At 53.0% G+C, this 141,344-nt stretch overlaps 3 protein-coding genes across 3 annotated transcripts; 2 read left to right on the forward strand and 1 right to left on the reverse strand.

The window, feature by feature from the left end:
* Positions 1-3,491: 3,491 nt before the first annotated feature.
* PADI4 (peptidyl arginine deiminase 4) lies at positions 3,492-43,838 on the forward strand. The gene is made up of 16 exons (XM_056123597.1): positions 3,492-3,583; positions 16,785-16,965; positions 20,525-20,591; positions 22,707-22,774; positions 23,918-24,035; positions 25,635-25,760; positions 26,242-26,423; positions 26,514-26,617; positions 27,999-28,110; positions 30,130-30,234; positions 34,906-35,060; positions 36,407-36,548; positions 36,734-36,833; positions 39,024-39,094; positions 39,440-39,583; positions 43,605-43,838. Exons 1-16 carry the CDS (start codon positions 3,492-3,494, stop codon positions 43,836-43,838), a joined length of 2,001 nt encoding a protein of 666 aa, XP_055979572.1.
* A 3,698-nt stretch (positions 43,839-47,536) lies between these two features.
* Positions 47,537-69,685, forward strand: PADI6 (peptidyl arginine deiminase 6). Its single transcript, XM_056122575.1, has 17 exons — positions 47,537-47,628; positions 48,583-48,772; positions 50,760-50,832; positions 52,700-52,767; positions 53,157-53,274; positions 54,144-54,261; positions 54,815-54,825; positions 59,006-59,181; positions 59,362-59,465; positions 60,655-60,766; positions 61,806-61,913; positions 62,072-62,226; positions 63,004-63,160; positions 63,279-63,402; positions 65,739-65,809; positions 67,856-68,017; positions 69,452-69,685. The coding sequence occupies exons 1-17, from the start codon at positions 47,537-47,539 to the stop codon at positions 69,683-69,685; spliced, it is 2,073 nt and encodes a 690-aa protein (XP_055978550.1).
* A 1,983-nt stretch (positions 69,686-71,668) lies between these two features.
* RCC2 (regulator of chromosome condensation 2) lies at positions 71,669-94,997 on the reverse strand. The gene is made up of 13 exons (XM_056122576.1): positions 94,757-94,997; positions 93,357-93,645; positions 88,379-88,472; positions 85,682-85,825; positions 83,718-83,849; positions 83,187-83,275; positions 81,830-81,944; positions 79,583-79,749; positions 76,229-76,409; positions 75,983-76,088; positions 75,378-75,450; positions 74,564-74,641; positions 71,669-74,190 (listed from the first exon to the last, which is right to left on the reverse strand). The coding sequence occupies exons 2-13, from the start codon at positions 93,636-93,638 to the stop codon at positions 74,086-74,088; spliced, it is 1,566 nt and encodes a 521-aa protein (XP_055978551.1). The 5' UTR covers positions 93,639-93,645; positions 94,757-94,997; the 3' UTR covers positions 71,669-74,085.
* Positions 94,998-141,344: the final 46,347 nt, after the last annotated feature.

Raw genomic sequence — 141,344 nt, forward strand, 5'->3', positions numbered from 1 at the left:
CCTTCTCGAACCCACAGCAGGTCCCTGCCTCTGGGCCCTTGCACTGTCTGTTTCCTCCATATGGAGTATCTCCTCGAAATCATTCCCTCCTTCATGTCTTTACTTGATTGTCTCACCATCTTATTTATTTATTTTTTTTATGCAGGAGTACTGCTATTTATTCAGCCACTGATTAGCTGATTGAATTGTGCATAAACTCCACCTTCCTTTTTTTCCCCATTTTTTATACTTTTATTTATTGAATCACCATGAGAGCAGTTACAAAGCTTTCGAGTTTAAGTCTCAGTCATACAATGAAACACCCATACCTTCACCAGTGCCCATTCTCCACCACCAAAAACCCCAGTATACCGCCATCCCACACCCTCCCCCTACCTGTGGGGCAGATGATTTCCACATTGCTCTCTCTCTCTCTACTTTGATTACATTCAATATTTTGACACCAGACCCACCATTATTTTATTTAGGATTTTACCCCAACACTCAGATCTGCCGAAAAGGCAACAGTAGACAATTTGTTTTCTATTGCTGGTTATGTATAACACATGATGTCGCATGGGTGCATTAGTGATCACGCGATTTTGAAATTCCAAAATTTTAACAATTAAATCTGGAGGGATTTCTTGCCAAAACCTGCTGGGTTCCAGGATTTGTTCCTGAGTCTCTGGGATCATGGCCGTTAAGCAACTCTATCAGGAGCCAGTTCGTGGGCGGCGACTCTAGGTCTCATTGAGATGGGGAGGAAAGGGCTGGCTTCAACCCTATCCTGTGAGGCCCCATGTGTCTCATCACTGCGGGCACAATCTGACTATCCAGTGGCCTCTGGAAGATGGCGGCCACCAAGCCGCCTCGAGGGAGCAGGTGGAGGGACAGCATCCTATCCCCCCTGGGGTGGCCCGGCGACAGTAACCTACTGCAGGGACTGGACGCATTTCTGCCAAAAGCCGTTGGGTTTCAAGATTTGTTTCTGAGTCTCTGGAATCATGGCCTTTAAGCAATTTGATCAGGAACCAGAGAGGCCGTTGTGGGCGGTGACTCGGGGTCTCGTTGGGACAGGGAGGAAAGGGTCGGCTCCATCCCCATCCTGTGATGACCCTCGTGTCTCGTCACTGTGGGCCCAAATCTGCCTGTCCAGTGGCCTCTGGAGGATGGTGGCCACCAGGCCACCAGGGGGAAGGCCACCATCCTCCATCTCAGGTGGCCACCAGACCAAGGCATGAAACCTATTCCCACCTGGGGTGGCCCAGCGCCAGTAACCTACTGCAGGGACTGGACGCATTTCTGCCAAAAGCTGTTGGGTTTCAAGATTTGTTTCTGAGTGTCTGGAATCATGGCCTTTAAGCAGTTTGATCAGGAACCAGAGAGGCCTTGCCTACAATTATATAGCTGAGCTGGAGGTGGTTTGTGGGTGTGTCTCCCACATACCTAACTTTTGGCCATTTACTTTCTTGGTAAACTTTGCCCCAAGTTTTTGGGGTCTGGCCAAAGGCACAGCAGCAATTTTGGGGTATCTAGAAGTCTGAAGGCGCCATCAGGCTGCTGATGCATTCGCCTCACAGGTACAGATTAATCTGCTGGTGGCACCATACCCCCTTCTCACCATCTTCTTTGAAGCAAAAATTCAGAGCTAGGGAGATAGCTCAAAGTGACCCCGCAGATGAATCAGAGCCTCAGGCTTGCATGGCATCTTCTGGCACAGGGAATGGTTTCAGATAGCTTTGAACCTGGGTCCTCCCCCCCGCAACCCCTCGATCTTTCTCTGGGGAAACTGCACCCAGCTGTGCTCAGTGGCTACTCCTAGCTCGGTACTCGAAGGGTCATGCAGTGCTGGGGATTAAACCTAGCCTCCTGCATCCAAAGCATGAGCTCTAGTCCACTTAATTATCTCCCCAGCTCTGAATTCCTACTTTATGGGTTGAGGGTCCTTGGGATTTTTTTACTGATCCTCTCTGAGCTTTCGTGCCCCACAGCTAAAGCGGGCAGCATTGCAACTCAGCCCTGCTCAGATCCCTCCAAGCGTGGCTCTTAATGAATGAGACTAATTCTTGGTTTCGACACCAAAGCAAACAAACACGTAATCTCCAACCCCCCAAACTCTCTGTTCTCCCCAGATCCCGATGCATACTGCCTCAGGGTGGGAGGTGTAGGGCGGTTCCCTGTCTTTCCGTCCTCCTACCCTGACCTACCGTGACCCACCAACTCTCAGAGCCTGTCACCCTAGCACAGGTCCAGCCACAATTCTGAAGCCAAGTGACAACCTTGCCAGAGTTTCCCTGCCTACAGCGTCTTGTCAGATCCTCAGACGCCTCAGCAAAGGCAGGTATCCTGCGGTGTGCAGAGAAGCTGGGATTCCAGGGCAGGAATCTTTCCCTTCCTCTTCCAGCTCTGACACACACACACACACACACACACACACACACACACACACACGCTATAGCACCTTGTGCAAGCTACCGTTCTTCTCCGCATCTCTATTGTCTTGTCTATAAAGGAGCAGAAATAATAATAATAGTAATAAGTCTTTACAGACTTGTCACGTGAAATGCCCTTTGCTTCTGTAGTAAAGGATCAAGTTTGATTTGCTTGCTTTCCACAGATGAGCACTTGGTAAAGCTGCTATTCTGGGGTCTTGGGTCCAATGCTTCGACCTCCCTGCCCTCTAGCTGGGCAGCCTCCTGTGCTTCAGTTTCTGTCTCTGAAGGATGAGGGGTAATGACGGTTCTGCCCTTGGAAAGTCACTGTGAGGATGAAAGGAGAGACTGAGCAGGATGGACTTCGCATGGTTGTCTTTCAATTTTTCTCTTTGGGTCACACCCAACAATGCTCAGGGGTTACTCCTGGCCCATGCACTCAGGAATTACTCCTGGCAGTGCTGGGGGATGGTATAGGATGCAGGGAATCGAACCTGGTTGAGCCACATGCAAAGCAAACGCCCTACCTGCTGTGCTATGGCTCCAGCCTCACACAGGTTTGTCTTAATGAGTTATTTGATGCAGGAGGCGGAGAAAGCCACCTGGCACAGAGAAAATGCCCAAGAAGGGGAACTTGTGGTGAGGGTGACCCAACCTGGGGAGACTTGTCCCAAACCAAGTTAGACTTTGAACATGTGGCCAGGGCTGTGATCTCCTGTCTAAAATCCTCCCAAGCTCCCCGATTTCCTAACCTTCTCTTCTGGACAGGCCTGTTTGACCTGGTCAGCTGAGAGCCAGGTGTTCTCAGCAGTAATGAAGCCATGTGCAGGAACTCTGGGACCCTCCAGCCCCCCCAAGCCCTCCGACCTTCCCAGGAAGTGGACAGAGCCCTGGATGCCCTTGGTGCTGCTGGCAAGGCCCCCCCAGGGGTCCATGGCGGTTCCAGGCCACAGGCCCAAGACCTGTGTGGGGAGGGGTTGAGCTGCTGGGCCTCCAACCACATGTGCTGACTCATGGCTCTGCAGTATAAAGGAAGCCAGCCTGGGCTTCCTGCAGCTGGGAGGACGAGCCAGCCAGATGATGGCCCAGGGGACCAGGATCCACGTGAGCGTAGAGCATCCCACCTATGCGCTGTGTGTGCTGGACACCGAGACTCAACTGGATGTCTGCAGGTGAGCCAGGGACGCTCTGAGGGCTGGGGGCAGAAGCCAGGATGCTGGATGAACCTGCCTGGGGCTCAGGAATTAGGTTCCAGCCTCACGGGTTGTCGTGGCCAGGGGAGAAAAGAGTACACAGAGGCTGAGTGCTCCTGAGGTCAGACTCAGAGCAGAAAGTTCTTGGCTATGAAGCAGAGAGAGAGAGAGAGAGAGAGAGAGAGAGAGAGAGAGAGTGGTGGGGTGGGGTGTGCTTCTGGGCCTCACCACAGAGGAATTCATACAGGGCAAACAGGACTGTCCTCATCTCTTTTCACCACTGGATGCTCAGAGGGGATCTACAATCTACCTAAAGTCACACAGTAAGCGTGGACCTGATGACCCCTTCCAGGCTCAAGGGTGCACTTGTGACCCCGAGTCTCTCAGCTAAACCTGCTTCAGCCATGATGAGACAGGTCCTGGCAGGGGAAAGCAGGTCTGCTGGGGACTAGCTGGGAAGCCGTGGTCAGCTGAGCCTCAGTTTCCTCATCTGTGAGATGGGCGCAATACTCTATTCCTAGGGAGGGGGTTGGGAGGAAATGTGAGGTTTGTCAAGTACGAGGCTCCATGCTGGGCAAGTCGCTGGTGGTTGTTCACTCATTCAGGAATTCACTTAGCTGATGCTCACTGGGTACCTCCTGTACACCCAGCCCCATGCCAGGCTCCAGTTAGGCAGGCGGCCCAGGAACACGTTCAGTGCCCACAGGGCTCCTGCCCACGGGCATCTCGACTTCCTCCCCTCTCAGTGTGGCACAGGGGAGCATGGACATGCCTGTAAGTCTCTGAGCCTCAGTTTACCCATCTGCAAAGTGGGAAAGTGAAACTCCCCACTGCTGAGTGACATTGAAGGTTCAGGACATAAGGTACACCGGCATCTGGCAGAGGAGTGTGAGGGGTCCGCAGGGGTCCAGTGGGGGTGCAGGGCTGCAGCCCATGTCTGGGGCTCAGACTCTGCGCTGCCTCCCAGAGGCTGTGGGAAATCACAAGAAGACTTGCTCGGGGCTGCCTTACAACAGCACCTCACATCTAAACACACACACACACACACACACACACACACACACAGTGAAACCCCTGAGATGATGGGGTCCGAGAGGGACTGGAAAATGAAAGAACCCATACGCACAGTCACATTCCAGGTACGCTTCACCTCAGAGCCTCAGTTTCCCCATCTGGCAGAGGCCAGAGACATGGCTATGGAGCCCTAAGAGGGAATTTCTTCTGGTCCCTGTAGTGGAACCCCCCACCCAGAATAGATATGCTGAGGGAGCTTACCTCCTGAAAGGGCCCCAAGTCTCTATATTCGCATGGTCCTTAGAGACCCTCTGTGTCCTGCTGTCCCTGGGAGACCCTGGTCTGTGACCGCAGCCTGTGGAGGCGCCACCCCTGAAGAGCAGAGACCCAGCCCTGGGGCTTTGGCAGAGAAGCCGGGTCTTTCCTTCTGTGTTGGTTTGGCCAGGGAAGGCTATAATCAAGTGAGGCACTCGAGCAGAATGGCACGGGTGCTGCCGCCCTGGCCCTGGGCACCCCTCCTGAGCGTCCCTAATTTCCTAGGATCACTGTCTCACTGCCACAATGGCGTGATGACCAGCCCTAGCCCTGCACACCTCACGGGGTGTAGGAAGCATGAGAAGGCCACTCCCCTGAGTTACAAGGACACAGGTGGGGTGTCCCTGGACCCAGATCCCCACGCCCGGGGTCAGAGTCATAGGACAGCAGGGAGGGACCTGCATTTGCTCATGGCTGACCCAAATTTGATCCCCAGCATCCCATATGGTCCCCCTGAGTCTGGCCAGGAGTGGTCCCTGAGTACAGAGCCAGAAATCAGCCTGTGTATCATCAGTGATGGGCCCAAAATAAAGGATCCCCAAACTTGGCAGAAGCAGCCCAAGTTGCCTGGACATAGCCTGGTCCTTTGAGGCTGCCTGGGGACGTTCTGCAGAGGCCCCTGAGACCTAAACCCCATAGTCTTCAGGGGAGTATCTGATCATTTTAAGGGCCCAAGAGATAGCCTAGCAGGTATGGTGTTCACCTTGCTGAACCCAGGTTCAGTCTCCAGCATCCCATTTGGTACCCTGAACCCTGCCAGGAATGATTCCTGAGTGCAGAGCCAAGAGTAATCCCCAAGTACTGCCAGATGTGACCCTAAAACTAAAACAGAGGACGTAGAGGAGGTGGAGGAGGAGGAGGAAGAGGAGGAAGTAGTCATTTCAATCATCTGGGCACCAGGAGAGCAGGCCTGGTGGGAGGAAATGGACAGAACCCTCTCTGGGTTGTGCCTTGCAATGCAGGTCAGTTCATGCACCTGTCCATGTGGACCCTGCCTGCTTCCCTGACCCCTAGAGTCAGTGTGCTGAGGCCCAGGCCAGTGTTCTCTGGAAAGCAAAGATCTGGCCATCCTGCTCCCCAGACTCCACTGGGAGGGAAACTGGCTGGGACCAGGTGGCAAAGTCAGCCCCTGCCCCAAAGTGACAGGATCTGCTGCTCCCATCCAGCTGACATGGAGAGGTGTCCTTGCCAAGGGGAACCCTTGCCATGCCTGCCTCTGGACCCAGAGCCCATGCCTGAGGACATTACCCTCTGCCTAGCCAGGATGCCCCGGGGCCATGGAATTTACCCCCCCCCCCCACCCCATTCCCCAGCTCTGCGTCTGACATAGGGTGTGGGGCAGGGAATGAATCAATGAACAAGTGTAGGTGCTCTTTAAGCATTTGTTGAACGACTAAATGAAGTGTGAGCAGGCACGGGGCTTACTTGTCTTTATCCACCTGCAGTACCTGGAGCCGAACAGGCACCCGGGTACCTTGACACCTTTTTGCAACAGGAGAGACGGGTGGGGGGAAATCAAAGCAAGACAAAGTGAGACTATACTCAAAAGTACGCGGCCCTCCTCCATCGGCCATTACCATCCCTCCTCTGGGCAGGACACCCCACAGCTCAGCAGGGGGTCTGCCCCCTCCCCTTGGCCCCAGGGAAGCACTGCCCGCTGCCTTCTCTGCTCTAATCTCCCTGAACCAGTGTGGTGTGAGGAACAAAAGGAGAAGAAAGAGGAAGGGGAAGAGAGAACTTTCTAGAAAGCAATGTCTGCCATAGCCACACCCTTTGTGACCTTGTGAAAGATGAACCTTCCTTTCCGTTTGAGGTGACGAAACCCTGGGCTCATATAGGGAGGTTGGGCAAAGCGGGGCCCCCAAGACGCGCTGAGTCCCCGATCTCTGACCCCTCAGCCACCTTCCTGCTTGGGAACCTGGCCATAGGCGACTCCTCAGGCCACAGCTCCATCCTGGCCTCTCCTTTCTTCCCGACACCCTGGGCTGCCCCCACTGCCCGCTGGTTTGCTGAAACCAGCCCACCTTCCCCTCCTTCATCCCGTGCACCTGTCTGCCCCCTCACTTCCCTCTGACCCCGGCCACCAGCTTCCTGTCGGCGGGAAGACGAGGGACCTGGCCAGGATCCCGTTCGCTCTGCGTTCCCTGAGCCGTGACTATGCGAGCAGGGCAGAGCCAGACTCTTTCCTGTCAGTGGGGTGGGGGGGAAGTTGCCCCAACTGCTCAGGGGGTCCAGGCTTCCGGTAGACCACAACAGGGGCTCCTCCTCTCCAGCGCCCACTGCTATGTCTGGGAAATGGGGGACGATAAAAATACCTCGGCAGGGTCGGGATGTGTCTGAGTGATGGAGCACACGACTCACAGGAGAGGGGGCCTGGCTTGGTTCCCGGCTCTACCGACAGAAAAAGGAACAAGGATCTATTCGGCTAAGAGGCCCTGGACAGCAGGCCGATGGGGCCCACTGCAAATTGTGGGTGCTTGCACCAATACTGGGGATTCCTGATAAGGTTGATTCACATCACTTTTTGGCCATAGCAGACACAAAACTTTTCACTGTTGCCAACATTTTCAAAACCCACACACACCAAAAAACTTATAAAGCACATTTAGAAAACCAATAGCCCAAGTGAAAAATTCGTAACAATTTTTTTTTACCAAAGTAGACATGCAGATGGAAAATAAGCGCATGGAAAGATGATTTAACATTGGTATTATAAGTGATCAGGGAGCTGACAATTGAAACAATAATGAGATACCAATGCACACCTTTTAAAATGGCCCAAATCCAGAACACCAAAGCCATCAAATGTAGCAAAGTGTGTGGGACATCTGAATTCCCATTCACTGCTGGTGGGAATAAAAGTGCTACAACTATGTTGTACAAAAGTTAGGCAGCTTCTTAAAAAAAAAAAAAAAAAAAAAGGGGCTGCAGTGATAGCACAGTGGGTAGGGCGTTTGCCTTGCACGCAGCCAACCCAGGTTCAATTCCCAGCATCCCATATTATCCCCTGAGCACTGCCAGGAGTAATTCCTGAGTACATGAGCTAGGAGTGACCCCTGTGCATCGCTGGGTATGACTCCCCCTCCCGCCAAAATAAGCAAAAAAAACAAAAAACAAAAACAAGCAAACAGGGTTGGACCGATAGTACAGCAGGTAGGATGCTAGCCTCGCATGCGGCTGATCAGGGTTTGATCCCCAGCATACCGTATGGTCTCTCTAGCACTGCCAGAAATAATTCCTGAATGCAGAGCCAGGAATAATCCCTGAGTATCACTTTAAAGAAGGAAACAAAAATACTCTTACCTTACTTTCCAAATAAACATACTCTTTGGCATTTACCCCAGTGAGTTAAAAACTCTCTGGTTGAGAACTGAGTGTTAAAATAAATATAGGGATATACCTGATAACCTTTCGGTATCTTTATTGCAAACCACAATGCACAAAAGGAGAGAGGGAGAGGGAGAGAGAGAGAGAGAGAGAGAGAGAGAAATGCCTGCCATAGAGGGCAGACTGGGGACGGTGATAAGAGAAGAAAAACTGGGAACATTGGTGGGGTGGGGAAGGTACACTGGTGACGGGATGGGTATTGGAACAGTGTATGACTGAAACTTAAATCATGAATAGCTTTGTAAGGGTCTGTCTCACAGTGATTCAATAATAAAGTCTTAAAGATAAATAAATAAAAATTAAATTAAAAAAGGAGTTGAAACTATTTCTACAGAAACTTTTCCCAATGGTATTTAAAGCAGCATTATTCACTATTGCCAAAAATTGGAAGCAACCAAGACCTTCTTCTTTGTAGTGACTAGATAAAGTGTCTTTCATCTAGACAATGGATATCACACAGCACTTGGAAGAAATGAGCTATCGAGTTATGAAAAGACCTGGAGGAAATCAAGATGCATGCTCTTAAGTGAAAGAAGCCAGTCTGAAAAGGTTATGTAATGTGTGGTTTTGACTAGATGGCATTCTGGAAAAGGGAAAAATATGGAAGCAGGAGTGGGTTAGGAACAGTGAAACTACTCCGGTGTTAGGACGAAAGATATGCTGGCCACGCATTTGTCCAAACAGAATATACAACATAAAGCATGAACCCTAAGGTAAACTGTGGACCTGGGATGATAATGACGGGTCTAGGTTCATAGGCTATAACAAATGCACCACTCTGGTAAAAGCCATTGATAACTGGGAGCCCTGATAGTAAGGACAGGATATTTAAAGATATATAAGGAACAAAGTGTCCTGTGAACCTTCTTTTACAGATAACTCGATCATCAGTGCTCAAAGTTCCAAATGACTTTGGAAGCCTTAGCAACATTTCTACCTTGGTTTTCTTCCTGAAAGAGTCTTACTAGGAGAAATTGAGTTTCTTTAAGTAATTTTACTGACTCTCAGGCCAGAGTCACTAGTAGAGTGGGTAGGGCATTTGCCTTGCACAGCGCCGAACTGGGTTTGATCCCCAGCATCCCATATAATCTCCTGAGCACCGAAAGGAATAATTCCTGTGTGCTCAAGGAGTAACCCTTGAGCATCACTTGGTGTGACTCCCCTAAAATAAATAAATTAATTAATAACTATTTCTTAGTGATTCTCTCTTTTTTTTTTTGTATGAGCTAATCTGAAAAGCCCTCTGTGTATAGAAACCGGCTTCTTCCTTTCCTAAGAGCTGGGGTATCTGCCATGATCTCTCGTTTCTTGATGCTTATATAGAAATCAACTATTTTATGGCTCACCATCTCTGCCTTATTCTTTAATATTTACCTGTTCCATTTCTGGTCTGGTCTATCAATCATAGTGATTTCTCATCTGTTCCATCCCATTGACTATACAAATCCATTTGGGAAGAATTCATACCTTTATGCTATTAAGCCTTCCAAATTCAGTCATATTTCTTCCTAATTATGTTTCTTTCTTTTAATTGGGGTTTTCTCTGTTTTCAATTAGTTTGATCGTTTTCTTTCATAAAATACTTATTTTTCTTTTATTAGATTTACCCCTAGGCATTTTACAGTGCTTTGCCTTACCATTTTATAAATTATATCTTTTTGGGGGGGAGGAAGGGCACTGGTGATGCTCGGGGCTTACTTCTGGCTGTGTACTGAGGGATCACTTCTAGTGGATCAGGGGACCACATGCAGTGCTGTGGATCAAACTGGGGTGAGACACATGCAAGCCAAGGGTCATATTCCCTGTACTGTCTCTCCAAGACAAGACTCTGTATCATTTTTTAAATTTTATTTTCTAACTTTTTATTGATGATGTATTAAAAAATATTTTTTGCCTCTTCATCTCTCTAGCTACCTAAAGACACTTTAACCATTTCTTTGTCTCTTCCTTTCTTTTGTTTTTGTTTGGGGGCTACACCTGATGGCGTTCACAGCCTACTCCTGACTGCACTTAAAGATCACTCTTGGCAATGCTCAAGGGATCATATGGGATGCCAAGGATCAAATCTGGGCTAGCCACTTGAAAGGCTAACTTTATTTGCTGTACTATCTGTTCAGTCCCAGTTCTTTCTTTTTATGGTGGGGAGACCATATCCAGTAATACTCAAGGGTTATTTCCCATGAGTCGCTCAGGAGTCAACTCCTGGCAATGGGTCCTAGCAATGCTCATGAGACCAGGTGATGCCAGGGATTGAATTTGGGTGTTTGGCATGCAAAGCATGTATTCGGTCCTTTAAACCATCTCTATAGTGCCTCCCATTTCTTTTTGTTGTACTGTCTTTGGGGGGGGGGGGGTTATAAATAATCATATTGCCTACACATATTGGCGGATTTTCTCTTATTTGCCTGTACATACTTGCTGTATTCCTTTTGCTTTTTATTCTCCTGCTGCAGTGACAAGTATTGCGAGTACAATGTTGAAAAGATGTGGTGACAGTTGAGAATTTTCACTATTAAATATATTTGCTGCGAGTTTTTGTCTGCCTTCTGTCAACTACTTACCAAAACCCCTGCTCATGGGGCCGGGGACTACAGCTGGCAGGGCCCTTGCCTTGCATATAGCCATGAGTGTTCATCCCTGGCACCCATATGGTCCCCAAAGCCCTGCCAGAATGATCCCTGAGCACAAAGCCAGAAGTAAGCCCTGAGCACTACCAGATGAACAACAGTAACAACAATAAAAAAAAACCAAAAACCATCTAATGGTTTTGGTTTTGGTGTTGGTGTTTCCTTTATTATTATTATTATTATTATTATTATTATTATTATTATTTGAACAATTCCTAACCTCCCAGTCTCTGAACCATCTTCCTAGGAGTTAATCAGTTTTGCTAGTCTATTTTATTTGTATTGATTTACTCATTTCTATAACACCAATTTCTTATTTGAAAAGATTGTTTCCTTTTTATAGTCCCCTTCTGTATACTTAATTTTCCTCTTGAAAAATTAATTTTTCTTTTTTTAAAAATTTTATTTACTAATTTTTAGGCACTGTGACTTAAGTTATTCATAGTTGTGTTTCAGGCATACAGTTTTCTCACATGTATCCTGTCAGCTCTCATATTTTTAAAGACATAGGCTCTTAAGACATAGACAACTTTAGCTCCCTATAAGTTTTAAAATATAGTATTTTTACTGTTACTCAGTCCTAAGTACTATTAATTTCCATTAATTACCCTGTTAAGTGGAGTCTCTTAGTGACTTAGGTACACTGTGATCAAAGAAAAAGCTTCCTTTATTGGATTGCCTTATCCTTTTATATCTGCTGAAACTTGCTTTACGGCCAATCAGGTGATCAATAATCTTGTGCCTCAGGTGCCCTTCGCTTGGGTAAATGTGTCTTCACTACATGTAAAGTACTGCATTCTATGAAATTCACTGAATCCATTTGCTAATGGCATTGCTACTCTGCCCTGCCCCCGTCCCCTCCCCCACCATTAAATCTATTATTGAGAAAGAATTGAGTCTTCAATTATGATGGTGGATGTGTCAGTTCCTCCCATATTCCCATCATGTTTGCCTTATTATTGAGGCTAGATGGCACACAAGTTTAGAATTTCTTCTAGGTGCTCTGAACCTTGTATTATTAGGGTATGACTCTCTATTGGGCTAGAGCGATAGCACAGCGGTAGGGCGTTTGCCTTGCACACAACCAACATGGCTGACCCGAGTTCGATTCCTCCACCCCTCTCTGAGAGCCGGGCAAGCTACCGAGAGTATCTCTCCCGCACGCCAGAGCCTGGCAAGCTACCCGTGATGTATTCGATATGCCAAACACAGGAACAACAAAGTCTCCAATGGAGACGTTACTGGGCCCGCAACCGATGAACAACGGGAGGACAGTGACAGTGACTCTCTATTGCAAAGAGTGCATTTCTAAATGCCTCAAAGTGAATTTTGATAAGAATATTCATAATTCAATTCTCTCAGTTAGTATTGCTTAATCTTTTTCATCTTGAATTTTTTTTTCACCTCTTCTGGGTCCTTTTATTTTAGGGGTATCTAATGAATAAAAAGTAGCTGATTTTTTTAATCTATTTCATAATTATCTTTCAAACTAGTAACATTAGTACATTTAAGTTGATTTTTTTTCTTGTTTGGGGGCTATTCTGGGAAATTCCCAGGGGTTACTCCTAGCTATGCATTCAGGAATTACTCCTGGAAATGTTCGGGACACCATATGAGATGCCAGGGATCGAATCCAGGTTGGCCACGTGCAAAGCAAGCTTGTTACCTGCCATATTATCTCTCCAGCCCCCATTTGAATGATTTTCATTATATTTTTGGATTTGTTTTATCATTTTATTTTTATTTTCCCAATGTTATTTCTATATTGCCTATTGATTTTTCATTGTATTTTTTTTACTTTTTTGGGGTCACACCCAGTGATGCTCAGGGGTTCCTCCTGGCTCTGCACTCAGGAATTATTCCTAGCAATGCTCAGGGGATCATATGGGATGCCGGGGATCAAACCCGGGTCGGTTGTGTGCAAGGCAAACACTGTACTATTGCTCTGCCCCCTCATTATCTTTTTTTTCTTTTTTTGTTTTTTGGGTCACACCCAGCAATGCACAGGGGTTACTCCTGGCTCTGCGCTCAGGAATTACCCCTGGTGGTGCTCAGGGGACCATATGGGATGCTGGGAATCGAACCTGGGTTGGCCACGTGCAAGGCAAACGCCCTACCCGCTGTACTATTGCTCCAGCCCCGCTCATTATATTTTTAAGTAGATATTTTCCCTGATCACTTGTATTGTATTTTCTACAGAAAGTTATGGACTCTATTTTTTTTATTATTTTAATGACTACTTTTAAATATCAATTATAACATTTAAATAGAAAATCTAGAATTAAACACTATCTTGATTCCCTCTTAATTAAGAACTGTTCACTATCCCTCCCAATTTATGTCCTGCTCTTTTAATTTTTAATACTTTTATCATCTTATAATATACACAATTTTTGTTTAGCACTGTAGCACTGCCCTCCCGTTGTTCATCGATTTGCTCGAGCGGACCAAATAACATCTCCATTGTGAGACTTGTTATTGTGTTTGGCATATTGAATAGGTCACGGGTAGCTTGCCAGGCTTTGCCGTGTGGGCGAGATACTCTTGATAGCTTGCCAGGCTCTCCGAGAGGGGCGGAGGAATATTTGTTTAGATTTATTAAAACAGCATTTTATTTGTTCACCTTTTTTTTTGGCATCTCAGATCATCCTTCCAGAATCATATTCTTTCTCCTCTTCTTCCTTATTAACTTCTATACTTTTGTTGTTGTTTTTTGTTTGTGTTTAGGGTCACATCAGCAGTGCTTAGAGCTTATCCCTGCTCTGCACTCAGGGATCACTCCTGGCAGTGCTCAGGGGACCATACGGTGTGTCAGGAATAAAAAGCAGTTGGCTGCATGCAAGGCAAATGTCCTACTCACTCTATTATCACTATTATCATTACTGACCCCTCTCACTTCTATTTTTTGAATTCTAATTAACATCTGAGATCACGTTTGCTTCAGATGAGTAACAATTATTTCATATTTGTATATGTTGTGAAATTACTGCCATAGATTTATTGCTAACATCTATCACCATACAGTTACACATTTTGACATTTTGCCCTTCCTCCCTCCCTCCCTCCCTCCCTCCCTCCCTCCCTCCCTTCCTTCCTTCCTTCCTTTCCCTCCCTCCCTCCCTCCCTCCCTCCTTTCCTTCCTTCCTTCCCTTCCTCCCTCCCTCCATCCTTTCTTCCTTTCTTCCTTCCTATTTGCTTCCTTCCTTCCTTCCTTCTCTCTCTCCCTCCCTCTCTCCCTCCCTCCCTCCCTCCCTTCCTCCCTCCCTTCCTTCCTTCCTTCCTTCCTCCCTCCCTCCCTCCCTCCCTCCCTCCCTTCCTTCCATCCTTCCTTCCTTCCTTCCTTCCTCACTCCCTCCCTCCTTTTTTCCCTCCCTCCCTCCCTCCCTCTAGAGTGGCAAGAAGTAAAGAGAAGGAAGGAAGGAAAGCAGGAAGGAAGGAAGGGAGGGAGGGAGGGAGGGATGAAGAAGGAAGGAAGGAAGGAAGGAAGGAAGGAAGGAAGGAAGGAAGGAAGGAAGGAAGGAAGGGCAAAATGTGTAACTGTATGGTGATAGATGTTAGCAATAAATCTATGGCAGTAATTTCACAACATATACAAATATGAAATAATTGTTACTCATCTGAAGCAAACGTGATCTCCCTCCCTCCCTCCATCCCTTCCTTCCTTCCCACTTTCCTTCCTTCCTTCTCTTTACTTCTTGCCACACCCAGCAATCCTCTGGGCTTACTCCTGGCTCAGTGCTCAGGGGTTACTCCTGGCAGGGCTCGGGGGCCATCTGGGGTGCCAGAGATCAAACTGGGCTTGGCCGCATACAAACCTTACTTCCTATATATTCTCTCCAGTCCCAAATTTTGTTTTTCTGATGATAAGAACTTTTCAGATTTAATTGCAGAAACTTTCAAATCTGCAGTCCAGCATCATTGACTGTAGCCAATTTGTGTCTAGGCATCTTCAGAAACTTATTTATTTTTTACCTTTTTCCGTTAAACCTGTTTTACCCTCATTCAATGCTCTTTCCCTGTACCCTTCACCCATACCCCAGCCTCTGGCAACCACCAATTTGTTCTCTGTGTCCATGAGCTCTGGTTTGTGATTGTGGCTTATGTGTTTCTTTGGGGCTTCACATGTAAAAAAGGTCAGTTATTGTCTTCAAGTTTGACCTTTAGAAATTGTTTTGGCCAATGGGTCTGGAGAAATAGTACAGCAGATGAGGCCTTACATGCAGTTGACCTGGGTTCGATCGCCATCATCTCACATTCCTGAGCACCACCAGGATTGACTCCTGAGTGCAGAGCCAGAAGTAACCTTGAGCATTGCAGATGTGGCCCAAAAACAAATGAGTAAATTAAAATCAACAACTTAAAAGAAAAGAAATTGCTTGGGCTAATGCTTGTCTTTAAATACCAGCTCCAGGGCTAGAGCAATAGTACACTAGGTAGGGCACTTGCCTTGCATGCGGCTGACCCAGGTTCAATCTCCAATATTGCATATGGTCCCCCAAGCCCTACCAGGAGTGATTCCTGAGTGTAGATCCAGGAGTTACCTCTGAGCATTGTCCGGTGTGGTCAAAACACAAATAAACAAGAAAAAATATCAGTTTTCCTTGTCCAGAAACATCTTTATTGAAATATAATTTTGGAGCTGGAGAGATAGTACAGGGGGCAAGACACTGGCCTTCATTTGGTCAAACCTGTCTTGAATCTTTGGTACCACATATGGTTCCCCAAAGCAGCCAGGAGTCACTCCAGAGCAGAGAGCAGGAATAGCACCTGAGCATTACTAAATGAGACTCAACCATGAATACATATATATGTATGTGTGTATATATATATATATTAGGTACACAATTCTAAATTAATAGATTTTCCCTAAAAATCCCTTTGAAGATGGGATTCAATTGTCTTCCGGGTTTTCTTGCTGACATTGAGCAATCTATTTTCAATCAAATTGTCCTCCCTTCATAGGTGAGCTGATGCTTCTCTTCAACCCCCTCTTCTCTCCACCCAAGATCTTCTCTTTGACTCTGGTGTTCTACAATTGGATGTGTGTGTGTGTGTGTGTGTGCGCACACACATGCGTGCACACATTCAGAAAAAGAGAAAAAGAAGTCCTTGGAAAGTTCTCTTATTTTCCCTCGTCTCAGCAATACTCAAAAATGTCTATTTTAGGGGCCTGGGCAATAGTCTAGCAGGTTTGGTGTTTTCCTTGTACAGGGCCAACCCGTGGTTCAATCCCCGTCATCCCATATGGTCCCCTGAGCACTGCCAGGTGTGATTCCTGAGTGCAGATCCACGAGTAACCTCTGAGCATCACCAGGTGTGACCCAAAAAGAAAAAAAAATGTCTATTTTAGGGTTGGAAAAAGTACCTCAAAGGAATAAAGCACATATTTTGCTGCAGGAGCCCTGAGTTTTCTCCCTTGCACGTCTTAATCTCCCAAGCACGACACAAGTAGCCCCCAAGCATAGCCAGGGTGCTCTTCCCACCAAACTGAGCTGAACTGTGATCTAAAGTATGAGGCAGATCCTCCCCGGAACTACCGGAACACCAGAAGTAGTGGTCTCTGTGCTATGCTCAGGACCCAGGGAGCCCCTATGAAGTGTGTGTGGGGTGCAACACTGCTCCCGAGACACCCCTACATGTTTCTGCTGTTCCCACCTCCGTGTCCTCCCAGCACACAACTCAGTTCTCCAGCTCAGGGAACCCCTCCACTTCCCAGGAGTCTCCCAGGACCCAGGCCCACTGCCACTGGGTGTTTACGCCCACTGGGGAAGAAAGAACCCTGGAGCTGGGTAGGGTGGGCCCAGCCCTGCCTCACTGTGTCTGTCTATCCTCCACAGCGCTGCCCCCGAGGGCTGCACAAGCTTCAGCCTCAGCACACCCCCCGGAGTGCTTGTCCATGTGGCCCACGGTCCTCCCACCAAGAAGAACCCCACGGGCTCCTCCAAGTGGCCTCTGGACCCGGGGCTGGAGGTGAGCCTGTGGATGAAGACCACCAGCCGCAACACGGGAGACCAGAAGGTAGTGTGGTCCTGGTGGACTGGCCGTGGAGGAGGAGGGGAGCAGTTCTCGGGTGTCTAATGCTGTGGGCCATCCCACACTGAGCCTCCAGCCAATTTTTCCCCTCAGCAAAGGCTCATGCTGGCTGATTCCCACTGCGGGATAGCCACGAGGGGTGCAGGGGTGCGTCGGTGCCTTTTGTCTCCCCCCACCCTTATCTTTTCCCTGTTGATGTGGCTGCGCTGACCAGGGTTCCCACACGTACTTGGCTGGGGTGTTCACCAGGGGTCCCACATCAAGCTTCAAGGCTTGCACACTCTGCCGTGGTGTACTGGGGCTGCACCTCTTTAGCTGAGATGTCAGCATTTGTGTTCACAGGGGATCACACCCAGCCACCCAGCTGTGCTCAGGGCTTAATCCTGGCTCTGGGCTCAGATATCACTTTTTTGGGGGGGTCACACCCAGCAGTGCACAGGGGTTACTTACTCCTGGCTCATTCACTCAGGAATTACTCTTGGCGATGTACGTGGGATCATATGGGATGCTGGGAATTGAACCCGTGTTGGCCATGTGCAAGGCAAACGGCCTACCCACTGTGCTATCGCTCCAGCCTCCTCCGGTGTCACTCTTGGTGGTGCTTGGGAAACCATATGTGGGGCCAGAGATTGAACCCTGGTCAGTCATGTGTAAGGCAAACTCCCTCCCCACTGTACTATCTTTCTAGACCCTGGGGGTCACACTCTTTAGCTGCAGTACTCTGAACGGGGTGGGGGTTGGGGGATAAGGATGCAATCATGGTGCTCCTCTGGGGTCACAGCCTGTTGCTATGGTGCTTTGCACGCACCTGACTGTAGTGTGGCTGGAAATCACCTGGGGTGCTGGAAGCCACCATCAGGGGAGCAACCAAGACCCCACTTCTGTGTAGCACCAAGCACTGCGTTTAACTCACAGGGTCATGCTTTCAAGGGAGGTATCTCCCAGCCCTCAGCAGCCGGGGCTTTGATCAAATTCATTCACTCAGCAAATGTTTAATAGCCACCTGCCACCATGTGCAGGCCAGGCCCTGAGGACAGAAAAGCGGTGGCTCTCGGGGAGCTCAGGGCTGCAGCCTTGTCTAGCACAGACAGACACAGAGCCCAGCAGCCGGGAGGCAGTGGCCCACCTTTGTGCTGCTTCTTCCGGCTGCTCTACTCATTTAGCACCAATCACTGGACACGAACAACAGAAATACATTCTCTTGAGGTTCTAGGAGACAGAAGTCCAAAGTCAGGGTGCTAGTAGCATCCTTGAATGCCCTGGAGAAGAATTGGGTCCCAGTGTCTGTGAGTGTTTCTAGGCTGTACTCCAACCCTCCGTCTCTGCTCAAGTCTATGAGCTCTACCTCACTTCACCCATCTTCAGATGCTTGTTGTCAGGCTTCTTGGAGCCAGGATGCTCCAGGATGATCTCATGACAAGATCCTTGATTACATAGGCAAAGGTCCTTTTTCTCCACTTAAGATCACATTCACAGGGTTCAGGGAAGGGTGTGAACATTTCTTTCTGGGAACTACCACGTGATGTGCTGTGCCCTACCTCCGACTGCAGACGGGTTCCATTGGACCATCTGGGGCTCCTATAGAGATCTGGGCCAACAAACACTGTTCCCAGAGGATAGGTCAAGCAAAAGACCCTCTCCCACTTCCACCACCACCATCACCAGGGCAGTGCCTTCTGTAGATGCTCAGGCCTTGGGAATCAAAGTAGGTCTGGGAGCATGAAATCAAGGATCATCTCCTGGGTTAAAGGAATGACTCTCCTAAAAGAGGGGAATGGAGCCAGGGCTCCCCATCAAGAACATGGCTGCAAGACCCCTCTGCATAAGGAAAGGGGGAGAGCCCTGTTGGAGGGACTAAAGCAGATCTGCATGGCAAGGAAGGAGATGGGAGAGAAAGCCAGTGTTAAAAGATCTCACACCAAGGACCTCATTTCTGAGGGTAATGGGACCAGAGTAAACATCTACCCAAGAAGGGCTGGGCATGTCACTCAGCAGTGGTGCACTTGCTGCACATGTGAGGTGAAGCCCTGGGTCCAATCTCTGGTACCTTAAAATGAATGAATCACAAAAAATAAAAACACATTCCCCAAGCACCCAGGACCAACCTCTCACAGATCAAGAAGAACCCCTGAGGATAGGCTGAGTCCCCACCCTGCCAAAGCCCAGGCAGCTGCACCCACATCCCACCCCTGCAGTCAAGCCAAGGGCTGAACTCCACCACTTCACTCATACTCTCTGCAGAGATGGCCAACTGCAAAATCTTTCAGGTATCCCAGTGTCCAGACTGAGAACTCTGGGGTCTTCTCAGATTGGGGGCAGGCAGCCTTCCCCCACCCCTGTACTATCAGAAGCCCTGGAAGCATGCCCCCCTCCCACAACTGCCACCATGTCAACTCACTGGCCCTGACCTGAAACCTAGATCACGCGGCCACATATGCCTCCAAATTCCACAATGCTGACATCTCAATAGGAACACAGCAAATTAGATGAGAAAACAACATCAAAGTCAACTAAACTCAACAAAAACAATAACACAGAAGGCTCAACTAACAACAAACAGCTTAGTATAAATGCTTAAACTGGGGCATAACAACCCCGTGGTGAGCTATAACAATTTTCACGTTTAAAAAATGACTTTTAAACTTATCAATTTTAATATCAGAGTTTGTTATCTAATAAATTTCAACTCTAGAATCGTATCAACAGGTGTAGCGTTTGTTTACATTTTAAAAATTAATTGGAAATAAGAACAGTAAGAGGAGTACCTAAGCACTGCCGGGTGTGGCCCTCAAACAAAACAAATAATCATAAAAAAATAATAAAAGAGAACTTCTGCCCATGAGTAACAGGCCACACCTATGGGTGAGAGCCCTTGGCGGCTGGGTAGGGAGATCGGATCTAGGCAGTATCCTGGGAGCAGGGCCACCACGCAGGAGGCTGCTGTCACGATGCAGACTCCTGTGACATCCCCTGCATCCTTCCTGTCTATCCAGCTGGCCTCAACATCTTGATTGGCTCATCATCCTAACGCTCCGCCCCTGCTGGCCAGTATGAGCCAATCAGACTCTCATCCTGGAGCGCTGAGCCCCGCCTGAGCTGGGTTTACTTAATCTCAGCAGCATCTACCCTGAAGATTCCCACCTGTCCAAAGCTCCGCCCCAGGTGCGCTCAGAGCTGCCATGGTCTCCTCTGTCCCTTCTGCTTGCCAGGGTCAGATTCTGTGCCTTATAATCCCCCAGTTCGCCCCTCCACGCCTCTTCCCCCGAGCCCAGAGCCGCAGAACGCCTGCTTCCCTTCCAAGATCTAACTCCAAGTGGACCTCCGACCCCCTCCTGGTGGAGCGCGCCCCTCCTGACCCTCCCGAGGATGCCCTTCTCTGCTCCCTGAACACTGGGATGCCAAGTTATCCAATCCCTGGAGCTGGGATGCTTCTCGCAGGCTGGGACCACTTCCAGCCCAAACTCATCTTGCTGCACACTGCTAGGGCCATCTAAGTGTTTGCTGAATGAGTAAAAGTCAATGGTACTTCGTTGCTGTCTCGTAGATTCGGGTTTCATACTACAGACCCAGGACAGCCCCAGTCCACGCCCTGCTCTACGTCACTGGGGTCGGTAAGTAATGAGTAACGACCCCCATCACGTACACCCCCGCAAGGCATCTCTCCAGCGCAGCTGCACCCAGGAGCTTCCAGGAGGCTGAGCAGAGAAACAGGTCTGCGTCTCTCCAGCCAAACATCTGGGAGTCCCTAAATAACACACACACACACACACACACACACACACACACACACACACACACACACACACACACCCGGCAGCCAGCGAGCCGCAAAGTAATGCGCCTGCGGAGAGAAGGCACTGCCGAGGAACTGCAATTACCTTCGCGTTTTATTTCTTAACTTGGGAAGTCATACGTGGCTTTTCAATATATGAGCCTCTTTATCTTTTTGACACTGCAAACATTTATAAGAAAAATGGCACGATGCTGTCATATATAATAACATGCACCAGTGTTCCTCAAATTGTATTATTTACATCCAATCTTCACTTTTTTTTTTGCCATGCCAACCATCTATTTCTGTTTCAGATTCTTTTAATAAAGGGCATTTGGGACTAGGGAGATAGCTCAAAGGACTCGAGGGCGTAATTTGTATGTGGGTTCAATCCCCAGCACCACATGGTCCCCAAGCACTGTCAGGTGTGGCCCAGAAACAATAAATAAACAAAGTACATTTTAGCTTATCCTTATCTTGATCAAAAATATTATACTATTACTTAAATATACATTCAGTGTATTAACAGTATGTGAAGTCTTTGAGTTTCATGTCAAAATGTATACTTATTTTGCTAATATACATTTAAATATTACTACTGTCACTGTCACTGTCCTCCCGTTGTTCATCGATTTGCTCAAGCGGGCCCAGTAACGTCTCCATTGGAGATTTTGTTGTTACTGTATTTGGCATATTGAATACGTCACAGGTAGCTTGCCAGGCTTTGCCATGCGTGCGAGATACTCTCGGTAGCTTGCCGAGCTCTCCGAGAGGGGCAGAGGAATCGAACTCGGGTCGGCCATATTGGCTGTGTGCAAGGCAAACGCCCTACCCGCTGTGCTATTGCTCTAGCCCAAATATTGCTACAACTAATCATAACACAACTACCCAGCCAAGCCTTTATCTTACCGCAGTTCACTGATATTGACTCTGCCATGATCCTATTTTATTTTTAAATTATTATTCTTTTGTTCCCTTTAGATTTGGGGCCCATACCTGGTAGTACTCAGGGTTCGCTCCTGGCTCTGCACTCAGGAATTACTCTTGGAGGGCTTGAGGGACCTTATGGGATACCTGGGATCGAACCCTGATTGGCCACATGCAAAACAAGCGCCCTACCTACTGCACGACCTCTGAAACCCCCCAAATTATTGCTCTCTTTTGGGCTTGGGGGCCGTATGTGGTGCCAGGAATTGAATCTGGGCCTTCTGCAATCAAAACGTGCACTCAGCTCATTGAACTATCTCTCCAGCCTTGGTACCCCCTTTTGACAGAAGAGAGAGGTAGGGAACCAGTGGTTAGCAGATGTACACAAGGTTGTGTGATGAAGTTAGCAGGGGAACTGGGTAGTCCAGGCCATCAAGACTGCCTGTGCGGCCCCGGGCACACACAGATGCCTGCTACACCTGAGACCACACACCTAAGAGATCCTCAGCTTTCTATTTCTCACACTGCAGGTACAGGCCTGGGTCCCTGGCTTGACACAGTGGTTATGAAGCAGTCTGAGGAGAAAGACAAGGCTTAGAGGCACACACTCTCTCAGCCTTGCCTCGGGAAGCAAACGCATATCCCGGTACAATCTCAGCCCTGCAGTGAAGAGCTGGATGCAGCCAGCGCTGTCCCACCCCCAGGCTCTCTGAGGCTGGACTTGGGGCCAGAGACCCCCCCAGGGGTCCTTGCAGGAACTTCACTGCAAAGTCCCACTGAGGTAGCTGAGAGTTCCTCCTGATCTCCCCAAGAGGGGAGCAGGCCTGACCTGCAGTGTCTGGCTCACATCACAGGGTGATCACAACAGGGTGGCCGCTCCGCTGTGGCCGAGCCTGTCTTCTCTGAAAGAGGGGAGAGAATCCTGGGTAAAGAGGGCCCCTGGACAAGGGCTGTCCTGTGGGGCCAGGCTGAGTGTGGCCACCCTGGACCCTCTCCAACCTGCTCATCCTACTCTGTACGATTTCAGAAATCTCCTTGATCGCTGACATCACTCGCACCGGTAAAGTGAAGCCCACGACAATCAGGAAAGACCAGGTAGGGCTCAACCAGGACTGGTACTTGCGCCAAAAGTAACTCTCTTGGGTACTTCGGTCGCCCCCTGGTGGTATCTGGGTTAATAGTCATCTGCCTACACACACACACACACACACACACACACACACACCCATTTAGCATCAAAGGGGCAATTTAGGAAGAACAAGAAAAGGAAGAAAATTTAAATAACCACAATCATTTCGATTTACATATTTCCCCTTTCTTTTTGACAAATTGGATTTTCACCGATTGCGGGTTCAGAGAATGTGAGGTCTAACAAACTGGAAACAAATTCACTGCTGGGAAAATTTGCAGGCAGTCAACCAGGATGTAATTCACATTTACTTTCCACGTGTGAGCCCTGCGAGAGATTTCCACAGTGCAGGAGGGATGACAAAGGAAGGAAGGAACGACTCTGAGCAGAGAGGGAGCCAGTAGGGACAAGCTGAAACTCCAGAGGTGTGGGCTTGCAGAGGTGGGGTGCCCACTGATCGGTCTCGTTGCCTGGGGTCCAAGGACAAATCTCAGGGTGTCCTGAACCCCCACAGCTGCTGGAACAATTTGTGCTGCTAAAAGAGATGGAGGGGGGGTGGATGGCACATACCGGAAGTGAGGACAGAATGGCAATGCAGGGAGTGAAGCCGTTGGCAGGCCCGCCCCAAGAGTAGTCTCCCCCCCACCCCCAGTTCCAGGGCAAGTCTCCTGCCAACAGTCGGGCGTCACTACTGCCTCTGTGGAGGGGCTCCATCTGCCGTCGCAGTGCTGGCTGCTAAGAATAGCCCACACTCTGGAGAACCAGTTCACGGAGGGTCCACACAAGAGGAACAATTGAGATTAGAATCTTCACAAATATTTAGCTGCCTTCGCTTTGCCAATCTGACAGTTTTTCCAAGCTGTTAGCACCAGTTGTGTTTTCCTGGGCTCCTGCTTTGAAGCGTGGGCATTGCATTTTTGCTGAATTTGTTCATGGCTTGGGGCAGGCGGTGCCGACAAAAATCTCTTGGGACCCAAGGATGGCCCAGTATGCGAACAAGCTGGGAAAACTGGGTAAAACTGGCAGCAGGCCAGGGAGAAGTGACTGTGCTTCCCAAAAGGCTGGGGGTGAAGATGGGGCCTGCACCCATTCCTGCTGGGCATCCACAGGGCACCTGGACCTGGGGTCCTCGCGGGCAAGGCGCCATCCTACTAGTGAACTGTGACAGAGACAGTCCTAAGTGCACCACCACGGACAGCGAGGATGACCAAGTGCTCAGCAGCAAAGGTAAAGCTCCCAAGAGCTTGTGAGCAGGGTCCTAGCTTCCTCTTAGGGCTGATTTCAGACGACCTGAGCCCAAGAGCCCCCCCCCACAAAAAAAAAAACCTGGGGTTCTTGGAGGCATGCCTTTGTTTCTGTCCACAGAGCAAGGAGTAGACCAGTGCTGAAAGGTCAAGTGGTATTCCAGGGTCACACAATGGTCAGAGGAAAAAATGAGACCCCAGTGACCTCTTCCTGCCCCGTTTCCTTCCCCTGACCTACTTCACCCCAAACTTTATATTAGTCAAACCTGGGATCCAAAATCCTTCCCAGTCAAAGCATGACTATTGGCGGGGAGAGAACTTAAAGCACTAGAGCGACTTCTTGCTTACAGGAATCCCGGGTTGGAACCCTGGATCTGTGTGGTCCTCTGAGCAGCAAGGGGCATCACACAGACACATAAATAAATAGAGAGGTAAACAAAAAGTCTTACTACGGCTCCAAATTCTCACCCAATCAGCCCAGATTCTGTGCCTTATGCTGAGCCTGGCTCTGACCACTCTGAATTTTCTCTCATTTTCCCCTTCCACACAAGGCTCAAGGTATATATGATTCTCGCCCACAATTCAAAGATGGGGAAGTTGAGGAAATTTGCTCGAGGTTGCACAGGTAGAAAGTCACAGACTCAGGTCTTGAACCTGGTTTTTCCGGCAGCAGGATAGGGCTTGGCGCACAGTAGGGATAGGTGTTGTAGAGCATCATTGGCACACCTACGAGGGACATCTAGGATGCAGGGAAGTGGGTCATTTGCAAAGGTGAGGCCAGCCAGCCAGGCCTAGGTAGTGGTCACCAGGAGAACAGCTGAGAGAGCTTAGAAGCTGGTGCATTTTGAAGTTGTTGCAGCTGGCCTGGCAGGAAACAGTCTCTGCAGAGCCAGACCCACACTTCGGTTCCAACTGGGCAGTTCCCTGGGGCCCTCCCAGGCCATGTGCCGTCCTAGCACTTTGCACAGTCTCACTCTTCCTGCAAACACCACCCACAGTCATGCTTCCTGCTGAGAGCTGAAATGACTCCGTAGCTCACCCAGACCCAGGGCTCCAACCCCATCCCACTCTATTGCCAAGCCCTGACAACTGTCCCACCCTGGCAATGGTCCATCTGAGATGATTACCCACCCAGATGACTAACTGGTCCTCGGCGACTGTCCATTCATGATGATTGTCCAGTCTTGTCTTGGCTGACCATTATTCAAGGTGGTCATAAAGTCCACTTCAGCTAGGGTATGGGGCAGAAGTCCTTGCACTCATTCCATGGACAATTCATTGTCCATTGTCTATCATATGCTTGGCATCATTCCAGAAGCTTCCAGATCTTCTAGGTCCTTGGAGCTAGGGACAGGGCAGCAAACAAAATAAACAGGCTCCCAGCATTGCCCACTGTACCTCCTCAGCTCATTCTAGTGGTCTAAGACCAAAAACGCCATTAGTTTTAATGCCAAAAGGAATATCATGTCAAGACTAGGAAGAAGATAAAAGCAGAAGAGCCAATAAAAGTAAAAACCTAGCAGTAAAGGGTTATGTGAGGGCAGGCGGGGGGGGCAGAGGGTCTCAGGGGCTCCTCTCCCAGACCTTCAGGACATGTCCCTGGTGACCCTGCGCACGAACACGCCCAGAGACTTCTTCAGCAGCCATCAGCTGGTGCTCCACGTGGCCACATCGGACATGGACAAAGTCAGGGTGTTCCATGACAACCGTGAGTCACCCTGGGCTGCCCACTTGGGGCCCCTCCCTTCACACTGCCCCTCTCCCCCCTCCACAGACCCCCAGTCAGGGGATAACTCCCGAATGCTCCTTCTGTGCTAGGTTCAGGAGGCAAGAGTGGACGCGGCAGTAAGGTGGACCCGATTCTTGCTGCTGACTTCTAGGACAGGCCAAATGCTGCCAACAAGGCCAGGTCTGGGCGGGAGAGCTAGGTCAAAGGTGGAGCAGACAGGGGCCCCAGGCTAATTCCTAGAATCACATGTTCCCCGGAGCACTGGTAAGAGTGACCCTGAGCACTGAGCTGGGTGGGGCCCCTAACACCACCGAGTACGGCCCCAAACCCAGAGATTAAACAAAGGAAAGGTAGCATCTGGAGCTGGTGAGCACCGAGAAGGAAAGAAATCTCTCTTCCAAGGACAGCCTGGGGACCCCCGGAGACAGAGACTCAGGCCTGTCCTGCCCGCTCTCCGCAGGGGGCAAACAGAAGCGGTCCAGGCTCAAGACAGTGCTGGGCCCTGGGCAGCCGGCCCATGTCCTGGACCTCCCAGGGGGTCGGCACAGCACAGACTTCTACGTGGAGGGCCTGGCATTCCCAGACGCCCACTTCCCAGGACTTGTCTCCCTCAGCATCTCTCTGCTGGATGCATCCAAGCCGGTAGGTGGACATGAGGGCCAGTGGGGACTGGCAGGAGTCGGAGAGTGGCTGGACCCTCATGCGGTGACAACCCCTCCCCCACCCCTGCAGGACCTCCCCAAAGCCCCACTCTTCCAAGAGAGCGTGCTCTTCCGCGTTGCCCCCTGGATCATGACCCCCAATACTCAGCCCCCGCAAGAGGTGTATGTGTGCAGGTGAGAAGCCCATGGATCCTGCAGTCCTGGTTGGGGGGTGGGGAGGGGGGTAACAGACTCACCAGCATAGAGCCCTTTTCTTGCTGAGGGCTTGGTGGCTGATTTGGGACCCTAAATTAGGGGTGGAATGGTGGGGTGACTGCAATCCTGCCCCAAGGTAGCCAGTGCTTTGCCTCCTGAGCCTGCCACCTTTGCTCTATCTGGGCCATCCTCAGCCCCCAAGCTGCCAGTGTTGCTCAGGGTTGACCTTCTGCCCCAGAATTCTGGATGCCCACATCCCACCCACCCCCCCACGGCTGAAAGTGCATGTTCTGGGCTGAGGAGATAGATGCTTCAGGGGCTGTAAGACCTGCCTTACATGTAGGAGCCTTGGGTTACCCCCACACACATACTCTGCCCTGGGTAAGCCCCAGATGTGGCCCATAACAGCCAAAATTAAATAAATAAATAAATAAAATTCATGGACCAGAGAGAAAGTACAAAGGTCAAGGTGTTTGCCTAGCATGTGACTGTGATGCTGCCCTGGTTTGAATCCAGACACCACAAATGGTTCCCCCCAAAACCAGCCCGGGGACTTGGCCCCTGAGCACTGCAAAGTATGACCCAAAAACTAAAATAATAATAATAATAATGATAATTTTAATAAATAAAATACACCTACCTGGCCAACCTGAACTTCTGGTGTTATCTCAGGATGGGTCCACCTGCATTTTATTTTATTTACTTATTCATTTATTGCTTTTTGGGTCACACCCAGCGATGCTTAGGGCTTACTCCTGGCTCTGTTTGTTACTCCTGGCTCTGCACTCAGGAATTACTACTGGAGGTGCTGGGGGGATCATATGGGATCCCGGGGATCGAACCTGGGTCGGCTGCGTGCAAAGAAAATGCCCTACCCGCTGCACTATCGCTCTGGCCCCCACCTGCATTTTAATAAGCTGCTGGGGGGCACCATCCTTCCGCTGTCTGAGACCCTCACTTGAGTATGTTGAGGTCTCTCTTTTTCTCATGGATAAGGAACTTGCCTTGCCAACCTGGATGTTGGTGTCCAACCCGGGTTTGATCCCCGGCACCCCATATGGTCCCACAAGCCCACCAGGAATGATCCTTGAGCACAGAGCAGAGTAAGTCCTAAGCACTGCTGGGTGTGGCCCCCATACAGAAGAGCTGACCATCACTGTGAGTGTGTCCAGGCGTGGATGCCAGAGCTGACCCCAGCTGCAGTGAGCTCCCCCCTCACTCCCCCATCTGAGTCCTCCTCCTTGAAAGGGTGCTCCCACCAGTCCTGCTGCACTTAGAGGTGGGCAGGGGTGTGGCAGGCCCTGCCCAGGCGTTGGACACTGAGTCTAGAGCACTAAGCAGCTTCTCCGGCTCGTTCCAGCACACACGAGAACAAAGACTTCCTGAAGTCACTGGAGAAGCTGGCCAAGAAGGCACAGTGCAAGCTGACCGTGTGCCCCAGGGAGCAGAGCATGGAGGACCGGTGGATGCAGGTACCCTGCGGCACACAGCCAGGGCTGGGGCGGGAGATACCCGGGGCTCCACCTGGCCAGGGTCAGGAGTTCAGAGCCCCCGAGAGTCCTTAGAGGTGGGGTCCCAGCAAATAGTTCACTTGGCATGGTGCTGCCGGCCCCTCCAGCCACCATGAGGAGAGCCCCCTTCCTGCTATGCATCCTCTCCCGTGACCCCAGAGAGCAGTAATGCAGAGCTCCTGGTGCAGCTCAGCCAGCTCTCCTGTGCCCGTTCCTCTAAGCTCTCTCCAGACGCAGCCAAAAAGTTGGAAAGGTCCAGCACTTTCCAGCACTTTCCAGGGATCCTAGGTTCACACACACACACACCTGGCTGCCCCTCCCTCCCCACCACTCTGTGTGGCACCAGCCTTTCAAGGCTCCGGGCGCCCCACCTCCCCGTTCAATATCTGTGCCGACTCCCCATCATGCCGGAAGCTGCCCAGGCAGAGACCACTCAGCACCCGGTATTGGGCAGTGCCAGGGGCTCTGGCTGGCCTAAACCTGAACTGTGCCGGGACTTGGACCCCTCTGCTCCCACCTCCATACCTTTGCCCACATCTCCTCCCCCCTGTCACTGCCCTCCCAGCCCCCATCCCTACTCCTCTCTGAACGCCCCCTCCACTATCCTTCAGTGGGATTTACCCTTTCTATTTTTGTTTTTGGGCCACACCTGGTGATGCTCAGAAATTACTCCTGGCGGTGCTCGGGAGACCATATGGGATGCTGGGATTGAACCCAGGTCGGGGGTGTGCAAGGCAAGCGCCCTCCCCGCTGTGCTATCCCTGTGGGCCTGGATTTACCTGTCTTCTGAACTCACACATAGCAGCCTGTGTTAAATCGAATTGAACCATCTGAAATTGCTGCTATGCCTCCATCTTCTTTTTCGTAATCTTTTATTTTGGTATTTGGGGGGTCACACCCCACGGTGGTAGGAGGCTACACTGCATGAGGAGAGGCCATTCACCTGGAGGTGTTCAGAGAGCCGGACACCAGGGACCGACTCCGGGACTCTTTCTGAGCCATCGTTCCAGCCCCAGTCCACCATCTCTAACCTATAAGAATGGTCATTTTGGGCCCAGAGCGATAGTACAATGGGTAGGGCATTTGCCTTGCACGTGGCTGACCCGGGTTTGATCCCCAGCATCCCATATAGTCCCCCAAGCACCGCCAGGAGTCACTCCTGAGTGCAGAGCCAGGAGGAACCCCTGAGCATCGCCGGGTATGACCCAAAAAGCAAGAAAAATAAAAGGTCATTTCATGTGGTTCAGACTAAAGGTGATTCGTGTCCAGTGTCACGTGTCACTATAGACTCCAAGCCACCTGGCTCTTTTCTGAGCCCTCTTGCATTCCATGGTCAGGAGCCTTACCTGAGCCATCAGGGAGGGGCTACTCAGAGCCGCTCACTCCTACCCACAGGATCTCAACTTCCATTTCTCCCCACGAAGCTGTCTCTGCCCCATCCTGGCCACATAGGGCCCCTCCTCTGTGTCCATCACCTCCCTCATCCCATGCAACTCCCGCCCCCAGCCCCCACCACGTCCCCTTGCAGACAGGTCAGCCTGGATCCTGTTTGTGCAAATCCACACCATAAGTTCCAGTCTCTTGGAACCACTTCCTCCGATGGGGCTAAATATCCTTCATGAGGGCCGGAGGGAGAGTACAGCCTTGCACACGGCCGACCCAGCACCACATCTAGTCTCCCGAGACTTGCACTCTCTCCCTGAATGAGAGATAGAGAGTCCGGCTCTCTGAATGACTCCAGGTGAATGCCCCTCCTCATGCAGAGTAGCCTCCTAGCACCGTGGGGTGTGACCCCCCAAAATACCAAAATAAAAGATCACGAAAAAGAAGACGGAAGTATAGCAGAGTCAGCCCTGACCACCGCCTCTGCCCTTGACTGCATGGGGTGAGAGCGGAGATGGCTCCGGCCCCTTCCGGCTGCTGGCTGCAGAACAGAGTCCCCCCAGCCTGCAAGCACCTTCCTCCCGCTTTCCTCTACAGGATGAGATGGAAATCGGCTACATCCAGGCCCCGCACCAAACGCTGCCCGTGGTCTTCGACTCCCCGAGGAACCGGGGCCTGAAGGAGTTCCCAAAACTCGTGATGGTACAGTATGCTGGAGGTTTGGGGTGGAGATGGCTACACCAGCCTCTGAAGCTCTGGCCTGAAGTTTTCTCCCCCACATCATTGGACAGGACACCCCCAGTTTCTGCAGGTGCAATTCCACTAAAGCAGCCCTCTGGCGGCGGGGGTGGGGGGGCATGCCATTCTTGCTTTAACCGTGATCCTATATGGCTCTGCCTTCCCCGAAGCCCTCTCTGGCCGTGGACTCACCCCATTCTCCATCCCGCCCAGGCGGTGCCCTCTGTCCACCCAACACATTCTCGCAGTGAGATAAGAGTGAGGTGAACACTGCAGTCTTTCCCGGGTCTAGCCAGAGGCTCTGTCTCCCCAGGTGGGCTCAGCCCCACGTGGTACAGGGCAGAAGGCTCCATCTGGGACATAGTCACTTCTATGTGACTTCTGAATCAGTGAGGGCCTTTGTGAATTGTGACTTTATCAGCCAGTCTCGAGGATTGGGAGGTCGGATGATGTTTTGCTGAGTCGGGCTTGACTTGTCTGTCCGGACTTGGAAGTCATCATCACAGTGACTTTTCTCAGCCAGACGCACTGTGCTCTTATCACAGCGGCACTGAGTATTTTCTAGGCACTGACTCGTTTCACTGAACCACCTTCCATGTAGCTGCTTCCCCAAGGCCCCAGGAAAGGAGAGCAGGGATGTCGAAGGTCAGTCCGGGTCTGTCTGGGTCCCAGAACACAATCTTAGCCATCACCCATTTCCTGCGGGCCCGGAAGGACTCCAGGTCTGCACCCGCAACTCAGGAGCCAAGGGCAGGAATAGTGGTCTTGGGGCAGAAGCTGGTGCGGGACCCACAGGCCGTGGGAGAGATAAGGTGACGGCCACAGGGCAGAGTGAGGTGATGGTCGATGAAGGCAGAACATGCAGGATTTCCTGAGCACGGAGCTGAGAGGAACAAGCCAAAGGTGACATCAGACTTTGGTCGTGGGTGAATGGAGATGGGGGGGATGAGCCGGGGATGGGAAGGGGTCAGTGGTTCTGTGTATGACAAGTGCGAGCTACTAAGTCACTCTCCCTGGGGGGGGGGGGGGGGTGGGGATTGGAAGAGCTGCGGGCACTTGTCTGGAGGGCAGGAGAGAAGCGCAGAGAGGACATCATGGCGAGTGCTCCATATCTGTGGGGTCAGCTTCCTCTGATCCTGCCAGTCACTAGGGGAAATTCGTACTCAGTGTTCAGGCCTAGATGGTCACATCTGTACTGAGTACGAGGGACTTTCTCTCCTTGTCCTTACTCCCAAAACAAAACAGGATGACAGCCTCGAGAGCACGCCCAGTGCTCCAACAACCTAGAGATGGTTCGAAGTATAGGGGGATATGAGTAAATGACAGGCAGACACCATGCTATTTTGTATGAGGGAATCAAATTTCTGTGAACTTTGCTATTGGTGGGGCCTGGAAGCACACCCCTCAGGGATACTAAGGGGCACCTGCAAATGAACCTGAAAGGCAGAACCAGAGAGAGCCCACCCATGGATGGGAAGAGTGGAGACGTGAGAACACCGGGGACAGGCCAGCTCCCTGCCTGGTGACAGGTGACAGGGTACCCCCCCCAAGCCCTCCTACTGTGTCACAAAGGCTGTCACTGTCACTGTCCTCCTGTTGTTCATCGATTTGCTCGAGTGGGCCCAGTAACGTCTCCATTTTTGAGACTTCTTGTTACTGTGTTTGGCATTTTGAATACATCACAGGGAGCTTGCCAGGCTTTGCCACGCGGTTGAGATACTCTCGGTAGCTTGCTGGGCTCTCTGAGAGGGGCGGAAGAATTGAACCCAGTTCGGCCGGGCTGGCTGTGCGCAGGTAAACGTCCTACCGCTGTGCTATCGCTCCAGCCCAAAGGCTAGGAGCAGAAAAAAATGCAGAGAATGTAAGTCTTAGGTACCAAGGGTACAAGGATGAGGCTTAGGCAATACCCAGTGGGTTTAGCTGCTTGGTCACTAAGGTGTGGGTAAGAATGATTTCGTGGGTCTATGGGATATCAGGTCCTAGAGAGAGAGCAGTTCAGAAAGGGGGGCTGGGGTTAATGGCTTTGTCGAGTTGGGATCTGCTTCGAGAGTGTTTGGGGAAGGGACAGAGCAATGGTGCAGCCTTGCAAGTGGCCAGCACAGGTTCAATCCCCAACACCCCAGATGGTCCCCCAAGCCCTGCCAGGAGTGATCCCAGAGCACAGCCAGAAATAAGCCCCAAGCACTGCCGGGTATAGCCACAAAAATAAAGTGTTGGGAGAGTGGGAGGCTGTGAATAAGGCACCAGGATCCAGAGTCTCGATTTGCAGGAAACTAGGGAAGTAGACTCAGAGATGGCCCTCCAACATGCCCCGTCCCTTGGAGACTCAAGTGCAGGAGAGACTGCAGATGTGCTTCAGCTGAGCTCATGACGGGGCGCCAGGTGAGCCCTGTGTGAAACTAATGCTCCTTCTGCCTGAGAGCGGGGAGGGGCAGGGCAGGAAAAGGCAGAAAATGGTGGAAGAGGAAGGATGGAGTGATGTGCTTTGAAGGCAGGGCAAGAGGCCACCAGCCAAGATAGCTCAGAAAAAAAAAAAAAAGATCTGAAGCAGCAGAAGGCCAGGAAGAGGCAGAGAGATATCCAATGGGCTGAGCACCTACTTTGCATGCAGGACGTCACAGGTTCAATCCCTAATACCTCAAGATTCCCCAAGTGTGATCACACTACCAGGTGTGATCCAAAACCAAACAACAACAAAAAACCAGGGACTGGGGCTGGAGTGATAGTACAGCAGATAGGGCATTTGCCCTGCTCGTGACTGACCCAGGTTCAATCCCTGGCATCCCTCATGGTCCCCTGAGCACTGTCAGGAGTAACACCTGGGCATCGCTGGGTATGACCCAAAAAGCTAAAATAAGTAAACAGGGACTGGAGAGATAGCACAAAGGCTAAGGCGCTTGCCTTGCATGTGGCCAACTTTGGTTTGTGCCTTACCATTGTACATGATCCCCTTGGCACTGCCAGGGGTGACCCCTGAATATAGAAACAAGCAACAACAACAAAAAATTTTAGACCTGAAAATTGTGTGGGCTGGAGCAATAGCACAGCAGTAGTCGCGTTTGCCTTGCGTGCAGCCAGCCCGGCCGAGCCGGGTTCAATTCCTCCGCCCTTCTTGGAGAGCCCGGCAAGCTACCGAGAGTATCTCACCCACACGGCAAAGCCTGGTAAGCTCCCCGTGATGTATTCAATATGCCAAACACAGTAACAACAAGTCTCACGATGGAGCCTTTACTAGGCCCACTGGAGCAAATCGATGAACAACGGGAGGACAGTGACAGTGAGAGTGAAAATAGTGTACCACTCTGAGCGTATTTTTCTCGCTGAAAAATAAGGACAGAAATGAGACTTGGGGGCCAGAGAGATGGTCTAAAGGGCTAGATCACACACTACACAGGCATGCACGAGCCCTGGGTTCAATCCCTAGTCTCCGGGATTCCCCAAGCTCTGCCAGTAGTAGCTCTCAGGCACCGCTGAATGTAGACAAAACAACAACAACAACAAAAAGATCTCTTGGGGGAAATGGGGAGCTAGCTCAAGTGGGCAAGCATATGCCTGGCATAGAAAGGCTCTGAGTTCAATCCCCGGCATGGCATGATCCCCTGAGCACCACGTGGGAAGCTGTGGCAGCCCCTGGGCACTGCTGGGCCCAAGCTCCAACTGCCAGACCTGTGTCTCCTGCAGAGCTCTCTCTGTGGGGGTCATGATCATGATTAATCCTGTTGTTCGTCGATTGCCTCGAGCAGGCACCAGTAACGTCTCCTTCTTCCTAGCCCTGAGATTTTAAAAGAGCCATATTCAGTGCTCTTTCAGGGTTGGGAGAATGAGACCCATCATTGTTACTGGTATTTGGCATATTGAGTACGACATGGGAAGTTTGCCAGATTCTGCCATGCATGGCAGGATACTTTCGGTAGCCTGCCATGTTCTCCAAAGTAAGAACGAGATAGTAAGATGTCTTGCTATCTTACTTCCGGGAGCTGGGTTTTATAGTCTCTGGGTCTTGGTCGTTGATGAGACCAACCTGACGACAGCGGCAGCTGGTGGGTGTGATGCCTACCTACTGGAAGATGGGGGATCTGTGTGGAGAAGACCCAGTCCCGATCCGAGCAGGCTTGGAGATCTCAGCCCCGGGACCCGCATGCCTGGGGTCCTCTACCAGTTCCTTCATGCATGAGGCTTGTCCACACGTGTGGAGAGTGGTCTCAGCATGGCTGTGGCTGGTTCTGGAGATCTTCAGCTGCTGGGGCTCTGTTCGGGGCGGGGGAGGGGGGCTGGGAGGGAAACTCAACCCGCCTCCCTCCAAGGGACCCTGGTGAGGACAGCCAGGCACGGGGGCAGGAGACTCTGCGGGGGTGGCCCCTACAAAACAAGGTGCATTAACTCTGCTTGGGTGAGAGGTCACGAAGCAGCCACGCACATGAAGGACCAGCCAATACCAGCCCCTTCCTTGCCCCTCTCACCACACACTCGACCCTCATTCCCCTGAAGATAACGGAGCCCGCCCCGAGCCTGCAGCTATCTGGCAGTTCCCAAGCACCTACCGGTAGCCAGGTCATCTTTGAACTCGCCCCCACCTGCTCCTCGACCAGAGAGACAAGTGTCACTAACTCCTGCCACCTGCTTCTCCCATCTCAGGGCCCAGATTTTGGCTACGTGGCTCGGGGACCTCAAAAAGGGAAGACAACTGACCTCGACTCCTTTGGGAACCTGGAAGTGAGCCCTCCAGTCACTGTCGCAGGGAAGCGATACCCCCTGGGCAGGGTTCTCATCGGGAGCAGCCTTTACCCCAGGTGAGGAGCAGACCGGGGAGGGAGGCTGCGGCAGAGTTGGAACCTCTTCCCCCAGCCCAGGAGGGCTCCATCCTCCCCTGTGTGCAGGAAGTGGGAGGGACCCACCAGCCCAGGACAAAGGGTTCAGGAGTACAAAAGACCCAGGTTCAAAGCTCAGCACTGCCACTTCTGCCCTTTCTGTTAGGAACTGTTGGCTGAGCCTCTATTGGGGTGGTGGGTACTTTGTGAGGAGAGAATGACAATGACTGGGACCTTCACAAGACAAATTGCTGCCACTCTTCTAGGCGGGAAACGCACACTGGAAAAAAAGAAACAACCCTCAAAGCTTGCTGAGAACCAGGAGGTAGGGGAGTTGCCAGCCAGGGTAGCCAGGGACAGCCTCTCTGATCCCCTGCTTTGAGCTGAGGCCTGGGGACAAGAAAGAAGGTCTGGTTGTTCTGGGAGTGGCAGTTCCTACCAGATACAGAATCCTGTGCAAAGGCTCGGGGGCTCGGTAAATTTGGGTGCTCAAGAATGGTAGAGCGGGGCTGGAGTGATAGCACAGTGGGTAGGGCGTTTGCCTTGCATGCGGCCAAACTGGGGTTCGATTCCCAGCATCCTATATGGGCCCCTGATCACCGCCATCGCCAGGAGTAATTCCTGAGTGCATGTGCCAGGAGTAACCCCTGTGCATCACCGGGTGTGACCCAAAAAAGCAAAAAAAAAAAAACAACAACGCTAGAGCAACTGAAATAGGGAGCAGAGTATGAGTCTTAAAGGAGCTTGGAGGGGCCAGAGAAAGAATGCAGCATGTCAGGTGCTTGTCTTGCTGACCCAATTCAATTCCTAGCACATATATGGTCTCCCAAGTCCCACCGGAAGTGATCCCTGAGAGCAGAGCCAGGAGCAAGCCCTGAGCACCTCTGGGATGAGGCTCCCAAACCCAAAGATAAGAATAATAATATAAAGTTCAGAGGCAGAGCCAGAAGCAGCAGGAGCCGAGATAGAAAAGGGATCAGCCCCTCAAGGGCAGCTCACCACCGGCCACGACCCAGAAGGGGGGGACCTGGCCCACCCACAGCACAGCATCCCAGCTGAGTGGGCAGGCAGGGCGTGCTGGGGCCAGTTCTGCCTCCAGTCACCTAACTCCGTGCCTGCGTTTCCTCCCGATAAACTGAGATGATGATTCCTAAACTCCTCCAGTCAGTGTTTGCGGATCTGAAGGGCCGGCCGGCCCCTGAATCCCTTCCCTCACCAAAGGAGAAGCTCTTTGCCGAGACCTCAGCCCCTCGGAGACCTCCCGTGCGAGGACAGCTGCCACCCCCCCACCCCACCCCGCCCATAACACTCCCTGTCCTACGTTCTAGCGCCAGGAGCCAGGAGATGCACCAGACCTTGCAGGACTTCCTGGGCGCCCAGCAGGTGCAGCGCCCCGTGAAACTCTACTCCGACTGGCTGTGCGTGGGCCACATCGACGAGTTCCTCAGCTTTGTTCCCGCTCCCGACAAGGTGCGGGCGGGGGCCTCCTCCCTGCGTTCCTGAGCCTCCCTGACGAGCCTGACTCCACACCTCCCTCACCCCTAGGAGTGCCTCGCACCAGCCCCTGCCCTGTCCTTGGGCCACGCTCACCCCACCCCACCCCCCGAAGACCCCTGACCCATATGGATCTCTAACCCCCACGTTTCTGCCTCCAGGGCTTCCGGCTGCTCCTGGCCAGCCCCAGCTCCTGCTACAAGCTATTCCGGGAGCAGATGCTGCAGGGCCACGGGGAGGCCATGCTGCTCCCAGGCAAGAGTAAGTCTCTTCCCCGCACTGGGCTCCTGTGTCTGACCTCACGGGATGTCTGTCTGCCTGATGAAGCTGCACAGCAGCGGGCACCCTCTAAGCATCCACTGCGTGTGCCCAGGGTGCCAGGCTGAGTAGCTCCCAGTCCTAGGGCTCACAGATGGGGAGGTGAGTCAATGAAAAGTGAGGGTGCAGAGGGTTCTGCTGACCAAGCATATACGTTCCCTGCAGGAGGCCTAGGGTTGACCCAGTCCCACAGGGGCAGGACTAGTAGTAAGTCCTGTGAACCACTGATATGCACCCCTGAAAAATAATAATAATAATAATAATAATCACGACCATTCTGTTGTTCGTCGATTGCCTCGAGCAGGCCCCAGTAACATCTCCTTCGTCCTAGCCCAGAGATTCTAACAAGTGCCATATTCAAAGCTCTTTCAGGGTTAGGAGAATGAGACCCATCATTGTTACTGGTATTTGGCATATTAGGTACGCCATGGGAAGTTTGCCAGACTCTGCCGTGTGGGCAGGTTACATTCGGTGGCCTGCCAGGTTGTCCAAATCAAGAATGAGATAATAAGATGTCGCGGCCACATGCTTCCGGGAGTTGGGTTTTATAGTCTCTGGGTCTTGGCTGTTGATGGGATTACACAGCGCCAGGGGGCCAGTTGGTGGGTGTGACCCCCACCTACTGGAAGATGGAGGATCTGGGTGGAGGGTGCTCAGCCCCGATCCGAGCAGGCTTAGAGATCTCAGCCCTGGGACCTGCATGCCTTTGTTCCTCTGCTGGTACCTTCATGGGTATGGAGACTTGTCTCAGTATGGTTGTGGCTGGTTCTGGAGGTCTTCGGCTGCCGGGGCTCTGCTCAGGGTGGGGAGGGAAACTCAACCCCCCCACCAGGGGCCCCGGTGAGGACAGCCAGGCGCGGGGACAGGAGACTCTGCCAAAAATAATAATAATAATAAACAATAAATAAAGGTGTTGGCATCTCAGGTGCTCACAACAAACCCGTTGTGGGGGCCAAAGAGATGACTCAGTGGGCAGAGCATGCAGGAGGCTTTGGTTCTATTCCTGGCACAATGGGGCCGCCTGAGTTCCACCCAGAGCAAACTCTGAGCACTGAGTCAGGAGTAGCCTCTGAATACCACTGGGTGTGTTCCCACACCAAAAAACTTTTAAAAGCCCCCCGTGTTAAACAGGAGTGATTGCTGTTCTGTTTCATCCTTGGTAAACTGGGTCTCCCTTACCCCCACACACGTCACTTGTACCTACTGGGTAGAGGAAATTCGATCTCTGAATTCATCTGACTTTCTTTCTTTCTTTCTTTCTTTCTTTTCATTTTTTATAATTTTATTTATTGAATCACCATGAGAGCAGTTACAAAGCTTTCAGGTCTAAGTCTCGGTCGTACAATGAAAGACCCGTACCTTCACCAGTGCCCATTCTCCACAACCAAAAACACCAGTATGCCCCCATCCCACACCCTCCCCTACCTGTGGGGCAGATGATTTCCACATTACTCTCTCTCTACTTTGATCACATTCAGTATTTCGACACCAGGCCCACCATTACTATTTGAGATTTTCCCCAACACTCAGATCTGCTGAAAAGGCAACAGTAGGCAATTTGTGTTCTGTTGCTGGTTATGAATAACATATGATGTCATGTGGCTGCAGTAGGGCCATGTGATTTTGAAATTCTGAATTTTAACACTTAAATCTGGAAGGATTTCTGCCAAAAGCCACTGGGTTTCGAGATTTGCTCCTGAGTCTCTGGGATCATGGCCGTTGAGCAGCTTGATCAGGGGCCAGAGAGGCCGTTCTCGTGGGCGATGACTTGGGGTCTTGTTGGGGTGGGGAGGACAGGCCCGGCTCCACCCCCATCCCATGAGGCCCAAAATGTCTCATCACTACGGGCCCAATGGTCTCTGGAGGATGACGGCCACTGAGCCACCAAGGGGGAGCAGGCGGAGGGACAATATCCTTTCCCCCCTGGGGTGGCCTGGCGACAGTAACCTACTGCGGGATCCGAACGCATTTCTGCCAAAAGCTGCTGGGTTTCACGATTTGTTTCTGAGTCTGTGGGATCAAGGCCGTTAAGCAGCTTGATCAGGAACCAGAGAGGCCGTTTGTGGGCGATGACTTGGGGTCTCGTTGGGGTGGGGAGGACACTTTCTTTCTTTCTTTCTTTCTCCATTACAGAAACAAAACAGCAGAAAATAAAGGACATTCTGTCCAACAAGAAGTTGCGGGAACACAATTCCTATGTGGAGGTACTAGCCTGGGTGCCCAGAGTGGGGCCGCTGACCCCTAACCCACTCCCCCTGCTGGAGGCATCATGGCTAGACAGAGCAGCTGGCTCAGGTCACAAGAGAAAGAGAAAGAGGGGCCCCAGCCCCTCTCACCCCCAGAGGAACACACACAAGGTGACCAGTGGGAAAGAGAAAAGGCAGATGCCCAGAGTCAGGGAAAGGGAGACCCTCGATGGGGGATGTAGTGGTCACTCAGAGACACAGGGCTGAGCAGAGCTGGGGCAGGGCAGGGAAACCAATGGCTCTTCCCTAGCCAGCACTGGGGCCCCAGGCAGCCCCACCTCCCCGTCCCCTCCCGCCCAGCAGAGCTGCATCGACTGGAACCGGGAGGTACTGAAGCGAGAGCTGGGCCTGACGGAGAGCGACATCGTGGACATCCCTCAGCTCTTCAAGCTCCAGCGGGAGGATGCTGGAGGGCCCCTCAAGGCGGAGGCCTTCTTCCCAAACATGGTGAGGAGGCGGCCTCGGGGGGGATGTCAGAGGCCAGGCAAGTGGTGACTGCCAGGCGTGGGTTACCCATGCAGGGATGTCTGCTCTGCGCGGCACACACCGGGGCTGTGTGACCCTGGGCAGCCCACCGAGCACAGAGGCCGCTCACAGAGACAGGGGCAGGCAGGGTCTGCGGCTGTGAGGAAGAGCACACGGTGGGCGATGGAGATGCCCAAAGAAAGGGCTGATGAGCTTGTGTTTTGCATGCAGAGTCTCAGCTCCATCCCCAGCACCCTGGGGTCCCCCCTCCCCAGCCAGCACTACTAGATGTGCCCCCAAGTTCACAAACACGAGGTTCAGAGCCAAGGTCTGCCTGCAGAGCCCAGGCTCCTAGCAGCCCCTGTTCTGTCTTCCTGGGCGTCCCTGCCACCCACAGGCCCCTCCTGGGCTGCATTTGGAAGGAGGTGGGTGAAGGTGGGGGCACCTCTTCAGTCTGGGGGCCTGGGAGGCCTCTCTCCACAGTGAGGCAGCCCTGCCCAGGTGCGGTGCCCTCCTGCAAATGACTGTGAGGGGAAACTGGCCTTCGTCAGAAATTCTGAACAGTGAACCCCAGCACCATCGGGGACTCATTAATTGTGGAAACTTTGGTTTGCTTTTGGTTTCTGGGCCATGCAGTGCTGGGGGGTCTGAGCCTCCTGCATGCAAATCTCACACTGCAGGAGCTTCCTTCTCTGAGCTTTCTCCCAGCACCAACCCCCCCCCCCCCACCTACACACACACACACACACACACACACACACACACACTTTTGGGGCAAGAAGGCTTTGTAGCTTCCCCTCATCCTGCTCCTGCATCTTCCAAGAACACTTGAGACACATCACCCTTTTCTACTGGGGGTCCTCAGTCACCCCTTCCCCACCCCTGGGCCAGAGGGTTCAGAGAAGAACCAATAATTCCCACACAGTGGGTTGTTTTGGATTTGTGGGGTTTTGGTTTGTTGGGGGTTTTGGACTTTTTGGGTTTTGGGGTTTTTTTTTTTGGCTCTCTTACATGGAGTGGGCGGAAGTGCAGTGAATCAAACCCATACATTAGCAAGTCAAATGCTCTACCACTGACCCCATCCTTAGCTCCAAAATAATATCTAATTTACTTATTGGGGAGGCCACACCCCAGCACTCGTAGCACCATGTTTGGGGAGCCTTGCAGAGCCAAGAAAGGAAGCTGGGACTCCTGCATGCTCAGCCAAATTTGTACTCAGCCTTCTGAGACCTCTCCCTGCCAGCACAGGGTTTCCAAACTGGGTTCTCTAGAACCTTGGGGTTCCAAGGCAGTGCCTCAGATTCAGGGTTCACAGTTGTTCTGTTTAATGCATTGAGATTCTGCAAAGACTCTAGTTAGAAAGAAGATTCTGGGATGGAGTGATAGCACAGCAGGTAGGGCGTTTGCCTTGTACGCGACCAATCCGGGTTTGATTCCCAGCATCCCATATGGTTGTCCCCTGAGCACCATCAGGAGTAATTTCTGAGGGCAGAGCCAGGAGTAACCCCTGTGTATCACCAGGTATAACCCAAGAAGCAAAAAAAAAAAAAAAAAAAAAAGGTTCTGTGGACAAAACAACTCACCCCTCCTGCTGAATACAGTGCAGTGGGCCTGCAGTGAATAGGTGCTTCTCTGCTGTAGCCCAGCCTGTTTTCCTACTCAGCAAAGAAAGTGGATCTAGCCACTGGGTGCTGAGGCAGCGCCGAGGAAGATGCAGCAAGCAGAGAGTTGACTCTAGGCCTTCATGGGGGAGAAGCCTGGGCAGAAGCCACGACCCACCCCAAGAACCCACAGTGGGAGGTGGGAGAGGACTCAAGAATGTGCAAAGGGGTTGGAGAGATAGTACAGCAGGGAGGGCGTTGGCCTTGTATGCCACTGACCTGGGTTCGATCCCAGGCATCCCATATGGTTCCTGGGCACCGCCAAGAGTAACCCCTGATCATCACTGGGTGGGTGTGACCCAAAGAGCAAAGAAGGATGAGGAGGAGGAGGAGGAAGAAGGAAGGAAGGAAGGAAGGAAGGAAGGAAGGAAGGAAGGAAGGAAGGAGGAAGGAAGGAAGTCAACTGGTAGAGAAAGAAAGAGAACAAGACCTATAGCCGGGGCTGAGTCTAAGCAGTGACAGGGACCCAGAAACCTACTACTGATGCCTCCTGCACTCTCAAGTCGCCTGAGAGTGGCCCTGTCTCCAGTCCTCAGAGCCCGGTGGCACCTCTGGCCTCACTTCCCCAAGGAGGCTCAGAGACACAGTGACTTGCTTGCAGTCACAGAACTGGGGAGCAGCACGTTGACCCCAGGCACATGTCCTTGTCTTTCCACCTCACCAGGCCTCCTGGAAGAAAACAAGTCATTTGTGCTGTAACAATACGCTGTAACAAACTCATCCATTCAGCAGAGCCTGAGTACATGCCCGCCTGTGCCAGGCAGGCACGGGGATGCTGGAAACATGGGGAGGGCAACAACTTGCCAGAGCTGCAGGATTCCATGGCAGCAACCCTGAAGGGGCACATTTGAATTGGGCCTCGAGCAAGAGTTTGCCAGAAAGTGGCAGATGGGAGAGGTCAGAGTGATAGCACAGCAGGAGGGTGTTTGCCTTGCACACAGCCAACACAAGTGCAATCCCTGGCACCCCATGTTGTCCCCTGAACACTGCCAGGAGTGATCTCTGAGTGAGTCAGGAGTCAGCCCAGACCATCGCTGGGGGTAAGTGACCCCCAGACCAAAAAATATAATAATAATAAAATAAGAGGCCAGAGCAAGAGGAGAGCCCAGTTCTAAGGACATACACACACTCACAGTCCCACAGACTTAGGCCTATGTCCTAGCCAGCTGGTGGAGCCCTCTTTACCTGACAGAGTCTCAGTTTCCTCATCTGTGAAGTGGGGTTATTACTAATCTGTGAGGGTCAGCCAAGGAAGGGGACAAAGTGAGAGCTCAGCTGTCTGAGTACAGGCTTAGGACGCCGGAGCCACGCCTCTATCCCCAGCATCTCAGAGACTCCCAGCACAGAGCCAAGAGTAGCTCCTGCCTGAATGTACCCCAAGAACTTTTTTTGCTTTTTGGATCACACCCAGTGATGCTCAGGGGTTACTCCTGGCTCTGCACTCAGGAATTACTCCTGGCAGTGCTCAGGGGGCCATATGGGATGCTGGGAATCGAACCCAAGTTGAGTGTGTGCAAGGCAAATATCCTACCCGCTGCCCTCTGTACTATTGCTCCATCCCACTCTAAGAATTTTTTTAAATAATTTTAAAAGCCAGAGATGTAGAGCACTTGCCTTTCACACAGTTGCCCTAGATCCCCGGCATCCCATAGGGTCCTCCAAGCACCACCGGGAATAAGTCCTGAGTGCAGACCAGGAGTAAGCCCTGAGCATTGTTGGGTATGATCCCAAATCTGATAATAGTAAAAATAATAGTGCAGATAATGAGTTTGTCACTTTATTTTTTTTGATAATTTTTTAAGTCATACAATGATCCAACACCCATCCCCCTACCAGTGTACATTTTCCACTACCAATGTCCCCCATTTCCTTCCCATCATCCCCCAACACACACACACACACACACACACACACACACACACACACACACACACCCAGCCTGCCTCTATGGCATGCACTTTTCTTCTCTCTCTCCTTCTGTGCATAATGGTTTGCAATACAGGTACTAAGAGGTCATCATGTTTATTCAGGGGATTCAGTGTTTTTATCAGGAAGGTAAGTCTGGAGTAGCTTTTTTAACTGAGTAGAAGCTTTGGGGTGTGAAGGTGACTGCCAGGGCTTCCGGAAGAACAGGGAGGTGGGGAGAAGGTAACCTATCACGACCCCGAGAAAGCCTGGAGATTTCAGTCACAAAACCCACATATCGGAATTTTCAGCAGATCATATCACGGTGAGGTCCATTCCGAGATGGCGGAATCGGTAATAATGTTTTCAGTGGAAAGAAAAGGGAGGGAGGGCAGCCGAGGAAGCATCGGTGCTGACCCTGTCCCACCCCCCGGCAGGTGAACATGCTGGTGCTGGGCCAGCACCTGGGCATCCCCAAGCCCTTCGGACCCGTCATCAACGGCCGCTGCTGCCTGGAGGAGAAGGTGCGGGCGCTGCTGGAGCCACTGGGCCTGCACTGCACCTTCATTGACGACTACTACGCCTACCACATCCGGCACGGGGAGGTGCACTGCGGCACCAATGTGCGCCGGAAGCCCTTCCCCTTCAAGTGGTGGCACATGGAGCCCTGAGCCCCCACCACTCCCTCCCTCCCCCAGAAGCTCCCAACCAGAGACTATAGTCACTGCCCTGGGCACAGCAAAAGCTCTCATGGACATCTCTGGATCCCTGGATGCTCACTCTCCTAGGGATGGCTTTCTGCATTTTCCTGAGGGTCCCTCGACCCCCAGGGTCCCCTCTGGAAATCACATCATGGTCCTCGCATTGCAAAACTCAGCTCTGCTGTCAGAAGCTGCAGTAAAGTATCATAGTCACGTGGCGGGGTGGGGGGTTCCACTTCCATTCACTCCCTCGTCGTCAGGGTATGTGGAGTTCACAGGCCTAACTGCACCATTTGCTCCCAGGGCTTCTAATTGGTATAAAAATTCTTCCATGCTTGGGGCTGGGGCGATAGCACAGCGGGTAGGGTATTTGCCTTGCACGTGGTTGACCCAGGTTCGATGCCAGGAATAACCCCTGTGCATCGCAGGTGTGCTCCAAAAAGCAAAAAAATAAATTAAAATTCTTCCATGGTCTAGTTGGTGGTAAGCCTTGGAGGGAGAGAGAGGACTGCCCACCCCCTCACCCCTCAGAGTATATTATATTCTTGCTAAAAACAGTGTTGAAAACTGCTTCCAACTGCCGACCAGACCAGCATGAGCCTGGAGGCTGTGGGACAAAGACTGAGCCCCTCTGTAGTTTTGTTGTCGAATTTGGGCCCAGAGCAATGGGAGGGTCCACGGGTGGTGATTTCTGCAATAGTCAAAGCTCCGCGTTCAACCTCAACTCCCCCCAGGATCCCCCAAGAGTTGACCCCTAGAGCTGGAGAGATAGCACAGCGGGTAGGGCATTTGCCTTGCATGCGGCCGACCCGGTGTTCGATTCCCAGCATCCTATATGGTCCCCTGAGCATCGCCAGGAGTAACTCCTGAGTGCAGAGCCAGGAGTAACCCCTATGCATCACCAGGTGTGACCCAAAAAGCAAAAATCGAAAAAAAAAAAGAGTTGACCCCTGGTATCTTCAGGGAGCTGGTTCCAGGACTCTCGTGGATGCTGGAGCTGCTGTGAGCAGGAAGCCCCAGAGCAGAGCAAGGGCCCCTGGAGATCTCGCCAAGCTCCTTCACACCCAGGAGAGCCTCCACCCACCAGGCTGCGGTGCCTCCTCATTAGACAGAGCCCAGCCAGGGTGGGGAGGGACAGTACTTCCACACCGTTCTGCCCCAGAGCCCAGCTCTCGGTGTCTTTCCCCAGTGCTAGAGCAGAGAGAAGAACCGGGCAAGCATTTGGAGCGAGAATGGGTACACTCCGAGCAGCTTCTGCTTCCTTCAACCCAAACAGAAGAGGAGCTAGAGCAAAAGCACAGTGGGGAAAGCGCTTGCCTTGCAGCTGACCCCAACACCCCGACATGGTCCTCCGAGTCCCACCCGGGGTGATCAGTGAGCACAGAACCAGGACTAAACCCTGAGTACCACCTGGTGTAGCGCAATAGCTTACCCATGCCCCACCTGCCAAAATTTAAAAATAAATAAATAAATCGTTGGGGCTGGAGTGATAGCCCAGCAGGTAGGGCGTTTGCCTTTCACCGACCGACGAGGGTTCGATTCCCAGGATCCCATATGGTCCCCTGAGCACCGCCAGGAGTAAGTCCTGAGTGCATGAGCCAGGAGTAACCTCTGTACATCGCCGGGTGTGACCCAAAAACCAAAGCGATAGCACAGCGGGTAGGGCGATCGCCTTACACGCGGCCAACATGGCCGACCCGAGTTCGATTCCTCCGCCCCTCTCGGAGAGCCCGGGAGATGCCAGACACAGTAACAACAAAGTCTCCAATGGAGACGTTACTGGGCCCGCTCGAGCAAATCGACGATCAACGGGAGGGCCTTTACCTTTCCAAAAAATAAATAAATATAAAAATAAATAAATAAATTGTTAGGGCCTTCCTGGCCGAATCCCCCCCCCAAAACAAAGCCGTGATGACCCTTACTGCTGTGTGCTTAGAAGCCACTGGGGAGGCTCATTTTACTTCGAAATTTGAGTCTAAGGAGCAGGTCTCGCTGAGCACCTTTCACTAAGTGCTCACTCTTCTCTCCACACTCTTAGCCTCAGACTTCTTGTCACCACACCTCATGGCGGGGAGGGGGGGGGGGGGCACAAAGGACTGAAACCCACAGTGCAGGTGGGAGCTGGCTCAGCCCCTGTGGACCAGGATATGGACAGGAAACAGAGATGGGCAGCTTCTGCCTGCGTGAGACTGTGAGTGAGCAAAGCTACAGAAGGCTGGGTCGCTCTTGCATCATGTCTGTTCTGATAAAAAGGGAAGGCAGGGGGCTGGAGCGATAGCACAGTGGGTAGGGCGTTTGCCTTGCACACAGCCAACATGGCCGACACAGGTTCGATTCCCAGTATCCCATATGGTCCCCCGAGCACCGCCAGGAGTGATTCCTGAGTGCATGAGCCAGGAGTAACCCCTGAGCATCGCCGGGTGTGACCCAAAAAGCAAAAAAAAAAAAAAGGGAAGGCAGGAGGGGGAGGCACGCAATGGTCACAATGACATAGAAGGGACACCGGGCAGTGCCTCCATACAAGGCACCACATGGATAAGAGTCAGAGTCATCACAGGCAGGAAACTCTTATAACCCCCCCACACACGCACACACACGTGTCCCCTTTGAATGTGGACCATGCACAGATGCTGCCAATTTGAGAACCATGACCCACGCTTAAAACATGGTTCACGGGACTGAGGAGATTGTACAACAGGAAGGGCGCTTGCCTTGCCTGCAGCCGACCCTGATTCAATCCCCAGCATCCCATATAGTCTAAGCACCATCAGGAGTGATCCCTGAGAGTTGCTGGATATGCCCCTCTTCAAAAAAAAAAAAACAATAAAACAAACAAACATGGTTTGTGGGTCCGGCCGGAGCAGTGCTCTTGTTTATCATCTCACTCAGCTGGGGCACCTCCCTCCATTCAGTTCCTCACACTCTCCCAGTTGGTCTGAATATAGCATACCCAGGCCTGGTCAGCCCAGGGGTGCTGGAACCCGAGTTCCCGATCCACACCCCCAGGACTTGCCAGGTTCAGAGATGTGCCGCTTGAAAGACCTTCCTCAAACAAACAAACAGCAGCAATGACAGAGGCTGGAGTGCTGGTACTGCGGGTATAGCGCTTTCCCTGCACAAACAGCTGACCTGGATTGGATCTCCCGTACCCCATCAATTCCCCTGAGCACTGCCAGGTGTGGCCTAAAAGAGCTCTCTTCATCATTACTAGCAAGCAGTAGAGAGGAAGCTTATCAGGACTTCTAGAAACACACACCTTCTAACCCAGGCCCCGGGCTGCCAACCTGACCACAGTGCAGTCCTCCCTAAGTCCTGCTCTCTGACACCATCCAGCCCAAGCATCCCCCCACACCCCAGCAAAGTAGGTCAGCGGGTTGCCGGCTTCCAGAGTCCCCCCCCAACTGGCTCCCAGCTGCAGACCCTAAGAGCCAACGTGCTGTGGGCTTTCCATGGACCCCAGCTCTCTCCCCTGGCCTCCTCCCCTCCAGCTGCAGAGAAAACCTCTCTCACCTGTGGCCTTCTTGCTTCCTCAATGAGGGGGCGGGCCACAGAGACCCTGCACCCATAAGAGAGGAGGTGGCCGGTCCCCTCCGGCTCCTGACGCTGCTGTGTCGAGCCGGGGGTGGCAGAGCAGAGGGCGAGAGGGTGAACCGTGTGGGTGCCACGCCATGTCCTTGCAGAGTCACATCCGCCTGTCTCTGGACAGGCCTGCCCACTCCCTCTGTGTGCAGGGCATGGAAATCTGCCTGGATGTCTATGGGTGAGGAGCTGGGGGCATTGCCAGGGGTGCAGGGCGGCTAGCGCCGACTCCTCGCCTGGGCGGCCTGGGGGTGATGTGGGAGCTGGGGTTTACCTTGTCTGTCCACCTCTCTGGGTTTGTCTCACGGAACCTGGCCGGGGCCTCTGAGGGCTGCCCCGTGCGAAGGGAATCCTTCGCCTCTCCCCAGAGGGTCTCTCCTTCTCAGGGATAGGGCCAAGACTGCTCCGCTGCAGGTCCTGGGCGGAGGTGGGGGGTTCCCAGCTCCCAGAGGAGGGCCTGTCCAGACCCACCCCCAGGCTGGACTGTGCGTTTGTTTCTCCCAGGGATCCCTCCTGACTCAGGCACATGGCAACTGAGAGAGGAGTGAGGCTGTAGCTTTAGAGGGTTCCAGAGGGAGCCCAACCAAAGAGAACCCCGCTGACACAGTCTTAGGAGAGCCTTTTAACTGTCTCTGGGCAGCACAGGGTGGGAAGTTCCTGCTTCCCAGAGACAAGTTCATGCTGGGAGGTGAGGGACCAGGAGTTCTGGGAGTGGAGCTCGGCGGGGCCTCCAGAGGTCTCTGGGCACAGCTGATATTGCTACAGGATGGTCTCCGCTGGTCAGGCTGCAGAACTAGGGACTCAAGGGGCATCTTTCTTAGAGGGGTTTGCTAGACAACTTCATTTAGGAGCCCCAGCCCTGTAACTGTCCTGTCAGCAGGCCCTTGCCTCAGTTCCCTGAAAGATGAAGGGGACCAGGGGGGTAGTGCAAAGTAGGGACACTGGGCCTGCTTCCTGGCAGGGCAGGGGGCACCGCCTGGGCCCCTGAGTACTGTGCCAGAAACTGCCCCCTCCAAGAACCCCTGGGTGTGTCCCTCTAGGAAAAAGATGAGGGTCTGTGCCCACCGGGGCGGGTTCACGGTCAGCAGGAAGGCGAGTCCGAGGCCCTGAAGTCTGTGTCCTTGTGGGTGAACAGGTGTGCCCCGAAGAAGTGCCAGTTCTTCACCGTCACTTGCACTCCTGGCGTAACGGTCTGTCCGCACAGCCCCATCATGGATATGAGTAGCAAGGAGGAGGAGAGGACCATAACCCACTGGCCCCTGTGTGAGTCCATAGACGTGCTGGTGAAGATGACCTCTCCCAGCACTGTCCTGGACGGAGACAAGGTAAGCAGGAGAGGGGGACCCTCCCTGCCCCCGGCCCCAAAATGAGCAGCCACAGGCCACGTGTTGGTGTTTGGGATCGTGCTTGATGCGGGTGGTGGAGGCACAACCCACTTCACAGGTAAATTGAGGTCACGCCCAAACTGATTTGCAGAATTCCAAACACCTGTCACTCCTCGTGGGCTCCCTGCAAGGGCTCTGGGCTTGGTTTCAAGCTCGTTCCTTCCTGAGGCTGGTCTTTGGAAACTATTTTTTGTGGGGGGGGGGTTTAGGGGGCGATGGCAAGGGTAATGTGGGGGGAATTAAACTCATGGCCTCACAGGTGCTCTACCACCAACCACCTCCCCAGTCCTAGAATGTAGAGCTCTCTTATGGCGGCAGGGGGTGCCACTCCTGGGACCAGAGATTGAACCCGGACCTCCCAAAGGCAAGGCGTGCACTCCAGCCCTGGCTGTGCAGATCTTGACAAGGCTTAAGTGCCCCACAGGTTAAAAGGATGCTACGGCTCATACCCTGACAGGTCACGGTGCAAAAGCTCTGCTTAACCACACCCATCCATTTACATCCAAGGAAACAGGCCCCAGGGGATCTGCCTGGCGTGTAATGAGTGGGTGGAATCAGGGCTTGGTTCTGCGAAAGCTGTCTCCCTATCGTGCTTCCTGTGAGCAAGAGAGGGGACTTTCTCTTAGCAGATGGAAGCAATCTCTCCTGCAGAGATTCGAACCAGTGGCAGGCCACGCCTCCTCCTGATGCAATCAGCCTCATGGCAGCCCACTCTTAGATCACTCTCAGGTGGTTTCCAGCTGAGTGTGGGGACCACTGAGGCCTGCTCAGGACTTGGGACACTTGCCCAAGTGACCTGAGTGTAGTTGATCAAGGAGTGGAAGAGGGTGTCAAGTGCTACCTTCCACCCAGGGCAGGATACTCGAGAATGGAGCCACTCTATGGGGCTGGAGCGACAGCATAGCAGGTGGGGCACTTGCCTTTTACATGACCAACTGACCAACTTGGGTTCAATCCCTGGCACCCTATGTGGTTCCCCAGAGCCCATTAAGGGTGAGTGCCAAGTCACAATGCCCAAAAGGAGAGAGAAACGCCTGCCATAGAGGCAGGCGGGGGGGGGGGGGTGATGGGCCCTCCCATCAGGGCCCATCGAGGTAAACCCCAGCTCCCACATCACCCCCAGGCCGCCCAGGCAAGGAGCCGGCGCTAGCCACCCTGCACCCCTGGTAATACCCCCAGCTCCTCACCCATAGACATCCAGGACAGATGCTGGTACTGGGAAATGTGCACTGGTGGAGGGATGGGTGTTGGAACACTATATGACTAAAACCCAGTCATAAACAGCTTTGTAAGGGTCTATCTCAGTGATTCAATAAAAAAAGTTTGGTGAAAAAAAGTGATTGCCAGGAGCACCCCCTGAGCACCTTCAGGTGTGGCCCGAAAGCTGAAAAAATGACCTTGGGGTGGCTGGAAAGGCAGTGTTGAGGGCAGGCTGAGTTCGTGAAGTTTCTCTGCCCTGGCTCCACCCCCAGGAGTGGCCTAGCCAGTCAGGGGCTGGATGTCAAGGACAAAAGCATCTATGGAGGAGCGAGCGGCCATGTCAGGGCCCCTGAGAGAAGGGGCTGGCACTGTTCTGTCCAAAGGACCCTGGGGGGGTGGGGAGGAGTGGCTGGTGGGGACCCAGGTCAAAGTTCCACTTCCAGTCCTCGCCCCAGGGGGCCTTCCTTGGACCAAGTGGCAAAGCCCCCTGGCTGGCCGCCTCATGGGCAGGGTCCCAGGGAGGGCTGGCCACACCTTTCTGACTAGACAACAGCCAGTTCCCTGACATCCTGACTCTGGGGATTCGAGCCTTCTCCAATGGGACTGAGAGCTCCCTTTGGAGAAGTGAGCGGGGGTGGGTTCTGAATTCCAGCTCCTTGCCCCATGGCACAGCCAGCCACGGGCAGGTGAGGCAAGGACTGAGCCCGGGTGCTTGCTCGCTCCACAGGTCCTGGTCTCCTACCTTGTGCTTGATAATGAGGAACCAGTGGCCACTGCGGTGCTCTACCTCACAGGCATTGGTGAGTCCTGCTCCCACAAGACGGGGTGTTGGGGGGAGGGGGCACCCTGTAGGTAGGCTGCTTGTGACAGTCCTGGGTGGACACTATGGATATGCCCTTACAGGTGCCCGCAGGGGTGAGTCTCCTCTCTGTTGATGAGCTGAGTCCAGCACTGTTGCTGCCCATGTTCTCGCCAATGCCCCCGTCAGCTTCCCCGTGCCTATCAATCTGATGCCCCTAGATCCTGTCCCCTCATTCATTCAAGAACATTCCACCCGCTATTCCTATTGCTCTGGAAAGCCACTAGCCCTCTCCAGAACAAGCGGCAGTCACACCTTTTCCTTCCAAAGGCCTAAAGGCTGTTTATATACAAATATCTGCCTGTTATCTTAAACTTAGTTCTGGTCAGACTCCACCATTCCCCCCTTTCTGTCTCCCCTCTGTGCAGCCTACTCAAACCGCACAGCTGTCCCCAACATAGGCCTCATAGCTGGAACCCTAGGTGACCGTGGTCCTGGACATGGTTACCTAGAGCTTTGTCTGCATGCCTTGTTCCCCCCTCAGGGGGCTTAGCCTCTCCCAGTGCAACCCCAGAATACGTGGGATCTGCCCAGCTGGCTGTTCCTCTCACCCCTTCCATCCCGTGTCCCCTCCATCCTTTCTGGTTGGCCAGTCCCCAACCCTAGGCATCCCTCTCTGTCAGCCCTGGTCAGTGCATGAGGCCTGTGGATCAGAGGCCTCTGAGCTTCACCAGAGTCCAGCTGTGTCTCACATCTTTCATGGGTGCAGGGTGGGGGACCCCTTTTACGCTAAGGTTCAGCCCCCACTAGACCCCTGGTGAATATAGAATACAAGTCAGGTGTCATCTCTACAGTACAAATCCACCAGGACCCCCACATGAGCCAGGGCCGCCCTTGCTGCCTCTACCCTGTGCCCAGTTTCTCCCCTCACACATTCTGCCTTGGGCATGTGGGCCTCCTTATACATGACACCTCGCACCTGTGTTCCCTGACTTTGTTCTAGGAGGACGGGATCACCACCCCCATCCAAATGTACCCTCCCACCCCTGCCCAGCACAGAACAGCCCCGTCCTTCCCGCCACCCTCCGCCCTAACTGCTTTGGTCCTGGATGTTAAATGGACTCTCTTCCTGGCTCCTTGGGTCTCTGCCCACAGCCCTGTTTGACCTTCAAGGCTGCTGAGCTGACCAGGAAGTCCCTCCACTCCACCTGTGTCCTTGCTCCCCATCATCCTCCGTACACTCACACAATTGCGTGCACGTGACTTCTTCCTTTAGCCTCTGAGCCCACCACACACCCATGTCCCAGGACCCAAGGGCCTCTGCTGTGAGCTCCCTCTGCCTGCCTCATCCATTCATTCTTGAGCAGTGCTCCCTGTCTCAGTGGGTCTCCATTCCCTGGACATGTGTGAAGCCAGGGCTGGGCATACAACAGCAGGCAGGACTAACCTCCCAGGTGTGAACTGTCTCATCACACAAGGGTGAGGAAGGGAAAACAAGCCGGGTGACAGTCTTGAGGTCAATCATGAGGGGATGAGCAGGAGGCTTGGTGGAAGCCTGAATCCTTCGGCTCTGAAGGGGCTTAGAGTGACTATGCCAAGGAGCGGTGCTCTGCATGGATGTGATGTAGGCTTCTCTCTAGCCTTCCAGAAAAATCAGGGAGGTGTCGCCGGGTTGAGGGACAGTCTCCCTCCTCCCCTAAGGCCTCATGACTGCAGTGGCTGTTCTGTGCCTCTGGGAAGGTGGGGAGATGGTGGCTGCCTGGCCCCCTGCAAAGACGCAGCCACTGGATTTTGCACTCATGGAGGCAGCAGCTCATGGACTGAGCTGACCACGGGGCTGGTGACTGAGATCTGGCCCCCTGTTTCAGTCATCTCCCTGGACGTGGACATCTACCGCCTTGGGCATGTGGAGATGACCAGTGACAAGAAGGCTAAGGTGAGTTCGTCTGACCCCTCCCTCCTTCATCGTGTCCAAGTCCAGTCCTATAACCCAGGGAACCAAGGATCCACTTTGTCAGAAACTTGTGTCCAGCTCTAGGCTCAGGTCTCCCAGTCCCTGCTTTTCCTGAGACCAGGAGGGGAACCAAATCCCACCATTCCCTCCCTCCTGCCCCATCTGCCCGACACTGCTTCCTTGTCTCTGTCGGCAGAGGAGCTGGTGAATTCTGACCCAGGGTGACCCCACAGAAAGGGGGATTCTGCCCGGAAGAGGTGGGGTCCAGGGTGATCCTGCAGAAAAAGGGATTCTACCCAGAAAGGGGGGGAGCAAAGGGGTTCTCAGCTTCTACGCAAACCAACATGCCTGCATGTCTGTTATTTTCACAGAAAAACTGGGTGTGGGGCCCCAATGGCTGGGGTGCCGTCCTGCTTGTGAACTGCAACTCCCCCAACCTGGGCCACCAGTCAGGCTTCATCACCACCACCACAGTGTTCCTTCCAGAGGGTGAGGGAGACCCCGCTGCCCTCTCCTCCTGGGGTTCAGATCAAGTCCTACCTTGGGATGAGCAAGGCCCCCACGTATACTGGATGCTCAGAGTCTGAGGAAGAGGCCCATGGGATGACCCAGCTCTGATAACACACCTTGCATACCCCCCAGCCTCATCCTGTCACCTGTGAAATGAGCCAACAGAGCTGCCTCACACGGTGGTAGAGTAGACTGAGAACACGGGATGGGGGGCATCGCATGCAGCCTGGGCCAGCCGGAGCCCTGCCTGTGGGCCAAAGCAGTGTGAGGTCTGCCCTGGCTTGTAGTAACCTGGCTTCCAGGGTTCAGCAATAGAACAGGGTGTCCTGCCTCCCCTCGAGGCTAGAGGGGAAGGACCCTTGGCTAAGCAGTGCGTGTCGGGCCCTGTTCTTTGCATCCCTGGGATGACATAGCCAGGTGGGCGGAAGTGTCCTTCAGCTCAAAGAGCTGAAGTAAGAAGCTGGAGTTCAGGGCTGGAGCGATTGTGTAGCAGGTAGGTCGTTTGCCTTGCACGTGCCTGACTCGTTCAATTCTCAGCATCTCATATGGTCCTCCGAGCACTGCCAGGAGTAATTCCTGAGTGCAGAGCCAGGATGTGACCCAAAAAGAAGGGGGGGAAAAAAAAAGCTGTAGTCCAGGCTTTGCATGCAGGAGGCCCAGGTTTGGTCTCCAGGGCTGCTAGTGTAACCCCCGTCCTTCCAATATGGGGGGGCGGGGAGGCGGGGAAGTTGGTTATGTGCCTGTCTAAGCAGACCTGGTGTAAGCTGAGAAGTGTGAGCTGAGTGGGGATGCTCCCACCCACAGCGCAGACCTCTGGAAGCACCTGACCTTTGCCTTGTCTCGCCCAGAAATGAAGAGCCTTTCCCCCATGATGCTGACAGTGCAGGGGCCCAGTGATGTTCTGAAGCGCTACCAGCTGGTTCTCCACACCTCCGCAGAGGAGGCCGAGAGGACGCGTGTCTACCGGTGCCTGAGTGAGTGTCCACGGCCTGGGCTCCCATCCCTTTGCTCTTCCTCAAGGGGTGACCACACTCCCCTTTGGGGACCTGCTGAAATCGGAGGCCATAGATCCGGGTGTGCTGTGGCCAGGCCTCTGCCTGCTCCAAAGACCCAGTGAGCATGTGTGGGCCACACCAGGATCCCCTTGGGGCTATGAGGGTGTGTCTCCTACACTGTTTTGTTTTGGGGTCACACCTGGCATTGCTCGGGCTTGAATCCTGGGTCTGTGATCACGGATCAACCTAGGGTGTGAACATACGTGAGGTTCCTGGAATAGGACCCAGATTGGCTGCACACACCCTGCCTGTTCTACTATCTGGTCCTCCTACAGGGTCTTATTTTTGGTTATGGGCCACATCCAGCAATACTGAGAGGTTACTTCGGAGTATCACTCAGGAATTACTCCTGGTGATGTCCAGACCATACACAGGATGCTGGGGATTGAACCTGAGTCAGCTGTGTGCAAGGCAAGCCCCCGTTGTACTATCCAGCCCCCCATCTGCTGTACTATTCACTACAGCCCCCTCCAGGGTTTTATACAGGGATGAGCAGGAATATGAATAGAACACCCTTGCCTTACAGATTAGGGATAGCCCCCAATTACTGCCAGAAGCATCTCTTGAGAGGGTGGGTGAGGGCCATCCCAGCAATGCTCTCAGGAGTTATTCCTGACTCTGTGCTCAGGAGTGACCCTTGATGGTGCTTTGGGGGGGACCATGTGTGGTTCTGGAGACACGAACCAGAGTTGGAAGGATGCAAGGAAATGTCCTATACTATTTCTCAGGCCCCACCTGTTAGAATTTTTTTTTTATTGAATCAACATGATAGTTAAGCTTTCATGTTTGAGTTTCCATCATACAATGATCAAACACCATCCCTCCACCAGTGCATTCTCCACCATCAATGTCCCCAGTATATGCCCCCACACTTTCTGAACTTCCCTCTGCCTCTATGGTAGACAATTTACCCCATACTCTTTCTGCTTTTGGGGCATTCTGGTTTGTGATATAGATACTGAGAGGCTATCACATTTGTCTACTTTCAGCACACATCTCCCATCCTGAATGGTCCCTCCAACCATCATTGACTTAGTGGCCCCTTCTATTCCAGCTGCCTTCTTCCCCAGCTCATGAGACAGGCTTCCAACTATTGGGCAATATCCCTGACCTTGGTGTCTCCTGACCTTGGGTGTCAATCTCATACTATGTTATTTTATGTTCCATAAATGAGTGCAGTCCTATGTCTGTCCCTCTTTCTGACTCATTTTACTTGGCATACTCTCCATGTCAATCCACTTATAAGGGAATTTTATTCATCTCTCCTAACAGTTGCATAGTATTCCATTGTGTAGATGTACCAAAGTTCCTTTAACCAGTCATCTGTTCTCGGGCTCTCGGGTTGTTTCCAGATTCTGGCTATTGTGAACAGTGCTGAAATGAACATACAGGTGCAGATGTTATTTCTACTGTGCTTTTTTGCACCCTCGGGACATAATCCCAGAAGTGGTATTGTGGGGCCATATGGAAGTTCAATTTCTAGTTTTTGAAGGAATACCTATATCTTCCAGAAGGCTGGACCAGTCAGCATTCCCATGAACAATGAGAGTCCCTTTCTCCTCACATTCGCACCAACACTAGTTGCTTTTGTTCTTTTAAATGTGTGCCAGTTTCTGTGGTGTGAGATATTTCATTGTTTTGATCTGCATCTCCCTGATTAGCGATGTGGAGCATTTTTTCATGTGCCTTTTGGCCATTTGCATTTCTTTTTTGAGGAAACTTCTATTCATTTCTTACCATTTTTGATGGGGGTTGGAGGTTTTTTCTTGTACAATTCTACTAGTGACTTGTATATCCTGGATATTAATCCCTTATCAGATGGGTATTGGGTAAATATTCTTTCCCATTATGTGGGTTCTCTCCGTATTTTCGTCACTGTTTCTTTTGAGATGCAGAATCTTCTTAGTTCAATGTAGTCCCATTTGCTTTCACTTGCTTGGTCAGTGCTGCTTCATTCTTAAAGATGCTTTTAGCTTCCATGTCTCGGAGGATTCTGCTTACATTTTCCTCCATGTACCTTATGCATTTGGGTCTGATACGGAGGTGTTTAATACACTTTGATCTGACCTTTGTACCTCCAGCCAGAAATCTTAACCCAGACTTTCACAGAGTTCCAAAGCCAAGAAAGCAGAGTGGGGGCTGGAGCGATAGCACAGCGGGTAGGGTGTTTGCCTTGCATGTGGCTGACCTAGGTTCGATCCCCAGCATCCCATATGGTACCCCGTGCACTGCCAGGAGTAACCCCTGAGCATCGCCGGGTATGACCCAAAAAGAGGGAAAAAAGCAGAGTGATGGCTGTGCTGGCATGTCCATCCAGGCCCATCTGCAGCCCCTGTCGGTCTGGTCAGCAGGTGGCCCGTCACTTCTCCCTAGAGCAGAGCTTCTCATGCGGTTTCCACTTGCAGCACCTTTTCATTTGAGACCTCTTTACACGACTATGGGTGTAAAATAGGCATCAAATCATCTACTCATCATAAACACACGTTAAAAACATTTTTTTAAGCATTCCGTGACTGGGACTTGGCAGGATCATAGGCTGAAGCTACGTGTTTTACATGTGGGAGACCCAGGATTGATGGAGAATTTGGGGGCTGAGCTGAGGAGTGACGAGTGGGGGGGGGGGCGGGAGTTAGCAGGGAACCACAGAGAGGGGACAGGACGGGGCTCAGGCATTGGCCTTGCATGCAGCTAACCCCAGTTCAATCCCCAGCACCATAGTTTCCCCCGAGCACTTCCAGGAGTGATCCTGGGCCCAGCCAGCTGTGGTCCACCAAACAAACACAGCACTGGAAGATGTTCGTGTGTCTGGCCAGCACAGGGCTCCGAGCCAGCCGTGTCTCAGCACTGCAGAGGAAGTGCTTCGGGCTCCAGTTCACTGAAAGAGTCAAAGGAGGGAGCCCACTAACTGGTCTGTGTGAAAGTAGTGATGGCAGTGGAGACTGGAGACCTGGGCAGCATCCCAGAATCCATGTTGGTGAGGGGGGTGGGGTTTGTTACTGGCAGACCCATGCAGGGAGGAAGAGGGTCGGGGGCTGTCGCTGAGTGTCCCCTTCAACGGGTCTAGAATCCATCTTATTTTGGGGCTCTCCCAAGTAGTACTCGGGGCCCAGGGGGAGGCTCAGGGATGTTCTACCAACTAGCTTATGCTGCCACTGCTGTGGCCGCCATACACAGCCAGTGCCCAGTGAGCCAGAACCATGCCAGGGCCACTGCAACCCTCTGCAGGGGTCTGGAGAGGGCAGCAGTCAGTCCCTGCCACGCTCAGGTCTGAGATGCAATGGCTGGGCCCTCTCTAGGCCATGTGACCCAGAACTTGGCTCAGAACATGCACAGAGGTTTAAAACAGGAATCTCCATCCTCGGGTCTGCCCTGCCACCTGGTGAGTAGGCCCCATAGTGGGACAGGGCCCAGGCAGAAGGGAGTTGGAAGCAGGGAGTTGGTGGTCCAGGTGGGTAAACGGGTGCTTTGGGGCAGGGTGGCCCCTGGAGATGGGGAATGGACGGGTGTGAGCTGGAGTGAAGGTGACAGCTGTCACAAAGGGGGTGTGTTCTCTTGCTCTCTCCTCTTTTCCGTTTCATGATGTAAGGAGCAAGAGCGAGAGGTTTCCCATGAAGAGCTACCGTCTGCCTCTTCAGAAACCTTCGACACACAACATAGCCCCCTGGCGCTCCTCGCCTACACTTTCCTGAGGCTGCCATGGCCCTTTTGCAGTCTCACCTTGAAGGCTACTTGATGACAACCTCCCAAAGACGGCCCAAGTGGCAATCCCCTGATGAGAAACGGTGCCCTAGCACAGTGGTCTTCAACCACCAGTCCATGGCCCAGCATCAGCTAAAATTTCCTGCCAACCTGTTGAAAACGTATTGTGCTGCTAGATGACCCCAGCGAACCAAATGGGCAGCAGCAGTAATTTCAGAGCCACTTGGTGCTCAGAGAAATGCTCCCACCTTGTTGCTCAGGGGTTGCTGAGTGGTGCTCCAGGACACAGAGGCAGTGCCAGGGGTTGAGTCTGGGCCTCCCGCTCGCAAAGCATGTGCTTCAACCCAACTATTGAGTGCTCTCCACCCCAGCAATGATTGAATCTCCACTAGCAGTCGAAACCCACTGCCTTGGGTCAGGGAGCCGGCTCAAAGGGCCGAGTGCAGACAATGCATGTGGGAAGCCCTGGGGGTTGATCCCTGGCACTGCAGACTCCCCCCCCAGCACCCCAAAAAAGGTCCACAAAGGGAAACCCCAAGATGCTATCTAGGCAAGCCCCTTGACAGGATGAGGAGTGTTCATCAGAATCTTTGCTCCAGAGTGTTGATGTTGGAGTGTAAGAATCTTACACATGGACCAGTCTGAAAAGCTAGTCGGCTTCTGCATGCCGGGAGCCTCCAGCCTGGCTTCTGTTTTCTGGGCAACCCCCGGCAGTGCTCAGGACTTACTCCTGGCTCTGTTGTGCTCAGGGATCATACATGATGGCGGCAATAGAACCTGGGGGTCTGCATGCAGGCCAGCAAGCGCCCTACCCACTGTCCCATGGCCCCAGCCTTTCCAGATGTGATCAAGATCCAGATGTGGCTTCTAATGTGATCAAGTCGGTGCCTTTAAGCATCAGGGCTAGTGATGGGCGGGGCAGACTCCAACTGGCCTGTCTCTGTCCTTTCTGGAAGATAACACGGATGCCTATCAGATGCTTCTCTGGTCCAGTCAGCCCTCCTACACCTTTGCCACCCTTGAGGACAACTGGAACGAGACTTTCTATGTTGAAGCCACCGAGTTCCCATCTGACAGCTTCTCCGGCCTGATCTCCTACTCCATGTCCCTTGTAGAAAAGTCTCAAGACCCGGTATGTACCTAAACAGTCCTGACACAGGGGCTGTGTGGCCAAGAGATGAGGAGAAAGGGGTCGAGGGAGGGTTTCCGACTGCCTGGAACGGGCAGAGCTGCAGAGAGCAGGTGCACGGGCAGTTAAACTTGCTGCAGGTGAGAGCCGTGAGGAAAGATGATGGACCTTGTCGTCTCCCAGTCTGTTCCAGAAACCGTGGTGTATAAAGACACAGTCGTGTTCCGAGTGGCTCCCTGCATCTTCACTCCCAGCACCCAGATGCCGCTGGAGGTGTACCTGTGCAGGTAAGCGGCCCTTAGGCTGCAGAGGCCCAGGGGGCCTGGTGTACAGCCACAAGCCAGGAATATGAAGTGCTTCCTCCCTCCCCTTCCCAAGCTGCCCATTCTACCCTCAAGAAGGCCCTTCTGTGGGCCTGATCTTAGAACGCTGAGGCTGGACTGTGAGATGCACCACCTCTCACTTCTGCCACTGGGAAACAAGTCTGCAGCCTGATTTGGGGCCAAACGGGGTGCCAGAAAGCAGTGTGAAGGGAAAGAGTGGTGAGGAGCATCCAGAGACTGCAACTCCGCCCCCCCACCCGCCCCAGCACTGCCAGTTTTGGCTCCCAAACTTAGCACTGTAGCACTGTCCTCCCGTTGTTCATCGATTTGTTCGAGCGGACACCAATAACGTCTCCATTGTGAGACTTGTTACTGTTTTTGACATATCAAAGATGCCACAGGGAGCTTGCCAGGCTCTGCCGTGCAGGCGGGATACTCTAGTTAGCTTGTCGGGCTCTCTGAGAGGGACGGAGAAATCGAACTCGGGTTGGCCATGTGCAAGGCAAACTCACTACTCACTGTGCTATAGTTTTCAAACTTACGAGCGTAAAAAGGGAGAGGATAGAGTCCAGGGTGCCCACTCGGCTACTGCCACAGGTGAGCCAGGCATGGAGCAGAAGTACAGTGGTTGGACACTCCCTGCTCCCGCCCCCGCCCCTGACACACACAGGCTAACACATGCAAAGAGGGTACCAGGGTTCTAGGTCTGCAGTGAGAGAAACAGTGGTACTGCTGCCTCAGGAAGCAGAACAGGGAGCTTCGGTTCTGGGGGGAAGCAGGAGAAGGTGGGTCACAAAGCCCCAGGAGTTCCATGAAATTTGGGAGTGGAGGAATCTGGATGCACTGAACCCGCAGGCTGGGGCTGTGCCCGCAGCTCTGAGATTCAAGGGTTCGACCCCAGTCCTGTACTTATGAAAACTTACTGGCACTCACCAAACTCCCAACTTCTATGTGGCCTGTGGAGTATGGCTGCAGGTAGGGCTGAGTCGAGGCTCCAGACTCCCATACAGAGTTCACCCTGGCGGCTGACCTGACTGCCAGGAGTGCGGTGCCAAGTGTGTGTGCCCGGCCCCTGTCTGGGCTGGTGTTAACTGCAGGGGCACAGCAGAGGGAAGCCTTGGAGGCCTTCCCTGAGGGGGTGTCTCTCCCGCAGACAGCTGCAGGTTCAGGGCTTTGCAGATGCAGTGACGGAGCTGAGCGAGAGGAGTAACATCCAGGTGGCAACTGTCTACGAGGACCTCAACCGCCAGGGCAGGTGGCTGCAGGTAACACACCCCTGCCCTCGCCGCAGACCACCCTCTGGGCCTGCCTTCCCCCCTTCCCAGCCCAGCAGGAGGAGAGGCGGCTTGGCTCTCTGGGCACACCTGGACAGCCTCTGAGGCTTCGTCCACTTCCTCCCCAGTAGGTACATTCCCGACCACACCCTAGAGCCCCCCCACACAGCTGCCCGGGGGGAAGAGAAGGTGGTGGACGACTTCTGAGCTCGGACCAAGCTCCAGGGCTGAGCCTGATCCCAGCAGAATGAAAAATCTGGAGACCACCCCCCCTCACCACCGACATTGCAGTGGGGGCCCCATTCTGCTCTCAAAGTCGAGTGGCCACATGGGGCCAGGGACCCTTCTAGGTCCCAGTGTTCAGAGAAATGGTGACCGCTGTCACTGCTGCAGCCATGAGTGCTAGGTGCTGTGAAAGAGAGGAGGCGGTGCTCCCCAGCCAGTGCTCTCCAGTTCAGGAAGCCAGGAGCAGGGGACAGAGATGGGGAAGAGGCTGGGCAGAGGGACGGCTGGCCGGAAGGCTGGAGCAACAGACTGGGAAGGCCAGGGCAGGAGGATGTGGTCAGTCTAAGCTTACAGACCCTTCATGCCAAGGAGCGGAAGCCAGTCGGGGGCAGGGAAAGGGACCGTGGGGGGTGCTCAGATTTGGGATTTGGTCTGGAGCGATAGCACAGCGGGTAGGGTGTTTGCCTTGCATGTGGCTGACCCGGGTTCGATTCCCAGCATCCCATATGGTCCCCTGGCTGACAAAGAGGAAAGGGGTCAAAAGAGAGAGAGGAGGCAGGTATTCTGGTTGAGGCTGAGGAACTGAAAGCTTCCCCGTAAGGGCCCAGGACGTCATCAGACACTGGGGTGCACAAAGATGAGTAAAGGAGAAATTCAGGGGAGTCAAGCTTTCAACGGAACAAACCAGCCCGGGCAAGCCCCCTCACTGGCAGGAAGAGGGGCTTCTCTGCCCACCCCCACCCCCGCCGCTGCAGGCAGTCAAGGGAGGACATGGGCCTCACCACGTGTCCCTCTGTGTCCCCAGGATGAGGTGGCCTTCTGCTACACCCAGGCTCCCCACAAGACTCTGTCCTTGGCCTTCGACACCCCTCACATCCAAAAGCCGGAAGACTTCCCCATGAAATACTCTTTGGTGCGGCAGCATGTGTAACCTGGACCCCGTCACGTGGGAAGGGGTGCCAGAGGGCCCATGGTTGGGGGCAGGGAGGGAAGGTCTGAGGCTTGTAGGAGTCGGGCTGGGGCATAGGTCTGGCCCTTCTAACGCCCTGCCCCACGGGGGTCTCCCTCCAGAGCCCTGAGATCGGTTACGTGATCCACGACACTGAGGACCACACGGTGACCAGCATGGACTCCATTGGCAACATGGTGGTGTCCCCACCTGTCAAGGTGGCAGGCAAGGAGTACCCGCTGGGCCGGATCCTGCTTGGCAGCAGCTTCTACCCCAGGTGGGCTCACTGGCCCTCACTGCAAGGAGACACCCCTGGTTCCCCCGGGCCCCGCCCCGCCCACTACCCTGATCCCTCGGCAGGGCATCTGCTCTGGGCTATCCCTTCCAGGAGAGGCAGGATAGCTTAGCAAAGGGGTGGACTCCTGCTGGGGCCCACAGGGCATTCCCAAGGGCCACAGGAGAAACAGATGGAGGAGCTCATTATGAGACAAGGGGAACCCCCTGGTAGGACTGGGGAGAGGGGAGCCCCAGAAAGGATTCAAGGTGGGGGAAAAAAACGCAGAATCACTGGTAGAGAAAGCAGAAGACTATCCTTTTCGTCCCTTTGGAGGTCACAGCCAGCAGTGCTCAGGGCTTAATTCCTGGCTCTGCACTTGCGAATCATGCCTGGCAGGGCTCGGGGACCATGTCGGGTGCCAGAGACTGAACTCAGGTTCCGCTTCCTATAAGGCAAGTGCCTTATGGGCTGTCCTATGTCTCTGGTCCCAAGCTGTTCACTCTTGGATAGATGTGTCCAGGGGTTCCCACGCTCAGGGCCAGCAGCCCAACAGGACTCCTCCACAACTGCATGGCTGGACATCTTGGTGGCTGTTTGTCTGAAACCAGGAAGTGCTTGGGGGCTGGAGTGAGGGGCTGGGTGTGTGCACGTGTTGTGGATGGAGCCCTAGGGCTCATTGTGTGCCAAGCGCATATTACTGCTGAGGAGGGGGTACTGAACGTCCCCCTGGGCTGAGAGGGTCGTGCGGGCTCAGGGGCTGTGGGTCCCTCCCTCCAGCAAGCAGGCCCGGAACATGAGCAGAGCCCTCCGGGACTTCCTCTACGCCCAGCAAGTGCAGGCTCCTGTGCAGCTCTTCTCGGACTGGCTGATGGTCGGCCACCCCGACGAGTTCATGTGCTTCGTCCCCACGGAGGTCAAGAGCAAAGGCAAGAAGGTCTGTGCCGGGGGCTGGCCAACACGTGTCCCTGCTCCATCCGGAGACCGTGGGAAGCTCCTGGCAGGGGTGGGAGGGGAAGAAGCGTGCGGCCCACTCTCCTTGTTCCGTGCCCCAGGACTTCCGTCTGCTCCTGGCCAGCCCCAGCTCCTGCTACAAACTATTTCAAGAGAAGAAGGATGAGGGCTACGGGGATGTGCAGCTGTTTGAGGAGGTCCAAGAGGAGCAGCTTCTTTCTAACGGTAAGCCAGTTCCTGGTCCCAAGGCCCCCTCCCATCATGGTCTCTGGGGAGCATGAATGCATTGTGTCCCAGGTGAGCGCGTCTTGTTCTCCTCCCGGGCTGCCTGGGGGCCAGGAGACCACCAGTGTATATCAGTCAGAAATTCTGGGGTGGGCAGGAGCAATAGTACAGAGAGTAGAGTGTCTGCCCTGCATGCAGCCAACCCGGGTTCGATCCCTGGCAATCCCATATGGTCCCCTGAGCACCACCAGGAGGAATTTCCTGAGTGCAGAGCCAGGAGGAACCCCTGAGCATTGGCAAGTGTGTGACTCAGAAAGGGGAAAAAAAAGTTCTGGGGGTAACTGAGAAACTGCCAGAATGTGTGTGTGAAGGAGACTTAGCACATGGAAGGCCATTGAGATGGCTCAGTGGTCAAGCGCAGGCTTGCGCATGTTCAAGGCCCTGGTTCCATCCCTGGCCCCATCTGGGCCCCCTGGGTGTGAACTGAGTGATAATCGAAATACTGGCACGAGGAGGGCCAGAGTCCAGGGGTGAAGACATCTGCCTTACCTGTGACTGTGCCTGGTTCAGTCCCTGGCACCACATGGTTCACAGAGCCAGGAACAAGCCCCCGAAAGGTCCAGGCATGGCCCAAACCATAGCTACCCCAATTTATTAAACTGCAGGGGCACAAAGCAATAGTATAGCAAGTAGGGTGTTTGCCTTGTACACGGCCAACTTGGGTTCAATCCCCAGCACCCCATATGGTCCCCTGAGCACACTGGGAGTGGTCCCCAAACCAAAACTGAAAACAAACTTAAATTAGCACAGGGTTAATTTGGCAGGGGTCTGTGTGCCAACGCTAGTGTCTGGGTTTACCCAGAGACAGTGGATTGAGCACCTGAGCACTGCACATCAGCCTCCGGCTCATCTTAAGGACTCTCAGGTGGACACAGTGTACATGGTGCCCAGCACTGTTTTTTTGTTTCATTTGGACCACACCTGGCAGTGCTCAGGGATCAAACCCAGATTGACCAGGCACAAGGCAAGCCCCCAACCTGCTGTACGATCACTCCAGCCCTGTGCCATGGGACCCGAGTGAAAGAGGGGGTGTTGGCGGGGAAATCTCCACCCCCTCACTGCTATGGTTTGAATCCCCAGACTCACTATTCGGGCGCCTGTTAGCACACAACGTCAGCCCCACCACAGGCCTCCTGTACCCAGCATTGGTGCGCCCCTCCCCCCAGCAGTGGCGTGGCCCTGGATGCACTCACAGGAGCTGAGTTATGAGCGTGAACCCTGTGTATAAAGCACTTCCCTCATGACTGAATTGGGCATCTCTGAGCTCAAGCATAGGGGCCAGTGAGAGGCTTCAAAGGCTGAGCCAGGCTTTCTCATGCAGGACTCACGGGTTCAGCCCCTGGTACCATATGGTCCCCTGAGCACTATGTTGGGAGTCATCCCTGAATAGTACCAGGTGTGTGTGGACCCTGGCATCCGCCCCCCCTACACACACACACATTAAAACTTGCAATCAGCCCAAAGATGACTCGACCAAGCACCTAGGCAGAAGGGTTGTACAGGACACAACACTGTCCAGAGGTACTCAAGCTAACCTGTCAGATCACTCCCCTCATGCCAGGGACAAGTGACCAACAGCAGAGAATGTGCCCCTGGTCTTCATGGACCCTCCTCGAGCCCCTACAGGTGATATGTGACCTGGGAGTGGTGTCCTTGGAAGCTAGCCAGGCTGCTCCCCATAGTCATGGTTCAAGGATACATGCCTTAGGGACCTGTGAGGTAGCACAGTGTGGGCTGACATGCAGCCGACCTGGGTTCAATCCCCAGCACCCCCTAGGGTCACCCAAGCCCAACACAAATGTTCTTTGTGAGTGTATTGCCAGGAGGTAAGCCCTGAGCGCTGTCAGGGGTGGCCCCCTAATTTTTTTAAAACTCCCTTGGTTTTCTTTTTTTTTTCTTTTTGGGTCACACCCAGTGATGCACAGGGGTTACTCCTGGCTCTGCACTCAGGAATTACTCCTGGCGGTGCTCAGGGGACCATATGGGATGCTGGGAATCGAACCCGGGTCAGCCGCGTGCAAGGCAAACGCCCTATCCGCTGTGCCCTTCCCCAGCCCAGCCCTTCCCCATGGTTTGTTAAACTGCCAGACCAGCCCAGTTGATATTTGATCGTGAAGCCCCCGCCCCCTCACCCCGAGGACTGCTTAGAAGACACCACACACACCAAGGACAGATGGGGTGGCCTGTGCCCAGCCGGGCCAGCACTGCCTGCTCCCTGCCCACACCTGACAGTGCTCAGAGCTTACCCTCCTGGCTCTCCGCCCCCTCTCCTGCAGGGAAGGAGCCACACACCATCACCCAGCTGCTGGCCAACGAGGAGCTGAGGAAGCAGAATGACTATGTGGAGGTAGAGGGGGGCAGGTGGGGGGGCCCTGAACCGTGGCCCAGGTGTGGTGCAGACCCCTCCTGGGAGGGCATCGGCCTAGTCTCACAGGGGAGAGGGGCTGGGCCTCCTGAACCCCTGGGACGGCAGTCCCAGTCTGGTCACGTTGGTCCTCAAGCGGTCAGTGCCGCTGCTCAGCATTCCCCGTGTCTCCAGCTCTGGGGTCTCCAACACAGACAGGCCGAGGCCTTCTCAGGGCTGCTACGAGGGAGGATCACCCTGTGGGTGCCCAGCGCCACTCACCACCCATAGCTGCCATGAGCTTCTCGGGGCTACCCTCCAGCTCCCTGTGGTGACACTGGGGCCTGGACAAAGGGATCAAACCCTCTCCTGCCCACTGGGTCCTTACTTAGGGCTCCTTGCTGAGGGGCAGGGGGTGTGCTCTGACCATTGCAAAACCCAGTCCAGCCCAGAAGAAAAAGGATATTGTGAGTCCTGGGGCGTGTATCCTGGGGGTGGCGGGGACGAAGCCTAGTCAGGGTCCAGGAAACACTCAGGCTGAACCTCTGTGGATCTGAGAGGTGAGGAGGCGGGAAACGCCTGTCCTGGTCACTTCCCAGGGAAGGAAGCACCCCACCAGCATCCTGCTCCCCTTCTTTAGCCAGGCCTGGGGGGGTCAACGGGAACACATGTTCCCCTGGCAGCAGGAGCCCAGTGTGGCACCCTTTCATCAAGGCTGGGTGCCACGGCTTCCTGGCACACAGCAAGCCCCTGGGAGATGGTCTGTCTGTGTGTCTGTCTGTGTGTCTGTCTGTGTGTCTGTCTGTGTGTCTGTCTGTGTGTCTGTCTGTGTGTCTGTCTGTGTGTCTGTCTGTGTGTCTGTCTGTGTGTCTGTCTGTGTGTCTGTCTGTGTGTCTGTCTGTGTGTCTGTCTGTGTGTCTGTCTGTGTGTCTGTCTGTCTGTCTGTCTGTGTGTCTGTCTCTGTCTCTGTCTGCCTCTGTCTCTGTCTGCCTCTGTCTCTGTCTGCCTCTGTCTCTGTCTGCCTCTGTCTCTGTCTGCCTCTGTCTCTGTCTGCCTCTGTCTCTGTCTGCCTCTGTCTCTGTCTGCCTCTGTGTCTCTGTCTGCCTCTGTGTCTCTGTCTGCCTCTGTGTCTCTGTCTGCCTCTGTGTCTCTGTCTGCCTCTGTGTCTCTGTCTGCCTCTGTGTCTCTGTCTGCCTCTGTGTCTCTGTCTGCCTCTGTGTCTCTGTCTGCCTCTGTGTCTCTGTCTGCCTCTGTGTCTCTGTCTGCCTCTGTGTCTCTGTCTGCCTCTGTGTCTCTGTCTGCCTCTGTGTCTCTGTCTGCCTCTGTGTCTCTGTCTGCCTCTGTGTCTCTGTCTGTCTGCCTCTGTGTCTGTGTCTGTCTGCCTCTGTGTCTCTGTGTCTGTCTGCCTCTGTCTCTGTGTCTGTCTGCCTCTGTGTCTCTGTCTCTGTCTGCCTCTGTGTCTCTGTCTCTGTCTGCCTCTGTGTCTCTGTCTCTGTCTGCCTCTGTGTCTCTGTCTCTGTCTGCCTCTGTGTCTCTGTCTCTGTCTGCCTCTGTGTCTCTGTCTGCCTCTGTCTCTGTCTGCCTCTGTCTCTGTCTGCCTCTGTCTCTGTCTGCCTCTGTCTCTGTCTGCCTCTGTCTCTGTCTGCCTCTGTCTCTGTCTGCCTCTGTCTCTGTCTGCCTCTGTCTCTGTCTGCCTCTGTCTCTGTCTGCCTCTGTCTGTGTGTGTGTCTCTGTCTGTGTGTGTGTCTCTGTGTCTGTGTGTGTGTCTCTGTGTCTGTGTGTGTGTCTCTGTGTCTGTGTGTGTGTCTCTGTGTCTGTGTGTGTGTCTCTGTGTCTGTGTGTGTGTCTCTGTGTCTGTGTGTGTGTCTCTGTGTCTCTGTGTGTGTCTCTGTGTCTCTGTGTGTGTCTCTGTGTCTCTGTGTGTGTCTCTGTGTCTCTGTGTCTCTGTGTGTGTCTCTGTGTCTCTGTGTGTGTCTCTGTGTCTGTCTGTGTGTGGCCCCGGCCCGCAGGGTGGGGACGGCAGTCAGCACCTCGTGTCCCCGCCTGCAGAAGTGCATCAACCTGAACCGGGCCCTGCTGAAGCAGGAGCTGGGCCTGGAGGAGCAGGACATCATCGACGTGCCCCAGCTCTTCTGCCTGGAGCAGCTGACCAACGTGTCCTCCAGCCAGCGGACCGAAAAGCTCTTCGCACGACCCTACTTTCCCAACCTGGTGAGGGATGTAGTGGGTGTCTTGCCCAGTCTAACGGTAGAAGGGGTCGCTGCAGGCGGGAGGTGTGTGTGTGGGGGGGGGGTGTCCCTCCCGAAGGGCAGGAGAGCGGGACTGGGACCGGGGCCGGGGGGCTCCGTGGTCACTGTGGGCAAGAAAGAACTCAAGGGGCTAGTCCCCGCCTCAGGGCATTGCGAGGAGACCCACTGGCCGCAGTGCAGGGGTGTGCATATCTGCTGACTTCAAGGCCTGTGGCAGAGCCAAGCCCACTGAGTGGAATTATGCAGCCCATATACCCCAGGAAGGGGCATTTTGTTCCGAGCAGAGGAGAAATAGAGGCATAGGTGTGTGCCAGACACCCCTGCTATGCAAACCTCACCCCGCCTCTACAAACTGGCCTCTCCCTGGGGCACTGCTGACTCTTCAGGAGGTAGCTGGACTCCTGAGACCATTTTATACAAGACTCACTTTCCTTACAAGCCCACATCCATCCCATGCAGCCTTTTTCCTTTTAAAAAAATTTTGTGTGTGGGAGGGCACACCTGGTGATGCTCAGGGCTTACTCCCTGCTCTGAGCTGAAAGATCACTCTTGGTGATGCTCGGGGGACACAACCCTGCAGGGTGCTGGGAATGGAACCTGTGTCAGCCGCGTGCAAGGCAAATGCCCTACACACTGGACTATTGTTCCAGCCCTTCTGCTTTTATCTTTTTTTTTTTTTTTTTTGGTTTTTGGGTCACACCTGGCGATGCTCAGGGGTTACTCCTGGCTCTGCACTCAGGAGTTACTCCTGGCGGTGCTCAGGGGACCATATGGGATGCTGGGAATTGAACCTGGGTTGGCCGCGTGCAAGGCAAACACCCTACCCACTATGCTATCGCTCCAGCCCCTTCTGCTTTTATCTTGGGGTGCATCAACACAGAGACTCACTCAGAGAGGCCTGTGCTCGAGAACTAAGCCATGTCCCTGACCCCCCCTTTCCTATTATTGCTCCAGTCACTCTGGATATTGTTTTAGGAAACACAACAGGCCATTGACAGGTGACGCAGAAGTGCTTTGCTGGGGGATGGGTGGTCTGTGGGAGCACAGGCTGGGAGCACGGTGCCTGGCCCAGCCTCATCCAAAGGCAGCTGGCTTTTCTGTGCACTGAACTCTACATCCCGTGCTTTAAGTTTTTGATTTTTTTTTTGGGGGGGGGGTTCTTTTTCTTTTTGGGTCACACCCGGCTTTGTGCAGGGATTACTCCTGGCTCTGGACTCAGGAGTTACTCCTGGCAGTGCTCAGGGGACCATATGGGATGCTGGGAATCGAACCCGGGTTGGCCACGTGCAAGGCAAACGCCCTACCCGCTGTGCTATCACTCTAGCCCCTGCATACCATGCTTTTAGAGGGGGAACTTCCATGGCTTCCACCCCCTACCTCGGCTTTGCCCACTCAGTTGCAGATGGTGGTGATGGGCAAGAATCTTGGCATCCCCAAGCCATTTGGGCCCCAGATCCGGGGCAGGTGCTGCCTGGAGGAGAGGATCCGCGAGCTGCTGGAGCCCCTGGACCTCCAGTGCACTTTCATTGCCGACTTCGACTGCTACCTGACGGAGGTCGGAGACTTCTGTTCCTGTGCCAACATCCGCAGGGTGCCCTTTGCCTTCAAGTGGTGGCAGATGGTGCCCTAACCTGGCCTCGTGCAACCACCCTCTCCTAACCAAGTGGTCCGCGACCACCCATCTGTATTCAGATCCCCGGTCCTGTCTGGGAACCTAGACAAGCCCCCTCCTTAGCCAGTGGGATGGCATGCCCATTTCAGCACCAGGAAACCTGCCTCCACTTACCCCATTAAAGTCCTCACTTGTTCTGAACGCATCTGGGAAGTAGCTTCCTGGTCTGGAGACGGGGTCCTCACGAAGGAGAAAAAAGCTGAGTGACTGGGTTGTGTGTGGCTGGGTCCTGTGTGGGGGAGCAGGAACAGGCCGGAGGTGCTACCCCTCACCCTTGAAGGAAGAGGTGGTCGGGTCACTCCCATTCTGAGCCTGAGACCAACTGGGTCTTGGAGTCTGGTGATCACCCCCCCCTCTGACTCTATACCCAGGCCAGCTCTGGGTCCTGCTTGGTAAACTCCTAGAGCGGTTTTTACTGGGCCTGTACCATGTGGAGACTTGCTTTCCAGACAGCGCCAACCAACGGAGACACTAAGGCGTCGGCTAAGGCCAACAATCTGGTGTCCAGGGCCTGGGTTCTCAATGAGCATCGCGTTGGCCACACACTCTTCTAGTGAGTGCCACGTCCTGGTCCGTTCCCGTGCGCCGTTGTGAGCCACTGTCCTGATAGAGAAGCGTGTGCTGAGCCTGTAGACCATAAGCGAGGCCAAGAGGACTGGGAGCCTCTGGATCCCCGAGTGTGCACATGGCCGAGGGTCCTGTATTAAGTAAAGCACAGGGGACGGGCCTGGCACTGGTTGAAATTACTCAGAATCAGCCAGAGATGCTCCTCCTCGAAGCAAGTCCTCTGGGCCTACTGTGCCCCGCTCCACTCACTCCTGCCATCCAGGCCTGAGCTGCACACCTGGGTGAGTCAGGGAGTAACTGAGGGTTTAGGAGTCTCTCACCTGCAGCAGACCCACACCTGCCTGTCTGCCCAGCACCACCACCACCACCCCGAGACCACTTTTCTCAAGTGCCAGCGCTTACCTTCCTCTGTGTGAGCAGGTCCCCAGCTGAGACCCTCGAGAAACTTCCCAGGCTTGGGGATGCCCCCTGTCCAGACCTGCTGTCCGCTGTCCCAGTTGATAGGGCTATTGCATGACGGGGCGGGTGGGGAGGCAGGACAGGGAGTGACCCGGAAGCTCCTACCTCCCTCGCCACCAGCCATGCCCCCCCCCCCCCCACACACACACAGCCCCTACTCCACAAGGAGAGCTCAGGCAGCTACTGCCTCTCCCATTGAAGCCAGAGCCCACACGTGTTCTGTATGCTTGAGCCAGAGGCAGGGTCCTGGATGCAAGTCCTTGGCACTCATCCCAGCACCCACTCTGCCCACCAACAGCGGTTACTGAAGCAACAGGAACCGAAGCCTTCCGAGCTGAAAGATGGCATTGAGGCCAAGGGTTAGCCATGTCCGCGTCCCCTCTAGCAGGGGCCGCCTGGGGCAGGGTCCTGGCTTGCCACTGGTTGAGAGGCATTCCAAGTCAAGTTTCCCGAGGGAGGCAGAGGCAACTTCTGAGCTGCAGCTGCCTGCCGCTGTCGCCAGGGTTATGCTCAAGGGTCAGGGGTCAAGCTATAGAGGGTTAGAGTTCACACAGAACAGACAGCACCCCAAAACTGGGTGTGGGGTGACCAGCAGGGGGGCTGACTGGAGTCTCAGTACAGGCCGGCCAGTATCAGCTGCCTCCCTTTGCAAATCTGGGCTGTGTGCAGGAGACCGCCCTTTCAGGAACATCCCGACTGGCCCAGTGTGAGGGGGCATGGAGTCCATGGTGTGGGCAGGGGCTGTGTGGAAACTCCACCATGGTCACACTCCTAAGAGACAACAGTGGCTGGTTCCCCATGGCTCAGTCCACACACTGCTCTCGGGAGCCCATGGGTGAGCATGGGTGCCCAGACAGCCAGCAGGAGGGACACGCAGAGGGTTTTCTCTCTTACAAAGAATCGCAAAAGCCAAAACAGAGTAAACAATGATGTCGTTTATTTAAAATGCTTACTCCAAGAAATATATATATAAAAAAAAAGACAATTACAGCACTAAACCAGGCACCTTCGACCAAATCCCCTCCTGGTTCCCCTTCGCGCTAAGCCTCCGTCCACCTTCCTCCTGTGTCCACTTTCTCCCTCCTGCGCTGGAAGACTTGGCAGACGCTTCCAAGGGCCAGCACCCTGCCCAGTGCTTGTCCCTCACCCGCCCACTCCTTGTCCTCAAGTCTCCCCTATGGGCAGTTCATTCAAATCCTTTGGGGAAAAGGAGTGACGGGGACAGCAGGACCCCATCCTGCCGTCTGCGAGGGACCTGCTCCTCTCCCGCTCCAGGCCCTGGCGGGGAGCATCTGCAATTGGCTGGTGGCGGCTTTCCGAGGAGTCCACTGCAGACTGGAGCCCCCAGCCTATGTCTGAGGGCAGCTCCTGCCAAAGTGGGGAGCCTAGAAACAGTTCCTTGGCTCTGGGCAACGGCAACACGGGCACCAGAAGCGTGTGCATGAGCCCCGTCTCCAGGAGAGACTCGTCCAGGGAAACGGGGGTCCCACACACACAAGCTTGGAGTCAGATGGTGGTTTGGGGGTGATTTGGACAAATCAGGTTAGTTTAGCAGAAGCTCTCAAGTTGCAGAAGTTTTTCCCCTGGACTATTGACTGAACAGTAGAAATGAGCATGAAATCAGACTGAATCTTGGAAAGAGGCGTGACAGTTGCCCCCTCAGACCTTGGGACTGACCCGGCCAGAGAAGGGTAGGTGCCCTGACAAGGCAGAACCGCCCTGCGGAGTGACGGGACAAGTCGGGGGAGGAGCAACAATTAGATCATTTTTGGCATTTTAACATCAAGACAATGACGAGCGGTAACAATAGCAAAGCAAAAAAGAATTTTTTTTTTAAAAAGACCAATATTCAACTTTCCCATCCACCCAAGTCTCACCCTGGAGTTCTAAACCCCTCTCCCCACCCCAAAGCACCACTGAACTAAAAAATCTATTTTAAAGCACCCAAACCAGTCCAGACCCTCTCGAAACCAAGAGCCCCAGCCAGAGCTGACCCTCTCGGGTCCCAGTGAGAGGAGGGTTCCGGGAAAGGCACCTCGTAACTCACGCAGAGCAGTGCAAACTGGTGACGCGCTTGGGCAGAGGGCCGGGGCGGCAGTCACCGTGTCTGCGCTGACACGTGGGGAAGGGGGACGTCTTCAGTGATCCCGACTATTTGGTACCACAGCCAAGCGTGCGTGACTAGGAAGCTGGGCGCAGAACAGACGCCGAATCTTGGGGCAGAGCGGGCTGGTCCAGCAGGACCCAGCCGGTGGGGGACAGACAGGGGAGCTCGAGGCCGTGAAAGGCGGCACGTCAAGGGCTGGTCCCTTCTCTGCAAGGACTCTAGATTACGCTTTTTGCTGCTGGCTGATCAATCTCTAATGGCGAGTGCTGGCGAGATGGCCCTGGCTCACCGGAGCGGGCTTGGAGCCCCTCTGGAACCAGATCCAACGTCCCCAGGTCTGTGTGACCCCACCCCTTCCTCCTGCCCCCAAGTCCCCACTGGAAGTTCTGCAATCACCTGATTTCATTTGGACTTCTTTTACAGCTAAAGTAGATATATAAATGGCTAAACACAGACCCCAGAGCCCCAGGGACGGCAGATTCTATTAATGTTGCAGCCAAAAGGCAGTAGGGCTTGCAAGCAGCCAAGGGGAAAAAGAACAAAGGCTGGCCTGGGCCGGTCACAAGAGAAAGCAGGAAAGGAGGGCCCAGATGCTTCCAAAGCAGGCGGGCGTGATTCAGGATGGGGACGGTCTTTGCTTAGACGCTGCCGGTTCCCGTAGGGGACATCTGTTTCTGAGTAAACGGTGGCTGCTCTCCCAGGCACCCATTCGGATCACGATGCTAATTACAACCGGAAAGGGGTGTGTTGAGAAGTGTATGGGGGTCCCGGGAGGGAGAAAAACTTTTAAAAAAGAAAGAGAAAAAAAAAAGGAAAAAAGCTAGATTGCTCAAAGTTTTTGCCTCTTTTGTAGGAATGGTAAGTCAACTCTGAGCAAATATTTTAATTAAACGTTGAGGGCGGCGGAAAAAAAAAAAAACCACTTTGGAAAGCATACAGAAAAGGTAGTTGACGTTGAATCACTTACAAAACGGAACCTCAGGGAGTCTAACAAAAAAAATGCACCTTCGGTCAACCATTGCTTTTTTAAATCTCTCCTTTGACTTCCGTCCCAGAGCACGCGGGACGGCAGCGAGTGCAGGTGTGGGGTGGGACGAGTCTCCGCGGGAATGACAGCTGCCGCAGGTGTGCGGTGGGACGAGTCTCCAGCAGGTGCGGAGTGGGACGAGTCTCCGTGGGAATGACAGCTGCCGCAGGTGCGGGGCGGGATGAGCCTCCGGGAGCATTAGAGGGTTCGGGGGTTATACTCTGGCAGTTTCTTGATCTTCTCTTTCTCGGTCTCACTCTCGTCTCTCGCGATCACCAAGGAGTGTGAGTAGCCCATGGCGACCTGGGGAGTAAAGGCAGCGCTGTGTGGGAGGACCCCGAGCGCCCCAGCATCCCCGGGGCCCCTGAATGCACGTCCTGGCCACCGCACAGGGCTCCCTGCTCGCAGTCCCTCCAGGCCCAGAACCCCCACTTCGCCCCCTGGAGGGTGCGCCCCTCGGCTGGCCTCTTGGGGGTCGGAGCAGCAGGGGTGAGTCTGCCCCTCTGCGAGGAGACCGGGCCGGTGGCAGCATCTGGCGCATCTGGCACGCACAAGGCCCATGTCTGAGCCCAGCAGTGGCGGACAGCTCCTGCCCCCTTCTGTGACCCACCAGCAGTGGGGACGCCGCCTGAGGAGGTGGCAGTGCGCGGGTCGCGCTCCCTGGAGCCCCGCTCACCTGCTCTGTGAAGACGCCATCCAGGGTCTTCACCTCTTGGGCCGCAGTGGAAGACTTGGGCTTATGATCTCCGTATCCCTGAGGAGGCAGGCAGGAGACAAGAGGAATGGGGGGCCCTGAAACCCAGACAGGGGAAGGCCAACTCCCACCACCCCGGGGCAAACCCACCGCTCATGGACACCACAGCAGGGAGCGGGGAGCAACGCTTCCCCGCAAAGCTGAGCCAACTGCAGCTTAGCTCCGCCTCAGACCCACAAAGAGACTGACAAAGAGGCTCAGCTGTGGCCTGGGGGTGACAACCCACATCTTCTGGGAGTCCCATCAGGTCCCAGGGCACAAAGAGCCCTCACTACCAACGTGCAGACACTGCCTCTCCAGGCCCGAGAGAGCAAGAGGATCTAGGCATGGCCCCCAAACGCCGGGCAGGGCCAGCTCTCATACAGACAGGGATCCCAAGAGGGCCCCTCGGAGGCCACCCACCAGGTGTGGAGATGGTTTCAGCACCGAGTCCCCCCTCCAGGCCTGCTCTCCATCCAGACCCCAGGCAGGCACAGCAGATGGGCCCCAGGACCATCCACTGAGCTATAAGGCCCAGGCCAAGGAGAGTAGCCAGAGCTGACGGGCACCCACAGAGCCACAGCTCCCGCCATCGGGAGCACCCGTGCCCCTACGTCCAATCACTGGAGGGGCACAGCGGCACCCTAAATGCTGACCCGCACATGGGGGTACTGAATACAAAGTGGGCCTCTGGGGCAGCTTCCCAAGGGCCAAGGCTCTGGCGGGCCAGGTGGGCTCCATCCCTGGCCAGACGTACCAGCTCCCCGAAGGTGGGCGACGGGCCCCAGCTGATGGTGCTCTCATCGGCGGCCACGATGATGCTGCTCTTCCTGTGGAGGGAGGCAGAGACTGTCGCCAGAGTCCCACGGCTCCTAGCTGTGTCCACGTTCCCCTCCCTGCGAGGGCCTCCCCTCCACGTGGCCTCCCAAGAGTATGGCACCACCTCCTGGCCTTAAAAATCAAGCCAGGGCCATCCTGACACACTCACTCAGGTGCGGCCAGCCGAGCATAGGAAAGCCACACAGCCCACCCGCCCGCACCCTGGGCAATGCCATCAGACTCTCACCAAGAGTGCAAGATGGCCGGCCTGTGGCTCAGGGGGCAGAGCACAACCCTAGTACGCACAAGGCCCCGGGCTCTGATGTCCGGCACCGCATGGCCCATGAGCCCTTCTGGGTGTGCCCCCCAGACAGGCACCCTGAGATCCTCCAGGTAGCCTAGCTGCCTTCACCCCCAAACCCACACGCAACACTAGAGTGTCTAAGTGGGGTCCTCAGAGTAAACCGCAGGACATTCATTTCTGCTGGGGCCAGGGGACAACGCAGGGGGGTCCAAGAGAGAGCCAGGGGCCCAGCCACGTACCCGCAAGCCAGGCTCCGGATTCTCCAGCCACAGAGGTCCTGCACGGCCTTCGGGTACATAGTAGACTCACGGGACGTATTGGTAGCCCCCCAGAAAAACAGACCCCCTGGAGAAAGAGAAGCACATTGGCACCACGGGCCGAGAGTGGTAGTCTGGGACGCCAACCAGAAGAGGCCAGGGAGGGCACCACCCCAGCACATTCCGCAGGCTTCTCTGGCAGGGCCGGGGGGGGCGGGGTTCACTCACCCACTTCACTGACAGCGAACGAGCAGGTGTAGCCGGCATAGATCTGGGACGCCCCGCGCCCCGGGAAGTCAAAGAGCTTCACCAGGCGAGGAACCATCTCGTCCTTCTGCTCGGCGTGGCCCAGGCGGCCGTAGCCACCGAAGCCCCAGGAGAAGACGCGCTTCTGTGAGTCCAGAACCAGCTGCAGGGAGAGACACAGGACAAGGTCACAGGCCCGCAGTGCAGGGGCCCAACCTGGCCATTGCAGTTCTGGACCCCGGTGCCAACGCGGACGGCACCTGGGCCAGAGGGAGGGGGACCAGGGCCCCGAGCCGTCAGACTGTTCTTCTGGTAGGCATCAAGAGGTGAGCACTGTTCACGTGACCCAGCAGAAAAACCTACCAGGGGCTGGAGAACTAGTACAGGGTTGAGGGCTGAGAGGGCGGAATCAGGCTGGATCCCTGGCACCACATATGGCCCCCTGAGCCCTGGAATGATGCCAAAATGCACAACCAGGAGTAAGCCCTGAGCACTGCCGCAGGTGGCCCATCCGCAATCTTCCAAGAGAGAAAAAAGGCATGGGGGAGGACGCAAAGGGATAGCACAGCAGGTGGGGCGCTTGCCTTGCTTGTAGCTACCTGGGTTCATATACTAGAACCTGCTAGATTACCTAGCACCTCATATGGTCCCCCCAAGCACTGTCAGAAGTCATCAATGAGCACAGAACCAGAAATAAACCCCGAGCGCCATCAAGTGTGACCTCCCCCCCTCCCCCCCAAAAAACCCGCAAACTAGGAGAGTCAAATGCCCATTTTCCTTTAAGAACACATTTACAAGGCGCTCACCGTGGCACTCAGGGCAGGTAAGGAGGGTGCTTGCCTTGTATGCGGCGAACCCAGGTACAATCCCTGACATTCTGTATGGTCCCCAAGCCCACCAAGAGTGCTTCCTGAGCACTGCTATGCATGGTCCAAAAAACCTTGTATGGCTCTCAGGCACTTATGGCTGTCCTCTGCTAGATTACAAAAATTGGATTTCTAGTTTACAAAAAGTTTTTAGAGGGCTGGTGTGATAGCACAGCGGGTAGGGCGTTTGCCTTGCACACGGCCGACCCAGGTTCGATTCCCAGCATCCCATATGGTCCCCCAAGCACCATCAGGGGGTGCTCCTGTGCATCGCCCAAAAAGAAAGAAAAAAAAGAAAAATAGATTTTATACTTCTCAATAACAAATTAGTTTTTCATTTAAATGTTTGATATTCTGGTTTTTATCTGATCAGGTGTTTTTTGTTTTTACACCCCGATTTTTATTACAAGCCTTTACTTATTGATGCAAACACTTACGCAGTATTATAATATTTTCTAGTACAAATCCAAAATTTGGGACAAAACACACTTTTATAGGCCAATTCAAATTTCTCTTAATAAATTTTAAGTTGTAGGTTTTACCAACTTTGATAAATTTTAAAATGTCAGCACAAAATTATCCACAATTATCCTTTAGATGTATGTATACGCACGTGTGTGTATATATATAAAGTTCTCAAAAAACATTTACTTTATCAACTGATCATTGATTTACAATTTTCTAGGATTTCCAGAGGTAAGCTCTATGTGTATGTGTAGGTGTTCCCCTACATGCACAATGAGGAAAATTTCTCCCATGTGTGAAATTTTACAAAAGCAGCAAAGTAAGGAAACACCAATTGTCAGTGCTGAGCTTACGAGGGGGTTGGCCAGAGGGGCCATTGGGACCTGGGGGAGGGGAGACTGGTGGTAAAGGGGATACTAGAATCACGTGTGCATGAAAGTCTGATAACAGTACTGGAAATCCCAGCAACTCAATTAAAAAAAAAAAAGGTAAAAAAAGGTTCTTTAAATAATATGCATGACAATAGCACAATGTGTAGGGTGCTTGCCTTCCCCGCAGCCGAGCCAGGTTCAATCCCCGGCATCCCATATGGTCCCCTAGCACCTTCAGGAGTAATTCCTGAGTGAAGAGCCAGGAGTAATCCCCGAGTATCGCTGGGTGAGGCCCAAAAAACAAAAAAACAAACAAAATAAATAAATAAATGGAAAAATTAAAGAATAAATAAAAATTAAATAAAATAAATAATAAATAAATACAATAATAAATAATAATAATAATAATAAATAATAAAATAATGCATGAAACTGCCCCCACCAGCAAAGGGCTGCCCGTGCAAAATACCCTTCAGGACAGACCCCCAGCTGCCGCTGGTCCTCACACTGACTAGGCAGGAAGCAGCAGACCCAGGCTGGGCGGTGGTGCTGGCACAGGGCCAGTGGCCCCCACAGGGTTGACCGTCTCCAGCACATGCTTCAACAGGCGTCACACACCCTCTCCCTCAGGTGCAGAGGGAGGCGTTCTGGTGAAGGAAAACACCTAGGTCAACCAAGACCCAGAGGCTGCCCAGAGCTCAGATGTCCCCAGTCCAAGAGCAAAAAGATAACCCAGATGAAAATAAAGACACCAACACGGGCCTGGGAATAAATTCAGCACTGAAAAAGAAAAATACAAACCAGCAAGTAAGATGTATCGTCACAGAGTGAGGCAGGCACTGCATTTTCTAGTATAAGGTGGCACCTACAGAGGGGGCCGAGAAGCGGCCCACCTGCCCTGGGTTTAGACCTTCACTCTCCCCCAGGTACACAGGAGACCAAGCTCCACATTCACCAGGAACATCTCAGGCGGGTGAAGCCTGACTCAGGTTCTCCTCAGGACCTGTCTGATGCGGGACTCACATGACCCCAATAGCAACGTGATCTGAGAGTCCCTGTAAGCCCTGACGGCCCTGTGCACAGGGGCCCCAGAAGGACGCCACCCGGCCCGCGGCAGCCACGGCGAGCCTACCCATCAGGGGAGGAGACTCGGACAGGGCTGGGCCGGCAGCCACATACATCACGCGAGAAGAAAACCAACGGTGACAGACTTATAGGCCGGCTCTCTTAGGCAAAACCATTCCAAGAAGGCAACCAAGGGATAAAAGACACACATACCAAAAAGCTGTTGCTATTTATCTAAAGTGACCTTTAAGGAAACCACCAAAATGATTAAAAATTACTCAGCGTCCTTGGTATGGGATACTGTTTATCAACCTGGAAAGATGCCCGGGGTTAGGCAAAAGGCAGAAGCAGCAAGATACTTACCATGACCCCAATCCAGGCTGCCTGTCTGCCCAGCTACCTCCGTGGACATCCTGGAGGACGCGGTCAACATGAACCGTGCCCTGTGGCGGCCTAAGCGGTACCCCCCAAGAGCAGGGAGTCTCGGCCCCGAGCCCAGGTCCCGGCAGAACCAAGGCCGCTGGGCTCTGGCACAGCCCCTTCTCCACTAATGTGAGGTTCGAGCTTACCGTGTGGTTGGCACCACAGGCCACATCCCGAACGACCACATTTGGGACTGGAAGGATCTGTCCATCCTTGGTCTTCTCGATGAAGATGGCCACACGCCGAGGCACCAGCTCACAGTCGTACTCGATTCTCTGCGCCCGGGCAATGAACTTCCCGTCCGAATTGTGTCCTGCGGCGGCCAGGGAGCCAGCGGTCAGTGGTGGCCTCAGCTTGAAGCCACCACGGTCATGGTCTCTGTGGTCCCAGAGCCTCAGGCCACCCCGAGACCTGCCGGCCACAGCAGTGCCCACCTAGCTCCGCTCTGACCCGGCACAAAGCCAGCAGCAGCCCCTGAGCTCAGCCCCTGACGCGGCCCCAGAGCCGAAGCCCCACCGGAAAAGGCACCCAGTGGCATGCCGGTTACTAAAAAGAACAGTGTGAAAATCTGTCACGTGTGCCTCTCTCTTCAGAGAACTTATTTCTCACTCTAGGTCACCAACCAAGTAAATTACTGACTCAGAGGAACGATCTACTGGTGAATGTGGTGTGTGGGGAGGTCCGTGGTGTCTAAGAAACCACTGAGTAGGCCGAGAATGGCCTCAATTCAAACAGTCCCTGCATTTCCGTGTGTTACTATGACCTAACACCATTCAAGAGTTCAGTGGCACCTGCTTGTCTCGTGCCAGACCAGCAAATGCACCATGAGAAAGAGCAAGGCACCTGGGCGCCCACGAAACCTTCCCCACGATCACATTTCTGCTCCCAAGCTAACCAGGGGCTCCCTGGATTTGCACAATGACACTGGAGAAAAGCTCTTAATTCTACTGTTTTGGTTTTTGGGCCACACCAAGCACTACCCAGGGGCTACTCTGGCTTCGGTGCTTGGGGGTCATTTCCCACTGGTGTCCTGGTGACCGTACCATACCAGGAACTGACCAGGGCTCCAGCATGCAAAGCATGCACTCTAGCCGGGAAACGTGGTCCCCTGAGAACAAGTGTTAAAGCGAAACGTCAAGTTAAGAATACCTGCCTCAACAGAGAAAAGTCAAGACTTCTCGCCGTCCCTTCAAACGCGTATCAAGTAAGAAAATGGGATGCTGAGTAGTGGTGCTGGGGGGTGTACAGTATGCACGGACTCAGTGCTAACCATCACTACCGTTGCCACTGGTATACACAGTAACTACTCGGGGCTCTAGTTGTTGTTATTATTACAGGCACCTAGGACGTTTACCTCTTCCCTGAAGGAAAATCAATGTGCTGTCCCAAACTGCTGGCGTGCAGCTCTGGGGCAGCCGGCGACAGCAGGGAAACGACACGTTTCCAGAAGCAGACCAGACACGCACTTCCGCTGCTGGGCCCCGGGGTGGGGACAGAGCCGGCACCAGGCCTGTGGCCATGGAAACGGTTTCTCCAACAGTCTCCGGCAACTCCCTGGCAACATGCAGTGGATATGCGTAAGGGGCTGTTCTTTCCTATTCACTTCTGACTGGAGGTATATTTAGTTTCCTCGAGTCACTGTTCCCTCCAGTCTGAGGCCAGCGAGCTGCCCCTGGTTCTATTTATACCGCCTCCATCTGCCGGCTCCTAATGACGGGGCCTGACGCCCAGATGCGGGGGCCGCGGGATCCGGAGTGGCGTGCGGCGGAGGAGCCAGCAGAGGGCACCCACTCCTCACCTCCTACTCTGCCAGGGGCCGCGGGCTGGGAAGGAGCCCGGGGAAGAAAACCACTTTGATGTCACGCAGGAAAAGAAAATGGAGGCCGCGTCAGTGAAGGCTGAGCACCGGCTCCCCGGGTCTGCCTCTGCTCTCCACGGGCTCTCGGGAAGTGCGTTTCGGGGGGTGAAAACCCGGGGCCCTCCCTGCTCCGACAGGTCCCCAGCAGCCCAGGCCGGGTGGCTCAGAATCAACTTCCACTCGGGTCAACGTCTCACTTCCCAGGACGACTGACCTCCAATGCAGGAGAGAGGTGGTCCTGTTCCTCCCGACTGCGAACCCTCCGACGTGAAGGGTGCCACACCGGGAAAAGCAATCTCGTGAGCCTGGAGCCCTGACTCCGTTGAAGGCTGGAAGGCTGGTCCTCAGCCTCAGCCCGCTGAGTTACGACGGGTCAGTCCCACCCTGCGAGAGCCACTTAATGGATCCAGGCTATTATCAGATCAATGACCCACATTTCTGATGTATGTGCAGCCCACCTCCCTCCCACCACACACACCGAGTTCCAGCGCTAAATATACTGTTAAGAAGAGAGCTTTTAGAAAGACTTCCATACCCAGCTGACCATATTCAGGGCACCCAAAGGAGTACAGGTTTCCTTTGCAGTCCATTATCATACTGAATTCAGCCCCACAGGCCACTTTGGTAATTGGCTGGCCGTTGTACATTATCTGTAAAGGAAAGATGAAGAACTTCAGAACTTTTTTCTTTTCTTTCTTTTTTTCTTATTCAGATGATCATTTCACGAGTCTAGCTCTCTGCAGCAGGTTGGTATGGAAACAATTTGTGGGTAATGGTGGAAACTCAGTGGACGCGGCCGTTCCGAGGTGGAGTGCAGGCCCTGCATGAACACACGTCTCAGGACACTCCCCACAACCCTGTAAGGTGCTGAGTGCTGAGCTCAGACAGGTCAAAGTGGCGTCACTGCCTAGTCCTGCACATCCCGGTCCCCAGGGAACACAGAACCAACTGGCTGGCCTGGGCAGGAGGGCAGGACAGCAGGACAGGAGAAAGGCACCAGCACTCACGATCTCCTGTGAATCACCAGGGCTGTCAGCCCCGGCTTTGAAATAAACGCTTCCATAAGCAGTCTTGCCAAGCGGGGGAATGAGAATTCTATCTTCTCTTTACTACTGTTGAGATGCTTAATTGGTCTTAATTGAAGGTGTGAGCAAGAAATAACGTCCTTCAAGACTGGGGAGTTTCAGCAAGGCAGTGACGGTCCTGAGTAATCAAACAGGAAAGCTGGAAGCAGCTCTCAGAGAACGGGCCACCGTTCAGGGACTGGGAAAAGAGAAGGGTGGCAGTAGGCAGGGTAGCCCAGCAGGGGTCAGTGAAAGGCCTGGAGGACGCATGAGCACAGGAAACAGTCACTCTGAACACATTACATTCCTCGCAGAGCAAAGGGGGGCAATTCAAACCGTTTCACCCGCCAGAAGCTTGGAGCTTGGCCCCTGCAATCCAAGTCCCTCCCTTGGTCACCTAAATGACTCAGGTCCCAATCGGCCTCACACTTGCAGTTCCCTCCCCTTGTAGGGACAAACCCCACCACCCCTTCAAGTTCACCTTAAATCATTAGGACGCGCAAATAACATTAACTCAGGACTAAGTGTGCTGCGTCTGAGGACCTGGCCAGCAACTCCACAAGTCAACTCACAGAATTTGCGGTAAAGACACATCCTTACATCCGCACCGTTTCTTACTTCAGACCAGGAGAGTTTTAAAACAGGACCTCTCTAAGAAATGTTTTTGTTCAAAGAAAAACACGCTTTTCAGGGCATTCTCCAACTCTAAGTAGTATCAAACTGGTTCCACTCAGAGCATCTCAGCCCTGTTTTTACAAGGATTTGATGAAGTCAAACAACAGAGGAATCCAACACCAACGCAGAGAGAAGAGGGGAGCCGTACGGTACCTGTGCGGGGCTGGGGACAGCGTCAGTCTGGTTGCCCAGGCCCAGCTGGCCCATCTTGTTCTCTCCGAATGCAAAAACGGAGCCCGTTTCTGGAAGGAAAGTGTGATGTCACAACAGAGGGAGTCACACTCAGGTCCTGGGTAGATCTACGATCCCATGTCCGGAAGCAAGAAGCCCAGTTTCCCCACCAGGTAAAATACACGTGACAGCCCTGACCACAGACGGGGCGGTGGACCCCCCGGGAGCAAAGCCGGGTCACAGCAGAGCAGTAAGCCTGCCTTGGGCCCGGTTCCCATGGGGACCGAGGGAGAGAGACACTCAGAGGCTTGGAGTTGCTCCAGGACTTAATTCCTGAGCACTGCTGAGCGCAACATCCGTCGGCTGGGGACGGGACCCCACGGCAGCACGGATGCGGGTGCACACGACGCTGAGGCTGAGCCCCAGCACCACGGGCTGCCTGAGTCACCGTTCTGCAGGGGGCCCCCCAGGCCCACCCTCTGCCCCGCTCAGAAGGACCCAGCAGCTGCTCACCTGTCAACGCCAGAGTGTGGTTCCGCCCACATGCCGCAGACACGATCACCTCGTGGCTGAGGCCCTCGATGAGTTTGGGAGCCTCGACTCTCTTGGTGTCCCCATGTCCCAGCTGCCCCTTCTCGTTGCGGCCTGGCGGTGAAGAACGGCAGAGTGTGGGACACGGCTCCAGGGCCCCACAGGGGAAGAGCCGCGTGGAGGCTCCTCGGTCCTTGCAGGCAGGGCCACCACGAGCCCCTGCCAGCAGCAGGCCACTGGTCCGGCCCGGCCCAGCCCGGCCCGGCTGCCACACACCAGCAGGAGTCCCGAGGCTCGCCACTCTCGCTTCAGGGCACCTGCCAGACAACAGCCCCCTCACGCCCTTCACTCTGGGAGGTATTTTAAGACAGGAACCATTTTCAACACCTGCCTCATACAAGCTTAATTACCTCAGCGCTCTGGGCGTCTACTAGGGGCCAGGTGGCCTCTGTCGTCACTGCCCTAGATAAAGCACGCTCATGGCACAGCGCTGACCCCCCCATCTCCCAGGGGCCGCCCTCCCAAGACCCCCAGCACCAGGCCAAGGACACGTGCTGGGACACCAGCCCATGTACCTGCGGTGGGCCCTGCCACCATATCTGGCCCCAAAGCAGAAGCAGGGAGTAGAATGGGGTGGGACACACACACACACACACACACACACACACACACACACACACACATGCACACATCCTCTTTCCTGGTTTTCAAGGCAAGGCAGGGTAGGAGGGTTCCAGCAAAACTCAGGCGACCCATGGGCCCACCAAGCAAATACGTACTCGGGGCATTTGGAGCGACTGGAGTGGGAAGGGTTCACAGGACTGCACTGTTAGGGTAACTGGAGCAGGAGCTACACCCTCCCCCAGCGATCAACTCTCCATCTTTCATCAGGAGAAAGGGGCCAGGCAGAGCCAGCAGGACCGACCCTGCAGTCATGATATGTGGCAGGAAGAGGCAGCTCAACACAGTGGACCGCCGGGAAGGACCACTCAGGCTGCTCATGGCCGAGGCTGGCTGCACCCAAATGCCACAGACAGGAGCCCACTCTGGGACCATGCCTGCCCCACAGCACCACACCTGGACTGTGGGCCTAGCTAGAGGCAGGGCCACAGCCTGCACAGACGCACCAGGGAAGTGAAACCCAGCACAGCTATCCAGAAGAACACAGGTCAGCCACGAACTTTGCCAGTGTGTGCTGAGCCAGGGAGGGGGAGAGGGGTTGAGGGGCCTGGGGGAAGTGAGGGGAAGCGAGGAGGATGGGGGGAGTGGGGGGGAGGCCTAAAAAGCATGGCACTGGGGCTGGAGCGATAGCCCAGCGGGCAGGGTGTTTGCCTTGCATGCAGCTGACCTGGGTTTCATCCCCGACATCCCATATGGTCCCCCGCGCACCGCCAGGAGCAATTTCTGAGCGCAGAGCCAGGAGTAACCCCAGAGCATCTCTGGGTGTCGCCAAAAAAATTAACAAAACAAAAAAGCACGGGCCTGACAGCATGTCTCCCAGACTCTAAGGTATGAACCGGGCCAGACAGTTGTTGGTCTTCTTCAACTAGATCACAGAATCAGCAGAGTGCAGTAAGACAACAGATGTTAATCTATTTGGACAGCAGCTCACGAAAATGACAAAAAAATGGTTCTAACAGACCAAAGTGAAAACGCAGTCATCTGGCCCGCAGGCAAGCCAAGGGACAGAAATAAAGGGATTTCTGCCCAGCTGGGGGTGTCCAAGAGCCTCCAGAGGGCACGAGGAGAAACAGCCTGAGCGTACAGTTGGGTCAGTGCCCTGGAGAGGACGGACAGGTCGCACGTGGGGAACCCTTGTGCAGGGCGGGAGCCTGGAAGGGGTGTGCTCTCCAGTGAGGGGCCGGGCAGAAGGGGTTGCACAAAACGCAGCAGGAAGCAGGCCGCCCGGGCCCACGAGGGAAGCCCCCTGCGGGGCGCCTACTTACCCCAGCTCCACAGCTTCCCCTCCGTGGTGATGAGGAGGCTGTGGGCAGCACAGGAACCCGACACCACCGTCCGGACCCGGACCCCCGACAGGCACCCATATCGATGGGGCCCCCACAGATTCTGACCGAGATTGCGATAAGCAGCTGCAAGAGAACCAGAATGCAAAAGAATCAGAGAGGGCCGGGGCGGAAGGGCACCCCGAAAGCCCTTGCCAGTGACCGGGGCGCCCCGGCAGAGCCACAGCTGCGGTGATCTCCCCCCGGGCAGGCCCCAGTTCCACCAGCACTGCCACAAGGTACGCTGCACGTCCCCCTCCCCGCTCTGTGGGTGCCTGGTCAGCTCCCCATCTGTCTACCTTCCTGGCCTCCTCCTGCAGGGCCCCGTCCTCCCCTCCCCCATAAGGCACCGTGAGGCACCTCTCCCCGACTGGCCTCCACCCTTCTCAGTCTCTGGCCTTCGGCCTGCATCTTTTCCTAGTGTGCGTATTTTAGCCCCCAGGCCTGGCCGCTTCTTTCCCAGGACGTATGACACAATCCTGCCCTGAACTCTACACAGCCTTGACCCCACGCCCAGGGCCCCCAGATGCCCAGCACTTAGCACTTGGCGCCAAGGGTCGGAGGGAAGAAAAGAAACGGCCTCCTTCACCAGCAGGGAAGGCACAATCAACTTTTTTCTGCTCTGTACTTTCAATGTGGGGCTCCAAAGGATAGAACGTGAGGGCTTCTGGGTCTGTGGCAATAACGAAATGCTAAACAATGTGGAACTGACTGCATCATATTGATCCTGATGCAGGAAGCGACTAAAAGGCTGATTTCTCATCCGTGTTACCTGGCTCCACGGGAAAAACCACCTATCAAACTAGCCAACATGCACTAGCCAACATGCAATGGTGCCCGTGTTGCCAGCGTCCACCAGAAGAGGGCGCCACCTGGTCCTCTAGCCTTCAGTGACTAAGGGGACCGGAGGTCAGGGGAAGGGAAATCCTGCCTCATTAAGCAGTACAAGTCAGAATGCCACAGGCCAACACCCTGGCTTCTCACCTGAGCCCTCACTACTAAAAGGTGTTAGCAAACGCAACAAATCTCTTGGGGGAAGGAGCAAATCAAAAGCAACTGCCCTCGAGGTTACCTCCTGCTTAGCATGAAGGCCCTGCAGAGAGCAGCAGGACAGGTGTGGAGGGCCCATGGCCCCTCCCCAGGCCATCCAGTCCCAGGAGCCACCCCTGGGGCCTGGGGGGCAGAGCAGAGGGGACATCTGCTGGCCTCCCGCAGAGTCCCAAGGCAGGCCTAGCCAGGCTGCAGGCGCTCCTCAGCCCCAGGACTGGTCCTCCTCAGACAGGGCAGGAACTGCGGTGGTCACGCCAACGGGCGGGCACCCAGCCTGCTCCAGGCCCCGTGGGGAGGCAGGCCCACGGCAAGGCGAGCAGAGAACCAGGGCAGAAGGGGAAAAGGTCCTGCCCCTGTTCTGGCCAACTATGAGCAAACAGACCCTTTTTATGCCTGTCTACTGGCCAATACGTCAGAGGGACCGAGAGTGCTTTTAAATACTTTGACAATTCAAAATACATAGATAGATACACACCTTCATTCAGAGGGAGACAGGACAGGCAGGCAAAGGTGAAAATGGGCCGAGGTAAAAACTGCAAGGCGGCCCCAATCAACGCAAAATCCATCCAACTCTTCCCAAGAGTTTTCTGAGAAGCTACAGCCCAGGCCAGGGACAGGCAGCGGCTGCCATGGTCACCCGCGGGGACGGGGTGCCGGGAGGCCGGCTGCCAGGCTGCTCGGGCTGGGCCCCCTCCACGCTCACTCCACCGGCCCCGCGCCACCGAGCGAGCGCATCTCCCAGGCCTGTCTGGAGGCACCGGGGAGTGTCAGCGTGCAAATATTTGCTCTCTGAGCAATGCTGGAAAGTACTTTGGGACGGTCTCCAAGTGAAATCAAGAAGCCATAAACGGTGGCGCAGGGCCAGCATCCCTCTCTGGGATGGGCCGATGCTCTCCTGAGGACAAAGAGCGGTTTCCGGAAAGCATCTGGGAGCGCCAAGCCCCTTCTCGGGCCCTCTGTTCCCAGCGCCCGTCCACGCTGTCGCACCAGCTCCTGCACCTCTGCGGCCGCTTGCAAGGACGCGCGGGCTCTCCTCAACGCCCGGCAGTCCGACGTCTGCCTTCTAACAGGTGTCGGGGACACCCTGGCGGTCAGCTTTGTTTTGAGGGCCAGGCGAGCGTACTGTGTCGGGCCGACTCCCAGTGGAGATGGAGACTCCTCGGGCTCAGTGTGAGGCAGGGCACCTGGGCCTCGGGCGGGCAAAGCGCACACCTGGCCCGGCCCCTCATGCCATCTTCCCGATGCCAAGGACCAGTCTCATCTTAATGAAAATCAGTGAGAGGAAGACCCAAAAAATGGTGCCGATGTTGATCTCAGGCTACTGATTATTTTTACATTTCTGTTTGACCTTAAATAGATCTCTAAAGGCAGAGCTATGTGGTGAGAAGCTCCCAACCAGACCAGGACTCAAAATCCAGCGCCACCACTCCGGCGGCCGTATGGCCTCAGGTGCGTCACTAAGTCTCTCTGATCGGTCCTACAGCGAATACCCACCTGGCGAACGAGCTCCAGAATACACTGGACACCTAGAACATAGGAAGCACTCAATGAATCGTAGCTGCTCGTATTTTCAGAAACCATTTCTCATACCTTGTTGTTTAGGCACTTCTTTGCGACCAATCAAGTCCCAGTTGGTTGCCCCAAAAATCAAAAGCTGCCCTTTGCACTTAGACCCTTCGAGTTTCTACGGAGACAGAGAGAGGGAGAGAGGGGAGAGACATTAGCTTGCAAGGCGGCTCCTGACTTTCCAACTCCGTCTCAGAGAGCAAAAACCCAGAAGGGTTCATCCCCGGGCTCCCCGCGGGCGGGCACAGTGGGCACGGGCTGGGTGGGGGCGCTCCGCGGCCCACTGCCCGGTGCAGACTCGCAAACCTGCCACGGCTGCCCAACAGCTATGCCCAGGCTTGGCTACAGCCTCCAATTCCTCTCTGAACAGCTTTCGCTAAACTCCCAAGGAACAAGGCTGCACCAACCCTTCCCTGCATTCTGCACCCTGCCCCGTACGGGTACCCGCAAGCCACCCACTGGGCCACGCGGGCTTTCCGGGGGGGGGGCACCCGTGCGGGGCCTCCATCCACCCCGAGCCACACACCCTGCAGTGCCGCCCACATGCTCCCCAGTGCCAATCCCACCCAAGGAGGACATGGAAGTGGCCGTTCGCCTCCCGAAGGGGCCTACAGGCCCAGTGTTCCTTTGATGGGCTCATCCTCACTGCTGGCCCAGAGACCCGGGGGGGGGGGGGGGTGTCCCCGTGGGGTCCCGTGGGGTGTTAAGTGGGGGAGAGGGAGAGGCTGTGGGTCCCCGGCAAGGCACTACAATCCTCCTCCTGGACACACAACACTCGTCACAAGGGTCACTCAGACCATCTGCGGAAATGTGTCACTCGGGGAGGCCTCTTGTCACTCCACTCTCTGCCCTCTGCTCGGCGTCGGGAACGCCCAAGTGCACTCTGGGAGAGGCGGGGTGGGGTGGGGGGAGCCTGGCAGGCAGTCGCCCCCCCCCTTCTGCTTCCCTCCTCCGCCACACTGCCCCACGGCAGTCACTGCAGGGGGCAGTTCTGTGGGTTCACAGACTTCTTGAAAGGTGGAGATGAGGAAAGGCCCACTGGGAAGCCTCCGACGGCGCCTGTGTTTTTCAGATGAGCACATCTGACGGTTCCAACAGTTTGGGACCTTTGCGTGACCCAAAGCTGCGGCCAGGGTGACAGGTCCCATCCTGCTCGCCTGCTCAGCCACTTCTGAACACGTCACCCCGTCAGCCGGGGAAGGGAAGACAGCTCGGAAGGGAGGAGGGCTCGGCTGCGTCTGAATTATTGAGCGTGCGACCTGGACGGGAGGGGAGGGGAGGGGAGGGAGGGAGGGGAGAGGAAGGCAGTGCCAGCACGCAGCGGTGCCCGCGGACTCGGCTTACTTGAGCGGGAGCCTAGTTTCCCCCAGATGGTTATCGCCCCTTTGTGCAATGAGACAGGCAGCCGTCGGGGGCTCCTCTGCCAGGTCCCCCCCAGGAGCAGCCCTGGGCTTGCTCCACAGGACGCGCGGGAAGGGGGGTGGGGGGGTGGGGGGGTCGGAGCAGCCACTCGGAATGGGCCCTGGAATGAGGCAGCCGCGCGCTCCCCCGCCCCTGCACCAGAAGGGCGCCCAGCGCCAAGTGCGGCCCTGGCCGTCTAGACAGGGAAACCGCCCGGCACGGAGATCCCCACTCACGACAGCACCGCTGCCCGGCGCTGCTCCCTGCTGGCTGCAGGCCCCGGCCCCACTGCCAGGACTCGCTGCCATGACCATGCGCGGGAACGGGCTTCCCTTTGTGCCCGGGAGACGCCAGCCTTGGCAGGAGCCGGCAAGCCACTATGGCGAGGGGCCCACGGAGCAGCAGCTACGGAGTCCAACACAACCCAGCCCTCTCGGCTCTACGGGGGAGCGAGGCGGGGGCAGCCCCGGGCGCGGGATCTCCTCCTGGGACCAGGTCTGACCCCCGGAAAGCGAGCAGCACGGAGTCTGACTGATGCTCACGTCAGGGCCTCGGCAGCTCACACACTGGGCAGAGGTGGCAGACTCTGGTGATTAACGCCACTCTCTACCTTCTAGGAAACAAAACCTCACACAGCACACAGAAACAGACCTCCAAACCCCCCTCCAATGTCAGCCCATCTCTGTGATGGGCTTGGCCCATCTGGTGGGGGAAGGCCGGGTGCCTGGGGACTCCTTCCAGCAGGGCTCCCCGCCAGACTGCCGAGGCTGAGCGGCCCAAAATGTCCACCCAGCTGCCAGTGACGTGGACGGACGCAGTGTCTGCGACACTGGCCACTGCCACGTGGCAGGAGAGCCAACACCGAGTGGCCCAGTTGGGACGAGCAGACCCATCTCACTGGCTGCCTCTCCACACGGAGACATGAAACCCGGAGCTCGTGGCCCATGGGGGCTTGTGAACCACTGCCCAGGTGCTATCAGCCCGCCCGTGGTGAAGCTTTCAACACACATCCATTTAGAAGACCACCGGCAGGAGAAGGGAGGAGCATTCACAGAAACGACCGCAACAACAAATTCTCCAGTGGGTCCCCAAGTACAACAGACTTGAAGTCAGGTTCTCAGCGGGAGGTACGTGGTGCTCTCAGAGTGAACAGACTGTCTCAGGGCCCGTGAACACTCAGCAGCCCTATGCTACAGACAAGACGAGGCCATGAAAGACGCGAACACTCCATGTTCTACCCTTCGGACCAGGGTGGGCTCGGGACAGAGTTGGGAGGTCCACAGGGATTCAGACTTAGCCAACCCACGCAGTGAGTAACACAGACCATAACTCTAGAAACCTGCATCCCAGCAAGAGTACCTTCTGAGATTGAAATATGGGTTTTATATAAACACGGCCTCTTAACCCCCCCCCATGAAAATGGGGCTCATGGTCCTTAAGCCCAACAATCCACAGCTCTGCCTCCACTGAGGGCTGCCTCGTTCCAGATCAATACAGAACATCCCAGGTGGGGACAATGGACCAGAGAGAGTAGGGTGAAGACCAACCAGGGGATGTGCCCACCTAGGACAGCGTGGGCCCAGTCCTGCCCCGGACCCAACCCCAAAAGATGCAACAAAAACTAACTTGGGTTGGAGAGGTAGTACAGCCAGTAAGATGCTTGCGCTGCAAGAACCGACCCTGGTTCAGTTCCCCTGCAAATGGTCCCCCAGCACTCCCTGAGCAGCCAGGAGTATAAGCCCTGAGCAAAGCTGGGTATAGCCCAAACCAACGACCAACCCCCTTAAGTTGAGGAAGCAGGGGAGCCTTCCTGCAGGTAGGGTGCCTTGGGGGCTGTGCCACCAGCCCACAGAAACTGCTTCCCAGCCTCACACGCACACGGACCTCCGATCTCACAACTCTGTGCAGTCCTGGGACCCTGGCTGTTCCCACCCTCCTCTCTCCCGTGAAACTCAGCAATGGGAGAAAGATTCATTTTCAACAACAGACCCACTTGCTCTAACAGGCCGCTGGCCCGCACTGGGCACTCCCTGGAGAAAGCAAGTGGGCAGGAGAGCCTCTGAGCATCCTTGTCCTGTGGACACAAGGAGCCCATCTGCCAGAGGACAGCATCTCCAGGACTCCCACGTCCACACCCCTGGTTCCCTTCTGCCCCAGGGAGGCCTCCTGCTCCCTCCTGGGCAGGGGGCCCCACACTACAGTCTCACGTGAGACTCTGCCAGCCCGCGGCAGCGGGGATGACATCAGGAAAATCCAGCCCTGCGTGATCTCAGGGGAGGCCCAGCAACTCTGTGCCCCAGTTTCCTCATCTAGAAAGTGGATGTAGAAACGACACTTAAGTCACTGCCTGAGGTGGGGGGGGGGAGGGAGGGAGAGGGATGCGGGGGTAATGGGACACGCTGACTCGCAAAAGTCGGCCACGGGCTTCGGGGAGAAAGCAGGACCTCTCCGCGACCGGACATCCTCGGTCAGGGTCACCAAGAACGGGACCCAAGTCCAGAGCGGTCCCGGCCGCTCACACCGGGGGAGCCACGCGGGCCGGGCCGGGCCAGGGCAGGGCAGGGCAGGGGTCTGGGGGGCCGGCGCGGCTGCAGGTGCGGGGCAGGAGATAGAGAAACTGCCCCCCACCTCCACCGCGGCTCCCGCAGGGACAGGGATGCTTCTCCCCGGTCGGGCCCGGGGGAGGGGGGCAGCCTGCGTTGCACAGCCCACCGGGGGCCACGCCACCCCACCCCCCAGCGCGCGTGCACGCTTCAGCGCGCCCTCCCGGACCACACGCGGCGAACAAAGCCCCAGCACCTGGGGGTGCGGGGGAGGCGGGGGCTTCCCGACCTCGGGGAGCGGGGGGAGGAGGGACGGTGGGGTGGGGGGGAGGGGGACGTGCGGAGCATGCGCCCCGCGGCCGCCCGCCCCCGCCCCCGCCCCCGCGGGGCGCGAGACGGCGCAGGCTCGGAGGGGGCATGCGCGGCGGCCGCCAGGCCCCGCCCCCCCGGGGCGCCCGAGCCGAGGCGGCGGGAACCTCAAAGCCCCGGCGCCGCCGCCGCTGCCGCCGCCGCCGCGCCCCGCGGGGCCCGCCGCCCCCGCCCCGCCCCGCCGCCCGGCCGACGGACGGACGGACCAACGGACGGACGCACGAGCGCACCAGCGGGCGGCAGGCGCCACGCGCGCAGGGCCCCGCGCCCGCGCCCCGGGCCGGCCCGACACAACTTGGGCAAAGTGTCCCCTCCCGGGGCGGGGAGCGAGGGAGGGGCGCGCGGCGCCGGGGGCGGGGCCATGACCCCCTGGCGCGGGCCTCGGGCTGCTCCGCTCGGGCCGCCCCTCCCCCGCGGGGGGCCCCGGGGCGCGCGCGCCCCAACCGCCAACGGCCGCGCGGGCGGGCTGGGCCGGGCTAGGCCGCGGCCCGCACCCCGCACCCCGCGCCCCGCGCGCCCCCCGCCGGCCCGCGCCCGCCCCCGCGCCCTTTTGTTGTGCGGCGGCGGCGGGGCTGAATCATCCCCGCGGCCTGCGCGCGCCCCGCGCCCGCGCGCAGGACACCCCCCCTCCCCGCCCGCGCGCCCCCTCCCCCGCCCCCCCCTCCCGGGACCCCGCGCCCCGCACTCACGACGCGCTCCTTGGTGTGCTCGGGCTCGGTGATGATGACGGCCGCGCCGGCCTTGGCCGCCGCCGGCCGCGCCGCCCGCTTGCCCGCGCCGGGAGCCCCGTCGAGCTCCAGGCCGTCCTCGTCGCCGCTGCTGCCGCCGCCGCTGCTGCTGCTGCAGCGCTCGGGCCGCTCGCGCTTCCTGCCCGCCGGGCCGCCGCGCTTCCTGGGCCCCGCGCGGGCCGTGCCGTTGCCCGAGCTCGGCTCCTCCCAGGCCGCCGCCGCCGCCGCCTTCTTCCTGGGCATGGTCGCGCTGGAGGAGACACGGGGCCGCGGCGCACAATGGACGGGTTATAAACTGCGCGGGGGGAGGGGAGCGCCGCCGAGCCACCGGCCTCCACTTCCTCCCCTGCCCTCCCCGAAGCGGCGGCCGCGGGGTGGGCGGAGTGGGGGCGAGCCGGGAAGGAAATCGCGCCCCTCCCGGGCCCGCGGCTCCGCGCCGCCGGGGAATCCCGCACAGGGGCCCAGGGCTTCCCCCCCACGCCCCCCCCCCGGCACCCCGGACTGCAGTACCCGGAGGGGCGAGAAGGTGGGGGGGGGAATGTGAAAAAGAAAGCGATGGAGAGCCCCGGCCCATGCCCAACTTAGGGCTCGCTTGCACCGCATCACGATTGCAGCCTGGTCCCCCGGCCAAAATAAAAGTGAAGGGGAGAGGAAAGGGCCTCCCGGTCTCGCAGGTTTCCACGAGCGAAGGCTTCAGGACACTTCCCCAAAGCCCCCCTGACTCCTGGGGCGGTCCAGGCGCGCCCCCCTTCCCCGGCCGCCCCACCTGCTGCTTTTGTTCCTGCGCCCCCCGCCCCCAGCCCACTCCGTTAAATGCGGGGCTCTCCGCGCCTCCCCCCACCCCCCCACGCCACAAGTCCTGCCCGAGCCCTCCGTCTCGCCCAGCCCGCAGGCTCGGACCCCGGACTCCAACCAGCTGAATCCCCCGGGGAGAGGAGGGGGAGGGAATAAAGCCGGCCCCCAGCCCCAAAACACCTGCTCCGACACACACGGAAAATAAAAACTTTAATCGTGCCCAACTCTCCCGGTGCCTCCCGGAACGCGCCGGCCGCTCGGCGCCCCGCTCCGCCGCGACTTCCCCCCCGGGAGTCCCTACGCTTTCGCCCCGTCTGCTGCTGCTTTTTTTTTTATTATTGATTTTGAACAATGGGATCTCTGTCTGTCTCCGATTAAACCACGTGGATCCGCCTTCCTTCCCCTTTTTTTTATTCATTCAGTCCCCCCACCCCACCCCCTCTTCTTTCTCTAGGGGTTTTTTTTTTGCCTTTTCTCCTTAAAAAGAAAAAAAACCAACAACGGTAGGGGGACTTTCCCAGACCCCCGCGAACTGATCGCTGTCGATTTTGATGTCCAGCCCCTACCTGGTTGGAGTGATGAGAAACCGGAGAGAAAAAGGATGAGGAGCAACTAAAAGACGAACCGGAGGGCGCTTTTTTTTTTCTTTCTTTCTTTCTCTCTTTTTTTTTTTCCTTTCCTCTTTTCTCCCCCGGCCCAGACGAGGGCTCCAGCCCACTCACCAGATACACTTAAAATGTAAATACGAGCTTCCAGAACAAATGCTACAACACAAAACAGAAACACATGTTCGGCCCGGCGGCAAGCGAGCGCGCGGCGGGGCGGGCGGCGAGGGTCCCGGGGCGCGCGCGCCCCCTGCCGGCCGGCGGACCCCGCGCCGGCGCCGCCCCCGCCCGAGCCTGCGCGGGCGCCACGCCGCCAGCCCCGAGCCCCGCCGCCGCCGCCGCCGCCGCCGCGCCCGGCCCCCGCCGCGCCGCCCGTCTGCGCAGCGCCCTGCGCGCTGCAGGCTGCTCGGCTCGGGGGTGCGCGAGCGTGGCCGGTTGCCTTTCCCGGGCGCGTCTAGACAGGTCACCCGAGGACACTCGCTCCTGGAAAAGAGTTTCTGGGCTGGCGCGGCGGCCCGCGGGGGACGTGCCCGCGAGGAGCGGTGGCCCTGAGAGATGAACATAGACACTTCGGAGCATCTTGTCCTCCGGGAGGGGGGAGCTGCATTTTACCCCCCACCCCCTGCTTTTGTGGACCCGCGCCGTCTGCCCGTCCTTGCACAGAGGTTCCTCTGCAGACAGGGACGAGTAATTTGGAGGCCCAGGATACCCCGGAGCCAGTGGGTCTTGAGGATTTTCCTCTTTGAGGGACCAGTGTCTTGAGTCCCTCGATGTGCAGGCACCCTGTGCTGTTTGCTGAGAGCGCAAGGCTAGGGAACAGGACTCCTCTTCTAGTGCTCCTAGCGGACAGCACAGTGTAGTGGGAAAGAAAAAGGAAGGAATTAAGGGGTGCTGGGGTTCAGGGAGCCACTCGCTCAAAACATGGCACCCTGAATTTGGGGGGCGGAGAGTGGGGGAGGGACCCAATCCAATCCGGTGCCCCACGTGGAATGTCAGTACGAGCGCTATCCCACTTTGCAGAGCAAAGGGCCTTACCTCTGAGGGCAAAGAACAACGAAAAGAACCCGAAGAAGTGGCATTACCACCTGACCCCCACTTTCCTCATCTGGTGACTTCATCAAACCTCACTGGGAAAACACGGGCCCCATTCTTGGGTCTGTGTGTTGGGGGGAGAGGTCTTCCTCCTGAAGGTTCCAGAATCACACAAAATAAGGCTGAGGGGCAGGAAGAGGGCTCCAAGGGACAGGTGCTCCGGTTTAATGGGCGGAAAGGAGGCCTGGGCTTGAACTCCATGGTCCTGGAGTGCTCTGGGGAGGGGATCCCCAGGACTAAGCTAGACACTCCCACCCCCTGCCGCCGCATTGCCCAAAACCAGAGACAGAAGAAAAACCAGAGACAGAAGATAAAGTCGCATGCTTGTCTCCTGTTAATCTGTCACCGGCAGGATAACTTTACAGCCCCAGATAAGGTGCCCCAGAAGGTGGGGGAAACTTTCCTCCTCCCCCCACCCTCAGCCCTGCAAAGTGCAGGTCAGTTTGGGGCTGGAGTTCACCCCTTTCCAAGCCTGGCAGCCTGAATGATAGAGAACTGGGCTGGGTGACTCCATCTGGTTGGGCATGGACGGGTCAGGAAACTGTTCCAGGGCTGGTAGAGGGACCCGTTCCCAAAATTTCAGGGATCTTGAGTGGCAAGCCTCCCTCTTGGGAGAAGTGTCCTGGGGAGCTGGCTGAGGAGAAGAGCAGGACGACTTGCAGAGACAAGGATGTGCTCAGGGAGAGCCTCAGGAGCCTTGCCTGGGGCTGCTCCCAGCTGGGGAAGGGGGCAGGTTGCTCCCAGCAGTGCTCTGTGGGCCACATAGTGTTGGAGATCAAACTCAAGAGAGCAGGCAAAGCCCATGCTCAGTCTGTTGAGTCATGGCTCTGGACCGAAGGACTGATTTTTGCTGGACCTACTCAGCTTCTCTTGGGAAGGTGGAAAAATAGGCTTGCTACTTCTTCCCACTGCTCTCTCCTCCTACACAGCTCAGTATCACTTGGGTCCCCTATCAAGGATTTTTTTTACCTGCTACCTTTTTTTCCCCCTTAGGCATATGGCACCAGGAAGTTCCTTCTTTTTTTTTTCTTTTTTGGGTCAACCCGGCAATGCACCGGGGTTACTCCTGGCTCATGCACTTAGGAGTTACTCCTGGGGGTGCTCAGGGGACCATATGGAATGCTGGGAATCGAACTCAGGTTGGTCGCATGCAAGGCAAATGCCCTACCCACTATACTATCGCTCCAGCTCCAGGAAGTTCCTTCTTGAGGGAACTTTAGAAAGATGTGGAGAGTTTTAGCATTTTTGAGATAACCGTTACTGTGTCTGAGATAACCGTAACTGATTCCTTAGTTGTTAGAGCAAAACAAAACAAACGAAAGAAAACCAGAAGTGAAGTTAATGGGAAACAGGAAAAAAAAAGAGTTCAAATCTGAAGTATTCGATCAGAGACATAAGTGGATGGAGGGGGGAGTGGCAGGAGGGAAACTGAGGACACTGGTGGTGGGAAATGTGCACTGGCAAAGGGAGGGGTGTTGGAACACAGACTGAAATCCAATCATGGATAACTTTGTAACTGTATATGTCATCGGTGATACAATTTTAAACCAAAAAAAAAAAATGTTTTAAAGTGTGTGTGTTTCTCTCAATGCCTCTTTTGCAAACCACAACACCCAAAAGGAGAGAGAGAACAGAGGGGAATGCCTTGCCACAGAGGCAGGGTGGGATGGGGGAAATGGGGGGGTGGGAGGGATACTGGGATCCGTGGTGGTGGGAAACGGGCACTGGTGGAGGGATGGGTCATTGTATAATTGAAACCCAAGCACGAAATTTGTAAGTCTACAACTGTACTTCATGGTATCTCACTAATAAAAAAAAAAAGTGTGTGTTTCTGGGAGATCTCTTATGTGGCAAATCTCTGTAAATGAGATCTGACTGTTACATTTCAGACCTTTCAAAAAGATCAAAAGACGGACAGAAACGCCCTTGGATAACCTCTGCTTCAGAGACAACCTTCCTTAAAAAAAAAAAAAAAGTACTCCATTAGAACTTTGTCATAAATGCTTTGCTGTAAAACAAGTAGAACCAAGCTGAAAAGAATTTCTGCTCCGTATGCCATCAAGTCCCCGTCAGGAAACGGCATGCCAGTGCGTGTCCGGCGGCGGCGGTTGGCTGAGTGTTTATCCCCCTCACACCCCGCGTGGCCAATGAGAAGCGATGCTTGACGGTTCCTGTCCAATCAGCGCAGAGCCTTACGCTTGCTCCTCCCGCCCCATCGGAGAGCCTCTGCCAATGCAAAAGACACATGCGTCAGAAAGACTGATGCAATGAAGCGCTCAGATCAGATTGCATCATATGATCCGAGGTGTGGTGCCCCTGAAACTGGTTTTTCTTGAGCTTGTGCCGCAGTCGAAAAGCAATTTGGGTAAAACACCCCAGAACTGGCGTTACTTGTCTGATGGCAAAAGCAATGTCTCGGACTCCGCAGTGGCCCTCCTAGGGAAGGCGATGTGGCTTCCTGGCTGCACCGTCAGGGGGTAGGTGGGTCCTCCTGCCACTTAGGTAAAGAAGGTTACCACAGGTGAGCTGGAACCCACACTCCCTCCTCCCACATGTGCTTTGAATTGTCTCACGAGCTAATCAGGCAACTTCTCCCAGGGACAGACGAATTGATGCAAAGCTGGGAGAATGGAAAGCAAGCGGCTAAAATGCCAGGGGCACTCACCAGGTGGCTGGCATTGTGCTAAGCCCTTCAAGACTCCCCAAATTACCGCAGGTGGGATATAGTTGGCAGCCTCCTCTCTGGGGAGAAGTCAGCAGGAAACCTGACCTCTGCTGGTAAAGTATCAGCAGAGGCATATGTCAAGTTGAACTAAGATATTTTTTATTTGGGGACCACTCGGGGCTTACTCCTGACTCTGCACTCAGGAGGTATCACTCCTGGCAGTCCTCGGGGAACCATATGGGATGCTGGAGATCAAATCAGCGCTGCAGGGCTGGAGAGATAGCACAGCGGGTAGGGCGTTTGCCTTGCAGGAGGCCGACCCAGAGTTCGATTCCCAAGCATCCCATATGGTCCCCTGTGCACCGCCAGAAGTAACTCCTGAGTGCAGAGCCAGGAGTAACCCCTGAGCATCGCTGGGTGCGACCCAAAAAGAAAAAAAAATCAGCGCTGCATTCCCTACTCTCTGTACTGTCTCTCTGGCCCCTGAATTAAGATGCTTTTCTAAGTGTCCCTTCCGGAGTCTATTACTCTTCAGCTTAGCCACAGGAAGCTACACTTCCGAATGGAAGGTGAATTCTGGTTCAGTGTCTATTAACAATGACCATTAAAGAGCCAAAGATATAGATCAGGGTGAAAATACTTACTTAGCAAATGGTCACCCTCTATTTAATTCTCCACCACCCCCCCCCCCAGCACAGAGCTGGGAGTGGATCCCAGTACAACTGGGTGTGGCCCAATCTCCTGCCCCCGATGACTATTGGTCATAGTAATGATGCTACAAAGGAAAATGGTCCTAAGGTCTGTTTCTACAGTTGGGTTAGGATAGGAGGATCTTAGCTCTTCACTGTCCAGCCTGGGCTCACCCGCCAGATGTGGCTCCTGAGCACTGGCAATGAGACATAATTGAAGGGTGTTGTGAATGTGCTGATGCTGGGTTTGAGTTTTACACAGCAAAGAAGGATGCGCAATGTCTCATTCTTAATTGCACTGAGCACATACAGAAATGGTACTTTTAACATATTTAGTATAGTATTAAAACTAACTTCACCTGTTTCTTGTTTTGGGGAGGGAGGTTGGGGCCACACCCATCAGTGCTCAGGGCTTTTTCCTTGCTCTGTGCTCAGTGATCACATTTGGTAGGCTCAGGGGAAACAAAGTAGTATCGGGAATTGAACCTGGGTCAGCTGCATGCAAGGCAAGCAGCTTCGTTGCTGTACCATTTGGCCACCCCTCCTTCCTTCCTTTCTTTCTTTTTACTTTATTTTTATTTTTCTTCCTTTCCTTCCCTGTGTCCTTTTTTTTTTTTTTTTTTTTTTTTTTTTGCTTTTTGAGTCACACCTGGCGGTGCAGAGGGGTTACTCTTGGCTCTGCACTCAGGAGTTACTCCTGGCGGTGCTCAGAGGACCATATGGGATGCTGGGAATCGAACCCGGGTTGGTCGCGTGCAAGGCAAACACCCTACCCGCTGTGCTATCTCTCCAGCCCCCCTGTGTACTTTTAATCTTCTTTCTTTCACTTTACCCATTTACTTTTAGTGTTTTGTTTTGGGGGTCACGCCCTGAAGGGCTTAGGAGCTACTCCTGGCTCTGTGCTCAGAGATCACTCCAGGCAGTGCCTGGGTGATACCAGCAATAGTGATGCCAGTGATTGAACCCAGGTTGGCTTCATGCAGGGCAAGTGCCTTATCTGCTAAACTATCTCTCTGGCCTCTAATTTAATTTTTTTTTCTTTTTGGGTCACACCCGGCAATGCACAGGGGTTATTCCTGGCTCTGCACTCAGGAATTACTCCTGGCAGCGCTCAGGGGACCATATGGGATGCTGGGAATTGAACTCAGGTCGGCCGAGTGCAAGGCAAACGCCCTACCCGCTGTGCTATTGCTCCAGCCCCTCTAATTTAAATTTTATAACATCTACACTGGTCCTTGAATTTGCATAATGAACTGTCATGCTACTACCTACCCCCAGTATCATGAAACTAAAACAACAGTAATATTTGGGTTCACACTTTCGGAGTCTAGCCTCGAAGATCCAGGGCTCCGTTAGTGCTCAGGGGACTAGTTGAGGAGCCAAGATGACACCCAGGTTAGCCATATGCAAGGCAAGTGCCCCTACATGCTGTCCTATCTCTCCAAGCCCCTAATCTCTTCTCATATACATATCAGTCAAGCCCTCCTTGTGACCTCATTTTATCTTAATGACCTTCTTGAAGGAACTAACTTCTGATACAGTCACATTCTGGGATGTTTGAGGTAAGACTTCAAATTTGAGGGTCCGAAGAGAGCTCTTTGCATGTAGTAACTTGGTTAGACCCCTGGCTCCCATTTGGTCCCCCGAGCACAGAATCAGGCATAGTCTCTGAGCACCACCGGCCTGAAAACTAACAACCACCACTCTGACCTCCTCTAAGTGCTCTCTGCTGAGACATGACATGGAAGCCATCCCTTCTACAAATAACCACGAGTCCCTCTTCCTTGTGCCTCTGTTTCCCTGTCCTGCACTCATTAGGCCACCTTAACTGAGTACCTGCAAGTGCACAGCTGGAAACAGTGACTTCATGTGTCAGTGCTCCCTTGGGTTCAAGACAAAACATGATAATGTGAAAATAAAACAGTAACGTCAGGAATCACAGAAGCAGGTAGAGCTATTAGGCCAGAGAAAGCTCAACTCAAGGCTGCTCATCTTGACATAACGCGGCCATAATTTTGATCTATTTTCATTTATTTCCTTTTTGGCTTGGGGGCCACATACAGTGCTACTTGGGGGTTCTGTGCTCAGTGATCACTCCTGGCGGACTCAGAGGACCATACAGGGTGCTGGTGATTGGACCCGGGTCAGCTGTGAGCAAGGCAAATGCCCTATCTGCTGTACTATTGCTCTGACTCCCACTTAGATCTATTTTCAAAAACAATGCTTTAGTGGTGCCAAAGTGATAGTACAGTGGGTAGGGCATTTGCCTTGTGTGTGGCTGAATCCACTGTGGATCCCCAGCATCCCATATGGTCCCCCTGAGCAATGCCAGAAGTAATTCCAATTCCTGAATGCCCAGCCAAAAGTAACCCCTGAGCATCACCACGTGTGACCCCCAAAAGCCAAAAAAAAAAAGCATTATTGCTGACTTCAGGGACTCCACCCAGTCACGCCTGAACCCACTCCTTTCCCCATACCTTCCTTCACTTTCCTTTGTTTTAGTTTTTTTGAGGGGGTTATGTGGGGGAGGGAGCCACATCTAGTGATGCTCAGGAGTTACTTTTGGCTCTGTAATCAGGAATGTACTCCTGGTGGTGCTCAGGGGGACCATATTGGGATGCCAGTGATTGAACCTGTGTTGGCCACATACAAGGCAAATACCCGACCCACTGTACTATCACTTCAGCCCCCTTACTTCACTTTCTGAAAGACCTCCCTTTCTTTTTTTTTTTAATTTTTTTATTTTAATTTTTATTTTTTACAGTTGTAGATTTACAATTTTTTGTGCTTGGGTTTCAATTATACAATGATCAGATACCCATCCCTCCACCAGTGCCCGTTTTTCACCACCATGGAAGACCTCCCTTTCTAGGATCCTTTCCTTTTCATTCTCCTACTCTCTGTACGGGGGTCTCAGTTACACTCAGTGGCTGGAAGCAGTGGGGCACAGTAGTGATGACACCAAGGTTCTGTGCATCTGAGATCCCAAGATCCTGGAAACATAAACTGCAGTGGACTGGGAGTTGGGCGGTGCCTGGGCTCAGCTTCTGCTTGGCGTCTTGTAGGCTGGTAAGTCGGCCATGTAAACTGAGCCTGAGGCTGCCCAGGGTTTGCCCAGACCAGGTGTGCCACCCACACCATGACCTCTGATCAGGCCGCAGTACACAGGTGTAAAATGTGTCACTCTGAGTGTCCTCTGCGCCCCATCCTTTCAGGACTGGGAGCCGCATGGTGCTGAGGCCTGGACATGAGATTCTGTCCCCTTGGGCAGCATGGTGGACGAGAAAGAGGGCAACAATAGAGCAAGGGCCCCTCCAGTGCCAACCCTATGCATTCTGTGAGCATACAACAGGGGATCTCTGGAACATGGGAAAATAACATCTCGAAGGTTCTAAGGCTCGAGGTTGCTCAACTGGCAAATTCCAAGGCGATGACTAAAGATTGTGTTTCTGAAATCTAAATCCTTTTGTCACACCTCACCAGCCCTCAACCCAGAGACCAGTTTCTTTCTGTTTGTTTGGGGGCCACACCTGACTGCTCTGTAGTACCAGTTAAGTGCTTGGAAGGACCAGGTAATATCAGGGACTGAACCTGCACCTCCTGCATACAAAGCCCTTTGAGCATCTCCCCAGCCCCTTTTCGGAATGGGCATCAGTCATGTTAAGCTTAGACTATCGCTGACCTTCCTGGAGACCACAAGCATCCACCCTGTAAAACAAAAGGGCTGGATCTCTGCTGCGTGACTGTGCTCCCTGGACAGATTCTGTGAGCATGCAGAGTAGACAATCACCATTCACATGCTCCACAGATGTGTTCCATGGGCCCTCAAGACATATTTGTGGTTATTCTCTGCAGACATGCAGACAGACAGACATCATGGACCTGCTCCATGACATGCACCTATGGTGTGTTCTGGGGCCGGGCTCTGTGGTCATGCTCTGTGGGTATGAATCCTGGTTGTTTACCTGGAGGTAGATGGGTTAGTGCATAGAGGAACATTCAAAAAAAATTCAAATTGCTTCCTATTATTTCAGGGCATATTAGAAATACGTGTGTGTCTCTAGTTGTGTGTAGCTAGCTACCGAATCCATGCTGTCAATAATGAATCATACAGAGTGGCCTTTTAAAAGTGATTTCTCGGGGCTGGAGCAACAGCACAGCGGGTAGGGCGTTTGCCTTGCATGCGGCCAACCCGGGTTCGATTCCCAGCATCCCATATGGTCCCCTGCGCCAAGGGTAATTCCTGAGTGCAGAGCCAGGAGCAACCCCTGTGCATCACCACGTGTGACCCCCAAAAAGCCAAAAAAAAGTGATTTCTCAGGGCCAGAGCTATATAATACAGTGGGGAAGGCATTTACATGAGGCTGACCTTAGTTTGATTCCCCAGCATTCCATATGGTCCCCCTAACTCCCGCTAGGAATAATTCCAAAGTGCAGAACCATGAATACTCCCTGACCACTGCCAGGTGTGGACCCAAAAGGCAATAAATAAATAAAAATGATTTCTCAGGCCCTAAGGAAGAGTTCAGTGGCTTAGAGCTAGTGTCTGCCTTGCCAGACGTGGTCATGAGTATCCCAGCATCCCACATGCACGAAACATGATGCAGGCAGCTCTGTTGTTTGCGTCTGGTAGCTCCCCTGTCTGTAAGTCCTCAGCACTTCAAGTGATTTCCAGCCACAGCGGGTGTACGTAAGCACTACATAAAGGGCTACAACCAGGTCAGAGAGATCTGGTATGAATGCTTTGCATGTGGGAGGCCTGGGTTCGATCTCTAGCACTGCATGATGTCCAAACTCCGTCTGCCAGGGCTGGTCAAAAACCCCAAACCAAAAAACATAAATTAAAAAAAAAAAAAGACATAAGGGGTTAGGTGACAAGCGTCCTTCTTAACCCCCTCAAGCAGTGAAATGGAAAATGTATGAGCAGTGGGGGCAGGGCGTTTTCCTTGTATGCAGCCTACCTGGGTTCGATCCCAGGTGTCCCATATGGTCCCCTGAGACCCAATAGGAGTAAGCCCTGAGCACACTGGGTAAAGCCCCCCAAAATTCTCTAAAACAAACAAAATGGGGCTGGAGAAATAGAACAGTAGGTCAGATGTTTGTCTTGGAAGCAGCTGACCCAGTTTTGATCCCCAACATCCCATATGGTCCCCCAAGCACCACCAGGAGTGCAGAGCCAGGAGTAACCCCTAAGCACTGCTGGATGTGACCCCAAAAACAAAAAATAAAATGATGTGTGGGCCCCACAGCTGGTAGAACAGTCCTGCTCATGGGCATGAGCCCTGCAGCAGCTGCTGGCAAAGCTCCAGAAACAGGACTCAGTGCCTCTGCTAAGAGTGCTGGGGTTGGAGAGAAGCTTTGTGGGCTGAGCACATGCTTTCATGTGGGATACCTCAGTTTGCTCCCTGGCATTACCCAGTTCCCTGAGCACAGGGCTGGGAGTGACCCCTGAACATGGCTGGGTGTGTCCCCTGGCCCTTCCTCCCACCAAACAAACAAAAAGAAGACTTGCTCCAGCAAGAACCAACAAACTCTGCATCTTGAGGCTTGCACACCTCAGAGTTCCGTCCAAAGGAGCATCACAGGTAAGAAATGTGTGAGCCCCACGGGCACGTGTGTATGCAGCTCCACAATGAGGAAGGAAATGGAGAGGGGAGAGGACACTTTTAGAAAAGGATTCAGGGGGCTGGAGCGATAGCACAGCGGGTAGGGCATTTGCCTTGCATGCGGCCAACCTGGGTTCGAGTCCCAGCATCCCATATGGTCCCCTGAGCACTGCCAGGAGTGATTCCTGAGTGCAAAGCCGGGAATAACCCCTAAGCAAGCATCGCCAGCTGTGACCCAAAAAGAAAAAAGAAAAAAGATTCAGTTCAGAGGCCAGAGCAATAGTTGAGCAGGTGAGGCACTCGCCTTGCACGTGGCTGAACCTAGCTGAACCTGGGATCGATCCCCGGTACCACCTATGGTCCTGAGCCCTGCCACGAGCGATCCTTGAGCACAGAGCTAGGAGTAAGCTCTGAACATGAGTAAGCCCCGCCCCACCCCACCCCACCCCCCCAAAAAAACAAACAACCCCCACAAAGGATTCATTTCAGTTTTGAATAAGTGTTTCTTGAAAGCAAGCTATGCAATCTGGCATGGGGTCAAGCTTGCAAACATGCGGAAGGCGATTCACAAGATCCACAAACAACCCTGGCTAGAGAGACGGGGCTTGGCTGCCCTGTGACACCTCTTGGAGCTCTGACGTTCTTTAGTCTCCGAGGCAGCACGTGTTCTGACGGTCTGGACAGAGGTAGGCAGAGAGCGAGCAAGTGGGAGAGAAAGCGAGCCTGTTGAAGTGTATACACATGGCGTCACACAGGCCTGGGCCCCGTCCACGGAGAGCTGCTCAGCTCTGACTGTGTGATCAGGTGTGTGCCCAGGTATATGCCCGTCATCCAACACCAGTGCAATGATGGGGTTTGGGAAGCAGGAATCTGGCACCGGAGAAGGAAGAGGCTTGCAGGTGGGAACTTGATCTTGGCCTGTCCTGTCTTGTGTGTCTACATACTCTAAGTCCCTCCTGAGTCCATTCAGTTGCTACGGAAAGGAGCATTTCCCCCGGCGAAGCGGGTGTTCTCCATCAGGAAACCACAAGAAGCTGAGCTGTCTGGGCCTCTGAGCCTGGAGGAGGAGGACCCTGGCTTGGCAGCACCCCGCCTCTCTGCCAGGAGCCACTTCGACAACTTAACCGCTCATTACTTTTTATCTTCTGGGGAGTTTCAATAACTATTATTATGTGCATCTTTTTCAAAAGAGTGCATTTATACCAAACCTCATTAAATTGCCCGTGTCTCAGCTGGTTCTCTTGCCCCTCTTTAGAGGGCAGGAAGGCATTTGGCAGGCATGCAAAGCATTCTCCTCTTATCCTGCCATTACCTACAGCTCTGTGACCAGAACAGGGATCTGGGGACCTCTGACAGGGAGGGAGCTTCCCAGATGAGTCACAGAGCAGCAGAACAGGTGAGACCTGAGAACACAGACCCAGGGCCCTTCCTCCCAGAGAGGCTGCAAAGAAAGGAGCAGAGAGAGAGAGAGAGTCACCACGTGGGTAGGGCTGAGATGGAGAGCACAAACCTTGGAGGAACTGGCTGGCTTGGCTTCAGGTCCAAGCCTCAGGTCAGAGACAGAGCTAAGAAGTAGAGTGCCTCCTTGCATGTGTAAGACCCTGGGTTCAATCCCCAGAACTGCCCACTGTAGCACTGTAGCACTGTCTTCCCATTGTTCACCGATTTGCTCGAGCGGGCACCAGTCATGTCTCCATTGTGAGACTTGTTACTGTTTTTGGCATATCGAATACACCATGGGGTATCGAATGTAGCCTGCCCACAGGGCAGAGTCTGGCAAACTCCCCGTGGCGTACCCAATATGCCAAATACCAGTAACAATGATGGGTCTCATTCTCCTAAAGAGCCTTGGAATATAATCTCAGGGCTAGGATGAAGGAGACGTTACTGGGGCCTGCTCGAGGCAATTGACGAATAAAATGAATGAATACACCATGGGGAGCTTCCCAGGTTCTGCCGTGCAGGCAGGATACTCTCGGTAGCTTGCCAGGCTCTCTGAGAGGGACAGAGGAATCAAACCCAGGTCAGCTGCATGCAAGGCAAACACCCTGCCCGCTGTGCTATCGCTCCAGCCCCAGAACTGCCCACCCCCCCACAAAAAAATTATTTTTTCAATCTAATCCAGGACCAGAGAGATAACTCCGTAGTCTGAGTACACGCTGCATGCAGAAGGCCCGGATTCTGTCCTGAGCACGACAAACAACTGAAAAACCAAATCTGGGCCAAGTTAAATAGATTCTCAGTGCCTCCTTCCTCCTCCATCAGGGGGAATGATGAGAATAGAACCTACTGTGGAGCCTTGGTCTGCAGCTTAGCAAGTCTTGGAATGGTGCCTTGCTTATAGTAAGTACTGATGGGGTGCTATTCTCATAGACTCTCAGAGGGCAGGCCCAGCGCCCACGGAACCCAGCTCACCCCACAGCTCCAGCCCTCCTCACTCAGTCACTGGGAGCCACCTACCGCACCCTTCTGGCTACCAGTTATCCCATGTGTCAACCAAGGTGTGAAGGCAGGGGATGTGACTCAGTGGTAGAGCACTTGCCTTGCATGTGTGAGTCTCTGGGCTTGATCCCTGGCAGAAAGAGGGAGGGGAGGGGAGAGGAGAAGAAATCAAAGCATAATAGCACTTCCTAGCACTCTTATCAGGAGTCAAGGATTCGAGCTCAGAGCCTGGCACAGTAGCCCTTAAGAAAGAACTTGGACTGGAGCAATAGTACAGCAGGTAAGGAGTTTGCCTTGCACACGGTCAACAGGGGTTTGATCTCTGGCATCCCGTTTGATCTTTGATTTCTGGAATCTCATAAGTTTCCCGGAGCACCACCAGGAGTAATTCCTGAGTGCAGAGCTAGAAGTAAACACTGAGTATCACCAGGTATGGCCCCCTACCCCCACCCTCACAAAACAAAACAAAACAAAAACACAAAACAACACACACACACACACACACACACACACACACACACAAAGAAAGAACTTAGTTTAGTAAAAATGTTGTCTGTGAGGTTGAAGAGAATACAAGGGTTACGGCACTTTCCTTGCAAGTGGCCAACCCTGATACCGTAGAGAGTCACTTCCCTGAACACTGCCCAGACTCATCCCTGAGCACAGAGCCAGAAGTATGCCAGGAGCACAGCCGGGTATGACCCAAAACCAAAACAAAAGGAAAAGAGTTCTGTCTGCTTATCCTTGGAGTCTTGTTGGTTTCACCCTGGAGTGCCCAGGAAGAGGCCTCGAGTGAGTATGTCTGATCCCACAGATGGGGAGAAGGTGACAGAGGACTCAGGGGTTACTGGGTGACTTGTGAGGCAAAGACCATCACATTTCTAGGGACTTAGCTGGAAGGTACAAAGAGCAGAACCTCATCAGGGCTCTCCTGTCCAGATTTCTTGGAGGTGCCTACCCCTCAGCTGACCCAATTCCGCGTAGATCAGAGAATTTTCCTTTCAAAAATAATAAACACGGGTTCAGGCCTTACCGCTTAGCTGACACTTGACCTGCATGCATCTCTTATCTCAGTTAACTCTGACAAGCCCCTGGGGGAGTGACAGGTTATGGAGGGGAAAGGGAGCACAGAGAGAGGAGAAACCATCTGTATAAGGTCACACAGCAAGCTAACAGTGGAGCAGATATTTGAACTCTATTCTAAGTGACCTTTGAGCCTGCACCAATATTTTTTATTTGACCATGAAGTTTGAGACCACAGATTGACGGGATGTGGCCTGGAGGGTTCAGGGCCATTCCATCTCCCCTTAGTTCAGATTCCCCAACCGTCACAGTGTACATTGTGGCATCCCTGGTTAAGGCATCAACCCCTGGAAATCGCCTCTGGTGCGGTGCATTGTCTAATGCAGTGCCTCTCTACACTGCAGCCACAGAGTTGTGTAGCAGCTGCCCCTGTCACATCCAGAACTGCTTTCATTTTGTTTTTGGTTTTTAGAGAATGTTGAATAATTGGAATCAGATGCTTATTATTATTTTTTTCATTTTGGTTTTGGTGCTGGGGTAGGGACTACCCCCAGTTAGGTGCTCCGGGGTCACTTCCATTGTGCTCAGGGGAACATGTGGTGCCAGGGATTGATCCTGGGCCTCCTATAAGCAAAGCCTGTGTTCACTCCTTTCAACTATCCCTGGGGCCCCTACTGGGATTTCTTTAACTTAACTACCTGGGGCGGGCACACAGTGGCACTCCAAGGTCATCCTCTGTCCTGCTCAGGAGACTGTGCAATGCTGGGATGGAACTGGGGCTCCCAGGCTTTGCATGTGCCTCAGCCCTTGGCACAGTCTCCTGAGCTCTAATGAGAGTTTTTGGAGCAGGAGTTCCATTCCCAGCAGTGCTGAGGGATCACTCCTGGCTCTCTGCTTAGAGGTCACTTCCAGTGGGGCTCAGGGGACTCTGTAGTGCCAGGATTCAAATCAAGTTGGCAGCATGCAAATGCTTTAACCTCTGTACTATATCTCTGACCCCAGTTGGATTTTTTTTTCTGGCAGGGGAGGTGGGGTCATACCTGACTGTGCGTTCAGCAATCACTCCTAGCGGTGCTTGGGGGACCGTGCGCAGTGCCAGGGATTGAAGCCAGATTGGCTGCTTGCAAGGCAAGTGCCCTACCCGTCGTACAATCTCTCCGGCCCCTGGATTTGTTTTTTATTAAACTTTTAAGTATACATATTTAGATATAAATGCTTTTACCGGGGCTGTGGTTTACACATTTTCTCCCTGTGGTTTGTCACTCATTCTCTGAGTTGGAGTGTTCGAAGAGCAAGGTTTTCTCCTATTTGACATCATGTCCGTGACTCCTAACCCTAGTTTCCACAAAATTCTCTTGTCCTCTTCTAGTATCTGGCAGTTTGATGTTCTACTTTAAAATCTGTAACCCAGGTACGGAGAGATAGCTTAACAGGCTGAGTTCATGCTTTGCAGGGGGGTACCTGGGTTCAATCTCCAGCATCACATCATCCTTTAAGCAGAGTTGGGAATAGCTCCCTGAACCTCTCTGGGTGCAAACTCAACCCCCTCTTTCCCCTCGCCCTCCCCGCCCATACACACAGATCTGTGATCGAATTTTTTTTTCTTTGCTTTTTGGGTCACACTTGACGATGCTCAGAGGTTACTCCTGGCTCTGCACTCAGGAATTACTCCTGGCGGTGCTCTGGGGACCATATGGGATGCTGGGGATTGCACCTGGGTCAACCACGTGCAAGGCAAATTGCCCTACCCACTGTGCTATCACTCTGGGCCCTCTGTGATCCACTTTAGTTTGTGGGGAAGGGGGAACAGTGCCAGGGATGATACCTAGGGTCCCAGACATGGGAAGTAAGAGCTCTAACCACTGAGAACCCTGCCCACCCACGTTGCATAAAGTTTTACCAAGACTGTGAGGTTTAGATCAAGCTCCTGGTTTGCTCTGTGGATATCCAGTTGCTCTGGCACAGTTTGTCCAAAAGTCTACCTTCCCTCCCGCGGGCATGAGCTCAACACAACACCTGCTTTTCCTCCTCTGTATTCCATACATTCCTGTTTTCTGCAGGATTCAGTTGGAAAAGAACACGCCCGCCGCAGCTAAAATGGTTCGGAAAAACCACTGAACTAGAGACTCAGCAACGTTCCCCTGGCTCTAATATCTTATTAGCGCTAAGCCCTTGGGCGATGCATGGAGTTCAGCAGCCAGCTTAAAGGTCCCCCAGAGAAGGCACTGCCGGCTCCAGCTTCCTTGGTGCGAGCCAAGCCTTTTTCCCCAGCTCACTTTTCACCATCTGGGGCCGCCTCCCCAGATGGGGCCTCTCTCCCCAGAAAGAGCTAGTCCTTGGATGGGAGGCTCATTAGTGGGACAAATGACATCCCTGGCCCGGGGGCACGGGTCTGCAGGGAGTGTCAGGCAGTCCCTGGTGAGGTGCAATTAGGAGCTGGCAACTTGCAGGAGTGGGGGCGGGGTGGGGTGGGGGTGCCTGGAGCTTTGGAAGGGAGGTTTCACCATGTGCATTAAAACCCCCACCCTGCTTTGTTTTGTTTGGGGGCCACACCTGCTGGTGCCCAGGGGTTCCTTCTGGCTCTGCACTCAGGAATTAGCCCTGGCTGTGCTTGGGGGACATATGGGAGTATGAGATACCAGAGACTGAACAGAGGGTCCGCCGAATTCTCTACCCGCTGCACTAGGGTCCCGCCCCCTTCCCCCCCCCCCCCCCCCACTACACTTTTGATGCCACTGGAGCATTCTAACTGATGAAGGCCTGGTCTGATCTGGGAGGGCATGCAGAACACACCCCTCAGTCTCCAAACAGTTTGTGCAGATGCTACCAATTCATGTGTTATCAGGAACGGCCTGTGCTAGGGTGGAGGGGCTGAAGCATGTGATTCACGTGGGAGTCCTGGGTTTGTTGGGATCGGGAGTTCCCTGGCCCTGGGAGGCGCGGAGAGACCAGATAGACACAATTCCTGCAGGAGTAAAAACGGGGTTTATTTAGACCAGCATGCTGGGGCTCCGCAGCATACCCCAAAAATGGGCAGTGGCTGAGAGCCCTGAACTTCTTCAAAGGGGATCTTATATAGGCCTTCACTGGCCGTTACAGCAAAGCCCGCGCATTTCATAGCCAATAGATTTGTAACAACATATACTTTCTTAACCAATCCATTTAAAAGTACCTCACTCCTTAGCCTATAGATTCAAAGATCAGCATTTACGTACATTGATTGTCAGCACAAGCAAGGTTATAGCTGGAATCATTAAGCCTTAGGTAATCTCCCTTGACCATCCTCGTTTTGTGTTACCCAAGTCTGCAGGGTGCTTTAGTGAGACAATACATTCCAGGAAAGGGCAATTTCCCCCAACCACCAGCATCCTGAGTTAGCCTTTACCCAAATCTGCAGGGTGCTTTACTGAGACAATACATTTCAGGGACAGTAAATACACCTGAATCTTGTAGAAAGAAGTTATGCCCTGTTCACTTTGCAAGTCCCCTCTCCCCCAGGTGCAAAGCAGCCAAGCAGTTTTACAGAAAGCAATGTTGCAAGTTAGCTAAAGTAACACAAAAATTTGATGCCCTAATATGGATTCTTTCATTCCCCACTTCTTTTCATGAGCATCTCTAATCCTAGAGATCGTGGGGGGGTCGGGGCCTAATTCAAGGACCCGTGGTTAAGAGTAGCTTCCCTCAGTGGGTAGAGTCCGGTATTGTTGCCCCGAATTAGGAGGATCTTCAAGACTCAAACCAATTCTCCCAGGCTTCTCCGACGTCGTTCAAGGCCTTCCCGTAGCTTGGCTATAGAGTCTCTGACAACCTCAGTGTGGTCTGCGTAGAAACAGCATCCCTCCACCAGATCAGAGCAAAGCCCTCTGTTCTTGAGGAACAACAGGTCGAAGGTCGAGTCCTCTCAGGTTTTGGGAGACTATCTCGAACAGGGATGTGAGAGATTTCTCGATGAGGTCTTAAAAAGAGTTAAAGCAACAGAAACCAAAGCAACATAATGCCATACCCATCTCTATCATTAAAACAATGAAAAGGATTAACTCTACAAACAGGTTTGGTTGATAATATAACTTCCTGTGTTCAGATTTTTCTAATGGTCACAGAAACACCAAGCCATTCTCTGGCTTTCTCAGTACAGACTGGAAAAGCTTCTGCCCATATACTGAAGCTATCAATGAGAACCAACATATATTTATACCTTGAACATATGAACATTTGATCATTTGTATAAGGTCAAGCTGCCGATTCACCTCTAAGTTCCTTGATGCTGAACAGGTGTTAGGAGAGGAGGCTCAGGATTTCCACTAGGTTCATTAATGGCACAGAAAGCACAGTTCTGAATTACTTCTATCTTACTTGCTGTTCAGTTCCTCCCCATGGAAGATGGTTCTCACTAGTGTTAAAACATAACCCTTTAATAATATTCCATTGCATTGGTTCAGGAGTTGTTAATCCCATGATGCAACAGAAATTAAGAGCTGATAATATTCTTGTTCTCTCCAAATGACTGTTCACAGAAAATGAGATGCAGTAAAGTATAGAAAGAAAATTCACAGTATTTTAGAACTAGATATTAATCTACTCTAATTTGACCAGTTTAGATGCCTTTCTCGACACTTTGGCCAATTCAGACCAGGGGAAAGCAATTCTGCACTTTGAGATGAGCTTCACCCTAGTAAAGCTCTGGCTTTCAATGCTCGTATCAGACTAGTGACAGCATGTATAATATTGAGTTCCCTTTACAGATTAGGCTGTTTTACCTACAGACAGTAAACTAAGTTTTATCTAAATTTCCCCAAAGGGGGTACCTTTTAGATCAAGATTAGAATACATTTATTCAATCACCTCTGTAGAATTAGAATCTGATTCTTACAAAAAGCAAGTTACAGAAACATGGTTTTCTCTCCACCTTCATTTTAAAACGTTGCAAGATAGTTTAACAAACCTGGCTTGTTCTTTTGCATAAACACAGTAAGATTAGAGAACTCTCCATTTGGGATACCCAATTATTTACTGAGAAGTCCTGGGGATCAGCTAAAGACAGGAGACACAACAATAGTGGCATTAATCTTCATTAATCTTATCTGGCACGTCAGAGCTACCCAGGCCTGGCCAGAAGATGTCCCGCGATGTCTCGAGCCCTTGGGTTGTGGCTTTGTTCCTCGTTTTCCACAGAGATGTCCTGGCAGAAAGGAATCCATCCCATCCCTTCTTCAGGGCTGGGAGAAATCCTGGTTTCCAGGTTTTTCCTTGACGCTGAGAGTAGGCCCAGACTGAGTTAGTCATTGCAGAGTCCTAGATTCCTCATTCTCCATAGCAGTGATGGTTTCCAGTCTTTTCTCGAGCCAGCCTGCCTCTAGGGTCGCTCTGAGGTTTGTAGGGTTCTTGAAACAGTACCTGTTAAATCCCTGCTCCTGTCATTTAGACAGATCCCCTGACTGTTTCCCTGGAAGAGGGCTTTGGGGTCCCATGGCTGGTTTTTCCTGTCTGCATGAGGGGTAGACCCTATTACAGAGAGGAAAGACTTATCTGGATTTATGCAAACCAACATAGTGCCATGAAACATCAAAAAACATACTGAAGGTACAAAAGAAGAGAAAAGCAAGTATTTCACTTTACTCACAGAGATGTAATACACCTGTTTGCTGTGGGTCCTAGTCAGAGAAGCTAAAATCTGTAGAGATAAAGCATACCGTTTAACATGTTTTTAATCCCATGTCAAAACCCTTGATTTCTGCAACTTTTGAAAAATTCAATGATCTTAAGAGCACTGTAACAGGAGTCCAGATAATCCATCAATCATCTTTACCATAGATCTTACCACAAAGGTGCTAGAAGAATTCTGCATGTGATTTAAAGCGTTTCTTATAACAGTTTGACCAGTTCCTTTTCTTTAGAACAACCTCAAACGTTCTACACATTCCTTTACATACATTCTGTAACTTTCATTCATTTAAAAATCAATTTCACTTTAACAGAATTCCTTTCCTTTCTTCCCACTGACGATATCTCCATCCATTATCTTTCTGACTTATGGCATACATCTATAGAAGTACAATGTACAATGTGATCTCCCAAATTTAGACACAAGTTACCAACCATCTCACTTAACATGACAAAACTGTACTCTGCAGTACTATTTCAAAAGCATTAGATCAGTTCCATAGATATTCAAAATGCTTAAAAATGCTCACAATTAAAGCTTTTACAAGGTATATCCACTGGGCAAAAGATCACTTTACATTAGAAACTAACCAGGAGACATCTTAAAATTCTGATTTAGAGGAAAACACAAATACAAAAAGATTAAAACACTCATATATTACCATGAAACAGAAAGCATCTCAGGTCAGGGCTAGGTTGATACCTGGAGACAAACCTTGGCATAAAATAAAATTATCAAAATAATAGCATGCACTTTCAAGCACTAGACAAGCAATGCTATGGCTTCAAATTGTCAGGCTGACATCTGAGACTAATTCAATACAACTTATTACTAAGTAGCCCTAGAAATTTTAGTTACCAAGAGTCTCAGAGATCAGATAGAGCACTGGTAGGACAAACTTTGTAACCAATTTTATAACTCTAGAAACTCATGATTAAACTAAACCATTACTTTTAAACCAGTTTTAATGTGTCATAGTTATTTTAACTCTTTCTAGGTCAAATATTCTAATCCAATGCAGATACAAATGTGTACATTAACATAACAGCATAAGACCTATAAACAATCAATTTTTATAAAACATGATAAAACCTTCTTTGGCTTAATTTCAATAGTTCTTGTACCTTAATTATTTAAAATCATGAGCTTTCTACACCAGATACTTTTTAACAATTCCACAGAAATACAAACATGCTTTCAGACACAGAAAAAGCCCTTTGGATTTTTTTTAACCAAACTTTGATATCAGCATAAGAAAACATTTGAATTGTTGTGTGAGCACAAAAAGGATGGCAACAATCTATCTTTCCCACCGCCAGCGTTCTGTAGTTTCCCCCACTCCAGGGAGGTAGATGGAGATGGGCAGGAAAAGGAAGGAAACCTTATGGCCAGGCTGCTTGATCCTAGTTGCAGTTTATTCCAATCCTCTCTCCACTCTCGTACCAAAGACTAGCCTGCCTAGAGCTGGGAATCTGCAACCCAAAGATCAGGCCTGGCTAGCACCTGAGATCTCCGTATCTAAGACCTGCTAGGTTCTGTGAGAAAAAGGGAAACTGCCTCTTACAGATTTTTCATAAAAGTTAGCTGAGGCTTGTAAGACAAGTTTTTGCTTTCTCTGAACTCTTATTTCACTTTAGTTTCAGGCTCTAGTTCCATAGCTCTTCTAGATAGCACAGATTCTTAAGTTCGAAAAGGATTTCAACTGTTAATAATATAATCATCAATGTTCTTCTAACAAGAAATTTAGATTGAGAATTCTGCTTTCTCTGTAGGCTCAACCTTCTGATAAGGATTAACCCTTGTCTAACAGGTTCCTAAAACAACTGCATTTCTTAAATCACTGGGTCGCATGTCACTAACTTCTCTAAAATTTCTACTTCTGATTTCAGCCTGGTTCCAACACTCAAGTGTTCCACACAGACACACAGACAGACAGTCAGACACAGACAGACGGACACAGACAGACAGACAGTGAACTGACGAAAACACCACACGTACATGTGCACATATCTGTAGTTGATCGATCAATCTGACCCTTCAAAAAAATGGCAGGGAGAAACTGATGGACTGAGAAAGGAAGGGACAGCTCCCAGGGCGGCTGATTGGGAACTCTGCTCCTCATTTCCCAGCCTAACTAGTCAGTCTCCCACTTGTTAAAAATGGGTCAAGAAAGCGCTTTTGTTGATATAAGCCGGCAAATAAACTATGACAAAGATGTTACCATATTTTCGCCAAGGCTAATTCTGAGGCAGGGAACTAGTACCTTCCTATCAGACATGGGGATAGGCTTCTTTGTTTCTGATGTCAAACAGTTAATCATAAGATCTCGCATTTTCCTGCCTCCTCTGCTTTGATACTCTCCTATTTCTTTTGTTACCTGCAAAGATCTGACTGCAAAATGATCTGGTAATGCAAACTGCCATTCACTGGCTATCTTTCCCCAATATACTCAGGCCACATGGTGTTACAGAGGTCAATAAGATCTCCTTATCTAAAACTACCTAGTTGGAAGCTCCTCAGATGATTTCCTAATTGCAAGCAATAATCTATGAAAAGGGATGGTTCCTTGGCAAAACTTTTCTCCAGGTCTATCACTTTTGCCTCTCCTAAGGGGACTCTAACCTCCCTTAAATTGGCCTTTATTCAGAGGCTCATCTCCACCTGGGTGGGCCTGGCTTTGGGCAGACCCACAGCTGTGTGCCTGAGCCAAACTTAGTGCTGTGGTCTTAAAAACTCTGCTCCTTAAAAAAAAAAAACAGTTCTGCCTTCTCTCAGCTTGCTACATCTTCCCTGCTTTTGCTGGCTTGCTGCTTTTCTTAGGCTTCTTACCTGCCTTTTACCCCTTTTTTTTTCTTTCTGCCTTACATCTGGACTGCCTTCATTAGCATTTGAATTGACCTCTAGCTGAGACTGGGTGGGGAAAAGGATTTTCTGCCTGTAAATTGATCTGCCTTAGTTTCCCAGAATCTTCTCACTAGTGGGCTTTCCTCCCATCCCCCCAATAGTGGATGGTGACGCAAGACAGACAAAGGAGGGATGCCTCTTTGCAGAGACTATTCAGATGCTTGCCTGGAGGAGAACTTCACAGCAGATCTTCCACAGATTACCTCCTTTATCTGAGCCACAAGGTTTGGAGAGAAGGAACCTCGTGGGGGCCAATCCACACCGAAGGAAGGTCATTCTGATGAACAATTAGTGTCAAATTTACCTTTCTTGATCATCAAGCCCAGATCCTGAGCTTTCCTGTGGATCTCAGAGAAGTGATCAATTCTGACCCGTATTAAACAATCTTAATAAACAGAATTAGGAGAAAGATAATAAATACACACACTATGGATACACGCACAGATCACACTTAGGCACTCGCTCGGACCGGTCCACTCTTTCACACGGGTGTGCACCACACTCACCAGTCACCCTGGGACTCCCAAATATGCCCAAAGGGCATGCACATGATTTTTCACCTCCAGAGGGTTTAGTTCTCCCAAGTGAAGAGATCAGAAGTAGGGAAAGGCCAGTGCTGGCCCGGAAGTGGCAATAGAGAGTTCGGGGTTCAGGGGCAGAGGAGGAGCAGAGTAAGTGGGGGCCCCTTCTCCCCCCCCGGCCTGGCACTCCTGCCTAAGGCTCCTGGTCCGGGTACCCCCGGGGAGCAGGCTGGTAGATGACTCCCTTGACCTGGAAGATAAGCGGCGAGTGGAACGATCCCTCGGGGGGGCCAACCAATCTGGAACGTCGGCCATCCTGCAGAGCAAAAGGTCTGCCATTTAGGCTTTTTAACAATCAGAAAAGGATTCTGAGCACGAGAGCAGACCTCTGACCAGTGGGAGAGAGTGAGTGAGAGGAGTGGACGGAGATTGTCCCATGGTTCCAAAGACGGTGTCTCGGTAGAGAAAAAGGACGAGCGTGATCCAACCTACAAAAAAGAATGACGCAAGCGCAAGGCCTTTTGGAGAGGAAAGAAGAATAGAGAAGTAATAGAGCGGCCGATGATTCCTGACACACCAGATGTAACCTCTCCGAGGCTACCACAAAAGAGGCCTCCAGGCGTCCCTGGCCCTCATCCACCTCCGGGGCGTCCCCCAGGGCTGCGGCCCGTGTCTATTCCCGACACGTCTGTCAGACACAAGGCTCGCACACACAACAGTGTGCTGCACACCACTGTCACTGTGCTTGCACACCACTGTGCTTGTGTCACCGATCGGTAACTACAGTAAAACGGTACCGGAGAAACAAAGAGAGAGAAAGAGGCGCCTTAACTTACCCCGCGGCTCAATCCTGCGTCCCTGGGGCAGGGTCCTCGGTGATCTCGGTGGGACCTCCAAATGTTGGGATCGGGAGTTCCCTGGCCCTGGGAGGCGCGGAGAGACCAGATAGACACAATTCCTGCAGGAGTAAAAACGGGGTTTATTTAGACCAGCATGCTGGGGCTCCGCAGCATACCCCAAAAATGGGCAGTGGCTGAGAGCCCTGAACTTCTTCAAAGGGGATCTTATATAGGCCTTCACTGGCCGTTACAGCAAAGCCCGCGCATTTCATAGCCAATAGATTTGTAACAACATATACTTTCTTAACCAATCCATTTAAAAGTACCTCACTCCTTAGCCTATAGATTCAAAGATCAGCATTTACGTACATTGATTGTCAGCACAAGCAAGGTTATAGCTGGAATCATTAAGCCTTAGGTAATCTCCCTTGACCATCCTCGTTTTGTGTTACCCAAGTCTGCAGGGTGCTTTAGTGAGACAATACATTCCAGGAAAGGGCAATTTCCCCCAACCACCAGCATCCTGAGTTAGCCTTTACCCAAATCTGCAGGGTGCTTTACTGAGACAATACATTTCAGGGACAGTAAATACACCTGAATCTTGTAGAAAGAAGTTATGCCCTGTTCACTTTGCAAGTCCCCTCTCCCCCAGGTGCAAAGCAGCCAAGCAGTTTTACAGAAAGCAATGTTGCAAGTTAGCTAAAGTAACACAAAAATTTGATGCCCTAATATGGATTCTTTCAGGTTCAACTGCCGCACCACGTGGCTCTGAGAGTTCCACGCTGGAATAGCTTCAGAGCTCTGCAGGCCGCAGCCCAGAAACCAAAAATAGAGGGCAGAAGGCGGAGCTCAGAGGTTACACTTGCTTTGTCTAGTTTAGGTCCGGGGTTTATATCACACACACACACACACACACACACACACACACACACACACGCATGCACGCACACACATGCGTGAGCATGCACTCATACACACACGCATACACACACGTGTCTTATTCTTAGAAGTCAAACAACAGGGGCTGGAATGATAGCACAGCAGATAAGGCGTTTGCCTTGCACGTGGCCAACCCAGGTTTGATTCTCAGCATCCCATATGGTTCCCCAATCACCGCCAGGAGTCATTCCTGAGTGCATGAGCCAGGAGTAACCCCTGTGCATCTCCATGTGTCCACCCAAAAAGCAAAACATAAATAAATAAATAATCTTAAAAAAAAAAAAAAGAAGTCAAACAACAGGTGAGCTGCTAAGCCAGACTCAGCTCAGGCTTGCAGGATCGCAGCGACTTCCAAATGTTCCAAAGCTTCTCCTAGAGACCCAGCAAAGCCCCACTGGGAGTGGTGTGGGGGAGGGGGGGGGCGGGGGAGCGTGCCCCCGGAAAGCCTCCACCATCTGCACAGTGGGTTCCCTGCATGTCACCTCCTCTGCCACTCCGCCAGCTTCCCTGAGTCACTGCCAGTTTCCTGCCCAGAGCTGCCCAGGATTCCCCTGGGTCCTGGCCTGGAAGAGTTGCCTGGGTCACAGCCTGAGGTCAGGGGAGGGCCCTTTGGAGATGCTCCAGGTTCAAACCTGCTTTGCGGGCCATTGAAGACTTCCCAGAGCTGGAATTCTCACACTCCATCAGGCGGTCATCAAAAAGCTCACAGCAGGGGAGATGAGAGGGCTGAAGGGGTGACATCAGAACTCTTCCTCCGGCTCACAGTTCTGCTCAGAGAAGGCTGGAAAATCTCAGCGCACCTTGAAACATGAACCTCAACCTCACACACTGACCTTCAACCTGGTCATAATGAGTCACTGTGTCTCACACCTTTCTAAACCACACCATGTGTGGATTAAAAACAATTGCCAACTCAAGAGGTCACAGATTTTTTTTTTTTTTGGCTTTTTGGGTCACACCCGGTGATGCCCAGGGGTTACTCCTGGCTCTTGCACTCAGGAATTACTCCTGGCGGTGCTTGGGGGACCATATGGGATGCTGGGAATTGAACCAGTATCGGCCATCTTGGCTGCGTGCAAGGCAAACGCCCTACACACTGTGCTATCGCTCCAGCCCCAAGAGGTCACAGATCTTAAAAAAAAAAAAAAAAGATGCAGGGGCTGGAGCTACAGCGGGTAGGGCATTTGCCTTACACATGCCCAACCCCCGGGTTCGATTCCCAGCATCACATATGGTCACCTGAGCACCGCCAGGAGTCATTCCTTAGTGCACGAGCCGGGAATAACCCCCGTGCATCACTAGGTGTCACCCCCAAAAGCAAAAAAAAAAAAAGGTCACAGATCTTCTATTTCCGAATGCTTCTTTAGGCTGTGTTCCCAGAAGCAGCCATCCCAGAGCAAAGGGCATGAATTTGTTCTGGAGGGGGGCCCTTCTGGCTGGGCTGGGGGAATCCAGTTGAGTCAGAGACCACCAGAGCCACATCAGCAGCCCTGAGAGGGGAAATGGCTACAGCGCAGTGTCCATGGAGCCCTGCGGCAGGCACATGGCAGGCACACACTGACCATGTGAGCCATAGCCCCAGGTCTCAGGGTCTGAGATATTTTAAGGCTCTTGAAGCATAATTTACATAAAAATAATCCAGGAGCTGAGTGCTGGGCCATGAGGAGTACAGCACCGGGCCCTGGAGGCTGCTGGGGTTGGCAGGTGCATTTTAAATTCCCAACGCTAAATGCCAGGATGGGGTTATGTTCAACACATGTTGGACACATGGACTAGAGATACAGATACATGTCCTTTAGTATGAGCCATAGAAAGGATTTGACCCTTGGCATATTTTTTGTTTTGATCTGTTGGGCCACACTTTGCTGTGCTAGTTCTGTGCTCTGGGGTTGTTTCTGGTGGACTGGGGGGACCATTTGGGGTGCCAGGGAAGCACCTTAGTAACTATCTGGTTCCTCCCTCCCTCCCTCCCTTCCTCCCTTCCTTCTTTCCTTCCTTTCTTCCTTCCCTCCCTCCCTCCCTCCCTCCCTTCCTTCCTTCCTTCCTTCTTTCCTTCCTTTCTTCCTTCCCTCCATCCCTCCCTCCCTCCATCCCTTTGATGCAGGAATCAAACTCAGGGCCTCCCACATACAAGGTAAATGCTCAAGGCAAATGCTCTACGACTGAGCTCATCCCCTATAATTGTAGATTTTGTTTTTGTTTTGGGGCCACACCCAGCTAGGTGTTGGGGGTTACGCCCAGCAGTTCTCAGGTCACCAGGCAGTGCTTCGTGTGGAATTCAACCTGGTGGTTCTGCCTGCGGCTAAAGCACCGAACTCCCTCCCCAGCTCTGAATTAAAAATCAGTAAATAAAGTAAAATGCACATAACATTAAAACATTCATTTGAACCACTGTGGAGTACATTCCCACTGATGTACCACCATCCATCTGGGAACATTTTCCTGTTGTAAAACTGAAACTGAACCAATTAAACAACAACGCCCTGTTTCTTCCTGGCGCAGGGCCACCACCGGTCTACATTCCCCCTCTGAATGTGCTACTCTGTGAAGATGTTTCCGGACAGATCCCCCCAACCCGCCCCACCCCCTATTTGGAAATAGTACAGAATGGGGTCACTGGAGAAAAAGTAGAAAAATACAGGGAAGGTTGAGGGCAGCCCCAGTCGAGAGATGGTTCAGTGAACTGAGCCCCTGATTTTTGTTGAGGAGAGGGGGAAAGACACCCAGCAGTGCTCAGGGCTTACTGCTGGCTCTGCACTCAGGGATCACTCCTGGCAAGGCTCAGGGGACCATCTGGGGTGCCAGGGACCGAACCCAAGTCAGCCACGTGCACGGCAAGCGCCCTACCCGCTGTACTTCTTGCTCCCTCGCCCCAGCTGAGCTCTTGCTTTGCAGGCAGGAAGCTGGCGATTGTCCAGACACGGGTATAAACGCCACCAGAGCACAGGGCCAGATACAGTCCCTGAGCATCACCGGATGTGGCACCCGGAGCAAAAAAAAGATGAAAGGAAAAAAGAAAAAAACACACAAAAAAAACGGTTTCGGTTTCTCAGTTCTAGCTGCACTTTCCAGAAGGCCTGTTGCATTTCGCCTCCAGGGACGCTCGTGAGATGCAATTGATCAATAATCCTGAACTTGAGACAGTCAGGACCCAGAAGTACCATATCTAACTAAAAACGTCTTTCTTGGGACCTACAAAGCTGCATCCAGCCCCGGGGGGACTTGCCGTCTCCTCCCAGGTGCTCTCCCATCCCTGGCTTGATCAGCGGGAACCCCTTCTCCAGCGCTGGGGAGATACTCTGGGGTTTCTCCCAACCCTCCCTCTGCTTCAGTCAGGTAATTTTTTTTTCTTTTTGGGTCACACCCTGTGATGCACCGGGGTTACTCCTGGCTCTGCACTCAGGAATTACTCCTGGCGGTGCTCAGGGGACCATATGGGATGCTGGGAATTGAACCGGGTTGGCCGCGTGCTAGGCAAACGCCCTACCCACTGTGCTCTCACTCTAGCCCCCAGTCAGGTAATGTTTTTGTTCAGGTGTCCTTCCCCCAAGCATAGGTGTAGCCCCAAGGACTGTGGGATGTGGTTCAACCCAATGAGGACACAAACAAATATTCCAGCTACCATTGTTTTATTTGTTTGCCAGCAGAAAGGATTAAGGAGCTGTTGCAGAACCTCCGGGCTGAGTCTTTAGGTCCTTGGAGAACTGTTTAGTTCTTTTTCTGCCCCCAAGTAATCCAAGTGCTGCTCTTGGCCAATGTGGGGCCAGAGAGCAATCAGCAAACAAAGGCCTGCTGTTTGAGACATCAGCATAATTAGAGATACCCTTTCCAGGGCCTTTTCTAGGGAAGGTTGGACACTTACACACTTTCTATTCCTTTTGAGGAGAAGGCTTTGTTCCTGTCAGCAGAGGGAAGCCCAGAGGGGTGAACTGATTAGTTTGCGCTCACATGATTGGAATGTGGTAAAGCTGAAAGAGTAATAATTGTAATTATTATTTCTTTTTCTCCTCCTCCTCTTCCTTCCAGTTAGCATGGATTGAGCACTTTTGAGGTGCTGGTGGGGTTTTAACATTACATAAATTATACATGTAAGTGCCATATATAATTATTTTTTTTCTTTTTGGGTCACACCCGGGGATGCACAGGGTTTACTCCTGGCTCTACACTCAGGAATTACCCCTGGCGATGCTCAGGGAACCATATGGGATGCTGGGAATTGAATCGGGGTTGGCCGCGTGCAAGGCAAACGCCCTACCCACTGTGCCCCAGCCCCAACCCCTATAATTTTAAATTCTCATTTTACCACAGTGAGAGGATGATTCCCTTTCTGCAGATGATAAACTGAGCAGCTCTCCCAGGGTGGCTTGGCTAATCTGTAGGCAAGCTAGACCTCGAACCTAGGACCTCCATACCACCCCTAGTTAACCTTTAGCTCACCTTGACACTTGACCTCTGATCTGTCCACTGATCCCAACGCCTTCCTTCAACAATCACTCTGGAAGAGTCTGTTACCAGCAATTTCATTACGCGTAGATTTGGCTAGGGTTTAAAATTATTTCATCCAGGGGCTGGAGAGATAGCACAGCGGGTAGGGCATTTGCCTTGCACGCGGCCGACCCGGGTTCGATTCCCAGCATCCCATAGGGTCCCCTGAGCACTGCCAGGAATAACTCCTGAGTGCAGAGCCAGGTGTAACCCCTGTGCATCCCCGGGTGTGATCCAAAAAAGAAAATAAATAAATAAAACAAAATGATTTTATTTTAGGGGATGTGAGTTGATGAAGAGCACCTGATATAGGCAGGCAGGCAGATAAGGAAGGCTCCCTCCCAAGGCATTGACAGTAAATTTCCTGGGAATTTCTCCTCTGACCTCGTGAAGATCTGACCCTGAGGAGGCTGGACTCCCCCTCTGACAGAAGCTTCCCTCAGGAACAAAAGGCCAGGAAAGGAATTTCAAAGAAGGCCACCACCACACCCAACTCTATCCTACCCCTTGACATCCTCCCTAGCAACGGACTTTGACCTAGGGAAAAGCCCCACCTGGGGCAGGGAGGAGAAACCCCATAAAAGCCACTTGAACAAAGGAAGCCCAAGTGCTGCTGGCTCCCTTGTGGCAGAGCATATACAATGCCTGAGCACATATGTTGCCTGCATCCTCCCCTCTTGAGATGTGTACTTCTGTGCTTTCCTGTCTAAGGCTGGGATGTGTGTAGGGAATCTCTCCATCCTTGGGGGACTCAGGTTCTCTCTTGAGCACATTACTCTCCACTCTCCCACCTTCTCTCCCTCCTTTTCTCCCAAACCTCCAATAAAAACTGTAATTTCACTGCCCATCTACTCCTGAAATTCCTTTCTTCCAGGCGAGACAAGGACCCAGTAACCCTGGGTCCCGGGTGGCAGAGGCAAATCGGGAGAAAGTGGCCGTCTTTCTCCTCCCCACTCCACATGAGCCACCTGTGGAGCCCAACACCATCACACCTCTCTCACCTGTGTGAGGCCTTGGGTTCAATCTCCAGGTCCATAAGGAGGAGGAGGAGAATGGAATGATCCCCTCTAATCTCAGACAAGGCTGGAACTGGTGGGGGGGTGGGTGTCGTTAAGGTTTGATTTTTGTCATTGTTTTTGTTGTTGGTTTGGGGCTTCCTGGTGGTGCTATGGGGGACCCCTGTGGTGCCAGGATTGAACCCAGGACTCCAACTTGCAAAGTATGAGCTCCAGTTCTTGGTGTGCTCTCACTGGGCCCCGGGATTTATTTTCTGTCCATGCAAACTGAGTGTGAGCTGGAGAGCATAGCCGGTAGGGCGTTTGCCTTGCACACAGCCGATCTGGTCGACCCAGGTTTGATTCCTCCACCCCTCTCGGAGAGCCTGGCAAGCTACCAAGAGTATCTCACCCGCACTGCAAAGCCTGGCAAGCTCCCCGTGACGTATTCAGTATGCCAAACACGGTAACAACAAGTCTCACAATGGAGACGTTACTGGGCCCGCTCGAGCAAATCGATGAACAGTGGGAGGACAGTGCTACAGTGCTACGATGCAGACTGAATGATCTTGAGAATCACACAGGCCCTAGAACCAAAACTCTGCCTTGGATTGGCGCTTCATCCTCCCCAAACACAGGGTTGAGTTTTTTGTTGATGTTTTTGTTTTTCCTTGGGTGGGCGCACACCCTGCGATGCTCAGGGCTTACTCCTGGCTCTGCTCGCAGGAATCACTCCTCGCGGTATTTGGAGGGGATCTAACAGGTCAGCCCAGTGCAGGACAAACGCCCTATCGCTTTGGATTTCCCATCATTGTGCAGAACCCTTGAGAGACGTTTCTTTCCTCCTTGTATGAATGTTATGTCTGCTTTTTAAGTGTTGGATCATTTAAAAATTGGTCTACTCTGGCAACAGAGTGGGAGAACTGAGTTGGGGGGAGGTGGAGAGGGAGAGGTGTTGAGGTCCTTTGGAGAGGAAGGTCGGTACACAAGTGAACAATGTGATGTTGAAATTATGTGCATGAAAAACTGATAAATGATACCGTGAACCACAGAATCTCCATCAATTAAAAGCAATGAAAACACATAAATAAAATAAAGCAACTTTTTTCTATCTTTGCGTTTCTTTTTATGTTTGAACTGGGAAGTTAACCTTTGCTTCTTCCAGCCTTTCCTTTTTAAAATGGAACCTTTCAGGGGCACAAGAGCACAGTGGGGAGGGCTCTTGCCGTGCACGCAGCTGACCTGGGGTTCTATCCCCGACACACCATAAGGTCCTCCGAGCACTTGCCCAATGTGATCCCTGAGCCTAGAGCCAGGGGTAACACCTGAGCACTGCGAGTCATGACCCCAAAACAGAGACATTTTTCTTTCACTGAGGCATCATTTGCATGCAGTGAAATGCACTGATACTAAGGTACAGTTTGATCAGTCCTGACAAGGCCATCTTCTATCAAGATACTGAACATTTCCAACATTCCCTCAGTTCCCTCTCTCTCCCTCTTTCCCTCTCTCTCTCTCCCTCTCTCCCTCCCTTTCTCCCCTCCCTCCCTCTTTCGCCCCCCCCCTCCGGTCCCTGGGTAGGATTGCTGGATGTCCAACCAAGTCATTGGACAACTCTGAAGCTTAGCACCTTGGGCTAGGCGTTGGTCTCTGGGACCACAGGCAAAGGGTTGGCCCATTTCACCCTGCAGGGTGCCCATCAGAGGACTCAGCAGTAATAGGTCATTTCCCTGGGAGGGAGCCCAGGATAGAAGGGCCCACAGGAGACACAGAACCAGCCCAGCAGAGGGCACCTGCCCGCTATGGGGCCCTAGGTGTATAGACTGCATCAAATTTAGGAATGTGTGAGTGTGTGTGTGTGTGTAAGTGTGTTGGAGTGTGTGCGTGCATGCGTGTGTGTGTGTGTGTGTGTGTGTGTGTGTGTGTATGAAGCCAACCTTGCCAATGTGTGCTGACAAAGAGAAAAGAAATCACCCGGGATGCTTGTTAACAAGAGGGCTGCAGAGAAAGGACAGTAGAGACAAGGGCCAGGAAGACTGCACCACGGTTGGAAGCCTGCCTCACGAACTGGGGGAGAGGGAGGCCGGGATGGAGATGGGATCACTAAGGCAATGAGAGTTGGAGGGATTGCTCTGGATGGGAGATGTGTGCTGAAAGTAGATAAAGGACCAAACATAATGGCCTCTCGGTATCTGTATTGCAAACCATAATGCCCCAAAGTAGAGAGAGAGTAAGAAAGAAATTGTCTGCCACAGAGGAAGGGGGTGGGGTGGGGTGGGGTGGGGTAGGGGTGGCGGTAGGAATGCTGGGAATCTTGGTATTGGAAAATATGCAGTGGCGGAGGGTTGGGTGTTCGATCATTGCACAGAGGACATTGTGGGCTTTCCACAGAGCCCTGAGCACAGAGCTGGGAGTAGCCCATTCACTGCCAGCTGTGGTTTGCCCAAACAACACAGAACAACTCCACCCCTCAACCGGTGGTCCTGATAACATACCTCTGTAGGAGGGCCTGGGCTTAGCATCCGATTGGGCCAGTTGAGGGGCTCTTCTCTTGGCACTCCCCCCCAACCCCCCCACCTTGCTGGTTGCAGCAAGAATGTTTCACTCAGATGTGTGGCCCTGAGCTGTGGGTGGCTGGGAGGGTGGCTCTGCACCCACCACTGTGGCCCACTAAGGCCGTCTCCTGAGCTGCTCTCGATGGATGAGTATCGGATGGCAAAACAACAGCAAAGCAAAAAAAAAAAAAAAAGACCTTATTTTTAAGTTAAGGGGTACCAATTAAGAAATGTGATTGTTAAGAAATGTAATGAATTCCTTGGGGCTGGAGCGATAGAAGACGCTTAGGGCTTTTGCCTTGCACGCGGCCAACTCGGGTTCGATTCCCAGCATCCCATATGGTCGGTCCCCTGAGCACCACCAGGAGTAATTCCTGAGTGCAGAGCCAGGAGTAACCCCTGAGCATCACCAGGTGTGACACAAAGAGCAAAAAAAGAAATGTAATTAAACTCCTTGCTTGAGGCATGAGTCAGGCTACAGGAAACTGGGAGAAAGGGCCAAACATTTTTTTTCTTTCTTTTCGGGTCACACCTGGCCATGCTCAGGGGTTACTCCTGGCTTTGCACTCAGGAATCACTCCTGGCAGTGCTCAGGGGACCATATGGGATGCTGGGAATTGAACCCGGGTCAACCACATGCAAGGTGAACACCCTACCCACTGTGCTATCACTCCAGCCCCAAGGCCATACATTTCTGAGCAACCTCAATGGGCAGAGAATGCCCTGTGAGGGCCTCGTACCCAGATCAGGCCCAGGTCCCACATACAGCAGCTCAGCAAGAAGACTTGCCTCTAGGACACTCCAAGGAGCTCCCTAGCCATGAGAAGCCAGAGACCCAGGACCAAGTCATGCATACAGATTAAATGCAAGACTTGGTCTTTTCCTTGGAGACTTTGTGTTTAGGAGTGAAACCTGGCTCTTTCTTTGCAAGTGTCCTATTTCTCTAATCATCTTTTCTTATACCTACAATCCTCTCATTAATTACTGGTATGTTATTTAAAAATTTTTAATTTTGATGGGGGCTGGAGCAATAGCACAGCGGGTAGGGCGTTTGCCTTGCACACGGTCAACCGGGGTTCGATCCCTGGCATCCCATGTGGTCCCCCGAGCACCGCCAGGAGTGATTCCTGAGTGCAGAGTCAGGAGTAACCTCTGAGCATTGCTGGGTGTGACCCAAAATGCAAAAAAAAAAAAAAATATTTTGATGTGTGTGGGGTCCACAGCCAGCAATACTCAGGCCTTATTCCTGACTCTGTGCTCAGGGATCACTCCTGGTGGGGCTCTGGGGACCACATGGGATGCTGGGGATCAAACCCGTCAGCAGTGTACAAAGCAAGCACCTTACACGCTGTACTATCTCTCCAGTCCATCTCTCAGTGAATTCTTTCACAAACCTGAACACCCTATTTCTACCCTTAACACATCTTTTTTAAAAAAAAAAATTAATTAATTTTTGCTTTTTTGGGTCACATCTGGCGATGCACAGGGGTTACTCCTGGCTCTGCACTCAGGAGTTACTCCTGGTGGTGCTCAGGGGACCATATGGGATGCTGGGAATAGAACCTGGGTTGGCCGCGTGCAAGGCAAAAGCCCTAACTGCTTTACTATCACTGCAGCCACAGCAACACATATTTTTTAAAAGAAGTTTTTAAACTGAATCACCGAGAAATACACAGTTACAAGGCTGTTTGTGATTGAGTTTCAGTCATACCATGTTCCAACGTTCATCTCTTCATCAGTGCACATTGCCCACCACCAATGTCTCCAGTTTTCCTCCTGCCCTCCACCCCACATCAGCTTGACTCTATGGCAGACTCTTCTTCTTCTTCTTCTTCTTCTTCTTCTTCTTCTTCTTCTTCTTCTTCTTCTTCTTCTTCTTCTTCTTCTTCTTCTTCTCCTTCTCCTTCTCCTTCTCCTTCTCCTCCTCCTCCTCCTCCTCCTTCTCCTTCTTCTTCTCCTCCTCCTCCTCCTCCTCCTCCTCCTCCTCCTCCTCCTCCTCCCCCCTCCTCCTCCTCCTCCCCCCTCCTCCTCCTCCTCCTCCTTCTCCTCCTCTTCCTTCCCCTCCCCCTCCCCTTCCTCCTCCTCCTCCTCCTTCTCTCTCCCCTCTTTTCCTCTTAAGACACAGTGCTTTGCAATACTGTTACTGAAAGGTTATCATGTATATCTCTTTACCCCTTTCAGCACTCAGTTTGTATCCAGAGTGATCATTTCCAACTATCATCGTCACATTGTCCTAGTGGTCCCTTCTCTGTCCTGACTGCCCTCCCCCTCCTCTTTTGTGGCAGGCTTCCTGCCATGGATCAGTCCTTCTGGTCTGTATCTCTACTGTCTTCCCCGACACATCTTAAAGCATCCAAATCTCTCCCTCCACCCTTCACTTGTTCTGTTGTAATGTGGATTCTCCCAATAAAACCACACTGCAAGTTGATTTACGACAGTTGGCTTCTCTTGTAAAGTGAAACCTGTCCCTATTAAGGCAAGCATTCTTGAATCTACAAATAATTCCGAATCAAGTTGCTCTTGCTTCCTCTGGACACCAGCCATAGGGTCTTGTTCTTTCCGAGAGTTGCCTTCTGGAGTTTCCTGTGTGCCTTTAATGTGTCCTTCACCTGAGCCCTGACCCAACCAGGCACAGGTCTGGGCTCAGGGATACACCAGTGACTGGTTCAAAGGTCCCTGCCCTCTTTGGATTTCCGTGTGATTGAGGATAAGGGGTGGAGGGCAAAACTGACATTTTACAATATTTTTTCCCCCCTGCAAAAACTTGACTAGGTATTTGGTCCAGTGCTTGAGAAGCTGAGAAGTAGCTAGACCAACTCTGTAACACCTGGGGGCACCACTTGGGCGGTTCGAAGGCTGTGCGGGCTCTAGAGGCTCCTAGTCATGTCTGAAGCTGAGTCATCTGAAGAAGATCCTTGCCCAGTCCAGGCTGGATACCCCCCACCTGCAGAGATTAGTCACGTGGTCTCCCATGGTTGGATAACATTGGTCTGTCCTTGCTCCTCCTGCAAGGTTTATTGAGTTGCACCCATCACAGTGCTCCCGAGGCACTCTCAATTCCATCAGGCACTCCTAATCCTATGTTGCTTTCCTCTTCCTTTTATGTCCTTTGCATGGTTCAGCAATGTCCTTTTTGTATAGACATAGGAAAACAGTTGATGTTATGCTTTTATAACATGGAAGTTAATTGACTCCAATAATATTTACTCCTGGGCATCCATCATATTAACTTGACTTAAAGCTCAGTTGTCCTTATTTCCTAACCCTCCCCAAAGGAGGGTCCCAGCGAGGGACTGGACGTAGGGCAAGCTGTAAGCTACCCTGACATCAAAAAGGGACAAGCTAAGTGTTACAAGAGATGTGATAAGTTAAGAGCACGGTCATGGAACAAACTGACAGGATCCCAAAAGAAATAACTGAATAAGGATCCTGCTGGGGTTAGGAAAGACTAACCTGGCCTGAGGACTGTAGTCCGGGAAATATATAGTGAGATGACCCCAGGAAGAGCCACTCTTTAAGCTCTCTCTTACTGTGTTCATACAAAATCACTAGAAATACTAGTTAGAAGTAAATGTAATATGATTGTTTAAAGGGATTACTAGCTAAAGGAAGGAGAGAGCAACATGCTGTAGATGGAGAATCCTGCCCTTGAGCGGATCTCCTAGTAATCTAGAATGCTGAACCCCGAGGTGAGTTCATCTCCTAGAACTTCCCTAAAGGAGTGGCTTTACATCTGCTTATTGTTATGATAATTATCAACCCCACCTGTGTATACTCCCACCCTTCATGATTTCTATATAATTATGCTGTAAGAGAGAAGTTGGGAGAAAAATAAAGGGTCACTGATTACCAACTAGTCTGTGGCCCCGTTCCTAGGTTCTCGGTTCTTCATTCCTTGATTTGTCTGTCACCATCGACCAGCCTGGGGAGGTGGTTCTCGGCCCCTGAATGTATGTGTCGAACACCCACACTGTTTTGAACACACACCCATCTTCTTCTTCGTCTTCTTTTTTTTCATTTTGGATCATACCCAGCAATGCAAAGGGGTTACTCCTGGCTCATGCACTCAGGAATCACTCCCGGTGGTGCTCGGGGGACCATATGGGATGCTGGGAATTGAACCCCGGTTGGTCGCATGCAAAGCAAACACCCTTTCCTCTATGCTTTCGCTCCAGCCCCTCACACCCATCTTCTTGATCGGTTTCCCAAGTTTCTCTCCAGGAAGCCATGGAGATGGGGTCTCTGTAGGCAGATCCAGGACCCAACTGGGTAGGGCCTGACTGAGGTTCCTCCCCAGGACCAGAGTGGCCTGCACACCCTCCAGGGGCTCACCCACTCATCCTGGGAATGTTTCTGTGTGTCCTGGGGAGAGGGTGCAGGCGCCTTCTAAGTTTGCACATCTTAAGGAGTCCTCAGTGCCTGTTCTGACGCTTCTCTAACACCATAGAAGTGGTCCCTGCCTTCCAGAGAATGACTGCACTCATTTGTGAGATATTAAAAAGAGATAGTATGAAATTAATATCCAAGGCTAGGAAAAATAGGGGCCAAGGGTCAATGGTTGGATGCTCGCCACAACTGTGTGGAAGGCGAAGGGCAGTTAGGATTGAGAAGGGACTAGTATGACAATAATAATTAGAAATGATCATTCTGTCCAGGATCTGAGTGTTGAAAGTAGGAAAAGGCATCTACATGATAAGCTTTCAGCAACTGTATTGCCAACCATAATGCCCAAAAGGAAAGGAGAGAGGAGAAGGGAGAGAGAGAGAGAGAGAGAGAGAGAGAGAGAGAGAGAGAGAGAGAGAAAGTGGCTGCCATAGTGGCAGGTGGGTGGGGTGGGGCAGGAGAGAAACTGGGGACATTGATATGAACTGGCGAAGGGGTTGAAACATTATATGACTGAAACCAAATCATGAATGACCCTGTAGCCATGTATCTCCCTGTGATTCAATAAAAAAATAATTTTAAAAATTAATTAAAAAATAAAGAACTATATATTTTAAAAAAACTTAGGTTAGATATTAAAAAAAAAAAAAACAGCTACTGACTGGCCCTGTTCTGTTTTTGGTGGCTGAGGAGTTGGTCCCATAGGTTATGAAGATTGGAGGGTGGTTACGGGCAGGCTGATGAGGTACCTCCAGGTCTGTTCCCTTCAAACACTGTGGACACACCAATCCCACCTTCAGTAAGTGAAAGAAGGGAATGGTGGGCCCAGAGGTCACTTAATGGGTCGGAGCACGTGCTTTGCATGAAGGAGACCCAAAGTTTGTTTTGGTTTGGTTTGGTTTTAGGCCACACCTGGCCATACTCAGCATTTACTCCTGGCTCTGTGCTCAGGAATCACTCCTGGCAGTGCTCAGGGGATCCTTTGGGATCCCAGGGATTGAACCTGGGTGGGTTGCATGCGAGGCAAATGTCCTACCCTCTGTACTATTGCTCTGGCCTGACCCCAGGATTTTTGCTTGTTGGTTTTGGGCCATAACTGGTGGTGATCAGGGATTGCTCCTGACTCTGTGCTCAGGAATCAGTTCTCGAGGATTCGGGGGACCATATGGGGTGCCGGGGATCAAAACTGGGTTGGCCATGTACAAGGCAAATGCCCCACCTGCTATATTACTGCTCTGACCCAGGAGTTTAATCCAAGTTTAATCCCCTGCACCATGAGGAATAACTTTAGGACTTGGTGTGGCTTTCAAACAAAGAACAAAAAACCTGAAAATAAAAAAAAGAGGAAGTAATTGTGGCACTGGTTAGGGAAGTGAAGAAGGGGAACCCCAATCCCACTGAAAGGTTTGCTGTGGCCGACAGAGTCAGCAGGGCAATCTCACTGGAGCATTGTCATCAGGGAGCTGGTTGAGTAGCCAGGAGTAGGCCCAGGGAGAAGGACTGGGCAGAGAAAAAAGCAGGTGCAAAGATCCTGAGGCATGTGGACCAGATCAAGAGTGAGGACAGGAGAAAAGGGAGGAACTGGCAGAGGTAAGGGGTAGGGTAGGTCACATGGGACTCAGACTGAGATGTTCCTCGTCACAGGCCCCAGGAGGGCTTTAGATCCCAGCCTATACGGTCTCTACCTCTTTCTCTAGGAAGCCATGCGGGACCATTTCAGACTCTCGTTTGTCCTCTGCCCCCCTACCAGTTTCTTGGTCTTTGTCACTCGTCCCACAGTCCAGAACTTAGCGGGGGTGACAGACAGACCAAACACAACTCTGGCCAGACTGGGCCTCCAGCTTCCAGACACATCTCTGCAGTGTCTCACGTCCTGGGCTGAAATCCTGGGATTTTCCCTCCTGGATATTTGAGAAATCTGATCATCCTCAATGTAGGAGGGTATCTCTTTCTCACCCCACCTCCCCGTCTGGTCACAGAGGCTGCTTCAGAGAGGACAGCCTGGGGAGTTCCCTGTCCAGAGCCCTAAAGCCCTGGTCATTTCCTCGTATAATCCTGATACTTTACTAACTGCACCCCCAGTTCCTGAAATAGCTCCTGAGTCCTAGTGGTGTAACCCTAAAGCCTTAAAGGCCTTTTGTTATTCTCAACAAGCCCCTACACCTTTATGGGGGAGAGGGTGAGGATGATGGTGCTTAAGACTAAGTACAGAGGGGCTGGAGCAATAGCACAGCGGGTAGGGCGTTTGCCCTGCATGTGGCAGACCCGGGTTCGATTTCCAGCATCCCATCTGGTCTCCCGAGCACCGCCAGGAGTAATTCCTGAGTGCAGAGCCAGGAGGAACCCCTGTGCAACACGGGGTGTGACCCAAAATGAAAAAAATAAAAAGATTAAGCACAGAGACCCCAGCATAGTTCCTGGGGCCAGAGAGGTACTCAGGGGGGCGTGTGGTGCTCGGAAACAAACAAGGGTTGGCTGCCTGCAAGGCAAGCACCTTGCTCCCAGTTCTGTCTCTCTAGCTCTGAGCCCTCAGTTTTGGCCGTATCTCAGCTTAAGCTAAAGAGACTTCGGGAAAGCCCTGAAGAGCCTAGACAGAACTGAAACTTCAGTCCCCTCTCCACACCCTCTCCTCCTCCAGCCTGACCTGCGTGAGGGCAAGGGGAGATGGGGTTCAGCCCTCGGAGAAGGAATCCTGAATGGTCTTGTCAGGCTGAGAGGCTGTGGAGGCTTCCAGCCCTTGTGCTCAGAGATCACTCCTGGAGCTTGGGGACCCTGCAGGGTGCTGGGGACCAAGGCCGGGCTGGCCACCAGCAGCCAACAAGGCAAGCGCGTTACCTGCAGAATTCTCTCTCTACCTCCAACTTCCATGCCTCTCCTCTCTGGAGTATCTGCCACCCGGACATCATTCCATTGACTGGAGCACTGGCTTTGCCCGTGGGTGCCCCAGGTTGGATTCCTGACACCCCACGCTTCCCGGAGCACCTCCAGAAATGACCCCCGAAGGGCTGGAGCGATAGCACAGCAGGTAGAGTGTTTGCCTTGCATGCGGCCGACTTGGGTTCGATTTTCAGCATCCCATATGGTCCCCTGAGCATCATCAGGAGTAATTTCTGAGTGCAGAGCCAGGGTAACCCCAGAGCATCCCTGGGTGTGACCCCAAAAGCAAAAAACAAACAAACAAACAAAAAAACCCTCAGGATGTGTTGCCCCCAAACGAGCAAGCAAACTACCAGAGGCTGGGGGCTCAGTCACTGCTGACCTTTGGGGTCACATACGCCTGGCGTGGGGGGCCTCCCCGTGGCCTTGGGGGGGCTGAGCCCAGGCTCACACAGTAGCTCCCCCTTCCTGCTAGGGCAGGCACTGCCGGGCAGCCTCCCATCCCTGTTCTCCAGGAGCCAAGGGCTCCCCCAGTGAGCGCGTGGGAAGGATTGTTTGCAGCTGTGCAGCAGGAAGGCGGCTGGGGCGAGGCCTGCCCGGGGCGGGGCGGGATGTAGCGTGGTGGGGCGTGTGTGTGACCAGAACCAGATGTTCAGCTTTGATCTTTACACTGAAGCCCACTTTACAGACACGTGTTTCGTATCTGGCAGGAGCCTCCAAGACGGCTCCCCTGCCCCCGCTTTCTTTTCAGTTATAAACTATCCTTGGGGGGTGGGGGTGGGCTCGGATTCCGAGAGCATGACCAGGCCTCTCAGCACAGTGAAAGGTGATGACATGTGAGGGATGTCCTGGTTAATGAAGAAAGATTCTGTTCCGTGGGGGGAAGGGAGGAAGCTTGACTCCGGGATCTGATCCCCGCCCAGCTCCAGAAGACTGTGTCCTGCGCCTTGTGACTCAACCTCTCTGGGCTCTGGGGTTCCAGCGCATCCTGGGCCAAGTGGTGGCCTGTCACTGGCCAGTACAAACAGTGCGGTTCACAGTTTTAGCTGAATGCTGCTGCCGGGCAGGGTCACGAGTGGCCCAAGGGCCTCCTGGCGGTGTGGAGGAAAGGCAAACCCAAAGGGGAAGACATCCGCCCAGCGAGAGATGCGAGGGCAACGTCACACTCAGGATGACGCTCAGGATGACGCAGGACAAGTAGCCTGGGGAGCCAGGAAGCCCTGTTTTTTAGAAAGGGGGAAGAACCAGGCTTGGCGGAAGCCCGGGAGGCCACGCAACGCTTACTTCCTGCTGAACCGGCACAGTGTTCTTAGAAAGTTGGTGTTCCTTTTTTTTTTTTTTTTTTTTGCTTTTTGGGCCACACCCAGTGATGCTCAGGGGTTACTCCTGGCTCATGCACTCAAGAATTACCCTTGGCGGTGCTCAGGGGACCATATGGGATGCTGGGAATCAAACCTTGTGTGCAAGGCAAAAGCCCTACCCACTGTGCTATCACTCCAGCCTCTGTTCTTAGAAAGTTGGATATGTGGGCAGATTTACCATTTTCATCAGAGAACCAGGATTTATAACAGTTTTTTTTCATTTTGGGTCACACCCAACGAGGCTCTGGGGTTACTCTTGGCTCTGCACACAGGAATTACTCCTGGCCATGCTTGGGGGACCATATGGGATGCCGGGGATTGAACCTGGCTCAGCTGCTTACAAGGCAAATGCCCTACTCACTGTGCTATTGCTCCGGCCCCCAGGATTTGTAACACTGTTAATTAGACTTTTCATGCATCCATAATCCCAACACCCTCCCATCACCAGCAAACCCACTTCCCTCTACCACAGTCCCGAGGACTCCTCTTAGCCATCATTCTAGCATGTAAACTCAATCCTAGAGACAAAATCATTAGTTCCAATGACTCTGGCCATACGTGGCCCCTTTAATGTATTTCTTTATATCCCATATATGAGAGAGATTTGTTATTGTTTGGGGGGGTTGGGGGTGGGGTACACCTAGTGATGCTCAGGGCTTTACTTCTGGCTCTGTGCTCAGGGAGATCACTCTTACCATGTTCTGGGGGCCATATGGGATTTAGGGAATCGAGCCTGGGTCAGCCTCATGCAAGGCATGAGTCCTACCTGCTGTACTATCACTCTGCCCCCACACTCCTCTTTGGTTTGGGGGTCATAGCCGGTGATACTCAGGGTCTGCTCCTTACTCCTTACTCCTTACTGAGACCTGGGCCCTACGCAAACAGGATGAGAACGCTATTCAGGTCTCCCAAAGAAGAATGGAAATAGCTATGCTTGGAATATCACGTTTCACTCAAATGAGAGAAAGAATCCGGAGTTCCGACATCCATCGACGATCAAGAATCAGGGACGCTGTCTCATTTGCCAAGGTGTTGAAAATCAGATGGGCTGGTCACGTAATGAGATTTAAAGACGACCGCTGGACTAGAGCTGTTACCGACTGGATTCCACGGGATGTCAAAAGACCGCGTGGCCGCCCACCTACCAAATGGTCAGACTTCTTCGTCAAGATCATGAACGATCGGTTTGAGGCCCTTCATGTTCCCGGAGCGAACAGATGCCATTGGGCTACACTAGCACGCGACAGGGACAAATGGAGACGTTACTGGTGCCCGCTTGAGCAAATCGACGACTAACGGGAAGTTAAGTGATTAAGTTAAGTGACTCCTTACTGTACGCAAGGATCTTTCCTGGCAGGGTTTGAGGGACCTTATTGAGGTGCCAGGGATCTAACCTGGGTCGGCTGTGTTCAGGGAAGCACCCTACCACTCTGCCTCTGAGAAAATCTTTAAAAAATATCTATTGTGGAGTTGATGACATGTACACATATATACACGATCAAAGCTAAACTGAATGCTGTTGGAGGGAGGGGCTGGGGGTGTAGCTTAGTGGAAGAATGTGGGTTTCGTATGTAAGTGATCCTGGTTCCAATCCTCAGAACATATGCACACGTGCACATTCAAACCACACATGTGCAGGCCTATGCAGCTGCTCTTGAGGAATGAGGCTTAGCAGCTCAATTTCACATCCTTTGTGGGCAGTGCCAGCACGTGACTCTACCCGGCCTCCTGCAGGCCCCTAGGAAGCAGATGCCCGGAAGCTGGCCCATGCTTTGTTCGGGAGAATGCCACCCAGATCCCCAGAACCTGCAGTCACCAGAGGCAAAGCTGAAGTCACTTTGCAGGAGCGCAGGAAAGAATGAGTTAGGTCTGTCACTGTCACTGTCACTGTCCTCTCATTGCTCATCGATTTGCTCGAGCGGGCCCAGTAACATCTCCATTGTGAGACTTGTTGTTACTGTGTTTGGCATATTGAATACATCACGGGTAGCTTGCCAGGCTTTGGCATGCGGGCGAGATACTTTCGGTAGCTTGCCGGGCTCTCCGAGAGGGGCGGAGGAATTGAACCTGCGGCAGGGCCAGCCGCGCGTCCAAGGCAAACACCCTACCGCTGTCCGCTGTGCTATCTCTCCAGCCTGAGTTAGGTCTAACTCTGTTAATTCTTTTTTTTTTTTTTTTTTGCTTTTTTGGGTCATACCCGGCGATGCTCAGGGTTTACTCCTGGTTCTGGTTCTGCACTCAGGAATTACTCCTGGCGGTGCTCAGAGGACCATATGGGGTGCTGGGAATCGAACCCAGGTTGGCCGTGTGCAAGGCAAACACCCTACCTGCTGTACTATCACTCCAGCCCCACTAACTTCGTTAATTCTGACAGAGAGCCAGGAGCCAGGGTCACCAAAAAACTGGCCACCCAGAGCTGATATTTTGGAGTCTTATTCCCCTTTGGGTTCTGATGGGATGGGCCCAGTGTTTTGGTCTCTTCTGGAAAATTCTGGATTCGAAGGTCTGAATGAGGAGTACCTCCCTCCTTCCCCTCACTCTTCCCTTTCACTGCGATTATCCTTCCACCCACCCTCCTCCACTTCCTTCCTTCACCTTAAAGCCCTAACCCGTTCCATTCAAATCGAGTTGTACATCCCAGTCTCTAAGTCAATAAACAATACTTACTGCTATGCGTGTGGGGCCTCACACATGGAAGATACAGGGCAAGTGCTCTACCGCTGAGCTACATCCTGGATTTTTTGAAACTTTTCTGTCTTTGGACCACACTCAGCTGTGCTCTTGGCTTACTCCTGGCCCTGTGCTCAGTGATCACTTCTGGGGGGGGCTGGGGAGACCAATGGGATGCTGGGGTCCAGGTCTGCAGCCCTGAGCAAGGCAAGTGCCCTACCAGCTGCACTATCTCTAGCCACACTAAAAATATTCTTTTTCAATAAATAACTGCAATTTACCAAGTTATTTACAATGTTGAGTTATAAATTAGGTATATATTTTACTGAGAGTATCCCGCCCGCATGGCAGAGCCTGGCAAGCTATCCATGGCATATTTGATATGCCAAAAACAGTAAATACAATGGGTCTTATTTCCCTAACCCTGAAAGAGCCACCAATACGGCAGCGTTAAGAAGGATGAGGAAGGAGAGGCTGATAAAATCTCAAGGCCGAACTACGCTGCCAAAACAAACTGTCACTGTCACTGTCCTCCCGTTGTTCATCGATTTGTTTGAGCGGGCCCAGTAATGTCTCCATTGTGACAATTGTTACTGTGTTTGGCATATTGAATATGTCATGGGTAGCTTGCCAGGCTTTGCCGTGCGGGCAAGACACTTTCAGTAGCTTGCTGGGATCTCCAAGAGACCAGAGGAATCGAACACGGGTCGGCCATGTTAGCCTCTTGCAAGGCAAATGCCTTACCTGCTGTGCTATCGCTCAAGCCCACAAAAACAAAGAAGGACTAAAATGATTGTACTTTCAACGCATGTACTCTGGCATCGGATGCATCCATCGAGGACCTGACGGTGCAAGCGCAGAAGATCAAGTACGACATCATTGGTTTGATGGAGACAAGAAGGCATTAACCACATCATGCCATTTTCGACACTCGAGAAGAACTGTTTCTTGGAACATGCGACAAAAGAGGCATCGGTGGTGTCAGTGTCCTTGTCAACATGAACTTGGCCATTAGCATTGATTCATTCAAATACCTAACAACCCGAATCGGACTATTACACTTGAATAGATGTGGCTCACTGACAGCAGTTTCTATCTTCGTTGTCTATGCACCAAAATCCAATTATGATGAAGAAGAAATTGAGGAGTTCTACATGGAACTGGAGAAATTCTATAAAGAACACCACACTTTCTACAAGAACATTGTCAGTGATTTTAATGCCAAGATAGGACCGAGAAGATCAGCCGAAGAATTTCACATCGGAACCCATGGCCTAGAATGGAATGAACACGGTGAGAGACTGTCTGAGTTCATCATGTTGACCAAGACCATCCATGGTAACTCACAGTTCCTGAAGGTCGAATCTAAATGTTGAACATGGGAATCTACCGGTGGACAGTTCCACAACGAAATTGACCACATCATATTCAATCGACGGTTTTGCCTGACTGAGGTCACTGTTGTCCCAAAATTCCAAACAGGATCAGACCACCATCTTCTTCATGCAAAATTCTACTTCACGGATCGGGGAGAAAGGGCTTTAACGTTTAAGAAGAGAACTCCCAGAATGACCACCAACTGGGATCTCTTTGGCACTATTGCAGCAACATGGGAAGATGCTGTCATTGACAGCACTGGCGAAGAATACGATAGACTGGTTCAGCACCTCCATGATTGTGCGAGGAACGCCAAGAGAGAGCCACAAAAAGATGCCTGTCTTCGAAAACTCTCGAGCTCATTCACCAATGTGGCTGGGTATGAGCCTTAGGCAACCGCAAGTGAACGTCCGAACTCGCAAAGCAGTGCAGAGAAGCAATAAAAGAAGACCTCAAAGAGAGAAGAGCAGCAGTGTTGGCCAATGCTGCAGAAGCTGGGAAAAGCATTTGCAATGCGCACCTGTCCTTCGCCAACTACAAGACCAAGATGATTGCCCTCCGATGTCCTGGTGGATCTATCACATCTTCCAGAAGGGCAATAGAGAAGATTATTCATGACTTCTACTAGGATCTCTTCAATAGCCATGTCCACCTGCCCACATACCGAATTCCGCAGGATGGATATGTTGTTCCTAATGTTCTCTCTTCCGAAATCTGACACGCCATTTCATCGGTAAACAGCACCCAGCCCAGACAAGGTCAGACCTGAACACCTGAAGAACCTGCTGTCAGTACTCATCAATACACTGGCTCAGCTCTACACTGAGTGCAAGGTTCTGTCCCAATGGAAAACCAGCAGGACTATTCTACTGTACAAGAAGAATAGTCATGACATTGGCAATTATTGCCCGATCTGCCTGTTGTCTGTTGTCTACAATCTGTTCACTTGAGTGATCCTGAATAGGATTGGCAGAACACTAGATGAAAGACAACCATGCGAGCAAGCCGGGTTCTGCAAAGGATTCAGCATGATCGACCATATCCACATGGTAACCAAACTCATTGAGGTTTCTCGGGAGTTCAAGATGCCACTATGTGTAACGTTCATTGATTTAAAGAAAGCCTTTGATTCTGTTGAGATGAAAGCAGTCATCGAAGCCCTAGCCAAACAGGGCATTCAAACTCAATACATCAGGATCCTCTGTGAGCTGTATTACAAATTCACTACCAGGATCTCACCGTTCTATGAGGAAGTGATCATTGATGTCAAGAGAGGGGTTCGGCAGGGTGATATCATTTCACTGAAACTCTTCGGTGCCACCCTCAAGAATGTCATGCGACGACTGGAATGGGAAGGAACGGGAGTGAAGATTGACAATCGGCAACTATACTACCTCTGCTTTGCTGATGTCATCGTTCTAATAACACCAAACATTAGCCAAATGCTAATGTTTGGCACAAATG

The sequence above is a fragment of the Sorex fumeus genome, unplaced genomic scaffold (genome assembly GCF_029834395.1).
Source record: "Sorex fumeus unplaced genomic scaffold, SorFum_2.1 ptg000047l, whole genome shotgun sequence".
Classification (NCBI taxonomy): domain Eukaryota; kingdom Metazoa; phylum Chordata; class Mammalia; order Eulipotyphla; family Soricidae; genus Sorex; species Sorex fumeus.

Excerpts from the sequence above, each read along its gene's own strand:
- PADI4 (XM_056123597.1), top strand. The coding sequence starts at position 3,492 with ATGGCCCAGGGGACCAGGATCCACGTGAGCGTAGAGCATCCCACCTAT. Across the intron at positions 24,036-25,634 it reads CCAAGTGCTCAGCAGCAAAG|ACCTTCAGGACATGTCCCTG; the intron begins GTAAAGCTCCCA and ends CTCCTCTCCCAG. Across the intron at positions 36,834-39,023 it reads CATGCTGCTCCCAGGCAAGA|AAACAAAACAGCAGAAAATA; the intron begins GTAAGTCTCTTC and ends TCTCCATTACAG.
- PADI6 (XM_056122575.1), top strand. The coding sequence starts at position 47,537 with ATGTCCTTGCAGAGTCACATCCGCCTGTCTCTGGACAGGCCTGCCCAC. Across the intron at positions 59,466-60,654 it reads CTGGAGGTGTACCTGTGCAG|ACAGCTGCAGGTTCAGGGCT; the intron begins GTAAGCGGCCCT and ends TCTCTCCCGCAG. Across the intron at positions 68,018-69,451 it reads GACCCTACTTTCCCAACCTG|TTGCAGATGGTGGTGATGGG; the intron begins GTGAGGGATGTA and ends TTGCCCACTCAG.
- RCC2 (XM_056122576.1), bottom strand. The coding sequence starts at position 93,638 with ATGCCCAGGAAGAAGGCGGCGGCGGCGGCGGCCTGGGAGGAGCCGAGC. Across the intron at positions 88,473-93,356 it reads AGCACACCAAGGAGCGCGTC|AAACTCGAAGGGTCTAAGTG; the intron begins GTGAGTGCGGGG and ends CTGTCTCCGTAG. Across the intron at positions 75,451-75,982 it reads ATCCGGAGCCTGGCTTGCGG|GAAGAGCAGCATCATCGTGG; the intron begins GTACGTGGCTGG and ends CTCCCTCCACAG.